General features: G+C 44.0%; 3 protein-coding genes across 5 annotated transcripts; all 3 read left to right on the forward strand.

Moving 5' to 3' along the window:
* The first annotated feature begins 46979 nt into the window (after positions 1-46979).
* LOC136588404 (keratin, type I cytoskeletal 17-like) lies at positions 46980-69461 on the forward strand. Of its 3 annotated transcripts, none has more exons than XM_066587577.1 (8): positions 46980-47381; positions 55886-55968; positions 57839-57995; positions 58220-58381; positions 61415-61540; positions 65238-65458; positions 65684-65718; positions 69349-69461. In XM_066587577.1, exons 1-8 carry the CDS (start codon positions 46980-46982, stop codon positions 69459-69461), a joined length of 1299 nt encoding a protein of 432 aa, XP_066443674.1. The 3 variants fall into 3 exon arrangements, with proteins under 3 accessions (XP_066443674.1, XP_066443673.1, XP_066443675.1); XM_066587576.1 differs by lacking the exon at positions 65684-65718 and adding an exon at positions 68110-68125 and having other exon boundaries at positions 47196-47381; positions 69351-69461; XM_066587578.1 differs by lacking the exon at positions 65684-65718 and adding an exon at positions 68563-68596 and having other exon boundaries at positions 47196-47381; positions 69351-69461.
* Positions 69462-74456: 4995 nt separating this feature from the next.
* On the forward strand, positions 74457-86868 carry LOC136588714 (keratin, type I cytoskeletal 19-like). Its single transcript, XM_066588130.1, has 7 exons — positions 74457-74880; positions 75042-75124; positions 75855-76011; positions 79325-79486; positions 80904-81029; positions 81547-81764; positions 86786-86868. Exons 1-7 carry the CDS (start codon positions 74485-74487, stop codon positions 86799-86801), a joined length of 1158 nt encoding a protein of 385 aa, XP_066444227.1. The 5' UTR covers positions 74457-74484; the 3' UTR covers positions 86802-86868.
* A 12355-nt stretch (positions 86869-99223) lies between these two features.
* Positions 99224-107042, forward strand: LOC136588427 (keratin, type I cytoskeletal 12-like). The gene is made up of 8 exons (XM_066587622.1): positions 99224-99789; positions 102849-102931; positions 103499-103655; positions 103759-103917; positions 104184-104309; positions 104425-104642; positions 104903-104958; positions 106514-107042. Exons 1-8 carry the CDS (start codon positions 99400-99402, stop codon positions 106612-106614), a joined length of 1290 nt encoding a protein of 429 aa, XP_066443719.1. The 5' UTR covers positions 99224-99399; the 3' UTR covers positions 106615-107042.
* The last annotated feature ends 7510 nt before the right edge of the window (positions 107043-114552 follow it).

Consider the following 114552-nt stretch of genomic DNA (forward strand, 5'->3'; position numbering starts at 1 on the left):
GGATTTGCCATGGGAGTGCAGAAGTCAGGTGAAACCCACACATGGTTCATCTTTATAAATGTCAGGTGACCACGTTGTCTGTGGACTTGCGGATGCGTCTGTCAGTTATCACACCCTCAGCTGAGCTGAACACCCTTTCTGATAGCACAATGGCAGCTTAGACAGCGAGACGTCAAAGGGGCCAATGCCATGTCAGAGTACATCCACGAGTGAGCTAACATACTCTTGGACCATCATGGATAACTGCTGCCTGTGACTGTGAGTCCTACCCTGTGTTTTAGCTGCAGGCTGTGACAGGCTAAAAAAATTATGCCACACCTTCAGTGGTGATGCTGCAGTGGCTTCCTGCTCATCTGCCATGAGCCGCAGATTCATTGTGGCTGCATACCCGCAGCCATAGGAAAATGCTCTGCTCAAGCTACCTAACAGTCTGTCCTGATACTGCTGCATTTTGAGGTCCCTCCTCACTGCTGGAATGAGATTCATTTTGGCCTCGTAGCAAGGATCAAGGAGGGTGGCCACCTAGTAATGATCTGTTTTGATGTGGCTATGCGACGGTCCTCCTGCAAGCACTGCAGCATAAAGAGTGGTGGCCCACATTTCTTGGGGTCAGGCGTAAGAATAACTGGGATTAATGATAAATGGAAGAAATGTTGTGTAGTCCCTTCCCCTACCTCTGGACTTACATTGTCCTCCTCTGTACTTCTCCCATGGGTGAAGAAACATGTTGGAGAAGACGCCCCCTTTCTTGCCCAAAGCCACTCTCCCTGCAGTGTTGAGTAATAGCGGACTGGTCAGACAGTTGGGAGATTGGTATTCATTCTTTCTCTTCCTCCTCCTGTGACAACAACATATCATTGTCCCTGTGGCCCTGTAGCATCTGTTCCAGCGGGCAGACAACAGGGATGGTCATACTGATCATTGCATCATCATGACTGACCATTTTGGTCGCTTACTCAAAGCAGACTAAAATAGCACACACATCTTTCATCTGCAGCCAGTTTACAGGTGTCCATTTACCGACCTTCGTATAGCATACACTATCTGGTACTCTGCGATTACTCTCTGTTGCTGGGTTAGCCTCTGCAGCACATGCAACATGGAATTCCAGCATGTAGGCACATTGCAGATGAGACGGTTGGGTGGTAGCCCGAACTGTCGCTGCACCTCCATTAGGCGAGAGACGGCTGGTGTGAATATGCTGACAGTGTGAACAGTGTCCTGGCCTTTTCCAGCACTGGATGTAAACCTGGGTAATTGCTTAGGAAAACCTGCACTACCAGCTTCATCACATGGGTCAGGCAAGGTATGTGTGTGAGATTGCCGAGGCAAAGGGCTGCCAACAGTTTGGCCCCATTGTCACACACGACCCTCCCTGTCATCAGATTGTGTGGGGTCAGCCATGTATTAGCCTGGGCTTGCAGAGCCATCAACAGCGCTTGAGCCGTGTTGCTATGCTCCTCTAGACATACAAGTTTTCGGACAGCATTTTGGCGTGTAACACGTGCACCGCTGTATTGAGGTCGGATTTTGTCACATTTCTGCCAATGTGGAGGGTGTTGAAAGGTGGTATGATGAGGTGGAGGAAGAGAAGAAAGAGGGAACAGACAAGAATGAATGTCCCACAACTCTTGTACCATGAAACGTGAATCACCAGTTTTAACTTCATGCTATACCTGTAGGACACTGATCCAGTTTGCCATGAAGGATATGTAAAGCCTCTGGGCATGTTTGTTCAACCATGGGACTATGGTCAGGTGCACCCTGTCGCTGACACTGTTTTTCAATGCTAGGAACACGTTATCACTCACATGGCGGTGTAGGGCAAGGACGGCTTTTTGGGCAAAGAAATGAAGGCTGGGCATCCAATACTGTGGGTTAGCATGGAGCATCATGTTCTGGAAGGCAATTGTGTCTAGTAGCCTGAAGGGCAGCATTTCCATTGCAAGCAGCTGTGCAAGGCTAGTGCTTGTGGGTGGTATTTTTTTATGCTTCCATAGCTGGGGGATCGAGGGCCAGCTAACCTGGGACACACTAGAATATGGGGTAGATGTTAATGTCGGTGCTGGTGATGGTCTGAGAAAATATATGCAATCCAGGCAGCATGAGATGAAATAAGGCTTATATTCTTTATTCCTCCATAGCAAAAGAAACACCAGCGACGTTTCGACCCGTCAGTGGGTCTTAATCATGCTTGATGATGTCTTGGTCTTGATCCGGACCACATAGCCAGGCTTTGCAGTTTACTCTCCTTGCCTTGGAAGTCAGGCTTGTATAGCACCAGGGGACTCTTGTGGTCTTCAGTTGCTGCTGTTTATATTTACTTTATCTATGTAATGGTGGCGGCTCAACTTCTGCTCTCCATTTCCCACTCCTGGCTCTGAAGCTTGCAGCTCGATTGTCAATAGTGGAGGAGAGGCCTGAAGTGGGTGTGCTACTGCCCTTACACATCTACAGATCTCTCACCTAGTACTGTGATTGTAACAAGGGGGCGCCCTCTACATCTAGAGGAAAGAAGGTTTCTACACCAACATAGAAGGGGGTTCTTTACTGTATAATCACCGAGGTGATCCCTTTAAAATAAAACCTTTATTGTATTAATTAAAATATATAAAGCCCCAAAGACACACACAACGAGAAAAAACAAAACAACATATAAGTCATTAATACTACTAGTCCTATGGACGTAGAATATTGTGCCTATTTACCCCTTACAAGGACTAATGTGAATAAAACTGGGAGGTACGCGAATGGACCAAATTGGTCTACGTTATATACCTATAAATGGCTTTATACATTTTAATTAATTTAATAAAGGTTATATTTTAAAGGGATCACCTCAGTGATTAAATTGCTTTGTTCTGCTGATCCCCCTGCTTCAGTGATTGGTTCTTTACTGTAAGAGCAGTGAGACTGTGGAACTCGCTAAAAGAGTTATATCACTGATTACTTCAGAAGGGTCGGTGATCCGGGGATTATACTGATTGCCAGATTCGAGTCAGGAAGGAATTTTTACCTTTATGAAAATTGGCTTCTGCCTCACATGTTTTTTTTTTTGCCTTCCTCTGGATCAATATTGGGGGAGTAATAGGCTGAACTGGATGGACATAAAATGTTAGGCCAGAAAAAGCTCAGAGGCTACTGCATGAATATGGAGGAAGAAGGAGGAAGAGGCAGCGGAAGAGGGAGCAGGATGATGCTGGCTCTTTGCCGTCTGGCTCAGGCGAGCTCTCCAAGGCAGCGGGTGGTGAGAGTTCGTAGTGGCTGGACTGGCGACCTTGAACAATGTCTGAAGCCGCTGACACATATTGTGTCTATTTGCTGTTTCCTTGTTTGGGTTTATTTTTGTTTTAATTAATTAAGAAAATTAAAATCCCCGCCAAAAGCTGCAATCCTTTGGAGGCACAATATGTGAGGACAGAAGGCCACAGAGTATATCTTTGTGAGTTGTCCCTGTTTGGCCAGTGTAACTGAATTTCCCAAACCCCACTGCTAGCTGCGTAAGGCCTGCAAATAATTCCTAGTGGTCGGACTGGTGACTTTGAATGAAGTCTAATGCCAATGACACGCACTGTGTGAATCAACTGCAAAACAGGCACTGGGCCAATAAAACTGCTGCCCATATGCAAGATGGAGGATGTATTTGGTGACATCAGTAAGGCCCCCTGGCTGCTGATTGGCTGCACGCTGACCTCTGCAACATGCATTACAGTAAAATAGATTTTCCGCAATTTGCAAAAATCGGTTTGGATTTACCAGATCCGATTTTGTTAAAATCACAGCGATTTTATTTTCTGGCCAATCAAGATGGGCAACACTCTACAGCACAATGTAAATGCATAGAATTAAAGATTTATTAGATGTTTAAAACATGGATAGGAATATAATGTGGAAAATCCTCCACATTTCAGATCCTCACAGTCAAATACTCACTCATAGCTTAAGGCCCCCTGTCCACGGGCGTTGCGGTATTTCGCGGCAGATCTCCGCCACGGGAGCCGCCGCCCAGAAGCAGGAGCTGGCAGACGGATCTCCGCTGTCAGCCTATCTGACAATAAGCTGACCGCAGAGAATCACGGTAATTCGCAGAATGCTGCGAATTGCCGGCTGCAGGAGGAAAATCGCAATGATTTTCCACTCGTGGACAGGGGGCCGGTGCTTTCCATGGAAAGCTTCAGACAGCGTGATTCACGGCGATTCTCCGCTGGCCGAATCACGCCTGTGGACAAGGGGCCTTACTTTCTTTCCTGAATTGCCTTTGCCTTTGGCTCCATCTGGTGGTAGTGCTAGGGAAAAGCATCTGCACCTGTAGTATGTGTACAAGATTACGGTGGGTCCACAATTGTGTTATGACTTTCAGCCATAAATCCATCTCTCTCTTCTATTTTTAGAGCAGAAAAATTAAATTAAAGCAAAAATATATGTTTCAGTGTATTTTTCCTATTAATTTTAATGGAGTTTTCAAAATAACAGAAAGCTTTCAGTCTGCCTCTCTTCCATGCAGTTTCTGTTTGAATGAGCGCTGCAGGCGGAGCTATAACGAAATAACGGAAGGGAAGCAAACTGAAAGCTTCCAATATTGAGAAATCCCTTGAACTTAATGGGAACAAAGTAAAACATATATTTCAGTTTTAATTCCATTTCTCCGCTCCAAAAACGGAACATAAGAGATGGATTTAGGACTGAGAGTCATAACGCAGGTGTGAACCCACCCCTATGGCTGCTTTATCGACTATCGTTCAAAATGGACGATAATTGTTCAGTGTAAACACAGCGTACGATGAAAGGGAAGGGGAACCCCTCAATCCCCACTGCGGGGGAATCCCTTCATCTCCCCGACAGGGGAATCACAACATCCCCACTGCTGGGGAATCCTCCTTTGCCATCTGTGTCGCATAGAATTCCATAGGAAACCATTGGTTCTGTTAATTGCGATTTTTTGATTCATGTAACTTAGCTGCAGAAAATCATTTATGTGAATGAAGCCTCAGGGCTTTGATAGATGAGTGTGTTTTGCTATACGCTTGCTACCGCGCAATTGTTTTGTGCATTTTGTGCATGCCTGTGCAAATACTGTGCATATTTGCACAGGTACCGCTTGTTCACAAGTCCTGGGCAATCAACCCCCACAGATTTAAATTGCAAATTAGCCTACTGCGGCGCCAGTGGTAGCTGGTATGCGGAGTGTTTAGCACATACCCACGCGGGCAGATGTACGTGTTTACGCACCTCCCATAGACCTCTACGGGGCTCTTTGGTGCGCACATATGCATAGAATAGAGGAGGTCCTATTATTTTGTGCCAGCAAAAACGGCCAACGCAAAAAGAAGAAGTGAGAACGACCCACTGAAATGAATGGGTCCTACTCTCTGCGTTTTCCCGCACGCAAAAACACGCTTGTCTGTTGAAGCCTTTAGATAGAAAAGTCTGTGGAATCTGTCCATTCTAATCTAATTTAAACTATCTTTTGCCTTTGGCTCCATCTGGTGGTAGTGATAGGTAAACACACTGAAAACTGCCTACAGACCTCTCTACTAATACACCCAGATACTTATTAATAAAAAGTTAAGACCCCCTTTTTATTATTTTTTTGGGGCGCATGAGTTTGAAAAAACCAGCGGACAGATCAGTCCAGCCCTATCTTTCTCGCACGTAGTATTAACGCACGGGAATCACTATTTTGTTTACTCCTGTTATGCAGCCATGATTTTCACGGCCACATAACGGGACCAAATCCCGTCCATCTGTTTAAGCCCTGACTGTCCACATAGATTTCCAGCCCCTTTAGGCTGGGCTCACACGAGCATGTTGTATAGCGCAGCCTCTTACCGCCGTGTGAGCCGGTCTATCTTGGCGTATGGCAGTGATTTTTGCCTGCTCACGACGGCGTACGCTATCATGCGCAGTCTTCTTGGTTTCATTCTTTTTTTAAAATTTCTCGCTCGTTCACTTAGCGACATTGCGTGTAAATGCTGCACGTATGCCATAAAATTGCGTATCTACAGTGTTTATTACACGCACATAGAGGACAATAGGGCTCTATCGCGCGTATTATACGGAGGTGTGAATGGATCAATGAAAAGCAATGTGCTTTCATCGACTCCATTTTCAGCGCCTTAAACGATAAAATTACGCTCATGTTAAGATTTGACCATTTTCCATGCTTTTTCGCACGTGACAAATGCACGTTTTTATACGCTCTGCACTTCCTGGTTCTTCTTATCATGCGGCCCCCGTAGTATGAATACACCCTGAGATAGATGATGGCTGCGCCCCTGCCCATGTACACCAACTACTAGGGCGACATCTCCTTCAGCATGCATTGCCTACAAGCGAGCACTACAGGTAATAAATGGCGCAGCCGGTAAGACGCTTTCTCCTGTTAGGTGGTGCACATGGAGGGTCGCAGCCATCATCTACGTTTAGTTATTCTACGTGATTATGGGTCTATCGGCCATCTTTCCGTACACATATGGTACAAGTCCCTTCTATGCCACTTTGGTGACACATGATGCATCCTTGCAGAATATGCTGGGGCTCTATGGATAATGGGAGATGAATGCATCTATGTAACTGGTATAATGCTGCAGGATGCGTATGTGAAGGGGTACTACTGGGCGGAATTACTCTTCAAATAAAACAAGAGATGTAACACCAGGTGGCGCTGTTGTCTCTTTGATAAAATATGACACTTTGATGATAAGGATTCTCCTGGCAGGGATGCAGATTGTTGGGAGTCAGCAGGGTTCTAAAAGAATATATAAAGTAACATAGAATGTAAGGTTGACTGCCGAATGCCCACGGACGGATTATCGCTGCGGAATTCGCGGCCAGATACCGGTCGTAAATTCCACAGCAGAGTCCATCTATTGACGTGCTATGATAACAGATTCTCCCCTGAGCACGAGCGGAAATGAGCTCCGATTTTATGCTCGCGGGGAAGAATCACAGCATGTTCTAATCTGTGCGGAAAAATCCCACGGACGGCTTCTATTGCAGTCAATGGAAGCTGTTCGTCCCGCGATACTTCCGTCTGAGCACTTAGGAAGTATCACGGGAAATCGAGTCACAACCCAGCGCCGGTGCGTCATGCCCTGCACTGCGTATGCACAGCGGCTCGCCTGCCGAGACACCAACAGCGGATCTGGACAGGTGAGTATAGGGTCTCTGGGGGGCAACGGGTCTGATTTTGCTGCAATATTTCGCAGGAGGAATCGAACCCGGCTGTGGGCATGAGGCCAAAGAAATGTCCATCCAGTTCAGTTTATTACCCCCCAATGTTGCTCCAGAGGAAGGCAAAAAAAAACAACTATGAGGTAGAAGCTAATTTTTCTCATTAAGGGGAAAAAAATTCCTTCCTGACTCCAATCTGGCAATAGGAATAATCCCCGGATCACCGACCCTTCTGAAGTAATCAATGACCATAACATGTAATATTGTATCGCTCAAGAAAGACGTCCAGGCCTCTCTTATACTCTTTTATCGAGTTCGCCATCACCACGTCCTCAGGCAGAGAGTTCCATAGTTTCACTGCTCTTACAGTAAAGAACCCCCTTACATGTTGGTGTAGAAACCTTCTTTCCTCTAGACGTAGAGGGCGGCCCCTTGTTACAGTCACAATCAATAAGGTTAAGAGAATCAAACTTTGCCTTCCTAAAGTTTGGTATTTTCAGAGTTCCCCGGTAAAACTCTCTTTTGAAAGACAAGTTGAAATGTATTATATTATGGTCACTATTTCCCAGCTGCCCTCCAACCTGCACCCCTGTTATTCTGTCAGGTCTGTTGGATAATATTAAGTCCAAGATGGCCGTCCCTCTAGTCCTGTACAAGTTTGGTAAGGTAATTATCTTTAGTTATTGACAGAAACTTGTAACCTTTATGGGATCTGCAGGTTTCAGTTTCCTAGTTTATATCTGGATAGTTAAAGTCCCCCATAATAATTACCTCATTGTGATTTGCTGCTTCATCCTAATGCTTAAATAACAGAAGATCTTGAATTCTGAGTTAATAGAGAGGGGTCCTCTGTTCAGAATTCTCATCTTTTGGTCAGATTGCACAGTGGTTACAAAGAGGGTGTCTCCGTCTGGAGGACCTCTCCCGTGAAATACTGTACTTTTCCTGTGGAGGCACTGCAGGAAAAGTAAACACTTACTGCCAGATTTGTTGTCGCAGCAGGGAAACCCTTCGTGGTCTGCTTATTGTTCATTAACTCTTCCAACAAGTAGGGATTGTCCAACTCATCAAACACTTTAAAGGCTCTTTCACACAAGCATCGTTTTGACGCTAAGTAGGTGCGTCAAAAAACACATCCAAAAGAACCTATGGCTTCCTATGGGTTCTTTCAGATAAACGATTCTTTGACGCGCCGAGAAAAATCGTGCGGCAAAAGATAGGCGCATTTTTTTTGACGCTGAGATTTTTCTCTGTCAAAAGAAAGAACTTGTCCTATCTTTTGACAGCACAGCGCTGGCAGCTCCCATAGACTCCTATGGGAGTCAGCTGTCAAAGGGAGGGGGAGCGGCATACTTGCTAATAACAGCCGCAATGTGATTGTTTCTTTCACCTGATTTAACACTGAAAAAGCCCTTAGTCTGCTTTTCTGCAATACAACTCTTTGACATTAGAGCGTTACCCTAATATCAACCTAGAGCTATCAGTGACCACGGCTCAGCTCCAGCCATCTATCTGCTATACTTGAGACACAAATTCACCACCTGTTTAATCTATGATGATGTCAGTGGTTCCCTCTGACTTTATCTTACTCCATACTTTATACTGCAGTCCTGCCTTCAGTACTGTTGTTCTACGTCTACTTTATAACACTGTACACAAGCCCAGCAAATATGTAGTGCCAGAAGACCCAGTTTCTACTATAGCGAGAATGAAATGACTATAAACTACAAGTAACAGAAGATTATCAGGTAATCAGTTTACATATATGGAGCCCAATAAGCCTAATGTACATAGCCTGTATGGTGGCAAATGGAGTTCCTACAGGTCCGTAGTACCTCATGTGCTGCCATATGGCACCTCTGTACAGCACCGCATTATGGAGGGACTCCATATGAAATTGCAGTTTTTTTTAAAGTTGGAGTCGCTCAGAAGGGGCACATTTTATGTGTGTTGCAGTAGTAAGGGGGATTCTTTACTATGGGAGGTATCACTTGAGGGCACTAAGGAGGCATCTATGTGTGGAGGCAATAAGGAGTTATCATAGGGACACTAAGGGGGAATAGTTTCTTGTGGTTTCTGTTATATTTGGTGGCCTATAGAAAACCCCTATGAGGATTTTATTACTGTTTTTTCCTCCATGTATTTCCACCCATAGAGACTGAACATGTTCATCTCCCTCCCATATATCTTTCCGTAATGTGGGCTTTAAACAAGATTTTACATAGAGGCAAACCCTGCCCCTTCCGTTTTTTACAATCCCTTCTGAATAGACTATAACCCTGTAAGTCGACCGCCTAGTCCCAGCTTTCATCCAACCAGGTCTCCGTTGTTCCCACTATATTGCAGTTTTCCTTAGACATTATTACTTCTAGTTCTTCTACTTTATTAGTCAGACTTGTAACATTAGTCACCATACAGTTTAAAGGTTTTGGTTTTTTTTTTTATATTACGTACTGTTCTGTCAGTTCTAACTGTAATAACCCCTCCCACTGCTCTGCCCCCATTTCCATTACTTACTCCCAGGTCATGTCTACACTGTCTTCCCTTCTATCTCCCCAGTTTAAACACTCCTCCAACCTTCTAGCCATCTTCTCCCCAGTACAGCTCTGCCCTCCCCAATGGGATGCAGCCTTTTCCTACGGTAGAACCTGTTGCCAACAGCAAAGTTGGCCCAGTTCTCCAAGAAGCCAAAACCCTCCTTCATACACCAACTCTGGAGGCACTTGTTTACCTCCCTAATCTCCCGCTGCCTTTCTGGTGTGCCATGTGGTACAGGTGGTATTTCAGAAAATACTACTTTGGAGGTCCTTGCCCTAAGCTACAGCCTAATTCCCTGAAATAATTTTTAAGAATCTTCCATCTACCTCGGATGCGGTCATTGGTGCCAATGTGTATCATGACCTCTTGATCCTCACCAGCCCCTCCCAGTAATCTGTCAACCCGATCCGCGATGTGTCAAACTTAAATGCCAGGAAGACAACACACCATTTAACGATCCCGGTCTTTGTGGCAGATTACCCTTTCTGTCCCCTAATAATTGAGTCCCCCACCACTAGGACCTGTCTAGCCTGCCCTGCACTCCTATCCCCCTTCCTACCGGAGCAGACATTCCCCTGGTGGTCAGAGGACATGTTGTGCTGCAGCAGTGCTAATCCTGTAATAGCATCCCCCTCAACAACCAACTTTGCAAGCTTGTAGAGGTGTGCAAGTTCAGGACTAGCCTTGCTGGATCTCCCCCCTCTACCTCTCCTCCTATCACCCAGCTAGCTGCCTGATCATCCTGCACTCCCATGCTACCATCCACCCTCACATCTACCCCAGCGAGTGCCTGCTGAGTGAGCAGCAAGCTCCTTTCCAGGTTGCTAGTGGATCTTAGTGTTGCAAGCCGCTCATTTAGATCCATGATCTGCGCTTCCAAATCTGCAACAGGCTCACATTTCATACAGCAGTATGCACCCTCGACCAGCTGCATATCCAGTATTCAGCTCTATGACCCCATATACTGACTGATTTCCGGCATGGATTCACCTGCTATTGATATAACAGCCTATTACTAAGTATGGAAGCTCTTTTCTCCTACATGAAGGCTGATAATCAGATGAAACATGCACCCAAATATTGTCATATTTACACCTGTCACCTAGCAACTTCGTAAATGATTTACGCATTTTATAGATAAAGATCAAAACCCCTGATAACCGGTATCATCCTAGAGATAAAGTCACCAGAAGGAATTCATCTAATGAGTCAGCAGTGACAGTTGCAGTGGTCATCTGGAAGAGCCGTTGTAGACCGCCGCGGAATTTCCGCCCGTGTGCATAAGGGGGGCCATAAAGGACTTTATATGTATAAAAGCATAAAGGCCTTCTCCAGGACAATTACTATTAATGACCAATCCTCAGGAATAGTAATCAATAGCTGCTTGGTGATGGTCCGCTGCTCAGGATCCCTGCCGATCAGCTGATCATCAGGCCCGCTTGTCAGTGCAGATAGTGCTGTCAACATTGCAGCGACCCGATTTGGTACTACAGGCATAGCCCCTATTGAATTCAATGGGAGCTGTGCCTGCAATACCAAGCAGTGCCACTATACTACGGACGGCACTATCTGCTTCCAGCACTGTTTGCACAGACAGCAGTGCTGGAAATCAGCTGATCGGCAGGAATACATAGCAGCAGACTGCCACCGATCAACTACTGATGACCTATCCTGAGGATAGATCATCTATAGTTAAAGTCAACCCCTTTAAAGACGTTTTCCCATAGGTGATCAGAAAGTATGGAAGCTGCAAGTGGAAATTTAGTATGTTCGCCCTACAGCAGCCACTGCTGCTGAACCCATAGTATTAAATGATGCCCCTTTTACTGAAAGTTACAGTCTTATGAATTGCTTAAAGGACTTGACCCAAGACAGGTTGGGTCCCAATTACTGGGACTCCCTCCAATTTTGAGAATGGTGGTCCAATAAAGATGAATGAGTGGGAGCGTGCATGCTCAACCACTGCCCCATGCATACAGGGGGAGCTCTCATGATCGGCTGAGGTTCGAGTGGTGATGGTCTATGACGGGTACCGGAATCTCTTGGAAGTCAATGGGGTCCTCCTGTTGCCAATTACCGTTTGCATCACAAATGTAAACTATGGCGCAGATGTGAAGAGTGCCTAAGAGTTGCCTGGGCTTCGGTATTGGCGGATCAACTCCATTGGATAGTGACTGCAGCTTGTTCGCCTCTGGATGACGCTCTATCACTTCTTTGTGCTATAGTTTTCAGATCTACTCGTTCTTATTGGCTGCAAGACATGCGGTTATGTCCGTGCATGGACGGCAAGATACGTTATTAATAGGCTGCAGTGCAAAAGGCAATTTAAGGCCATTTGTACAGTTTGGCATAGTGTAGGTTTGCTCTTGCCAGGTATGGTAGAAATAAGTCCTGTCTACTATCTCCCTTATCTCACATGCGTGCGTTACTTTAGAGTTAGTCACCTGGAATGTGCCGCTCGTAGGAGAGCCAAGGCTCTAAAGAACAGGTACTTGGCAGATAAAGCAGAGCAACGACCAAAGTGTTCAGGGTGTGACTGCAAGTAACACAACTGCGGGCGAGTACTAATCACTCTTACTACACACTTCTAACTTCCTCTTCTGGTCTTGGGTAAGATGTCTTCCAGCATTGTGCTCCATAATCGTACTACACCAAGGTTCCTTAAGTCCACCTGAGAAATCATTAGATCAATAAGATATGAGTTTTTTCTGAATCATCCTATAAGATACAGAGCCAAGTGGTAAGTGATTGCCCCGGGATCAGCCCTAAATGGGGTTGTCTTCTGCTGCCCCTTTAAGGCTCGTTATCATATCCCAGTCTGGAACACCGAAGGATCCTCTGGCACTCCAACAGGCCAGCCTGACCATGGGTTTGTTACTTCATTAGTGTATATACACTGAATGGTCACTCTTAGAGACCCCCATTTAGTAGTGCCTTGGACCTATTTTGGACCTCAGAGCCATAGCAGTTGGTTTCCAATGTATTCAGCCAGATTTATAACCACATAAAATATTGCACTGGGATTAATAGGACAACGGCAACTGAAAACGGTGACCGACTTTATACTCAGCTTGGAAAGATACGTCTTGCTCCAATGGGAGCTGCAAAAAAGGGAGGGGGAGGCAGTTTAGTAGCGTCCAACGCTGGGAAAAGCTTACAGCGCTCCACCCAGCACTCGACAATACAGCGCTCCCCCCTTCACCCCGCCATATAGTGCCCCATTCTGCACCCGCCATACAACGCCCTGACCCCACACCTTGCCGCACAGTTCCTCAACCCTGCAACCAGCCATACAACTTCCATTTCTGCCCCCGCCCTGCACCCCGCATACAGCGCCCCACCCTGCACACCGCCGTACAGACCTCCACCCCGCCACACAATGGCCCCAACCTGCACTCAACCACACAGCCCCCCACCCCCCACCCCCAGTTCTACAGAGAGATGCCGCAATGAAGCAAGCATTATTCTCTATTTGCTGCAACAAAAATTCACAATGAATGAAGGTTGTAATTCTGGAAGTACTGATCATGTGACCATGACCTGACAACCAGGATCGCTCATTCATCCACTGGAGCAGCAAATGATTCTTCCCTCTGCGATAAGGGGGACTCGGTCATACAGTGCAACATACTGCACCCCGCCATATAATTTCTGCACTCACCCTGCGACACAGCGTCCACTAGTGGTACACCAACCCAGCGACTTCATTTGGGACCCACCCAGCGTGCCGTGCCCCCAGCTCTACACGTACAATGCGCACCACCATCACACTATCATCAGCGGCTCTGATCCAGGGTTCTAGGACTGATCGCCTTTTCCTGGGGTCAAGAAGGAATTTTTCCCCTGTGACACAAGTTGGCTAAAAGTGTCGAGGGATTTTTCGCCTTCTTCTGGATCTGCAGCCTTAGGGAAGCCATAACACTAAAATGTTGAAAACCTAAAATAAATAATGTCTTTTATAATTTACAGTTCTCTTGTGTTTTTATTTTAAAGCGTGCAATAATTAATTTTCTGGTGTCTAATTTCTGGTGCTAGGCTGATTTTAGGCAATATTTTCTACATAAACCATGTTCTTAAATTTATGTAATTGAATCCAAATACATATGGGAGAGAAAATGGTTGTTTGCAGCACGGTTGTAGCTAGACGAAGATCAGAGAGGGATGAGAGGGGACATGTGCCCTAGGTGCCAGGGGGGGCCTTGGTGAGGTATGTAAATGAGGGATGAGAGGGGGCATGTGCCCCAGGTGCCAGGAAGGGGGGCCTTGGTGAGGTATGTGAATGAAAGATGAGAGGGGGCATGTGCCCCAGGTGGCAGGGGGGGGGGGCCTTGGTGACATATGGAAATGAGGGATGAGAGGGCGCATGTGCCAAGTGGGGGCCTTGGTGAGGTATGTAAATGCAGGGCAACAAACTGAATATTTGCCACGTGAAGGCACAAAGATATGAATATGAACATGTAAGCCACAAACTGCAGTGCAGCCTGTACAGAAAGCCCCAGGGATGATATCACAGATCCTTGGCGTAACCAGTCAACCAGCCCATCATGTCATCCTTCCTGATGTGAAGAGCTACACTGATTAGCAACTTGCAGGGTGGTGAATCCCAAGTGGTTCCATGTTAGGAAAACAACTGCAACTACATTTAGTGTACACAAAGCAACTTTACTAAACACAACAGTCACTGTTGCCGTGGCTTTCCTGCTGGTATTCACTCAGCGGCGCTGCTAGCAGTGGTGGTGCCGGCGCACACTGTGACGTCTGTGTGCACCCGGGATCCCCCCCCCCCCCCGTGACATCTGGGACACTATTACTACTGGGGCCGCTGTGGGAATCACTATTACTGCTGGGGGTCACTATTGCTACTGTGGAGGTCACTATTACTACTAGAGCTACTGTGGAGGTCACTGTTACTACTGGGACAACTGTAGAGAGTCACTATTACTGCTAAGGCCACTGTGGGGGGTCACTATTACTGCTAAGGCCACTGTGGGGGTTACTATTACTGCTGAGGCTACTGTGGGGGGTCACTATTTCTGCTAAGGCTACTGTGGGGGGTCACTATTTCTGCTGAGGCTACTGTGGGGGGGGGGGTCACTATTTCTGCTGAGGCTACTGTTGGGAGTCATTTTTTCTGCTGAGGCTACTGTGGGGGTTACTATTACTACTGAGGCTACTGTGGAGGTCACTATTACTACTGAGGGGGGTCACTATTACTGCAGAGAACACTGTGGGGGTCACTATTACTAAGGAGACCACAGTGGGGGTCACTATTACTAAGGAGACCACTGTGGGGGTCACGATTACTACGGAGAACACTGTGGGAGTCATTATTACTACTGAGACCACTGTGGGAAACACTATTACTACTGGGGCCACTGTGCGGGTCACTATTACTGCTGAGGCTGCTGTGGGGGTCACTATTACTACTGAGGTCACTTTGAGGGACACTATTACTATTGTAGCCACTGTGGGGGTCACAATTACTGCTGAGGCCACTGTGGGGGTCACTAGTACTATGGAGACCACTGTAGAGGTCACTATTACCACTGAGATGACTGTGGGGAACACTATCACTACTGGAGCTGCTGTGTGGGTCACTATTATTACTCGGGCTACTGTGGGGGGGGGTCACTATTACTGCTGAGCCCACTGTGGGGGTCACTAGTACTATGGAGTCCACTGTAGAGGTCACTATTACCACTGAGATGACTGTGGGGAATACTATCACTACTGGAGCTGCTGTGTGGGTCACTATTACTACTCGGGCTACTGTGAGGGTGTCACTATTACTGCTGAGGCGATTGTGTGGGTCTCTGTAACTACTGGTGTAACTGTGGGGGACACTGCTTTTACTGAAACCACTGTGGGGGTCACTATTACTACTGGGGCATCTGTGGAGGTCACTATAACTGCTGAAGGGGTCACTATTACTACTGAGGCTACTTTGGGGGACACTATTATTACTGAAGCCACTGTGGGGGTCACTATTACTGTTGAGGCCACTGTGGGGTCCCTATTACAACTGGAGTATGTTTACACATGGCGGAAATGCTGCAGAAAGTCCTCAGCGGAAATTTCCGTGGTAAATTCCGCAGCATTTCCGCATCCAAAAAGCAGTCAAAATCTGCACCCTGTCTATTTTGAAACAGCCCTGTCCTTTTTATAATGACAGAGGTAAAATCAGATGTTGTGATAAGCCACGCCCCCTGATGTGTTGGCACTTTGCAATAAATAAGTGGGCTTTGGGTTGCAGTTTGGGCACTCTGTCTCTTAAAGGTTCGCCGTCACTGGCCTAGGGCGTTTGGGACAGCAGGGTCAACTAACTTCAATCTAACGTCAATGAACACTTTAAAGGGGTTGTTATTGTAGCGGTACTACAGGCACCGTCTCCATTGAATTCAATGAGCGCTGGGCTTGAAGTACCTAACCGGGCCACTGCAATACGGACAGTGCTATCTGCTTCCTGCACTGTCTGCCCTGACAGCGGGCCCGGGGATCTTCTGATCAGTGGAGATCCCGAGCGGTAGACCCCCCCCAATTAATTACTGATGACCTATCTTGAGGATAGGTTATCAATAGTCAAAGTCCCGGACCACGCCTTGAAGGCGCAGCTAAATGTCGGTTTGGATGCCTACTGATATGTTGCACCACATCAGGACATCTGATAACACATATACCCTACATCTAACCCTAAACCTTGCTGGACATCTATTAGAACAGGAGGTTCAGGGAGAGAAAATGAGTAGATTTGCTGAGCTGCGGGGTCATTAATACAGGAAATCCGAGGCCATGAGTAGTATGTAAAGACACAAAACTTTGACATACTTGGAAAACGTCTAGTGAAGATGATTGCGGATCCTTTTACCATTTGTCTATCACGACTATTTATACAGAGATGGACCGCGTGATCCAAACAAAAAACAGAAAGTGGGCACAGCCTCAATTAGTCTCAAATGACCGACGGTGCACAAATTTGCATGTGGCCTGCAGAAACTAACATCTAAGGCCGGCTGCACACGACCGGCCCCGAATCTCATAGCGGGATCCGACTCTGTGCGCAGCTGGCATCCGCGCTTACCTGTCAGGTGTCTTCTTTTTTCTGTACTGCAGATGGTCTGGCCGGCGCGCTGGCGCTCATGCACAGTACAGATTTTGCTGCACCGTCACTAGGCAATGATGCGGATTCCACAACCTTTCCGCAATGATGATTGCAGAAAGGCCACGGGTCGGACGGCTTCCATTAACTTTAATGGAAGCTGTCTGCACGGGATCAACCCAAAAATAGAGCATGCTGCGATTTTTACTCCGTAAGCAGAAAACTGCAATTGATTTTTCACTCCTGTGCAGGAAAAAAAATTGCTTTTCCATTGCATGCTATGGGTGGTATTTGTTGCGGAATCCGGAGGCGTATGCCCACTCCGGACTCCGCAATGCAAATTCGCCTGTGTGCAGGCGGCCTAAACACAGCGAGAGCAGAAAGCAAGCAAACACATGCCAGCAGTCAAATAAAGCTAATAATACAACCTTTAATAAACATAATTCATAAACACATCACCACACATTTAAAACCACACATGCGGCCGGGCCCTTGGCACTAGATTGTACTATAGACAGCTAAAGATAATAAATAGAGATGAGCGAGCGTACTCGACCACACCCCTTTTTTGCCCGAGCGCCGCGATTTTCGAGTACTTCCGTACTCGGGTGAAAAGATTCGGGGGGCGCCGTGGGTGAGTGGGGGGTTGCAGCGGGGAGTGGGGGGGGAGGGAGAGAGAGGGCTCCCCCTGTTCCCCGCTGCTACCCTCCGCGCCGCCACGCCTCCCCCGAATCTTTTCACCCGAGTACTGAAGTACTCGGAAATCGCGGTGCTCGATCGAGTAATTACTCGAAACGAGTATACTCGCTCATCTCTAATGATAAACATACAAGTATATTCAATATTGGAAGTGCTGTGTGCATTACAGGCTAAGGATATACATTCGTGTGCCGTGGACATGAGGCCTTATGCTAGTATGAACCTCTACCTTCATCGTGTGGACGCAGCATTTACGGAACAAGCCATGTGGAGGAGATCTCAGAATTCTTTATATGGTGTCGAAATTTTCTGCATTTTGAAAAAATCTGCAAATTCTAAATCCGCAGTTTGCCTATTTCTGCTGCAGATTTCAACCCTTGAAATACGAGGGTTAAAATCCACAGCATTTCCACAATTACAGGCATATTAACTGCGGATTTTCCGTGCGGTAAGTCCACAAAGGATAGGCACTGTGTGAAGGCGACTTTAAGGCCGTTTTCACAAGGGGAGATTTTCTCGTGATGCGACAGTGCTACAAATCACATGTATGTAGAGTCCATGCTTTCTTATGGGTTCTTCCACACGAGCCATGTTTTGCAGCCTGCAGCATTGTGAGACTACAAAATCGGGACATGCTCTGTACAGCCGCGATTTGTGAGTTTTTTTGTAGCCCATGTTTCCCTATGGAGCCTCCTTGTTTATCGCATTGCACAAACTTTATTGCAACCGAACTGCCCCGTGTGAATGGATCTTTACGGCGATATTACATGAGAAGCTGCTAGCGCTCGTGTTTTCCCAACAATTGTCAAAATAGCGCTTATTGCAGGGCTGCCCCTTCGCTTACAAGTTCCACCTGGCAATCTGTGGGAAAACACGAGCGCCAGCTAATTTCGTGTGACTTTTTTTGTTGCGAGACGTACAAAACCCGCATGACTATGAGCTCTATTCTTTTGGAGTCATACACATGAGTCATGCTGCAAGGTAAAGAAAAAATCGCTTCATTTCCAATTTTTTTCGCAGCTCTCGGAACGCATCGCCAATTGTTTTCAATGGGACAGTCTAACACATCGCAAGCCGTGTGATATGCACGCGAGTGTGACGTGTTGTACACTTGCTGGTCCTCCAATACGTCAAACAAGCGCCAGAGGCTCTGAATTTCAGAGAAGTGATGTGAGGCGTTTTTACGTGAAAAAGCCCAGTGGTAAAACGCACGTTTTGCTTGTGTGAATGAATCCATTCAAAAGAATGGGTTTCATATTTGTACGAGGTTTGCATGAATCGCATCGTATATTGAGAATATCGCTCGTGTTAATAAGCCCTTATACAGATATGCGCGGTCTGCAGAGAGGAATCCTTGTGATTAATGTATGAGGAACAAATGCCGATGGCACGGGTGTGTCCTGCCAGCTCAGAGTTAATGATTTACCAGCGACGCCTGCTTTACCCATTATTGTGTACCATCTCATGCGGGTGCTAGTAACTGGGTGTACACAGACCCTCTGACACACTTACCTTGCAGGTGTGTACACACCTGAGTAGCGGACACTCCCCTGGGCTGGACTCTGGACTTCTTCTTCTTCATATTCCACTTCCTTTTTAGTCATCCTGTGTAATAAATGAGACTTTTGTATTAAGAAAGACATATTAACTAACAAACGGGACCATTGTGCACTTGGCGCTTAGCTTTCAACGCATCTTAAGTACATTGTGGTTAATGGACAATCTGAGGTCCATGGTGGCTATCAAAAAAAAGGGCACCACACAGTGAAATCCAATAAACCAGTTGTGTCCATCATGACCAAAGAAAAAGGTACAGTACTAGAAGGTATCACCGGATGATAAATGGCCCTAAGAAACACCAAAATCCAAGTCAATATTGGCATATTTTACATTGGACAACACGTTTCGTGATTGGACAGATCTAAAGGCCCATTTACACGCAACAATTATTGCTCAAAATCTGCTCAAAAGCCATCGTTTGAGCAATAATCATTGTGTGTAAATGCTCCCATCTTTCACTCTTTGGCTGAAGGATGATTTTTAGGTGAGCATAAAATCCATTGTTCAGCCAGAGAAAAGATAACACAGATCACATGCTGTGTTTGTTGTACATGTTGCTGTATTCTCCATGGAAGTGCTGATTACATTGTATTCAGCAGAAAGCCTGTGGTAGAACAAAGGAGCTAAATGCAGAGAACAGACCACCTGCTGTTCTCTGCATACAGGTCATTGAGACTCATTTACATGCAAATGAAGGTGATAAGCTGTTAATGGACTGTTATGCAAAACAACTGCTCAAAACCTTTGAACGATTATCTTTGCGTGTAAATGGGCTCTTAGACCTGATGAAGGAGACTGTACAACCCTGAAATGTATTGTCTAATGTCAAATAATTCTTTATCTACTTAGAATTTTTAAAGTCACCTGGGATCTTCTTTCATCCAGTGCGAGGCAGCGTTTCCTAGTAGTTCTAGTTTCTAGTCATGGTTGACCCAATACAATACGGTGGCTGTCAAACATTGCATCATAATCTGATGTTAATAGGGATAAGCAATTAAAGTTTTTTTCCGGGACTATTGTACATTACTAATAAACTATCTTCAGAACAAATCATCAATAGCTGATTGGAAGGGGTCCGGTCTATTCTCAGGTATGTGACGTCTTGTTCATTAGTCAAATGGTTTGAGGACAGCTGAGGGCCATTCAAGTGAATGGGACTGAGTCGCAATACCAGCACAGCCGCTATACGATGTACAACACTGGGCGAGGTATGGACTGTAGTGCTAGCCGTGCTCACCCAAGTGCTACTGTTATTTCAATCAGTAGAGTGGCAAGGATCCCAAGCAGCGGACCCCCACCAAACAACAACTGATGACCTAACCTGAGGGTAGGTCATCAATAGCGTAGTCTGAAAAAAAACCTTTAACAGTGGTGTCCAACAACCCCTTATATTCCCCTTCTGCTAAAGTTACATTAATTTTTGTCACATGGTGCATACTCAAGGGAAGGTTGGACTCTCAGTTGACACCTAATAACTGTGGTCAACATTATGGGTTTTCCTATCTATATAAATTGCAGACTACCTCTAGGATATGATGTCATCACCTGCTCATCACGGGGGTCTCAAACATCAGACCGCTGAAGTGAAGCAGCTGCAGCACTCTGTGGTTTATTATAGCTCCATCTGAATTTATTGCTACGCAGTGGTACATCCATCCCGACACCGTGCAGAGAAAATACTGAGGTCCCTGCCGTTGGATCCCCACCAATAAGCAACTCATATGTCATTGCTTGCAAAGTTGGGGAAACCCTTTTTATTCTTAAAGCTGGCCAAAGAAAAGCAATAAACATTTATCCACTCGAACTCCACCCTTCAGCTAAACATCCTGATATTTTAATGGGAGCGAAGGGAGAGCCTTTATTGTAACATAGTATGTTAGGCTGGAGGCAGACAATGTCCAACTAGTTCAGCCTGTTTCCATCCCCCCTTGTTGATCCACAGTAGGGCAAAAAAAACAATGAAGCAGAAGTCAATTTAGCCTATTTTGGGGGGGGGAATTCCTTCCCGACACCATAATGGCAGTCAGAATTATCCCTGGATCAAGGTTTAAAAGTTGCTATTTAATGTTTATATCCTGTAATATCGTAGCGCTCTAGAAAGACATCAAGTCCCCTCTTAAACTCCTCTATGGATTTTGCCATCACCACGTCCTCAGGCAGAGAGTTCCACAGTCTCACTGCTCTTACAGTAAAGAATCCCCTTCTATGTTGGTGATGGAACCTTCGTTCCTCTAGACGAAGAGGGAGCCCCCTTGTTACTGTCGCAGTCCTGGGTATAAACAGATCATGGGAGAGATCTCTGTATTGTCCCCACATGTATTTATACAAAGTTATTTGATCGCCCATTGACCGTCTTTTTTCCAGGATGAATAGTCCCAATTTTTATAGCCTCTCTGGGTATTCCAGTCCTCTCATTTTGTTTATTTAGTTGCCTTTCTATGAACCCTCTCAAGCACTATAACATGTTTCCTGAGCACCGGTGTCCAGAACTGTACGCAGTATTCCATGTGAGGCCTGACAAGTGCCTTATATAGCGGGAGGATAATGTTCTCATCCCTCGCCCCTATACCTCTTTTGATACACCCCAAGACTTTATTTGCCTTTGCAGCAGCTGATTGGCATTGGTTACTCCAGTTTAGTCTATAATCCACTAGTACCCCCAGGTCTTTTTCCATATTGCTTTTCCCTAGCAGTACCCCATTTAGTGTATATTGGTGACATCCATTTCTCCTGCCCATGTGCATAACCTTACATTTATCAATATTGAACTTCATTTGCCCTTTTTCTACCCAAGTCTCCAGGTAATCTAAGTCCATATGCAGCCATTTATTGTCCTCCGTTATATTATCTTGCATAATTTTGTATCATCTGCAAATATTGATTTTTTACTGTACAGCCCCTCTGTCAGGTACAGCATGGGGCCTAATACTGAACCCTGTGGTACCCCACTAGTAATGGTGGCCCAATCAGGGTACGAACCATTTATTACCACCCTCTGCTTTCTATCTCCGAGCCAGTTCCTTACCCAGATACACACGTTTTCGCCCAGACTGAGCTGTGTCATTCTCATTTTATATATCAGCCTATTATCCGTCACTTTGTCAAATTCCTTAGAAAAATCTAGATATACGAGAATGTCCCAGGTCCAACTTAGAACTTAATTTGTTGTAGAAGATGATCAAGTTAGTCTGGCATGATCGACCCCTCATGAACCCATGCTGATGAGGAGTTATACCATTGTTTTCCTTGAGGCCTTTCTCAGAATATTTTTCCAATTATTGAAGTGAGACTTACCGGCCTGTAGTTCCCAGATTCTCTTCTTGACCCCTTTCTGAATATTGGAACCACATTGCCAATGCACTAATCCAACCCCCACAACATGCCCCCTGCCCCTCCCTATGGCTCCCCACACATTTCACTTTGCCTATGGTTTACATCTTCTGCCCCTGTACCTCCTTATCACCCCCTATTCTGTTTCCTAATAATTAAATACCATATGTAATTTTCATCCTGTTTTGTGCTCCTCCGTGCGTTCTCTCCTGCCCCTGTACCTCCTGAACCACCCCTACCCCGTTTCTCTCCAAATAAGCGTATACAACTTGTAATTGTCTTGCTTGTGTTCCCCATGCTTTAAAAGTGCTGCAAAATACGTTGGCGCTATACAAATAAAGCTTATTATTATATTATTATTAATCCAGTGGTACAACACCGGTCTTAATAGAGTCCCTAAATATAAGAAATAGCAGTCTGTCTATCACGTCACTTAGTTCCCTTTGAACCCTTGTGTGTATTCCATCTGGGCCCGGCGATTTGTTGATTTCAATGTTTTTCTAACAGACTTTGCACTTCCTCCTGCATTAGGCAGATGATATTTAGTGGGACGTTTCTTTTTCCTTTGTGAATACACTTGAGAAAAAAACAATTTAATAGATTTGCCTTCCCCCAATCATCTTCTATGATTTCTCCTGCATTGTTTGTTAAAGGGCCAGTGCTTTCAGAGCAAATCCTTTTACCATTTATATAATTCAAAAATAGTATAGGGTTATTTTTGCTCTCTTTAGCAATCAGTCTCTCTGCCTCCTCCTTAGCAGTTTTGACCCTTTCCGTGCATAATTAGCTTTTCTCCCTGTATGTTTTTCCCTCTAAGCTTCTATGATGTCTCACATAGACTGCACACATAGAGAAGGGTCAAAACTAGCAGCAGCATGGAGGACATTATGCAGCAGTACTGAGCGGTGTAGTTGTGTATCCAGCAGCACTAGAGTAAGATAAAACATTAAGTAGAAGCAGCAGCATTACTTTGGTTCTCACTGTTCCTTGTCTCACCTATCCATAGACTTCTATGGGCCACAGCTGAAACCTAATCCCTCAAAGAAGCTGATAATCTGTCTTCAAGACGTATTTTAAGAATTGCTTAAGGGTGACTGTATTGTGCAAGAGGTAGAGGGAAGAAGAAGTGCCTAATACGTGGAGAAAGAAACATTTTTCTTTATCATTGTTTGTACTATTCATTTACAGCAAACTATTTGAAGAGGATCTGTTATGTCCGTATATCAGTGGGGTTGGCTGTATAGCTTTGCAGCCAGGGCCCTGTTGACTAAGGCGATAACTAGAAGGATGGGTGGTCTCCACCACTCACTGTCAATCAAGTCTGATGTCACCCATGGACAATAAGAGATGGGGACCACCCACTTGACACATTCACAGCGCTAGGAGCTGAATCTAAGAAGAGCCAATGTTGGGAATCAGTATAAATAAAATAAATACATTGCTGGAGTCAGTAGGGCCACGGCTGCAGAGCTATGCAACCGGCCCCACTGACATGAGGACACAACAGGTTCTCTTTAATTGGTGGACTCCATGCAAACTGTTGTCTACTTCAACTACAAGTAATAAAAACTTTTATAACTACATGAACCTTGCTGGAGGGAATGAGGTTTAGAGGACTCGTTACTGTATCTGCTGTGCCAGGAGGGGCTGTGAAGGATTGCCAGTGACCGCAGGCAGAGATTACACTGTAACAAATCACGTGCTGACAACCGACCCGCTTTTCTTTTGTATGCCTGACATAGTATCGAGTGTTTAAAGAGCGTGTAAAAAAAGATTAAGATGTTATCTGGGGTAAAATCCATTCTGTGCGCTAATCCACCACACAGGGGCCACTTCACGTTTGCTAAAAAGTCTTCAAAACCTCTATTCATCGTGTTTACTTTGTGTCACGCCTGGAGATGGGGACTGCGCTCTTCAAGTGGAAAATCAAAGCCGGTGAACTACTCTGTGATTACTGCACCATTATCAAAAACCTTCATTATACAGGTGATATATCCTTCTATAGTGAGGAGTTAAGTTGTATTCCGGCAAGATGGAGTTTGCTGAAGTTCTACATTATTATTTCTAGCATATTAATATACCTTAGGGCAGTGATGGTGAACCTTTTAGAGACCGAGTGTCCAAACTCCAACCAAAACCCACAGCGGCCCCAGTAGTAAAAGTGACACCCACAGTGGCCCCAGTAATAATAGTGACCAACACAGCATCCCCAGTAGTAATAGTGTCCTCCACAGTGACCCCAGTAGTAATAGTGACCCCCACAGCGGCCCCAGTAGTAATAGTGACACCCAGAGTGAACCCCAGTAGTAATAGTGTCCTCCACAGTGGCTCCAGTAATAATAGTGACCACCCACAGCGGCCCCAGTAATAATAGTGACCAACACAGCGTGCCCAGTAGTAATAGTGTCCTCCACAGCGGCGCCAGTAGTAATAGTGACACCCAGAGTGGCCCCAGCAGTAATAGTGTCCTCCACAGTGGCTCCAGTAATAATAGTGACCCCCCCCACAGCGGCCCCAGTAGTAATAGTGACACCCAGAGTGGCTCCAGTAGTAATAGTGTCCTCCACAGTGGCTCCAGTAATAATAGTGACCCCCCCACAGCGGCCCCAGTAGTAAAAGTTACACCTAGAGTGGCCCCAGTAGTAATAGTTCATGAGACAAATGTAGAAAAAAAAGTGGTTATAGGTGCAATCCTATTTATCTCTATTTTTATTGAAAATTAATCCAGTATATGAACTTGTTTCGGGGCTATTGCGCCCCTTCCTCAGTATTTTAGCTGGGGATACATGGCCAGCAGTGGTGTGTTCTCTTTGCAGAGGAGTGGAGCACTTTCTACAAATACCTCACAGGTTTCGGTGCCGATATTGAAATTGTTTTGTTAATTTTACTCTCCTTTGCAGGGATGTAGAATATGAAAGTATTACAGCAGCAATGGAAAGCTATGATGGAGCAGTGAGTATATTGTGGGGCAAAAAAGGGTCTGAAGGTAGAAGAAAATGTAAATCCTATAGTGTAAGACTGTGATTTCCAACCAGGGTGTGCCATGAGAACCCACCAGGGTGTGCCATGAGAACCCACCAGGGGTGCCATGAAAACCCACCAGGGGTGCCATGAGAACCCACCAGGGGTGCCACGACACTTTCATCTATAGAGTCAAAATTAGCTACTTTAGGGAGTAGCTGCTGGGCATTTGCACTAAGGGAATTGGGAGGAAAAAAAGTGCCTCAGGTAAGCTCTGCCCTCAAAACACAGTCACACTGCCTTGCCGGAGAGGAGGACTCCCACTCAGTACCGGAGCGTTCACACTGCGTTTTTTGTATCCTTTAAGGCTGCCTGTCCAAGGGCTGGAGCCGCCGCAGGGGAGCAGGAACCAGCTGACAGTTCTCCGCACTAAGCCCATCTAACGGCATGCCGCGATTTGCCACCCGCGAGCGGAGAGTCGCTATAATTCTCTGCTCGTGGACAGGGGGGCTGCGCTTTCCATAGCAACGCTATGGAAAGCGTTCACTGCGTTCCCAGCGGCCGGATTATCGCCGCAGGGAATGCAATGAACATTCGTCCGTGGACAGGCAGCCTAAATATACATGTTTCTATGCTGTAAAAAAAAGTATAAAAACGTGTACTTTAACGTATAAATAGAGTTTCACCGTAAAAACATACACAAATGTAGAAAACTTATTGTCTAGCTTTGGCCGAATGCAGATGGCCAGGTTGGATTCTGACTGAGATTCTCGTAGTGGGATACGATCCTGTGCCTCTGCAGTGACCTCCGGCTTTCCTGTCCGGCGTCTTCACTCTGCGCTGTGGATGAGCCGGCTGGCACATGCGCAGTGCAGAGCCGGTGCATCAGCAATGACACGGCTATGCGAGGCTCGTACTGAAATAGGACATGCCGCGATTTCCACCCCACGAACGGAATATCGCAATTGATTTCCGCTCGTGGGCATGGAATGCATTTTTCAATGCATGTCCTATGGGCTGTATTCGCTTCGGGCTTCGGATCCCGCAGTGCAAATATGGCCGTGTGCATTGGGCCTAGTGTATGTTTCACAGGCTTGATTTTCCATAGAGCGAGAGAAGCTGCTAAACTTCCTCCCCCTACCCCTTTGGATGGCTAACATTGACTCTCATTGTAGTCTATGCAGCCGCCTGCGTTGGTCCGTCCAAAGATAGGACATGTTCTATCTTTTAAAGCTGCGCTGAAATAAAGCGCTTATGTCCTTTCTTTTGCGGTCCGATTTTTTTTTACGCTCGCGTCAACCAGCTCTGGAAGACATGGCATAGCATTCGCATGCCGTGCGATGCGCATGTGAGTGTGATGGGATGTTTCCCATTGAAATCATAGCGATCTCCCTCCATACTGCGTGGGTGCCGGCTGTTTCTTACAGCCGACACCAGGCAGCAACTGTTCATCGGAACTGTTTACGCTTTCATTGCTGTCAAACATCGTTTGGGGGACCAATGAGATTGCAGGGTGCCGTACGGGTGTCATGGCAGCCGGGGGCCTTCTGAAAGGTCCCAGGGCTGTCTTGGCAGAATGCCTTTCAAGCCATGCCTGTGGGGTGGCTTGATAGACCGCCTGCTCGATCGCAGTATGATATAATGCTATGGCATCACATCATACCGCAGGAGCGATCAAAGCATCACAGGTTGTTGTCCTCTCTGGGGACTAAAAAAATAGGAAAAATAAGATCAATAAAGTTTTACTATATAAAAAGAAAAAGTTATAAATGTTTAAAGAAAAAAAAGTTTTGCCCTATTTATAATAAAAGAATCCGAATCATAAAACAAAAAAAAAACGTATTTGGTTTCGCTGCGTCTGTAAAAGTCCGATCTATCAAAGTAACGCATTATTTACCACGCATGGAGAACGTCGTCAGAAAAAAAAACCGACCAAATAGTCGTACGAATACCAAGATGGTGCCAACGTAAACTACAGGACGTCCTGCAAAAAATAAGCCCTCGCACAACTATGTCGACGGAAAAATTAAAAAGTTATTGCGTGCAAAAGATGGCGGCAGAAAATACTTGTAAAAAATGTAATATCTTTGAACAAAAAAATAAAAACAGTACAGCAAAAAAAAAAAAACCGCATAAGTTTGGTATCGTAGTAATCGTACCGGCCCGTAGAATAAATTTATCATGTCATTTCTGTTGCAGTTTGTGCGCTGTAAAAACAAGACGCACCGAAAGATGGCGGAATTTCATTTTTTTTCCATTTTTCTCCACTAAGAATTTTTTAAAAGTTTTTCAGTACATTATATGGCACACTAAATAGCACCATTGAAAAAATACAACTCGTCCCACAAAAAACAAGCCCTCATACAGCGACGTTGATGGAAAAATAAGGGAGTTACAATTTTTTAAAAGGGGGGTGGAAAAAACGAAAATGGAAAAACGGAAAAAAGCCTGGTCACTAGAGATGAGCGAACGTACTCGTTTCGAGTAATTACTCGATCGAGCACCGCGATTTTCGAGTACTTCTGTACTCGGGTGAAAAGATTCGGGGGGCGCCAGGGGGCAGGGGGAGGCGTGGCGGAGCGGGGGGTAACAGCGGGGAACAGGGGGGAGCCCTCTCTCTCTCCCTCTCCCCCCCACTCCCCGCTGCAACCCCCCACTCACCCACGGCGCCCCCGAATCTTTTCGCCCGAGTACGGAAGTACTCGAAAATCGCGGCGCTCGGGTGAAAAAGGGGCGTGGCCGAGTAGGTTCGCTCACCTCTATTGGTTAAACCATAAATGCATACCACAATGCATCCGTTTTTTTTGTCCTGTACGTTCCTCACTCACCTGAAGCGTACGTGAAGGTGTATAATCACACATGATGCAGTTTTTGATGAGATGATCTCACCCTTTGAGCTCCTCCTCACGGGCGGATTTGCACAATACAGAGACGGAAACACGTTCATTTCATTCGGTTCATTCACATTTCTCTTATAATCAAAAAAATACAACATGCTTCACTTTCTGCGCCACCAAAGGGTCCCATAGAAGTCTATAGGAGGGTACAAATGCGCAAGCAATATGCAAGGGGATGCGAGAAATACAGCGCAAAACCGCGGGGAAAAGAAAACACCTGGAACTCATTAGGCCATTTAAATCGAACCAAAAAAGCATGCCTTTCGCGTGCAAAACGTACATTAAAATGTGCCGATACGCACACATATCTAGCGTGTTCATAGCGCAGATACGTTGAAGCGCGTAGCACCGCACGTACGCTCGTGTCAAGGAGTGAAATTAGAAATCAGCACTAATGCTGTAGATTCCCATCTGCGCTCCGGTGCTAGGAGTAAGACTGGCCTTGTTGCCCCTAGTAACCAATCAGAGATCAGCTTTCACTTTAGCTCAGCAGCATGAGAAATAGAAGCTATGCTGGGATTGGTTGCTATGGGCAACAAAGAACGTTAGACCCTGAGTACATGCATTACACACATGTCCACCTACCACACACAGACAACATACATGTACAGTGCACGCACATCATATATACACACAATGCACGCTTTATGTACATTCTGGCACTCTTACTGTTCATGCAGGGTAGCTGGGGAAGGGGGGGACAGAAGATGTGTGGAATCCTCAGCTTACCCTGCTGCTGACTGGCACTGTGCAGACATCCCCCCTCCCCCTTGGTCCTTGCTATGCTCAGCATGGGTGTGACAGGGGCAGCTTCAGAGGGTGCAGCAGGGCCCTGTGGTTCTATCTGCCTCCCCTCAGTACTCTCTGCCCTCCCTGGGGTCCTCTTTGGTGGAAAGCGCCTGAGTAGCACCAGTCCTGGTCCTCCTGCTGCTGCTGGAGAAGATATCAGCCCCTTTGTTGTAGCATGCTAAGGGGTTAATGTGGTGCCACTGGGTCTAAAATGGGCCTGGTGACGGCGCTTTCGTTTCAGACAAGTGGCCTTCACACGGGCGTATGCAATTTCGGTCTGTGAAAAGTGCACCGATTTCTTTGCTTCCGTGTTGCGTGCGCTTTTGTATCGCTTGTCCATTTTTGTTTTACATCCATGTGTCACACGTGCCAAAAAAACACGCAAGAAGGCCCGAGGGATGTCGTTCTTCTGGAAACATGCAGTCACATACATGTAAAATCCGTGTCCGCTGTGTTTTTTGTGCTCGCATAAACTCTCATGGGCAGTTCTGGTCCACGAATAGCGACCAAAATAGGCCGCGCCAAATTGGTTGGCATCAGTCCACTTTAAAAAAACGCCTGTTTAAATATCCTAATTTACTTAAATGATGTGTGCTGTCCGTGTTCTGTCAGGTATAAACACAGACAGACTATGGACAGGAAATACGCCGCGAGAATTGCCCGGAGCGAAGTTGCACCTGATCAGGGTCTTTTTCGCCTTGCTGGTCATTCACACTCGGCGCCCTAGCGCAGCACCCCTGCTGTCTCCACCAATGGATTACTATATATATCCGTGGTTTTCGTTTTTTGTAGCTGTTCCCCCCGTTTTGTTGAATATTTTAACGCTATATAAGTAAAGATTCTCATCATGCTTCGTCCACCCGTCGTCATGTGACCTTTTCTGGGTGTTTTCTGTGAAATGTGACATAAAATGCACCTTCTTCCTTTTTTTTTTTTTGAGGGCAACAAAAACGGATGTCACACGAATACAAGTAAAAGCTCCCACGCGCTCGCGTCTTTTTAACGCTGCGTTTTTTTAAATACAACTGTCAATCGGACTTTCTAATGTTAAAAACGCATCGTGATAACGTACATTTATGTTTTCACAGTATTGTACGATTTCAATAAAAAAAGAATTTACACAAAAAAAAAAAACGCATCGCCTAAAAATCGCAGAGCACAAACTTTTGATGCATTTTTAACATTAGAAAGTCCGATTGACAATCGCGTTAAAAAACCGCAAGTGGGCGGGAGCTTTTACTTGTATTCGCGTGGCATCCATTTTTGTTGCACTCAACAAAAAAAGAAGGAGGCGCATTGTCGTTATCGCAGGTCGGTTCCATAACAGCGATGCCAAAAATTATGTATTATCTTTTAGATTTTTCACTTTTTTACAATAAAAACACCTTTATTTGGAGAATAACTTCGTTTTGGCATTACTACATTCAAAGACGTCTACGTTTTTCTATCGACGGAGCTGTGTGAGGACTTGTGGGGAGAGTTGTAGTTTTTATTGGTACCATTTTGGGGGACATCTAGTGAAAAAAGACATCTGCCATTTGTTTTTAGTTTTTCTGTGTTTTTTACACTATTCACCATGCGGTATAAATCACGATAACTTTTTTCTGCAGATCGGCATGATTAAAGCAATACTGCTTTTGGGATAAATTATGCATTCAATATATTGTACAGGTCGCTACGAGAGGCTCTGACCCTTATTTTCGGGGGATGTCTTATTATACTTACCTAGCAGGCACAGTCCATGTCCAGCCCACTGCTTTTCGGAACTCTGACGCACTTCTTGCGGTCCTCGGCCGCTCACAAAAGATCACTTCCTGGTTACGGGATTCATAAATCCCGCCTCCAGGAAGCGATGGCTCTGATTGGTTCTCGAGCACTGCTCAGTCAAGTAATGCAGCGCTCAATGAACCAATGCGATGGCTGTTATTGCTTCATCGAGCACTGTATTGATTGGCTGAGCAGCGGGATTTATGAATTGTCTGAGGCACAGCATTGATTGGCCAATTCATAAATCCTGCCTCCACAACGTGATGGTTGTGATTGGTTCTTCGCCAACTGCTCAGCCAATCAATGCTACATTGCTTGGCGAAGCAGCGCTCAAAAACTAATCAGAGCCATCACTTCCTAGAGGCGGGATTTATGAATCCTGTAACTAGGAAGTGACCTTCTGTGGGCTGCCGAGGACTGCAAGAAGCGCATTGGAGCTCCGGAGAGCAGCAGGAGGGACTGTAATGTATTCCTTTTTTATATAATGCAGCTAGGGCTTATTTTCAGGGTAGATCTTATTTTCGGGGAAACGGTGCATATTTTTTTTTCAAAAATGTAAAAAGTGTTAAGGCATTTTTTTTTATATATATTTTTTGGATCATTTTTATTTTTTGGATCACGGAGGGTTGATGTCTGTTTACCCCTTACATACCGTGGTCAGTATTGAACACAGCATGTTAGGGGTTAACGACCGAGCTCAGAGTAATTTCGGATACCAGCCATTGCAGCGGGACTATGGTGGTCACTTACCGTCAGCTCCCTCTGTGTGCAGCGCAGGCTTCTATATTAATAGATTTTTTTTTAGTCTGTTTAACACTCTTTTAAGTTGTACCTATGTCATTATAGGAGTTATCCTCTATCTACAGGATAGGGAATAACTGGATGATAGGTTTGGGGTCCACCTGTGGGGATCCCCAACCTATTGTCTGAATGGGGGTCCACCCAGTTCAGGTGCGCGGAATCTCCTGCTCTCCCATTGAAATGAATGAATAGTCCTAAATAAGCTAATCACATATTGTTGTATCCAATCAGAAATGAGCAGTAACCCTCAACGCTGCGCTAGAGGCGAAAACTGCATTTTTCGCGATAGATTTACATTTGGACATATGATTGGCCAGGGTGCCTATGGGAAAGTAAGTAACTACATTATATCTACACTCATTGTCAAAAAAACATCACCTAGAAGGAGTCGTCGGAATCGAATGAAACTTTCTCTGTGTGATTGTGATGATGATGTAAGTAAGTGATTACAATATCAGAGCAAAACCATCATTTATTGTGGTAAACTGACCCCTTTAAAGAAGCCTCTAGTACCCTGTTGTACCACCTCTAGCATAGATATACAATGTGATACGGGCAGACATGGAGGCTATAGTACCCTACTGGGCTGCCTCTGGCTTGGAGGTAAGATGTGATACGGGCGGGCATGGAGACTCTAGTACCCTGTTATATCGCCTCTAGCATGGATATACAATGTGATACGGGCAGACATGGATGCTATAGTACCCTACTGGGTTGCCTCTGGCTTGGAGGTAAGATGTGATACGGGCAGGCATGGAGACTCTAGTACCCTGTTGTACCGCCTCTAGCTTGGATACAAGATGTGATACGGGCCGGCCTGTAGGCTCTAGTATCCTGTTGGGCCGCCTCTAGCTTGGAGGTAACATGTGATAAGGGTGGGCAGGAAGGCTGTAGTACCCTGTTGGGCCACCTCCAGCATGGATGCTATATGGGGTGGCATGAAGGCTTGACATCCTGTAGTGGTACCTGTGCTCACAGACCAGAACCGGACAGCTCATTTGGCATTTGCCAGAGGACACCAGAATTGGCAGCTTAGCCCTTGAGTCTCCATTCTCCTCACAGATGAAAGCAGGTTTACACTGCAGTAAGACTATGGAACTCTCTGCCTGAGGACGTGATGATGGCAAATTCGATTAAAGAAAGCAAAAGGGGCCTGAAGGTTTAATGGCCCAAAGTCTATAAATCTGGCCCCTCCATAATTGTCATACATGTCATGTTTTCAGTGTGGATGTACTGTGCAAATTGTCTTGTCATGTGATGTGCTCGTATATATGTAATTGCAAGGAGTGAATCTTGGGCTATCCTTCTTCTGGTCTTCTGGAGAGAGAGTGCCAGCCACATGGGGGTACCTTCAACCCTCATGTGGTGAAGATTGGAAGCTGAGGAGAGGTATCCTGATGTCCATATCCGTGGAACCTTTTTCTAAGAGTGAGTGTGTGGAGAAAGAAGTCCGCTGTGCAGTGATCAAGCTTCTAATTGCAAGTGAGTGTCTGTGGAGTGTTACTTCCCTGTCCTCCTCCAGAGTGTTCCTTTTCCAGGAGTGGAACCTTACAGATAACTAAGACTGTAGGCCCGGTGTCATCCCCTGTTCTCCTCCCTGACCTTACTGAACTGTCATTTCTGCACTGATGTGTAAAGCAACTTTAAGGAAGTAAAGTTCCAGTCACTGCCCGTTCCTAGTGATTGAGGTATTCAACGTTAACCATGTGTGGACTCTATTATTTCTACCACCGGGAATGATCAACGGTGTGAAGGAAGGGTGGCGTCACGAGTGTAAACTTCTGCAGTCCACTACACATCCAAATACAGGTATTCGCTGCCCCATTGTTACCCGGAAGAGGCCTAGCAGTGCCTTGGCTCAGGTTGCGTGTGTCCCTCTGGGGAGGAGTTTGGTAGAGCCACCATGACCCACCATCTCCTCAGCGTTTGCCTCGTGTCTTGGTACCTGTGGGACGTTACAGATTCCTTTCTTGAGCAATATAATATATTACATGTTATATCACTGATTGCTTCAGAAGGGTCGTTGATCCGGGGATTATACCGATTACCAGATTAGAGTCGAGAAGGAATTTTTTTCCCTAAATGGGAAAAATTGGCTTCTACCTCATTACCCCAATGAGGGGTAATATTTACCTTCCTCTGGATCAACATTGGGGGTAATAGGCTGTACTGGATAGACATGTGTCTTTTTTGGCCTTACATACAATGTTGTTATGTTACTGAGCATATACCTTTCGTTTATCAAAAAACGATTTGTGATTGAAGCGTTCCTGTAATTTTTTTGGGCAATGAATGAGATATCTCACTGAACCCATCTCATGTGTCTGTGTGTCGTCTCTTCTGACATCTATCATCTCTCTGTCCTATGCAGGTCTATCTAGTAACCGACAACATCACCAATAAGATGCTAGCCATAAAAATTGTGCACAAAAGACGTTCAGCTAAACTACGAGAACAACTCCAGGTAGAGAAGAAGATCCTAGAACTCACGCCTGGAAGTCCTTTCTTGGTGACCAGCTGCAGGACGTTCCAAACCAAGGTAGAACCATGAATGTTGTCCTTCATGTCTTAAGACACTGATCTGACAAATATGTAGAACGAGTGTTAATATCTCTTCTGCCTCCATCTTCTTGTAGAAGTTCTGGTTATTTGCAATGTATTATGCATCTAGTGGAGACCTGAGCAGCCACCTAAAAACACATGGATGCCTTGTAGAGATGAGCGAACGTACTCGGTAAGGCCGATTTCGCAATCGAGCACCGCGATTTTCGAGTACTTCACTACTCGGATGAAAAGATTCGGGGGTCGCCGGGGGGCGGGGCATGGTGGAGGGGGGGGTAGCAGCGCGGAACAGGTGGGAGCTATCTCTCTATGCAGCCGAGATAACTTCAGGCCTCCAGTTCCTGCACGCGAATGGGTTCATAAATCGGTAAATAGATTTTTTTCACGTTAAACCTTTTTCAATGTTTTCATCCCCGACAAACAAAAGGCTTAAAGGGGTATTCTGGTTATACAAAGTTGCTGTCAAATGAATGGCAATCAAACTTTATTGAAGTTTGCAGTGTGGTTGTGCTTTGGATTTACTAAGACAATCCCCCTTCTCCTGGCACTTTTGAATTGTTTATTCTCAGTTTGTGCTAGATACGACCAGTAGACACTCCAACGCTACGGGTCGGGCATGCTCAGTAGGAACGGCCAGAGACTGCTTTTTTCTGTGCAGCTCTGGGGACTGGATGCTGTCCAATAGCAGGGCAGCGATTAATGGGGACACGTACAGGAAGGAAGTACAGAGCGGGGCATTGTGTGAAATGTAGTTTCAAGCCGCATATCATCAGGAAAACAGCGGCCATCTTGCAAACAAGTGATGAAGTGAAACATCAGAAATGAACAGGATAAGAAGGTAATGGCTCCAGGATTTATACCCTTAACCAGAAGTACAAAAACATTTCATATCTGCAATTTTTGAAAATTCGCTTCATGACCGCTTTAACTTTTTTGTTTTTCCGTCTAGAGAGCCATATGTGGGCATACTTTTTTTAATAACGAGTTTCGTTTTTTTTTTAATGACTCCATATAATGTATAGAAAAACTTTTAACATTTCTTAGTGGAGTGAAAAAACGCAGTGGCACTATTCGTGGGATGATTTTGTTTCTACAGTGTGGAAAAATTAATTATTCACTTTATTCTGTTGTGGTACTTTAAAAAATAAAATATGTCCGTTAGGATTCTTTCACACGAGCGCATATCGGCTGGCCGTTTTCACAGCCTGCCGATATACGCTATGTTGTTAGTGAAAAATCTGGTGAACGGGCACACAAATCAAACGTTTGTGCGCCCGTTCATATAGCCTGGTGAGCTCACCAGGCCATCGCCCATTTCCCCTTCCTCCCCATCGGAGGCTCACCTATCGTTCCTCCCCGCACAATCTGTGCAATGAGAGGGACGGGGGGCGTGATGGAGATGGAGCTAAGCGCCAGTCCTCCCCGCCTTCTCTCATTGATGGCTATGGACAAGAGGCGGGGAGAAGGCGGACGCTTAGCTCCGCCCACGTCCTGCCCTTGTCCATAGCCATCAATGGGAGGAGGCGGGGTGGACCGGTGCTTAGCTCTGCCCCTGTCCCGCCCCCTCCCATTGCCCAGAACAAGCGGGGAGGAACGACAGGTGAGCCTGCACAGAGGGAGGAGAACAGAGGAGGGAGTTTAGTAGACACGCTGCTAAACTCTCTCCCACCTACGGCCGCTGCCATGGGCTCCCATAGGAGCCCCTGCAGTGGCCAACGTATTCTCGGCCCAAAAGATAGTTCCAGGACTATCTTTTGGGCTCGACGTAAAAACGCCCGGCGCTATATTGGCTTGCCCGGGCATTTTTACGTCTCAGAAATACGCCCATGTGATCTGATGCATTGGAATCCAACGCATCAGATCACAGTGCATATCGGCCGGCCATGAAAACGCTCGTGTGAAAGAAGCCTCAAAGGGGTATCATCAATAGATGATCAGTGAGGACCTGCAGCTGGCATCCCTGCTAATCAATTGATTCCCAGGGCCGCTGCCACTGCAGTCACCACATCATGCTGACCATTGCACATTGGCTCGGGTTGGTACTGCAGCAGCAGCTCCCATTGAATACAACCAGTGGGAGAGACTTGGACTGCTAGGTGAGTATAAGACACCCCCTTTTTAAGGGCAAAAATTAATACAAGACAGAATCTTATTTTCGAGGAAACACGGTACATGCATGTGTGACCACCTTTTGTAGCCTGAATAGGATTACTTATTGGTCACCAGAACGGTGGGTGGTGGAAAATTCCAGGACTCCAGAACATGTGCCCTGCTTTAATCAGACCCTGGACTCAAGTAATCTTATGTGCAGCCTCTCATGAAACTCGTTCTGCAAAGTTTGTACCCACATATCTCATATCAAAGACAAATCAAGATATTCAGTCCTTGATCATGATATTAATCATACATGCCTAAGGCATGCGTGCCAGTTTCCCAAATTTTATTGGCAACTAATCAGCTGTTAATAAGTACAGTATAGAACATTTTTCTAGCCCTTTGTACATGAAAATAATGTGTCAATTAATAGTGGGCCAAAAATTCACACAGGAAATTGGTGGATGGCATCTTTCACGTTCGCCAAGTATGCAGGCAGTGGCCCTGCCCAACTCTCCGTATTGCATGCAAAGAATTTTAAGAATTTCTTTAGCTTTTAACTCATGAAAAAACAATTACAGTCTATTGTGTTATCTGCAGCACAGTGAGAAACTTGGCAAAGAAAATAACAAGGGATTTGTTGATTGTGACACTTGGCCTATAATATGTGCTTTTTCTGGAGAGTGCAATCCTTTGAACACTAATTGGATTATAATAAAGTAAGCCCTAATTTCCTAAAGAAAGTGAGAGAGAGACATAGCGATGCACCTTGTCAAAATATTTATAGATGTAAGACTGGTGGTCACTCGCGAACCCCAGTCAAAGACATTAGGCAAAGTTGTGGCTCGGCCTAAAGGCCCTTCTATTCGAGCCAATGATCAAGAGCGAGTATTCACCCAATGATTGTAAACAAGACGGGAATCAGCTAATGAAGAAGAAAGAGCAGTACAAGCAGTATATCTCCCCTATGACTGGGGATGTGCTGTCAACAACAATTAAAGTGAATGGGAAGCTAAAGATTGTATGGATGATTGTTAGTCCTCCAGTAGAGTCTGATCAGCCTGTGTGAAAGTCGAGGCAAGCAAGCACCGATCCCAATGATCAAAACTCGTTGATGCCAAAGCATTGTCTCTGTAAGAGGGCCTTATGTATGTCCACATATGCAAATATCATCAGATTTCATAGTAATGCCATTTAGCTATGTGATAGCATTAGATGACATATCGTTGCATAGGAAGCAAGTGTCAGATATGTAGTGTAGAGGTGCACTACAGAGAATGGCCTGTAGGGGACAACGGGCAGGCATTCTGGTGCCTGAGAAAAGGGAAAACGTCCACAGGTGTGGTCAGGAAGTGGGATATAAGTGTGCATTCCTGCTACAGTCAAGGGGAACATTAGCTGAGAGAGCCAGAGAGACATTGGCTGAGAGAGTCAGCTTAGTGGAACTGGAAGGGCTGCTAGCTCAGGGTCTAGTGCAGTCCAGGAGTTCGACAGGGAAGACAACCCTAAACTCAAAACCCAGGTGGGGTTCTTATATGGACTTTATTATTTGCTAAATGAGGTTATGTGGACTATGTTTACTTTGATGCTGTGAATAAATGCTGGCCGGAGCCAGATTATAAAAGAAAATCCACGTCCCCAGAGAGTGTTTCTACACAGTTTTGTAGGCCTTACATAAGAAAACCCCAAATTATTCAGTAAAGCCCCTACCACAATAGACAAAATTGTCATCATCTGATGTGTCCATGCTGATCATCATGGGTCCAACTCCCAGCACCCTTCTCTGACCAGACATTTTTTTCTCAAGGGAAATGCAGTATTACATGGCGGCCATTCAGATGCATGGCCATTCATGTGATATATGGATGGCTATAGTTCACCAGAGCGGGAGTCACTCTTACAGAGGAGCTCTCCATTATGTTTCAAAGAGGGGGCCCCTGAGTGTGGGTACCCCTCCGTGATGCAAGTTATCCTCATTAGACAACTCATTGAATTTATACCTATAATTCAGTCCTGGTCATGTAACTAATTACTTTGGAGTGAGAACTACAAATTTATATACATAGTCAGTTTACAGGATAGCCTTTAGGGGGCATGAAATCAGGAATTCTGTGTGCTACATTAGCTGGGGCAGCTGTAGGAGTGCGGTTAGAGGAGATAAAACCTCCAGACACACTTCTGCTTAGAGGAGGAGAGTCTGCGGAGGCAGCTACAGGAGCTGCAAGCCTGAGGTCCGGTGCGGACCAGACTGTGTGCATCACTATTCTTCTCCTTTTCTGCATCACTAGTCTGACAGGGTGGGACGCCCAGTAGATCCCTTCGGTTCGGTTCGGTTCGGTTGAGCCACAAGGACACTGTGGGTTGTCAACCCAGAAATTGTGGTATGTTCCAGTGAGTATGCAGTGTATTGATGCTGTAAACCCTTGCTTTGTGCAATAAAGCTGGCAGAAGCCAGAGATCGAAAAGATACAGAGTCTCTCTGAGAGTGGTGCCAACCATCTTAGATGGAGAAGATGGCAATCTCCGTGAGTAACCTCCAAGCTGCCACATATCTGCCATATGATTTAAGAACTTTACTAGGGTCCATAAGCACTTAAACAATTGGCATTGCCTTTAGTGTTATCACTACACTTTTATTATCCATTTACTATACATTCAATGAGCCAGATGTATTCAGATAAGACTCATTCACACATTCAATGTCCATAAATTATGAACTAGAATTTTTGATGTCATAAATATAATTGCCATCATTGAAAGGAAACTACCCTTAAGAGAGTCTATTGTAAATCTGATTAAAGCACAGAAAAAAAAGTTTATTATATTTGTATATCTGGACTTTTCCAAAGTGTTTGATACTGTGCCGCATAAAAGGTTGGTATTAGAGATGAGCGAGTATAGTCGCTAAGGCAAACTACTCGAGCGAGTAGTGCCTTATTCGAGTACCTGCCCGCTCGTTTCTAAACATTCGGGTGTCGGTGGGGGGCAGGGAGCGGCAGGGGAGAGCGGGGAGGAACGGAGGGGAGATCTCTCTCTCACTCTCCCCCCCCCCCCCTGCTCACTCCCGCAACTCACCGCTCTCCCCGCCAGCACCCGAATCTTTAGAGACGAGTGGGCAGGTACTCGCATAAGGCACTACTCACTCGAGTAGTTTGCCTTAGCGAGAATGTGTGTAAGTGGGTAAGTAACTGGTCAGTGATAGAAAGCAGAGGGGGGTTATTAATGGTACATACTCTGATTGGGTCACCGTTACTAGTGGGGTACCACAGGGGGCAGTACTGGGCCTGTAATTTTTAACATATTTATTAATGACCTAGAAGACGGATTGCGCAGTAAAATATCGATATTTGCCGATGATACAAAACTAAAGAAATTAGCACAAGAGAGGACAGTATACGGTTGCAAATGGATCTAGATAGGTTGGGGCTTGGACAGAAAAGGGGCAAATCAGGTTTACCATTGATAAATGTAAAGTTATGCACATGGGCAGGGAAAATACATGTTACCATTACACACTATAATAATCTTTATTTGTATAGCGCCCACTTATTGCGCAGCGCTTTACACTAAATGGGAAACCCCTGGGGATCAGTGACATGGAAATGGACTTGAGGATTTTAGTAAACTGTAAGCTGAACTGGAGCAACCAGTGTCAGGCAGCTGCTGCCAAGGCAAATAGGATAATGGGATGCATCAAAAGAGGCCTAGGGGCGCATGATGACAATATTGTTTTTCCCCTTTACAAGACACTGGTCAGACCACACATGGAATATTGTATACAGTTTTTGGCACTGGCACCCAAGAAGGACATATCAGAGCTTGAGCGGGTACAAAGGCAGGCAGCTAAAGTAATAAACGGAATGGGCGGACTACAATACACAGAGAGGTCATCAAAATTGGGGTTAGTTTAGAAGAAAAGACAACTGAGTTGCGAACTAATAACCATGTATAAATATATCGGGGGACAATACAGAGATCTCTCCCATGATCTATATATATCCAGGACTGTGACAGTAACAAGGGGGCATCCTCTACCTCTAGAGGGAAGAAGGTTTCTATACAACATAGAAGAGGGTTCTTTACTGTAAGAGCAGTGAGACTATGGAACTCTCTGCCTGATTACATGGTGATGGCAAATTCGATAAAAGAGTACAAGAGGGGCCTAGACACCTTTTTTTGAGTGTTATAATATTGCATGTTATGGTCACTAATAACTTCAGAAGGGTCGGTGATCCGGGGATTATTCCAATTGCCAGATTAGAATCGAAAAGGATTTTTTCCCCCTTAAATAGGGAATGGCTTCTACCTCTTTGGGTTTTTTTCTGCCTACCTTTGGATTAACATTGGAGGGTAATAGGCTGAACTGGATGAACATATCTCTTCTTTTGGCCTAACATACTATGTTATTATCTATGTTCCGGTGATGATTGGTGATTTGACCTGTATACCAGCACTGAGGGAAATGAACGGTGCAAAACTCTCTGGTATATCATCCATAGTCCTACAAGATACTTTAAAGAAGTGGACCCAATAGAATAGCATCCTTTGGTTTAGCAACGTTGAGTTGATCATGGTGGGGGTGATGTCTGGCTGCTGAAAACATAAACCCTTAGTGACCACCTATACGTCTGTTCACGTCCTTGGTGACTGGGCTTTATTCTGCGGGGCCATAAAAACATGTTGGCCCTGTAGACTAAAACTCCGGGATCTGTGAATGTGACAGCTCCCTCCTACCGGCTACAAGAGGAAGCCAACAGCCTGGAGCTATCACCAGGGGCTGCGTTGAGTAGTCCCCAGTCATGTGATCACTGTTATCCAAAGAATAACGCAGATCATGTAAAAGTTAAAAAAAAAGGTTAGAAAAGTTAGTTTCATCTCCCCTCATGGATCAGATCCATGAGGGGAGATGAAACCTATTACTTAGGGCCTCTGTGATGTCCCCCAACGAGATCTTCCTGCGCCGAACGTCCCCAGCTCCTGCGCATGTGCCCACTGTCAAAGTGGCGGACACATGCACAGATGTTGGGAAGGACCTAGTGAAATTTCTTCATCTCTTTGCTCCCGGCTAGAGAGCTGAGAGTCTGGAGCAGTCACCAGGGGCAGCGGAAAGTGGTTCCTAGTCACGTGATCACCGTTATCCAATGGGTAACGGAGATAATGTAGAAGTTTTTTAAAAGATTGAAAAGTTAAAGTTTCATCTCCCCTCACCGATTTGAGGCCTCCGGATTTATTCCCAGACACGATCATCCTCGACGGATCTTCCGCAGCTTCTGCACATTCGTCCAACAGCAAAATGGTGGACACATGCGCAAAAGTCAGAGAGGTCCTGGGAAATTTAAAATCTCCTTGCACCTTGCTACCGAAACTAGCCGAGAGCCTGAAGCAGTAACCGGAGGATCCAGTGAGCAGTCCCCAATCACATGATCACTGTTAACCTATGGTATAAAAAAAATAGTGATTTACCTTAATCAGATCACTACCTGTAATGACTACGTAATTTACAAAAAATACCAGGGAACGCTCCCTTTCCTGCAGTTCCAGGAGCAATTGGTTGAGCGACTTCTGTTTGAGACCCCCGCACCTCAGCAAGCTTACAAGTCTGAGGAGGTGCAAAGGCTCACAGAGTGCCATTTTTTACAGCCCACCCCGGCCACTAAGGTCAAGAAATACCTCCCAAAAAAGTGTTGGGTTTGCAGCAAACATGGGAGGAGGGGAGATACCCAGTTTTATTGCTCCATGTACTCACCCCAAATAGGCCTCTGTACTAACATACATAGGCCTCTGTTTTGAAACATACCACACAGTTTACTACTTTTATCTAACATTTAGGGAATGCCAAAAGGGGAGGGGGGATTCTTTTTAGGGAGTCAAATTTATGTATTTTTCTGCACAAGTGTGCAGTGGTGCCTGGAATTTTTTCGGTTGTGCCCTGGAAGCCAGTGGCTGTTCCCTCCATTATAGGCCTAGCCATGTGTCCTGTAAGCAGATTGGGGCTACATTGGGGGCATTGCTGAACACAGAAGAACCAGTGCTATAAAATTTGGGGTGCGTTTCCCCAGTTTTCCCCACTTGAAACAAAGAAAATGTCACGAAAATGACATTTGTAAAAGAAAATGTTTTATTTATTTTTCACCTGCTTTATAATAATTCTTGCTAAAAACTGTGGGGTCAGAATGCTCAGTACACACATAAATAAAGGGCTCTACAAGTGGGCAACGGAGTCCGAAACATATTGTAGCAAAATTTCTGGCACCGGCTGCTCCTTTCGGTTTGGACCCTGTTGTGCATACAGACATAAGATTGGAGGAACAATGGGTATGTTTCTGAACACGGGACAAACAGCGCTATCCATTTAGGGGTTCAAGTCTTCATTCATTTGTATATTGTAAAAAAATAATAAAAATTAAATGACACAATTAGCAAAAAATAAAAAACATAATTTTTTTCTTCTGCTTTGCTTAGATTCATTCCAAAACTCTGTTGTCAAAATACGCAGTACACCCCTAGATAAATTAGTTAATGAGTCTAGTTCTCAAAATTGGGTCATTTGTGGGGTTCTCCATCGTTTTGGCAGCTCAAGGGCTCCATAAGTGTGCTATGGGGCTTAAAACACCTTCAAGCAAAATGTTTGTTCTGAAAGTCACCGGCTGCTCCTTTAGGTTTGGACCCCGTTGTGCATATAGACATACAAATAGGGCCACAATGGGTATGTTTCTGAACACAGGACAAAAAGATGTATCCATTTTGGGGTGCAAATCCTCATTTTCATGTGTACTATAGAAAAAAATCTTGTCTTTAAAATGACATATTTGCAAATTATGAAATTTTATTTTTTTCTCTTCTAAATTGCATTAACTCCTGAAAAAAACCTGTGAGGTCAAAATACTCATGACCCCCTCAGTGAATACATTAAGTACAGAAGAGACAAGGCCCTAGCATCCGGCACGCGGTGCTATGGAGAGCTTTGTGGATGAAGGTAATGAGTTTAAATTGAATTCTGTATTTAACGGGCAGCCAGTGCAGTGACCGGCACAGGGCAGAGGAGTCCGAGTAGCGGCTGGACAGGAAGATGAGCCTGGCTGCCGCATTTAGGATGGATTGGAGAGGGTAGAGTCTGGTGCAGGGGAGGCCAATCAGCAGTGAGTTGCAATAGTTGAGCCGAGAGTGGATGAGGGCAATAGTAAGCGTTTTTAGCGTGTCCACAGTGAGAAAAGAGCGGATTCTTGCGATGTTCTTGAGGTGCAGCTGACATGTTCGGGCCAGAGATTGGATGTAGGGGGTAAATGAGAGATCAGAGTCAAATATGACCCCAAGGCAGCGGGCGTGCTGTCTTGGAGTTATGGTGGCGCCACACACTGAGATGGAGATGTCAGGATGAGGTCAGTTAGTAGAGGACAGAAACACCAGTCGGTCAGTTTTTGAGAGGTCCAGTTTTAGGTACAGAGAGGACATAATGTTAGAGACAGGAATGGTACTGTGATGTCACTGGAAGAGGTATATAACTGGGTGTTGTCAGCATATAAATGGTACTGAAAGCCAAATCTCCTGATGGTCTGTCCAATGGAGGCTGTGTGGATGAAGAAGAGGAGGGGGCCGAGGACCGAGCCCTGGGGGACTCCAACAGCAAGGGGAAAAGGAGGGGAGGTAGAGTCAACAAAGACTATGCTGAATGATAGGTAGGAGGAGGACCAGGAGAGAGCAGTGTCTTGTAGGCCGTAGGAGCGAAGTATACTGAGAAGGAGTTTGTGGTTAACCGTTTCAAATGCTGCAAAGAGGTCAAGTAGGATCAGTAGGAGAAGTCACCCCTCAATTTGGCCGTCAGGAGGTCGTTTGACACTTTTGTAAGGGTGGTTTCTGCCGAGTATAGAAGACGAAGGCGGACTGTAGGGGGTCAAGAAGAGAGTTTTCTGACAGATAGCTTATAAGGCGGGAGTAAACCAGGCATTCTAATAGTTTGGAGATGAAGGAGAGATTTGAGATGGGTCAGTAGTTGGCAGCATCGGTCGAGTCAAGAGTCGGTTTCTTTAGCAGTGGGCATATGATACCATGTTTGAATGAGGAGTGGAAAATTCCAGAGGTCAGAGAGAGGTTGAATATGGTGGTGAGGTGGGAGATGACAATCAGGGAGAGGGTCCGGAGGAGGTGTGAGGGAAAAGATTTGTATGCACTGGTGGTGGGGCAAGCAGAGGAAAGCAATCTGGATACGTCTTCCTCTGTCATTGGTCTGAGTACAGAGAGTAGGCAGGAGCTAGATGCAGTGCTGAAGAGACTACTTTTGCACTTAGCATTGAATAATAATCGAGTTGTGACACCTTTACTTTTCCCATTTAGGACCTAAAGAATGGTGTTGCCAAATTTCATGTTTGTACAACACCGGAAAGTTAGAGAAGTGAGGGCTTTATGTATGTATGTGTGCATTTAAGGAATCATGCTAAAAAGTTTTCACAATCTTGGTGCTGGGAATGTCTTGAAAGCACCTGAGGTAACTGCAAGGTGGAGATTTCTGGGTAGTGGTGTTCCCTGGACAGTTGCCCCTTTTGTCTTTGTTAAAATCCAGTCTTTTAACATATTTTATAGAAATCTAAAAGAATATGGTACTTTCCTGAGTTTCCGTTCAGCATCTTGGCACGTGTTACTACATAATCATCTTTCTTAATGTTTAAGTAGCGTGGGTGTGTGGGAGCAGTTTGTTCACTTTCTCTTGAAGTGATGATTAGTGATGTGTATTGGTATGTGTTAACTTCACACTTGACTTTTGGCAAACAGATTCATTAGATGGCAGAAAGATGTCATGTCTTGGGACTTATTTCTCTCAAAATTCTCAAGAATTAATCTACTATCTCAAGATTGAACATCAAAGCCCATATACACTGACATGCCAAAAGTCATGAGATAACATCATGTAAATTGATTATGAAATGGCTTCACATCAGGGGACGGCTATGAGGTGTTATCTTGTGAGTGAAGTCTGGCCAGCATATCATGCCATTGCAACATAAATTATCAGAGTTTGAATGAGGTATAATAATGGGTGCCAGACGAATGGGACATTCCATTTCTAAAATTGTGCAGGCCTTTAACATTCCTTGATCCACAGTGTCACATGTGTACGTCATAAAAGGCATCACCACCCAGAGTGCACAGGGACTACCTAGTGCTTAATAATCGCCACCGGCGATGTCTGAATAGAATTATCCGTACAAACAGACAAGCGACTCCATCAGAAATCACATCCACATTTAATGCAGAAGGCCCCACACACATATTCCACAGGTCAGTGTAGCGTTCTTTAGCTTCAATGGGAGATGGGAGCAGAAAACCCAGCAAAGTGCCTCTGTTAACACCACGACATCTACATTTGCATAGGCATTATGTGGTGTGGTCAGATGAGTCATGGTATCGAGTGATTCAGGCTGACAGTGGGGTTTGTGTGGTGTGGACCCCACAAATCTATGGATCCCCGTTGTCCACAAGGCACTGTTTAGGATAGTGGTGGTTCCATAATGATTTGAGCTTTGTTTATATTGCATGGGTTGGGTCCATAGGTCTGCCTAAACACATCATTGACCATTGTCCACTATGTCACCCTGATTGGTGACTATTTGCAGCCCTTCATGGACTTCATGTACTACCCCCACAATGATGGGAAATTCCAGCAGGATGATGCACCATGCCATCTGCCACAAGATGTCCAAAAATGGTTCGAAAGAGCACTCTGGAGAGTTCCTACAAATGGTGTGGTCTGCACATTCACCCCACGTGAGCCATTATTTGATGTGGTGGAGAGGCCCACTGACACCCAAGATCCTGCACCTGCAAATACATTGCAGCTGTGGGTGGCTATCCAGATGACATGGCTCAATATCCCTCCAGATGTTCCTCCACTTATGGAATCAATTTCATATTGAGTTGCTGCACTTCACAAGGCTAAAGGGGGTCTTACATGATATTAGTTCCTGAACCATGTCTTTCGGCATTTCAGAGTATATGACTAATCCATCATTATCAGTGGATTATTTGTCTACATATAGTCCAGCACATACAGTATACAGTGAGCTCAGTCATTACACTCTATCTATTGTCCCCTTAATAGCACACTAAGTTGAAGTTTACCTGGAGTCCTATGGAAAACAGTAGAATAGTAATGATTGCTGGGGCCAGTGTTCTGATGTATCCAGTAAGGGTCAGAACATACAGAGCAAACAACCATGCAAGCTATTGAGATAAACCAACTATTTTAATTCTACCAATTCCAAAACCAAACAGTCGCTCTACTGTGGGCTCTAATGGCTTTCATAGTTGTATGGACATACGAGTTTGAAGGTAAGCCAAAACTGTGTTTGCTGTATGATCACTTTCCCTGGAATTTTCATCCTAAACATTGAAGAATGAAGGACAAGGCCAATGCTGGGAAGGCGAGAAGAAGAATTTATGTAACTAGTAATGAAGATTATTTGTAGAAGCTTCTGAAGATCTGCAACTTTTTAAGATCTGCAAATGTAGCTTAAAAGGATTGAGCTTTACAGGATTCAAAGGTTTTATTTGCTTAGCTTTTCATACATCTCTTATCAGTGATAGAGGGATACTGTGCTTTTATGGAGGAGGAGGAGCTGTCGTTCTTGGATATAAGGAGTCCTACACTCGGTAACTCTTTTCCAGGCGTTAGTCATTTCTCGAGCTCATACAAAGTAGCTGGCAAGTCAAACATCGCCATGTCTTACAGTGTAACCACCGTTAGGAGAACAAATTCTTCACAAAGACTCCCATCATGGTCTGATGGAAGCTATGGTACATCCACAAGATATGCTGGAAGCGTTTATGGTGGGGCTGGTGGATATGGAACCAGAATTTCAAGTGCTTCAGGTTTTGGTGGTTCTTTAGGTAGTGGCTTCCAGATTACCACCAACAGTGATGTCCTACTGGCAGGAAATGAGAAGCAGACGATGCAGAACCTGAATGATCGTCTAGCTTCTTACCTGGACAAAGTACGATCCCTGGAGAGTGCCAATGGAAATTTGGAGCTGAGGATCAAGGAGTGGTACGGCAAACGCTCCGGCATTGTAGAGGTTGACTATAAAGATTACTACCAAACAATTGATCAGCTGAAGAAGAAGGTGAGATATTAATATTTCATATTTTTTAAAATGATCATTTTGGCTGCTAAAATACAAACATGTTCCATCCACCTCTCCGTACACAAGCAACAAAAGGTACATTGGGTGGAACAAAGAAAGTCTTTTCATGTCTGTCATGTTGGTTTTGGCATAATGCTGCTAGTAGTTCCTGAATAAACACCATAAATTATTACTTAAGTGAAATGTCACTGAGATAGCAACGGCGATGTCAGCGGTAGAATACTGTAATTAGGAAGGGTATACCCTGGAAAGAAGGGGCAGATGGCCAACTAAAAGCTTTGCCTGGGGTTAGAAAATAGGTTCTGTTATTTTTCCAGAAACAACGTCCCTCTTGTCTATAGGTTGTGTCTAGTAATGCACCTTAGCCCCATTCAAGTGAATGGGATTATGTAGCAATACTAAACAGTCTATGGACAACAGTGACAATGTTTTTGGATAATATGGACCATTTATTCTAATTTTATACAAACTCTTTAAGTATAGGCTGTCATATGGTGGCCCAAGGAATCAAAGGTCTAGCCACGAGCAGACAAATGCTTCCAATATGGGAAGGTTAATGTGCCATACAATAATATATGTAATTCTCAGGGCCCATTCAGATGGGTGTATGCAATTTGAATTCTAGATTCTTGAGTGTAACTTGCATCAGACAGCACATGGACACACGATTGTGTGCTGCCCAATGTGTGGGGATAGTGGACATTGCATGCTCCACTCTTGTCTGTGATATGGACCGGAGTAGGACATTATTTTTGATGGTCTGTGAGAAGTGCTCATGTAAATAGCCTAATTGGCTATAATGGGCCCATGTGCTGTCTGCTAAATACACGGACAGCACACGGACGAGATATAAAACCAACTGAATGGGCCCTAAAGCCCCATTTACATGACGATTAGCGCTCAAATTTCACTCAAACTATGTCTTTTGAGCAATAATCGTTGCGTGTAAATGCTACCATCGTTAGCTTTTCGGCCAAATGATGACTTTATGTTGAGGTGAAAATCCATCATTCGGTGGGGCAGCTGATAGCAGGGACCACAGGCTGTGATTCTCCACAGGAGAACTGATAACATTGTTTTCAGCTGCTGTCCTATGGGAGAACAATGGAGCTGTATGCAGATAACAGACCACCTGCTGTTATCAGCAGAAAGCCAAGGGAGTCTCATTTACATGCAAATGAAGCTAATAAGCTACTAATGGGCATTAGTGCCCATTAGCAGCTTATGCAAAATGATCGCTCAAACTGTCATTCTCCCTATCTTTTGAACAAATTTTGAGCGATCTTTGCATGTAAATGAGGCTTTAGAATGGCTTTCAGACCATTCACTATATGGGAGGATCACAATGGTGAAGTACATGATCTGGTCCTTTCTGGCCATGACTGTTTTAGGTCCAAACTCTTCTCAAAGGTCATTGCAAAGCTGGTTTTTATGCACTTAACATTCTGCTGACTTTGCATGTAGCATTATTGAGGACATATTTACAAAACTCATACGCTATAAATGAGAAATTAGAGTTCTGTTGAGGATAAGTTCAATGTCTTTACAAAAATAGTCCATATATTGATAAAAATGAAGGTATATGCTGTAGTTTGCAATGTTTCGAGATATGATAAGGGCTGAAGATAAAGGATATCGGCCTCCAACTAGATTATTCCAGTCAGTCATCACGTTGTTGAACCAACTGAATGATGTAAGAGAATCCTTATCTTGAGAACATCATGTCATGTTCACGACTAATACTTGTATGCGCTATACATTTCAAGTGGTTTATACTCCATTGACAATGGCATCATGGCCTCCTTTATTACAGGTACTATGTTGGATATGTCAGATTCCATTGCTTTAGGTGTGCAATGGCTCCCCCAAGTTACATACCACATCTAGGGGGCAGATTACACTATATAGGCCAAGAGAACGCAATAGAAAGAATTGACCCTTACAGGTTTATTGCCCAAAGACCAACATATAAACAGATCTGCAAACAGAACCAATATGAAGTGCTATGACTTAATTTTTTAACTCTTTAATCATTTCTCCAGAAAGTTCAGAATCTTCAAGAATTTATAAGATCATATTTAGAGTCTTAAAGTTATTTTTCACATTTACTAAGGTCTATTGGCAAATATCTCATTGGAATCTGTTTACTCCATCTGGACACTGCATATTGCATGACAAGAGATTCAACTTGATGGCCTTGTGTTTTTTTTTCAACTCTACTATGCAATTATTAAAGTGATTATCCCGAATCTTACTATTGATGGCCTATCTTAAGGATAAGTCTTTAATAGAAGATCAGTGGGTCTGCCACATGGAACCCCTAGCAATCAGCTGTTCCCCCTGGACTGGTGACTTATTGTATAGATCTGTCTTGCTGCCAAAAGCAGACAGCTCCATACATCGGGCAGCGGCCCAGCTTGGTATTGCAGGCTGAGTCCCGTTCACCTCAATGGCACTCGTCCTGCAGTACCATTCTGGGCTATGAGAAATGTATGGAGCTGTCTGCTTACTGCATCAAAACAGCTTCCTAAGACAATGGTCTGGAGGCACAACTAATTGCAAGGGATTCCAGGGAGCGAAGCCCCATCGATCTGCTATTGATGATTTATACCCTTTAACAGGGGAATACAAATGCTTTCTTTTACCAGAGGCAATGATTCCGTTTTCTAAGCTAGTTTTGTGCTTGTTGTCACTACCCCATCATGTACTCCAGCCAGCCTTCTAGCTACACCTCTGCTATTAGTGGAGGTTCAGTATTTGCATATGGTAGACATCTGGCATATGGCATCATTTTGGACACAACCCTGGAAAAATCATTTAATGAGCCCATTTACTTGGATAGATAATCTGCTTTTAATGAGAGCAATTCGACAATATAGCATGTTTATTAGCACTTGTTACATTTTTCATTTATATATAACAATCATCCTGAGTATTCCAACTGTATGGGGATGTACAATTGTTAATTAGATTGTTTGTCCTCATACAGTTTGTGTGAAGGTGCATTTACACGGCAAGATGATCGCTCAAATGGCAGTTTGAGTGACAGTTTTGAGCGATAACTTTGCATAAACTCTTAAATAGCTAATTAGCTACTTAAGAGCTTATTAGTGTGTAAATGAAGGCTCCTGCTGTATGCAGAAGACAGCAGGAGCGCTGTCTTCTGCATACAGCAGCTTTGTTCTCGGAGCTCTTAGCTGCTTACACGAGGGCATGTGCTGCCGACATACAATGATGTTTATGCCCATATAAAGGATTCAGTCAAAGACGAATAAGCGTTGTTGGCCGATCACTGGGCATGTTTAAACAAGGCATTGATCGGAACAAACATTTCTACAAACATTATTCAGCTGATGATCGGCCTGTGTAAATAATAGAGTTGAGCGAACATACTCTGCCGAGCTTGATGCTCGTTTGAGTATTAGCGTACTTGATGGTGCTCGTTACTCAAATGACCATCAAGCCGTGTTCAACCCCGCCCCAGTTTTTGGCTCCTCCCCGCTGTGACGTGCCTGTTTTGGCCCCTCCCCACCGCGACGCAGCACGCGTCATTGGCATTTTTTTTGCCTGGCTGTCGAGAGAGAGAGAACAAACCTAGGGGGGGAAAAAAGAAAAGCTCGGCACCCAGCGTCCCACATACAAAAATGCTCGAGTCTCCCATTGTAGTCAATAGGGTTCGTTACTCGAGTAAAGCTCTCGAATTTTACGAAAAGCTCAACTCGAATAACGCGGACTCGAGCATTTGGGTGCTCGCTCATCTCTAGTAAATAAGCATTAAGCCAACCACACTGGGCCATTTCCAAATTTTTACTCACTTGATGTATCTAGTAATGACAAGTAAAAATCAGCTGCTTTACAAATAATGAAAACTGTTCACCACGCAGAGAAGACATCACTTCAAAAGATGTTGAAAGGTCTTGGAGTTTTCTTAACTCCAAGACCCAGTTCATTTTGGCTTATCCCTAGCATATACCCCATGACCTGAACTAATAAAACCCTTAAAGAGACATTTGCCAATTAGAATCAAATGAAACCATTCACTCTCCAACCCAACTCAAAATGCAGAAAACTTGATGATTGCACACTGACTTTTTGGATTCACCTTCTGCGCAGTCTAAATTTTCTCAGTGAGAAACAATTAAAACACTGCTTTTTATACCGTAAAACAGTTGTAATGTGGAGTCTGCTTCATACGGCATCACAGAGAAATAGATTGCTTCAAATATGACCTTTGTCCCTGCACACCCAGGAGTCACACCCTCTTGGTCAATCCTTAGTAACCTTATATAGTTAATAAAGCTGCTGATGAAGCCACCTCACTTCCTGTACACACCCGTAGAAACCTCTGACCCAGAGAACGTAGTGGAGTTTAGTGCACACTATACTTAAAGCAATCTTGATCTTAGCTGGTAACATTTGAAAAATTCAGACTTTGAGGCATTGTTACTTGTCACCTGCTCTATGTTTCAAGTTTCCATAACTTGAATGCTTGAACCAGGGACTAAAATCAATCATTAGAGATGAGCGAGCATACTCGTTTAGGGCGTTTTGGCACTCGAGCACCGCTTTTTCCGAGTAACTGGCTACTCGGACGAAAAGATTCAGGGGGCGCCTGGGGGCGGCGTGGTGGAGCGGGGGGTAGCAGTGGTGAACAGGGGGGAGCTCTCTCTCTCCCCCCCCCCCCCCACTCCCCTCTGCAACCCCCCGCTCACCCCCGGCGCCCCCCGAATCTTTTCGTCCGAGTAGTCAGTTACTCGGAAAAATCGGTGCTCGAGTGCAAAAACGCCCTAAACGAGTACGATCGCTCATCTCTAATCATGATTAAAAACTATGGAGCGGTTTCACTCAAGCTTCATCCATTAAATGTTCTTACATAGTCTTATTCATTGAAAGCTTTTGAAAAGATATTTTATAATTAGTTTTTATATTTAGATTTTTGTAATGTTTTTCTACTTAAAAAAAAGCCTATTAAAATTGCTTTTTATCATCACATTCAGACCCCCCAAACTTTTTTATTTTCCCATTGATGAGGGTGTGTGAGGGCTAATTTTTTGTAAAGCAAGTTTTAGGGTTTTAGGGATTACACAGTTATATATGTGCTGTTATAATGGAAAGGTACAGTTTTCTAGGCAATAGGAAGGGGGCAAAAATGGACTGCAGAAAAAGGTGGACTGCCTATTGGATAGTCTGGGGTTCATTTGCATAAAGCGCGAAACACTATTAAGGAGGGATATTTCAGGAATGGTAGCCCACTAGAAACTGATAAAGGTATCTATGGATTCATCATAACAGCGCGTATGTAACTGCGTAAACTACTCGCATCACTAAAAGTAGATGACAGACTTCCTTTAAAAAAAAACATTTAATATTCTCTTTCTGACAATAAATGTGAAATAATTAATTCCATGATGACTATGCTATTTTCCCAATGACAAGGTATGGAAGCGGTATAGCATGAGTGATACCAGGCCTATGGGGTGGATATGTAGCATTCTGAAATATGATCAAACTCACTTAAATAACAAGGAAGTAGAACTAAAGGAGCGGAGCAATAAAGGGCGGCTTCACATGAGCCTATGCACAAAAATGCTCATCGTAGCGCAACATATGTGCGCATGAAAGAGGTTTAACCCCTTAAGGACACGGCCTATTTTGGGCATAAGGACGCGACGATTTTTGGCGGATTTTAATCTCCATTTTTCAAAAGCCATAACTTTTTTTATTTCTCCGTCAACGCGGCTGTATAAGAGCTTGTTTTTTGCGCGGCGAACTGTAGTTTTTATCAGTGCCATTTTGGGGTACATAAACTATATTGTAATACTTTTTTTTATCCTTTTTTTATTATCGCAGGGAGAGAAAACGCATCAATTCTGCCATATATTTTTAAATTTTTTTTTAAAAAAGCGTTAAAGGATAAAAAGCATGTTCAACTTATTGTACGTGTCGTTATGGACATGACAATACCAAATATGTGGGATTTTTTTATACTAATATGAGATAAGACCCCCAAATTGTTTCTTTTTTACATTTTTATTTTATTTTTTGTACATTATTTTGATCTTTTTTTATACTAGTTATGTCCCTCTGGGGGAGTTACACCATAGCACCTATGATCACTATTGTTAGGCATTGCAGGACTTCTGTCGTGCAATGTCTAATCGCTTATTACAACGATCATAGGTAATGGCCATACAGAACGCCGGTATCTGGTGTCCTGTTGCCACGGCAACCAGCCGGGCTCGCTATGATTATATCGCAAGAGCCCGATAACATCACAGAGGGAGTGTGCTCCCTCTGTAAATCCTTCCCGTCACGCGATCTACATAGATCGCGGCAGGGAAGGGGTTAACAGCAACGCGCCTGTCTACACCTCCTCCGCGGCCCTACCACAAATTGTTGACGGGAAAGTAACAAAGCATGATTGTCAGTAGCCGCATAATTGTCACTTACATGAATGATAAGGGCCGTGTGCGGTAATTCGCTGTCTGCCAGTACTTCGGTACACAAATATAATTAATTTTTGGCATGGCTTGTCTTCGCGTTGTCATGACAACACGCCACGCTTCCCAAATGCACGAGAGTTACTTTCTCAGGTCCGATCACTTAAACTGGTTTCTAATAGTACAAATAGTTCTGTTTACGTCTGAAGTAATGTCTTACCATGGCGGGAATCCTGGAGACAAATAAGTCAACTGTTCTAAGAAGTTGTACGGGAATGTAACTAGTCTGAAGAGCCACAATTATATGTAATGAATACATGGTTGGCTTTGTTTGTATTGCTATTACTTTGTACTAGCTAATGCGGTTGTACAAATTTAGGAAAGTTTTTTTTTTCAGACACAGCATCACTTTTCTACAGAGCCTAGTAGTGGTATTACAGCTCAGCCCCAATCACCAGCCATACCAGGCTGCAATACCAGGCACAGTCCATAGGCAAGAATGGCGCTATTTCTAAAAAAATAAGACATTTTTCTGATATCATTCAACCCTATGTACACTGACTACAAGTATGCATGGACTCTTGGGCGATAATGTCAGAGTAATCCCCTGTTTAGCCCAACTTTAGATTGAGTAGACTGGAGCAGTGTTTTTCGACCTTAAGTAAAATATCCCCTAATCATACAAATAACATCAAGGTAACCCCAAGGCTTGATCATATATTCAGCTGCCCATTGCCGTAATAGCACAACATGAGCACAAAGTGCCAGTACCCCCTAGAGACATGGCATATATCAGATCTCTGTGGCCATGACATCTGCCTAGATGCCAGCCCTAATCTTGATGGTGATATTGACTCTAGCCTTAGGCCTCCTGCCCGCGGATGGAGTGGGATACGGCCGTGGTTTTACACAGCGTTATTCCACTGCGTAAAACCGTGGGGAACGCGGCATAAAGCCATTAGTGCATCAATTTCTAGCACTTTGGAGGGATTTTATTAGCAGATTTACACCAATTTTCTGGTGTGAAAACGTTGCAAATTTGGCACACTCAATATTTGCAACTTTTTGCGGTTTCATGCATTTTGACAGGCCTTAGTGGGAGTGGCCGGGTTTCATACGGACTTCAATGATTACAATAACCTATGCCAGAAATTGATGCAATTTATTGTACGGTGCAAATTTACTGTATTTCTGCTCATAACGCTTAGATATGCTTTTCTGGTGTATAGACATCCAAAAAATACAGCAAATTTATCAAAAAGTGTGCTCCTCCTAATAAGTTTGGCGCATTTTACTCCGGTGTACTGTGGATTAAGACCAACCTTCAAAACACCAGTCTAATTAAATATGCCCTAAAGTGTTTATTACTGAAGTGAACTTGGCAATCAGCTCATCCAGCCTCAAATACACGTGGTTGCCAGGGGTTTCTGCAGTGGTGATATAGTATTACATGGGCACCCATACTATGAATACATGAGATACATGAATAGTCTAAGTCAGTGTTCCCCAACTCCAGTCCTCAGGGACCACAAACAAATCATGTTTTCAGGATTTCCTTAGTGTTGCACAGGTGATGTAAGTATTGTCAGTCCTCAGACATTGCCACAGGTGTGCTTACTATAGGAAATCCTGAAAACATGACCTGTTGGTGGTCCCTGAGGACTGGAGTTGGGGACCCCTGGTCTAAGTCCATAGAGCGAGATTTTTCTCCTCTGGCTCATAGTGTCCCAAGCAGGGGATATCCTTCTCTATGACATCCATAGGTCCCAGTGGAGCATATGATGAGGTGTTGTTAAACCATTTGATAGACATCAAACCAAGGAACCTACATCTACAAATGTAGTCACACTCATTCAGATTGCTTGACTCAACCGAACTCCGTATAGCGTTATGAGACTTCATATGCGCAAAAAATGACTCATCGCTTCTCATTGCATCCTTGAGTTGTAGTCTGTTATCTTTGACCAAACCCAGATGTCTCCAATGAAATAAGAAAAATGTGTTATGGTTACAAGGCAATGAATGTGTATTGTATTCCTGCAGATATACGATGCTACCTTGGACAATACTCGGATTCTGTTGGAGATAGACAATTCTAAGTTGGCATCTGATGATTTCAGAATCAAGTAAGCAATTTTTCTCTATTTCTCATGATATTATATCTATACGTAGCACATACATCACCTTAGATATGTATGGTCTTTCTACATGACCTCCACCTATCAAGAGAATAGGGTCCTCCAACCCACTAGGCATGTCAACCGGCTGCATTCACATCGAGGTGCAGATGACCATACATAGGAGTTACAGAAACAGATGAATAGACTTGCTTGGCTGTTTCTGTATTCCTCATGAACTTGAATAGCCATTTGCACATGCTTTCTGGATCTAGGAATATAAGTGCTATCCATATCCTAACACTGATGGTAATCACACAGAACAAAAAATACTATCAAAATCATCAGCTAAAGATGTCGTAAGTACAAGGAATGGACAAAAATATGGAAACACTGTACGAAGTGCATGCCTTAAAATCGGTCTTTACATGTCTTATCGAAATATAATTTATAACCCCATGCAATTTAGGTGGAGGTAATATGACACAGATGCTGCCGGGCAGAGGCGAACATCTGCCTGAGCAACAAGGTTCCATTGACCCGGGGTTTGAGCCGCTCAGCTGGCTCCCAAAACCACCCAGAGCAGGGCAAGAGGTGAAATAAACACAAATTTGGCAGAAAAGCTCTCAGCCAAGCAGGGGTCAAAAGGGTAGCTCAGTTCTAATCGTTAAGATCCCATGCATTTTGCAGGTGTTTCTATATTTTTTATCTACCCTCTATATATGATAAGCAGCAAATTCTCCAATAAATAGCTGCATAATTATTGCTGACACAGCAAAGTTCAGATGATATTATGGCTGATACATGAAGTTCCAGCTCATGTCACCGGTTAAAGTCCCCATCAAGTCCATGCCACACGAAGCATGCAATCTAATCTTCAAAAGTAAAGAAAAACACCTAGAAAATACTCAAAGCAATCAGCTGAGGGCATGGCTTGTTTGCCTGAAGCTAAATCAGTGGTCACATCCCAAATCTGGCTACTGTACGTACTATCTGTGCATCATGGGGCAAACAAATATGTCTATCAAAAGGTCAACCCAGTTATCTGATATTGGTATGACTTTTCCAACAATCTGACTTTAGCGTCTTTTTTCACCACCCTTTTCAAAGCACGGAGATAAAGAATGGCAAAGACTCTCAAAGTCTAATCATATGTACCTTAAGGGGAAGTTAAACTTTCCAAAAATAAATTCTACAAGGTTGAGCATCTTTACTGCTCAAATTGTGTCATTGGCATAGCGCCCAAGTCCTAAGTAGGTAGCTGTATTTGCATTGATGCAGCTTCCATGATATCCTTCTTATATATTACACATCTGTATTCAGTTATGGGTTTGAAGGTTCTCCGCCATAGCTGAAAGCTGTAGCCATGTTATAATGTATAATATGAGGGTATAGTAAAACGTAGAATGCAGCCCATCCACCATGATCAATAAACAGCAAGTGAGTTCAAGATCTCAAGAATACTACCATTATGGTCTTCACTCTTTTCTTGCAGTCTTTCATCCATCTCTTTGACCTCCCTTTCTCTCTCTCTCTTCAGCATTCAGGCTTCTCAGAATTTCCAGTATCAGTAAAAGTGATCTCAACCTAAGCTCCCAGGTTAATCTGGGTCATTTTGGGTGTTGTTTGGCTTCTTAAGATGCCAGGCTCTGAAGAAGCTGCAAAGTCTGAGGTCTTGGTTATACTTTTGGCTATATACATGGGTTCAATTAATTAATTCCTATGTAATTACCAAATTTAACTTGGATTAGTTTATGGTAGTACGAATTAAACCAAATTCTTCTTGGGCAAACCTTTACTTTTCAAAGTAGGCAAAAAGTGGGACAGTAATGAAGGTTTTGGTGAACCTTTGATTTTCATTAATGTCAATACATTGCAGATTTGAAACGGAGCAGGCTCTGCGATTTGGAGTAGAAAAGGACATCATGGGACTGCGTAAGGTTATTGATGAGCTCAGCTTGACCAGAGGTGACCTAGAGCACCAAATTGAATCCCTGCAAGAAGAGCTGGCCTACCTCAAGAAGAACCATGAAGATGTAAGTTTGTTTTGCATGAACATATATATCATACAACCTATCATGGGCTAAAACAATATACAGAATGTCACCTATTTACTACTCTTACAGTTGCCCAATTTCCCAACAGCTAGGACCCTAATATATCCCATCTTCTAGTCATAACACAATCTGCATTCTTTGGTTGTTTTCCATATTCTGAAGTTAGAAATGTGATGTAAGAAAACTTGTTTCTCTACCTACAGGATATCGGTGTTCTCCGTAAGCAAGCTGGTGGATCAGTCAATGTACAAGTGGATGCAGCTCCTTCTGTGGATCTGGGCAAGATATTGGCTGATATGCGAGTCCAATGTGAAGGCGTGGTGGACAAGATTAGGAAAGATGCCAAGGATTACTATGATACCCAGGTAGATTTGTAGACAACAACTATCCAATCCAAAAAGTCATCGATACCTTAAAAGGACCTAAGAAGTCATATAATATATTCAGGGGAATGACCCCCTTGCTGATCACACTTTGGTGTAGTTGACTTAATGAAGCATAACTATGATGCTTTATATGCCATCTTTCTAGTGTACAAAATTTAGCTGGGCGCACCAGAATGTACACCATTAACTGGCGTAGATAATAACAGAGACATACAGCAGCTTGGAGCTGGCATAGTTTTTTCATTTCATGCACGAGGGTGCCAGCAGATGAGATAAATATATTAAGTGGCTTGTGCCTCTTAATACATTTGTCCCCCTTAAAGGGGTGGTCTCGCGAAACCAAGTGGGGTTATACACTTCCGTATGGCCATATTAATGCACTTTGTAATGTACATTGTGCATTAAATATGAGCCATACAGAAGTTATTCACTTACCTGCTCCGTTGCTAGCGTCCTCGTCTCCATGGTTCCGTCTAAATTCGCTGGCAGCTTGCTTTTTTAGACGCGCTTGCGCAGTCCGGTCTTCTCCATTCAGCACGAGCCGCTTCAGTGTGCTCCCCGCTACAGCTCTTCTGCGCATGCGCAGACGAGCTGTCACTGCTCGGGAGCGCGCTGAAGCGGCCATTCTGTACCTTCCTCTGTTAGAGGAAGGTGCAGAAACTGGAGCTGCCCAGCGGAGAAGCCCAGCCCAGCCCAGCAGCCCCGAGAAGCCTCCCAGGTAAGTGATGGGTCGGGGGGGGGCTGCCGCTGCGCCGGGCTGCGCCGGGGGGGCTGTCGCTGCGCCGGGGGGGGCTGCCGCTGTGATGGGGGAACTAGCGCTAGGCCGGGGGGGCTGTCGCTGCGATGGGGGGGGCTGTCGCTAGGCCGGGGGGGGGCTGCCGCTGCGATGGGGGGGCTGTCGCTAGGCCGGGGGGGGCTGCCGCTGCGATGGGGGGGCTGTCGCTAGGCCGGGGGGGGCTGCCGCCAGGCCGGGGGGGGCTGCCGCTAGGCCGGGGGAACTAGCGCTGGGCTCCGGAACCTAGCGCTGGGCTCCGGGGCCTTCACCTGGGCTGAGGGTCTAGCGCTGGGGAGCCGGGGGCTAGCGCCGGTTACCTGCTGCCTGGCGGTGGGCGTCTGGTCGGCGGCTGCGGGGCGTCTGGTCGGCGGCTGCGGGGCGTCCGGTTGCCATGGAGACACAGCTGGCGGCGTCTCGGGAGCGCGCACGTCGGGCTGCAGCGAGCGACTGGGAAAGAGCCGGCGGCCATCTTGAGGAAACTTTTATAAGTTGCTGAAACGCTGGAACGGTAAGTACGAACCAGCTAGAAATGTCATTTACAGGGGTAATTAGTAATGTATGTTTAATGGGGGGGACTGGGCAAAAAAAAAAATTAACTGCTTCCTCGAGACATCTCCTTTAAGGTACCTTTACATGGAGCAATTATCACCCGAATTATCAATGGAAATAGCAAATTCTGGCTATAGTCGTCTCATGTACAAGTGGCCGCCAACAGATTGCTGAACAATAAATCACTCACTTGTTGGAACCACTAGGATTTTAGCAGAACTAAAAATGAAGCAACTGTTAGCCCATGGGAACAAGAGTCTCTCCATCTTTGATTGGCTGCCTGTTTGCAGTGAATGGGGGTGAACAGACTGGAACGATTTCCAACCCACTTCGCCTCCATTGACAGAATGAGGGGTCAGTCACACGGGCGCATTGGCACCCGTGTTACTGCAGATAGCAGACAGTCGTATCTGAAGACAGACGTCTTTCTGCAGCGTCGGAGGAAAAAACATGTGAACGGCTTCATTGCCGGTCATGTGCTCTTTCATCAACGCTGCAGAGAGACGTCCGTCTTCAGGTACGGCCGTCTTCTAACTGTCAGTCACACGGGCGCATCGGCACCGGTGTACGGGTGCTGATGCGCCCGTGTGACTGAGCCCTGACTATTGCTCCTGTCTGAAGTACAGAATCGATAGTCAGTGGGACAGATGTCAGGCGCTTATGTGCCCGAAAGTCATCCCATGTAAATGTACCTTGAGCCAAGCACGTAGTTTATTTAGACCGGTATATCAGTAAGTAAGCCCTAATGTATTTCCTGGCAGCATCTCCTATACACAATGGTAATGTTTAAACATACTGTAGGCTCCCATTATCCAGCTTACCATAAAACATCATGAAATATTGCTTAGTATCAGCTATTACAAGCAATGGTAGAACAAGTAACTATGGGTCCCTTTAGCAAAGCGTAGCGCATGACCCAGGAAGTTGAGAACATGAAGATGTTATGTTAAAAAGTTTTGGGGGGATTACAGAATTGCTGGCCTATCTTTAGGATAGGCCATCAATGTCAGATGCAAGTGAACGGGACAAAACCACAACACCCAGCACAGTCGCTGCTAAATCTATAGCATACAGGTGTAGGGAGCAATGAAGAGGCCACAGCGCTTGCCCAAGTGCTGCTTCCCTTCCAAGAATTTGTTCGGCAGGGGTGTGGAGAGTTGTACTCCCACTGATTAGACATTGATAGCTTATCCTAAGCATAACAGTGTAGATTTGTATCCTATCAGAATCTAGGGAAAGCTGGCAAAGAACCCTATGGACCACAGTGGTTTCCACTCTTAGAAATTCAGCATTAGCTGCATAGACAAAAACTGACCTAACATCAAGGCTTCTTACAAGGCAAAGACTCGAGGCTAATATTTTCTTGAGATTGTTACTGTTTTATTTGAAGGCTAAATGGATGTTCTCCTGTATTTACGCTCCACATTTATCCCACTAGTCTACACTATGATGAAACTGCTAGTTTATTTCTAGATTGTCTGCTAAACACAATAAACTCATGTGACTAACCAGGTCCTCACGTCCTCCGGGGCTGCAGTTCATCCACAGTGCACTCCGGACATAGAAGGATCAACATCTAAACATTGGAGAACAGATTTATATGTTTCCGATTAACTTCATCCAGGAAGAGTTAGTGAGAAATATTTTTCTTCCTCTCTTATGTGCATTGTTTTTTTGCTGCTTTTTAGGTCGAAAGTGTAAATGTGCAGATGGTAACCAGTACGACTGAGCTAGAGAAGACCAGGACCACAGTTACAGAATTACAACGCACTATACAAGGTCTGGAAATTGAGCTTCAGTCGGAACTGAGTAAGGTAAGGATCATAGCATTATGATGACTTGTATTTCAAGTAGCTGGTATTATGGGCAAATATATGGTTATTTCTAAAAAGCTTTAGACTTTTCTTATGTAATAGTTACCATTTCTATAAACACTCATTGTCAAAAATGATCAAGCACCTAAAAGGAATTGTCAGCATTGAATGAAACTTGCGATGAGTGATTGTAAAGTTGATATAAGTCATTACGATATCAGAGCAAAAGGATTATGTATTGCAGAACACTGACCACTTGAAGGGAGGCTCTAGTACCCTGTTGTACCGCCTCTAGCTTGATGTGATACGGGCAGGTATGGAGCCATACAGGTTCCGTATGGTATCCTGTGGCATATCGGTCTACATTTGCAGTAACTGAGCCTCTACATTGTGCAAACTCATAGGCTGTCAAAGTTGGCATCTCAGATGGTCCCTTACATGTTCTATTGGCGATAAATGTGGTGTCTGGGCAGCCATGGAAGTGTGACAATGTTGTGGAGGCTCCTCTGACACCCTTGTATGTGCGGATGAGCATTATCCTACTGGAAAATGTCTCTTGGAAGCCGAAATGAGAGGAACAAATGTGGCTGCAGGATGTCCTGAACATATTGCTGAGCTGTCGTTGTCCCTCATACCACTACTAGGGTGACTGTTGTATGTAATGGCCCCCAAGACCATCGCAACAGCAGTGGGGGCAGAGTGCCGCTCCACAGCAAAGGCTGGATTGAGGTGCTCACCCGAGGTCTCCAGACACGAACACAACCGTCATCAGTGCCCAAACTAAACCTGGATTCGCTGCTGAAGACAACCCAATTCCACTCCATAGCAATTAGGTTTTATCATTCATGACACCACTGCAAATGGAGGCAACGATGGGTGGTAGGCAATACGCATAATGGGAGGCATGAGACCATATGACCTTCTGCAAGCACCTGGAAATGGTTCAGACAGAGAAAAGGGCCTGTAACGATGGTGCTACCTATCTATGGATGGCGGACAATGAAACTGTTGGAGCTGCTTGTGCTTGTCGGGTGATCAGATAATTCTCTACTGGTGGTCTGTCCAGTACGTCCTGAGTTTGGTCGCCTTTGTGTGTGCCCTCACTCATCCACTGATCCCAACATGTCCTAACAGTCTGGTCAGAATGGCTCAGGTAGAGGACTATTTATCAATAGGACCATCCAGTTTCTTACATCTCTCTCAAACTCTTTTATTGCATCGCAGAGACGTCTAGTTGTCAATAGGCTCTACATAAGTGAAAAAAAGGTCAACTCCATACAAGTAGCCTCTAAAAGCCTTTTTATAGGCCAAGGGGGAACCACTTTTAGGGCCTCAGATGACAAGACCATCCATCTAATCACACCACAACTCTCCATTACCTGATATCTGCCTGAGATGTAACTGTATGCCACGTTTTGCAGCAAAACAACTTCCTCTAGGGTCTTGATTATTTTTTTTTTTACAATGAGTGTAACATCCTACAATATCTCTCAGATCGCTTGCCCTGTCTAGTATATAATTTCATTTTGATATTCAGTACTTCATGGGGTTCGAACCTAAGGAATTCTTGAGTCTCTGTTAGGCTAAAAGATTTTGGCTACATGCAGTTTGGCTTAGGTCACTTGGTTGTAAGATTTCCACAGAATTTAAAGGGGTTGTACCAGAATTATAAGTTATCCCCTATCTACAGTCCTCCTCACTGTGGGCTGACTGCATTCCCTATGGTGAGGAGGCAAATAGAGAATCAGCGGACAAGCATGCCAATCAAATGGATAATGCAGATAATTAATAATAAATATCCAGAAGACAAAGAGGATTTACCTGGTGCGGGCCACTCGACCTATGACAGGCGTCCACACCATCAGTCCAAGGAGGCCTTTAAGAGTATATTTCGAGTGACTGAATCCCTAGTCTCTATGGAGAGTGTTTTGGGGTAAGCCCGCAGGTAAAGGTAATCTTGGTCATAAACACAGTACAGGAAAAGTAAGAGTCCTCTGTGCTACGTTCGCAATTTAGATTGCAAATAGGGTCGAGGAAAGATCTCATTAAGGGTAAAAGAACTTACTTAGTAGAGGAGTCCTATATGGAAATAGGACTCCTCTATATCCAGGTTTGTCCTTAGTTAGTCAAGCCAGGTCCTAGAGAGTTTCAGCAGAGGCTGGTTTATTGGTACAAACATGAGTATAGGCGCAAAACATAGGTAAAAGAGGATGTAACGTACAACGCGTTTCAAGGGTTAAATCCTATTTCTCAATGCTACATCCTCTTTTACCTATGTTTTGTGCCTATATTCGTGTTTGTACAAATAAACCTGCCTCTGCTGAAACTCTCCAGGACCTGGCTTGACTAAGTAAGGACAAACCTGGATTTAGAGGAATCCTATTTCCATATAGGACTCCTCTACTAAACAAGTTCTATTACCCTTAATCGGATCTTTCCTAGGCTCTATTTATAATCCAAATTGCGAAAGTAGCGCGGGTGACTCTTTTACTTTTCCTGTACTGCGCCTACAGTCAGGAGGAGACTGAATAAAGTGCTAGTCATGCAAGTGTGCTGACACTCCATTCACTTTCAATGGGACTGGTATTTTCGTCAGCCCCATTAAGGAAACCCTAACTTTGCATGCTTGGCCAGCGCTCCATTTATTCTGACATCATTGCCGGGTAGAAGCGACTCAACGGACAACAGCGACAGGCAAAGGGAGACACAGGACCCTCGTTCTCAACATTGATGGGGGTCTCAGCAATACGATCTCCACCAATCAGCAAATTATGCTCTATCCTGTGGAGAGGGGATAAATTGTAATTCTGGCACAACCCATTTAATAGAGATTCGCTGCATCCATGTAAAGCTGTCCATACACATATAACAGCTGTTGACTGAATGCTCATTCAGCTAACAGCAAGCTCTCCTAGCCTTCCCGTAAACATACACATTTAGCTCTGCCAAGCATGCATGTGTCTTTAATGTGAAGAGAAGAATAAGCGTCTGCCGGTGCCCTCTAGATAGGGTAGCTAACTCCTATAGGTGGCACTAAAGATACCCTTTTCCTACTTCCTGGTGTAGAGCTAATTTGCATACCTTTTTTCCAGGGAGCACTGGCTGACCTGTAAGACTCTCTACACCAACTTGGTCATCTTCACAAGAAGAAACAGGATCAGGCATGTTAAAATCCAACATGTCCAATCCTTCTTTGCTCCCTCCCATCGGGAGAGGGCTAGGACATGCCAATACAAATTAGTCAGTCAATCCTGCCAAAATTGTCAGGCTTGACCAACTTAAATTGAATGTGTATGGTTACTTTCATTGTATGAATTCCTATGTGTTCTAAAGCACAATCAATTGCAACCTTTGGAGACCACCATGTAATGGACACCTTTGGTCACGCACATTGTCCAACTCAGTCCTAATCCTCCCATATATGTTGCTATTACCAATTCAGGGCATTCTTTGCCTGCTTGGACAAGAGTCCTACCTCTGGAACATGCACCTATGTCAAAAACTGAATTTCCAATCCCGGTCCTGTCTGGTGAGTGGGCGACGGCCACCTCATCAGACAGGACGAGAATTTGAGCCTCAGTTCTTGCCATAAGTGCACATTCCAGAGGGGGAACCCACATCTATCAGACATTTATGGTAATTCCTGAAGATTTTAAAGTCAATGATACTTTTAACATCTGCCATCTTCCTTCCACAGAAAAATGCTCTGAATGCTACCCTTGAAAATATCAACGCCCAGTATGCTGCTAAACTGGCCCAGATTCAGGGACTAATCGGCAGTATGGAAGCTCAGTTGCAACAGATCAGGGTAGACATGGGACGCCAGACTCAAGAGTATGATCTTCTTCTGAACATCAAGGTCCGCCTGGAAATGGAGATAGCCACTTACCGTCGTCTGCTTGAGGGGGAGGATATAAGGTGAGACGTGATTGATAACTTATAGCAGTCAATGTTGTACAAACACATGTAATGTAAGTGTGCTATTTCATGAGTATTACCTTCTGGGGACAACGCTTGTATAAGTTTTATAAGTATGATGAAAGACTGTTATACCAGACCTGATATATTTTGCAAGTTACATAAATACATCTAACAAACGTGAATACTAATAAAATAATTTTCATGTTACTCTTTTAACACCAGCTCCCTGACAGTGGACGAGGAGGAACTACAAAAAGGTAATGTTACATAAATCTGTACTGAGAAGAGACTTGAAGTCTAAAGGACTGCAATGGGATCAACCAACATTTCTCAATAACAAAAAAGGGGGAAGGTGTGGCACATTAAAAGACAATGCAATGCATATCTACACTGCATGAGGACTTTATTCTAGACACCCATCTAGTAGTGTGTGGGGCCTATTTTGGCCTTCGAGAATCACAACTCATTAAGTTGAAATTGTTCTGTGGGAATATTGGCCCATTCAGGCAGGAGAGCCTTTTGTATTTTCTGCAAATTAGATGGAAGTACTTACATGATCCGAACAGCTGACAGGAAGGGTTCATCGGTTCATGCTACTTGTGCCAGATTCTGACCCTCCCATCAGCACCATACAACAGAAAACTAGATTTATCTGACCAGACAATGTTTTCCACTGCTCGTTGATACAATTTTTACACTTTTTTGCCCACTTGAGTCTTGCCCTTCTGTTTCCCTTAGATAGCACAAGTGTCTGAAATAGCTACATACTCCAATTCTTGCATTAATCATTCTGGATGTTCTCTTTAGGGAGAGATGACACCCCTTCTGAACCCATGTCACAGGCCTCTCACTAGCTAAGCCAGAAACCTACTGTACACTGATGAGGGGCAAACACCCCAAAACAGCTGTATGTGTATGGTATGTGTATGGTTTTCTGGCTTATTTTCCTATTCCTAATCATTGTTTTAATGACTTGTTTAAAGAGTCGTACGTTTATTTGAATGAATGCTGCCTTCCAATAGGTGGCGCTGCAGAGGTATTGTTACATCTTCCTTATTTGCATATATTACTCAGAGGAGAAAGGATGGCCTTGTAAGTCTCCTCACCCTTCTCCTAGGTGTCTCCACACCCCTTCTGGGTGCTCTCCTTGGGAAAGACGATGTCCCCCCCCCCCCCGCCCATTCACCTTCTTCCGACACCCCTTCCAACTCATTATAGAATGGGATGGGGCCTGATTGTGATGCTTTTTGGCCAAGACCAGGAGTTTGAAATTCCTCATTCTCTATGGTGGGGTTCTCAGAGGTCAGAACCCAAACTAACCACCAACTGTGATCAAAATCAACAAGGAGGAAGAAGGCTGGGAAAGAGATTCCAAGGGAATCTTCATGTTAGCAGACCCCTTAACCTTACCTGACCTGTTACATTATCAGCCCTACTGTGAGGGGGCACTGGTATCTGGCTTAGGGTTTCCTTTGTGATCTGGGACGATGTTGCTAGAATGGAGGCACTGGGGATAGCTCACATAGGTTCCCAGAGCCAATATGTATGCTTTCAGTAACAAACTTTAATGAAATGTAAAAAGAAACCAGATAAACAGCTTAAGTGCCCTTACATGGTGAGTCATGACCTTGTAGTGGTCGGCTCTTACAGAGGATTCATGTTATCGGTATTGCATTGAAAGTCCAGGATCCGTATTTCAGGTTTATCAAAATCCTTACCTGGTATCCAGTGTTTCAGTCTAAAGGCCCATTTACACTGGATGAATGTCGGGCAAACGATGCCCGACACTCATCCCCGCATATACTCGCTCCCGCACTGTTACACAGGAGCGAGTATCACTTGTTCTCTGACAGAGCAGCCAGCAGGGGTCCAGGCAGCTGGAGTAGATTTCACTCCTCGCTCTCCCCCGCCCCTCTTCATTCACTTTACACAGCGGCCGCTTGGTACAACTGCTGTTTACACTGAATGATCATCGAACAGTACTGAACAGTACTACTAAAGTACTGAATGGCCACTGTGTAAGGTGAATGGAGAGGGGCTGTGGAGAGCGAGGAGTGAAATCTCCTCCAGACACCCCGGCCCCCTGCTGGCCGCTCTGTGAGAGATCCAGCGATACTCGCTCTTGTGCAGCAGCATGGGAGCGAGTATATGCGTGGACTAGTGTCGGGCATCATTTGCTCGACATTCGTTCAGTGTAAATGAGCCTTTAATCCACTTTGCTCCATGTAACGGAGTGACCAGTGATGTAGTCTTTGGCAGCTCTGTATCACATCAAAGTTATCTGGTAGAAGGGAGAAGGGGAGCAAGGAGGCAGAAGTATGTTCTATGCTTGCATTCAGTTCAGCCTTTATCCAAAAGAAACATGTCCCATTGAGGAGCCCACACCTGTAGGGTTAATCCTGCACACTGCAGTTTATTTCACATCAGGGAGTATCCCTTGTTCCTTTCTCCATAGCATGGCTGCACAAACTCAGGGGAGAATCCCAAGATCCTCACATTGTAGCATAGCTGTACAGAATACTTCCTGTTTCATCTTCCTGCTCACTCTGTTCCTTGTTACTTCCCCTCTTTATAATCACAGTAGATTAAAAATCACTAACACAGCAGAACATCAAATAAACAATAGAACAACAAAACATCACTCAAAGCATCTCACACTTTGATGTGAATCTTAAAACCTTTCTTCTGCAGCGCCCAGGGTCAAACCGTTCGGTGAGGTAGACGTGAGGAACAAAATGATGGGTCACAATGGCTCTACTGTCTCCTCTCGTCACATCCCAAAACACGGTCTGTCCCGACAGCATGCGAGGGTAAAAACTAACAGCTACGCCAGCAAAGAAATTATAGCTTAACTGTTCATGTGACTCCAGTGCCCCTTTTTCCAGTAATGCATTAAAGGAACCAAATAAAGAGTCCACAGTCAAAGTGAAGTTTTAAAACCAGAGCCGCACGTTTTTTTACTGGATATTTCCAACTTTGATTTTCCAAGTACATTACTGCAACAGTCTCAAGTACAATATTACTGAGATTTTTTCTTTCACACCTTCTGACACACCTTGCGTTAGACATTCACTCTTTTCCTGAGCTACTGGCATCATCAGTCTCAGTTATCTGATGGAAGGTTCTGAGGAGAGCGTTCCGGACATGGAGAGAACAAACACGAGCAGTCGTTGCTTACTTTTCACACCCTTTCCTCGCTGACCTAGTGGCATTCGTGGGGCAAAACACTCACTCCAGGCTTCTCCTCAGACTTGCAGTAGTGGATTTGGTACTAACCTTCTACTCCATAGTTAAGCAGGGGAGTGTGCAGCATTCTCTGTCAACTCCTACTCCAAGAACTGATGCTCACATCAAGTCCCTGGAGGGAATCCATCACAAAGCTAAATGAGACGAGTCAGGGCCTAACCCAGACAGGAGCATCTGAGCCTCAGCCTTCTGCTCACACGTCCTCCTTCCCGAGCGAAATCTATCCTTCCCCTCTTCTCCTTCTTCTCTACCAACTCTGCCCCCAACCACTCTACCAATCACAACACACAGAGCAGGTTAGGGAAACATTCACACGGACACCATCAGGATTGGTGACACTAATACAAGACATTGACCTCAAAGGTCACCTCGACTGACACAGAAACCAACAGCCACGTGGACATAAACACACACGAATGCACAAGGACAGATTCATATGGGTTGGACAAGCACAGAACTGGAGGGTCCCTAACTCTGGGCCACTACACTTGCAGTCCTAGCCCTACATACAATGTTCTGCTGAGCCTTATATTTTTATAGTTTTTTATATATGATTTATATAGTTACCAAACTAAGGCACAGTTGAGCTTTAAAACATTCATAATTCAAACCGTCACTGTTACCTATTCTTCTCCTTCTAGAGCTTAACAGATGTCGAAAAATAAAGACCATTGTAGAAGAGGTGGTTGACGGAAAGGTTGTGGCCACCCAAGTTAAGGAGGTTGAAGAAAAGTTACCAAGTGTAAGAAAATAAGAAGATGAATCTCACTCCTGATAAACATGTCTTGACTGGATGATGAGTTCCAATAAATAAATAAACACGTTAAGTTGTTTCAAGGATTATTTTCGTCTCTAAGGACTGACCAAAGTGGTTCTGAGAAAAATGCTTATATATATAAAGTGAATCTGTTTGGATTACATTGACTAACAGCATAAAACTAAAGTTCTCATAGGTTTGAGGCAAAAGAATCATGGCCAACATCAAAAACCACCATGGCTCAATATATACTAAGAGCTGAGCCACTAAACCACTGAGCACTTAAAGCCGTAACAGAAACACATTCTTCAGCACTCTTACGCATTTAATATCTGAATAAAATTGTGCAACTGTTGTTTATACTGACCATATACAAATACAAGGTTCTCAGCTCATATTTTGATCAAAACATGTGGACCCATCCACCATTTCTAGGTGAATCTTATTAGATGGGTTCCTAATGCTAAAGAACACCTCTTCTGGGCCAAATACCTCCAAATAGATTCAGGGCAAGTAGGATACCTGGTTATATACTCTAGTTAGAACATCTGGGACACATGGGTGAATAGAGTTCCCGACAAATGCTAAAGGGAAAAATACTGTTGATGACCTATCCTCAGGATAGGTCATCAATTGTTGATTGACAGGGGACCATCGCTCGGGACCCCGATCGATCAGCTGATTGTGCACCTGCTGATAGCGCCGCAATTACACAGAGGTCGGAGTGGAAGCAGCAGAAATCCCTGCTCTCGCCCCTGTGTAGTGGCCGGCGCTTGTAACTGCAGGCATGGCTCTCATTGATTTCAATGAGATTTACATGAATAAATTGCAAGTTATACTGAATCTTTTCCAATAAACTACATTTATAGATCTGAGCTAATACAAGTGGATGAGATGGAGCTGCAGTACCAGACACAGACCCACGGATGACACATTGTAATGTGACCAGCCTTTGTTTGAGCCGTATCACAGGTTGTTGCAGGCAGAAAATAGGAAAGCCATAAAAACAGTTCCCAAACTGCAACTTGGCAAATAGTCTGTTGAACTTTTCGCCTTCAGGCCTAACACAACGGAGGTGATGGTGGTATTTGGCACTGGGCTCACTTAGGCCATACTCAGACCCCTCTCCTTGGTCCCTGCTTCTCACGCTATCTGCTTCTACTTGTCTCCAAGTGGACCCTCTGGCAAGTCACAAGCAGTAACTGCTCCCTGCTTCCTGCACTAGCACTTTTCAGCGGTCAAGCCACAATGCCTCTAGTTTCTGCAGCTCACCAATGTTCTCTAGCTTTGTGTCCACTATACACTCAACTCACTACACAGTAACCGAACTTCTGTATAAATTGTCCCATTGGACGTGTGGGCAGCATAATTTAATTTATTGTGTGCTTCCAAGTTGTCCCTGTCACATTGATGTTCACATATGCCATATTCCACCAGTTTCAGAACGTTGCAAGCCAGTGCAAATATGTACTTTGGCAATGCTGGTTCTACTACTCGTCAGCACTGTCTCAGCTTGTCAGGCTGCACAGAATAAAGTCTCAGTCTCTCTATATATGCACAGTCTCTTTGTTAGGCCTCCTGCACATGATTTCAATTGCAGAATCCATCATCACCACCCGCGTGGACGATCCGCACCCATTAAAAAAATAGAACATTCGCAGATAGCGATTGTGATTTTAAAATCGCAGTATGTTCTATTTTTGTGCGGAATCTGCATGGACAGCTTTGATTGAAGTCAATGGAAGCCGTCCAACCCGCTGCCCATCCCCAATTCACATTGAGGATAGGCCACGGCTACCAGCGTCATTGCCTAGAGATAGTGCAGGGAAAAAAAATTATATTTCTTAAAAATCTGTAGTGCAGATGACCAACGGCGAGCTTTCTCTGTCATCCGCAATACAGAAAGCGAAGATACGTGGGGTCGCCGGCTGGGGTCAGCGCTGGATTCTGCTGCGGGCTCCTGCATGTGGAATCCGGATTGCCCGTGTGCAGGTGGCCTTACTCAGCAGGTTTGGCATAACTTGGCAAATATTCTCAACAGTTCACAATAGGTTGCACTTGCTTTCATTTAATGGCAGATTTCCACTCTCTCAGCAACAGAGCAGGTTCATGACTGATGCTCTCACACAATGGTTCAGACTGACTGGAGTGCTCTTTGTCCTACAATTTGCTATAGTCTGGACTGGCACACAATACACCATCACACCGCACTCAAGCTCCTGCACGTTGCTCACACATCATTAATCATATATCGCTATAAAAGCGTGGAAAATCCCTTTAAAGTGGTTGTCCGGAATTTTGGGGATTTTTTTCTACTGATGAGGGTAGGTCATCAATGGAAAAAAATCCCTGAAGTCTCGGACATCTGTTTTGGTGACTGAGCACCAGGGTCTTGGATACCAAACCACTGAACACACACTAGGGGAACTGTCATACTTCTTGTCAGCTTTACTTTGAGCTCCACTGAAGCTGGTACCACCACTGGAAACAAGAAGTCTCCACCATAGTTAACCAATGATGTTACATCGAGAAACCGAACGATCATCTGTAGTCTTCAAGATAACCATACTGCAAGATACTTAACAGGGAGAAATCTAAAGTCCGACATCCTGGCAAGAAAAATGAAAAAAGTATACTAATAGATCACAGACTGAACATGAGTCAACAGTGTGATGCAGTCTAGATCAGATCACATGAAGTAATTATCCCCCTCTTCTCTTCCTTAGTCAGACCTCATCTGAAATACTGTGTCCAGTTCTGGGCACCCCAATTTACAAAAGATATAGACAAACTGGAGCAAATCCAGGGAAGAGTTACCAAGATGGTGAGCGGTCTGCAAATCATGTCCTATGAGGAATGGTTAAAGGATCTGGAAATGTTTAGCTTGCAAAAAGAAGGCTGAGAGGAGACTTAATAGCTGTCTACAAATATCTGAAGGGCTGTCACAGTGCAGAGGGATCAGCCCTATTCTCATCTGCACAAGGAAAGACGAAGCAATGGGATGAAACTGAAATGGAAGAGACATAGATTAGATATAATAAAAAAACTTTCTGACAGTGAGGGTGATCAATGAGTGGAGCAGGTTACCACAGGAGGTGGGGAGTTCTCCTTCAATGGGAGTCTTCAAACAAAGGCTGGACAGACATCTTTCTGGGATGATTTAGTAAATTCTGCATTGCACAGGGGGTTGGATCCGATGACGCTGGAGGCCTCTTCCAGGAGAAGTGAAGCATTACACACTCCTCGTTAAAAAAAATAGGCTGTCCAAATAATATAGGTCCTTAAGAGTTAGAGCTGCTCTATGTAGCTGGTCCCTGCTCTGGATAATAAATGAGACTCTTAGGCACCATGTCCACTGCTAAAATAAAATTAAGAATCTGCAGCGTTTTTGCCGAAGTGTGATACGCGCCACATAGGGATGCATTGGACACCTGCAGGTAGTTAAATACCTGCGGATGTCATTTTCCCCTGAGGCGCGGATTGCGTGTGCGGGAAAACACCCGCGGCATGCTCCATTTTTAGTGCGGGACTCCCGCAGGCTTCTATTGACGCCTAGGGAAGCTGTCCGGATACGCGGCACACCCGCATCTGAATTTCTGCTCTCTGGCGTGGGAGCGCGGGAGAGCAGGAGTTCGAAAAAAAAAAATGGAGTGCCCGGCACATGCGCGCGGCACGCTGCCGGCATGCCGAGCACATCCGCCGGGCCGAAGAAAGAGGATCCGGCCGCGACGGAGGGAAGATCCGCAGTGTCCGGACAGGTAAGTTTAGTCTTCTTTTTAGCCTCATGTCCGTGGGAAAGGAGGGACCCACTGCGGGATTCTGCATGAAGAATCCGCGGCGGGCCTGATTTTCCCCGTGGACATGAGGCCTTAAACATGGGTCACCCCTCTACTGATGGGCATATACAGTATATCCTAGAGCCTGGCCATAGAGCTGCTATGGGGGGCTTAAATAAATGGGGCTCATACTGTAACTTGTTTGGCCCCATGCCCTTTACTACAGTGTGAGAGTGGTCACTACCTCTGCAAGACTCACCTCCCTAGTGATACGACATTGTTAATAAACACGGTTGGTGAGGTTTATGCCAAGGAGCGTGAAGAAGGAAAGAAAACTTGTATGGTAAACCCCAGCACCATAATTGAGGCCCATTTTGATCTTTGGTATGTGTCCCTTTTCTTCAATGTATGCCATTGCTTTTATAAACACAGAATCTGCTAACAGGGTATTTGAATATTAGCTTTGTAACCCAGACATCCCCTTTTATTTCTAATTCCAGTCATTAATTAATTCATTCAAAAAACAGCTATGCTTTCATTGTTAAAATGAGCCTGAAATGTTTTTTTATTCTTCTTGTCAGAGGGGTTTCTTGACAATAAGATGATCATAACGCATCCTCCTGCTGGAATCCTCACTGATCATCTGTAATCTCTGTCAATAGGTGTTGAATTTCCCTGCAGCGCCACCACAGGGGAAATAAACCATTACACAGTGTCCACTCAAATCAGTGGGTTGTATGTGTAATGCGGGAGAGGACAGGTCCTTCAGAGCTAGAGGCACTCTTTTTAACTGTTCTCCACTCAATACATAAGGATCCTTATTAGAAGAACCCCATCTAGTCATTGAGAGTTTTGTAACAGGGCGTATGGAAATTAGTTTGGCAAACAAAACACCCCTTCAAGAATTTCTGTGAAATGTTCAGGTCATTGAAATTGGTTAATATGTTAGCAATTGCAATGGGACATTGTGCATTGTGTGGGTAAAGATTATTCAAGTTGTCAGTGAGATATGGAGACCTTTCGAATGTCACTGTTATACCAAAAATGGTTTTAAGGATGAGTCAATTTGTCAAACCAGAGCAATGACCTCCAGGGAATGACGTTCAGGGGGCAGTGGTGCCGGCTTACTTATCATTAAATAAACATAAAAGTGGACTTTTATCACTGCATACGGGAAACAGAAAGTCATTTCACTTTTGGTATATCAAAGAGAGGAGTTGAGGGTCTTTCTTAACGTTTCCACAATGTACAACCAAGTGTCTCTCAAGAAGAGAACTTCAGTCCAAGCTGGTACTGTAAAGTCTACCAGTATTAGGAGTGGAGTTTACCGTAAGGACTTTGCCTCCAGTGTCTACGTCGGGGCAGGAGGTCTGGCCACAAACATTTCATCAACTTCACATAACATCATGGTCACAGGTGGATATGGACAATATGGAGGTATTCGAAGCATGAAGAATGAGAAGGAGACCATGCAAATTCTGAATGAACGTTTGGCCAGCTATATGGACCAAGTGCGCTCCTTGGAGAATGCTAATGCCAAGTTGGAAGGGCAAATTAGGGAGTGGTACAGCAAGAACAGCAGACGCTCGGAAAGAAATGACAAGCATTACTTCCAAACTATTGAGGAGCTAAGAAAACAGGTAACAGGGTGTTCATATCTGACCTTTTTATAAAATTTTGCAGATGGATGGATAAGGATATACTGGAGTTAATACTGGAGGCTGCAGGTTTCCAGTGCAGTCAGGTGGATGAGTGTTATGAGATATATTTATCCTATATTATACCTTTTGTGTTTTTGTAGATCCTAGACGCAACTGTACAAAATGCCAGTATTTTCCTTAAAATTGATAATGCAAGGTTGGCAGCAGATGACTTCAAAACAAAGTAAGAAATGATTCTGTGAATCTCATATCTCATATCATATCTATCTCATATCTATATATCTACCTATCTATCTATCTATCTATCTATCTATCTATCTATCTATCTATCTATCTATCTATCTCATATCTATCTATCTATCTATCTATCTATCTATCTATCTATCTATCTATCTATCTATCTATCTATCTATCTATCTATCTCATATCTATCTATGTATGTATCTATATCATATCTATCTATCTATCTATCTATCTATCTATCTATCTATCTATCTATGTATCTATATCATATCTATCTATCTATCTCATATCTATCTATCTATCTATCTATCTATCTATCTATCTATCTCATATTTATCTATCTATGTACAGTATGTATATCATATCTATCTATGTATGTATCTATATCATATCTATCTATCTATGTATCTATCTCATATCTATCTATCTATCTATCTATCTATCTATCTATCTATCTATCCTTTGACACTGAGCAATATAGCAAGAATGAGCTACTGTAGTTGAGTTAGTGAGTAATTGTGGCTACTGTTGCTATTATGGGGGAACTGGGGCGTATCCAAGAGGGATATATAGTATATGCCTTTTTTCCTGGTTCCTTGGTAGATCACATAATTCAGGAACCACAAAGATAGGTGCCATACGGAACAGCTTTGACCACTCCTTGGTTTGTGGAAACTTACCTGTAACATCCCTTCTATTATGCATTCTAGGTTGGAAAATGAGCATGTGGTCCGGCTGACAGTAGAAAGAGACACTCATGAATTGTGCACGATGATTGACCAGTTTACTGTTACCAAGGCTAAGCTAGAAGAACAAATCGAGGGTCTGAATGACCAAATGATCTACGTTAAGAAGAACCACCTAGAGGTCAGTGGTCATGTTTTAATAATAAAGTACTATACTTATAAGGGCAATGTTTAGCAGCTGACGGCCTCAGGCAAAGATATGAACCAACCACTGGAGCTCCAGTCTGGGAAATAGACATACAGCATACACTCATTGTCAAAAAATCAAGCACCGAGAAGGAGTTGTTGGAATCAAATCAAACTTTCTCTGTGTGATTGTAACATTGATATAAGTAGGTGGTTACAATATCAGAGCAAAAGGGGCATTTATTGCAGAAAACTAAACAGTTGAAGGGAGGCTCTAGTACCCTGTTGTACCACCTCTAGCTTGGATACAAGATGTGATACAGGCGGCCATGGAGGCTCTAGTACCCTGTTGTACCACTTGTAGCTTGGATACAAGATGTGATTAGAGCGGGCATGGAGGCTCTAGTACCCTGTTGTACTGCCTCTAGTTTGGATACAAGATGTGATACGAGCGGGCATGGAGGCTGTAGTACCCTGTTGTACCCCCTGTAGCTTGGATACAAGATGTCATATGGGTGGAGATGGAGGCTCTAGTACACTGTTGTACCACCTGTAGCTTGGATACAAGATGTGATACGGGCAGGCATGGAGGCTCTAGTACCCTATTGTACCGCCTCTAGCTTGGGTACCAGATGTGATACTGGCAGGCATGGAGGCTCTAGTACCCTGTTGTATCACCTCTAGCTTGGATACAAGATGTGATACGGGCCGGCATGGAGGCTCTAGTACCCTGTTGTATCACCTCTAGCTTAGATACAAGTTGTGATAGAGGTGGGGAATGGAGGCTCTAGTACCCTGTTCTACTGCCTCTAGCTTAGATACAAGATGTGATAGAGGCGGGCATGGAGGCTCTAGTACCCTGTTGCACCACCTCTAGCTTGGATACAAGATGTGAAACAGGCAGGCATAGAGGCTGTAGTATCCTGTTGTAGCGCCTCTAGCTTGGATACAAGATGTGATACAGGGGGCATGGAGGCTCTAATACCCTGTTGTACCGCCTCTAGCTTCGATACAAGATGTGATACAGGTGGGCATGGAGACATACTGGTTCTGTATATATCCAGCATATCGGTCCACATTTCCTGTAACTAAGCCTTCAGATTATGCAAACATGTAAGCTGTTGCAGTTGCCCCCAGACCATCACACCAGCTGGGGACAGTGTGCTGCTTCAAAGCATAGGCAGGATTGAGGCGCTGACCCCTAGGTCTCCAGACACAAACACGACCGTCATCAGTGCCCAAACTAAACCTGAATTTCTCGCTGAAGATAACTCGCTTCCACTCTGCAGCAGTGCAGTTTCATCGCTGGAAACAGAGACGAAGGTGGGTGGATGTGAAGAGCAGTACATGTAACGGGTGCTGCGAGACCAAATGTCCTTCAGCCAAGAACCTGGAAATAGTTCCAACAGACACAGGGACCTGTAATGATGGTGTCACCTGTCTCTGGATGGCAGACAATGAAAAAGTTGTCAGATGATTAGGCGATCCTCTCTACTGGTGGTCTGTTGAGGGCATCTTGAGGGCATCTTGATCTTGTGTGCATGCCCTTGCAAATCCACTGGTTCCAACACCCCTAACATTGTGGTCAGAATGGCCCAGGTAGCAGGCAATTTGTCGATATGACATATTTTTACAGTAAACTAAAGTAGATATTTACATCTGTGCCTGCACCCTCTTAGGGCAACCCTTTTTCCTAAAGCATCTTCCATTACATGGGTGTGTTGAGTTTTCAAGAATAAGAAACATTGTTTGCAGTGGCTCCAGACTCTGGACAATAGAGAAGAGTTGCAACAACAGGACTTCTAATAGATGATTCCCACTCGCCCTGGAGTAGGAGTATAAATGCCAGTTCTAAAAACATGGATTCTCTTCATCCAATGGCATACATTTAAGACAGTGGACCTGCATGTTTGTGTCTGTGCATGGTCAGATTATAGGGAATGTCTTATTCACCTTATGGACCTTGGTGTTCTCCACCCTCTTCCTGCTATTGCATACCCTGGTCACCTCTGGGACCCCTTCCACTCTGGAAAATGGTGATCCCCTGTCATTTGGCAATCCTCTATGAAGAGGTGCTCGATTTTTTCATTAATCTCTAGACTTCAATGGTGTAAATCATGTTCATACACTGCCACCTCTTTTGTATGTGCAGGCTATATGGAATCAGGTGAGGCCCGAATTTCAGATTTTGGATGGAGCTCCCACCAACTTTAATGCGGTGTGGCAAGGGGGTTTACTCGCTTGCGGATTACCAACCTCAAAGTCAGGAAATGGGCACCACATGTGTAGAAGCAACTCCAGAAACTTGCGTTTCTTTAAATCTGGCACCTGCTAGTTTAGTGCACACAGCAACAAAACTTGTACAGCATGCAAATAAACGTTCAGGGTTTACAACCCACAGGATCACTGTCACCAACCTCACCCGGGGTGTTTGGAGGGCGTCCTCCTCCATCCGACATGTGATGGTCCTAGAACTGATCCACACAGGATCTTGGGTTAGCAGCCCCTTTAGCTCCACTGAGTGATCATTTCTCCCCTGAGTCTGTCAGGAACTGGATCTCTTGTATCCCCTCCTGCCACACCCAGGGTGTTAATGCTTTCTTTCTTTATCGGTATCAGAATGCCTGTTTAGTACCCTTTGCAGGGCATTCTGATACTGCACTCCTACAGCAGTTATTCCACAAAATAAATTTATTCACAGGATAGGGAATAACTATCTGATCGGTGGTGGTCCAACTGTTGGTACTGACACCAATCTCAAAAATAAGGGTCTTCAAAGTGCCTGCAGTGTTCAAGCATGTGCGCTATGGCTTCATTGATTTCAACAGAACTGCTGGAGATAACTAAGCACTTAACATTGGCTATCTATGGCAGTCCAATTGACATGAATACACCAACAGTGCACATGCTCGATCGCCGCTCAATTAAGCAAGGACCTTTGTAATGCCCATTCTCAGGATTAGTGGGGTTTTCAGTGGTTGGACCACCACAATCAGATAGTTATGACTTTATTTGGTGAGGCACTCCCTTTAATTCAACCCTGTGTCTGTGGTATTTGAACAAAATCAGATCAGCATACAATTGTGTCTCAGAACAATCCATCTGCTAAATAGGTAATGAAGCTACTGTGTCTACCTGGAGCAGTGGGGTGCCCTCCAGTTCATGGTCCAGCTTCCAAAATATATACGGTTGTGGCATCACTATGTTTTGTGCAAAAATGGTGTGACTGAGGTATGAGTTGAGATGAGATGCCATACAGAAGGTTATGCTGTATGCATGAATATGATATATTTATGTATCTTCTTTAGGAAATGGATGATCTTCGTAAACAAGCCACAGGTTCCATTAACGTGGAGGTAGATGTAGCACCACCGGTGGATCTTGGTAAAATTATGGAAGAGATGAGGGCACAATATGAGCAGTTGGTTGAAAATCAGAGATTGGAGGCTAAAAATGTGTATGAGAGAAAGGTAAGTCAACTTAACCGAGCCAAGGAATCAACAAGGATGTGGAGTAAATGCAGCAGTGACAAGAGTTTGGAAACTCAGAAAAGTTCTTAAATTGGAGGTATAAAATATAGAACATGCTTCAGGAAGTGAATTAGAGGGGTGGATGACCTATCCTCAGGGTGGACTGATTGTGATATAATGACAACGAGATACTAAACATTTACCCTGGAATTCCTTTTTATGTACATTATACAGGTAGCATTTTATATGGTCGGAACAGCAAAAAACTGAGATAAAGATTTACACAGCAACCATCTGCACTATACACAACGCAAAGGTCAACTCAGCACAGAGTTTTTGCATGGGTGGAAACAAACATGCAAATGATAAATCAAGTCAAAGATGTAATATCCAAGCGGAGGAATGTATTTGTATAATGTTTGTGTGTCATGCATGTAAATCATCTCTTGCGTTAGATGAAAGATTTAGAGGGGGCTGGATGACTACTATGTTGGCATTGGTATGTAGAAATATGTAGAAAGCAGAAATGTGCGTGTGTAAAATACATTACAATTGTCCTCTTATCATTATGTTGATGGAGGTCTGCATGTACTGCTCGGTTATCATGTTGTCATGGTCAGTACAGGCTTCACTAGAGGGCAGTAAGTATAACAATCTCTGAAATAGCGTCATTCAGGTATGTAAAACCTTGGTAGAATGGTAGAGTTGGAAGGGACCTCCGGGGTCATCTGGTCCAACACCCTGCTCAATGCAAAATCACCAAACCAGCCCAGACAGATATCTATTCAGTCTCTGTTTGAACACTTCCATTTGAGGAGAACTCATCACCTCCTGCAGCAACCTGTTCCACTCATTGTTCACCCTTAGGGCGTAAGTTTGCTACTACAGAGCGCCTTTATGCATGAAACAGTGAAACGTTCTTTTCTTTTTAACTGAGTGGTAGTCAAGCACGCATGCTGCTGCTCCATTCATTGTCAGTCACACAGGGTAACACATGGGACCCCAATTCTGGTGATCATCGGTGAGTCTCAGTGGTCGGACCTCCACCAATAAAGTAGTTATTCCCAATTTTATGCATAGGGCGATAACTTGATATTACTGTAGTAACCCAATGGACCAAATGGAGACCATTGTTCTTCTGTAGCCTGTACCCACCATAAAGGGTCTTGAGTCAGCCTATGATTGAAGACTTTGCAAAGGTTTTCCATGAATGTGAGTAGAGTGCTTTATGTTAACCTGTTACCACAGCTAAGACCTGTCCTCCTCGGAAAGCCTGACAAATAGTCTACTGGTGGCTTCAGTCTCGGCATCCATGATGGCATGACAAGAGAAGAAATTCTGTAAGGGGAAGTAGACTGTGCAACAGGGGTATCAGCAAAAGAAAACCCCATTTACCAAGTGTCTACTTTTATTACAGGTGGAAGAATGGAACATAGAGGTACAAACGAACACAACTGAGTTAGAGAAGTACAATAAAGAAATTAAGGAGTACAGACACAAGGTTCAAGCATTGGAGATAGAATCTGAAGCTGAGCTCAGTAAGGTCAGTAATGGAATTATAGCTGCTGCATATTTTCTGGGGTTCTAAAAATATATATTTTTCCAAAAAGAGCTCCATTTTTGTCTATCAACTGTGTCCAGCATTGTAGCCAAGCCTCATCTATGTAAGTGGGACTACATTGTAATACCAGACTCAGTCCATGGACAGGAGTGGCACTGTTTTTGGAGAAAGGTAGACACTTTTTTCCAATCTTGGACAATCACTTTAAAGCTATTAAAAAAACATGGCTGTTTTCTTCTAAAAACAACACCAGTCTTGTCTACAGGCTGTGTGGGGCATTGCAGCTTAGTCCTATTCAGTTCCATGGAGCTCAATTGCAATATCAGACAGAACCCATGGACAAGTGTGGTGCTACCTCAGGGAGAAAGCAGCCATGTTTTTCTAGTCCTGTTCAACCCCTTTAAGATAATTTCCTCTTTATAGAGGATTTCAGGTCACAGTCATTGCTTTGAGAACTGGATATACGTATATAACTCTACATCTATTATTTTATTGACAGAAAAATGTATCACTTGCCATGTTGGAGAACATTGAAGCCCAATATGCCGTCCAGATGGCAGAAGTGCAAGAAAATATTAATAACATAGAGACACTATTTCAGAAAACACGCCGAGATGTTGGCCAACAGGTCTCTGAATTCAAATTCCTTTTTAGCTTAAAGAGCAGACTCGAGGCTGAGATTGCAACCTATCGTAGACTCCTGGATGGAGAAGCAAGGTGAACAATGGACATTTTATATTTTCAGATATTAGAGAGATACTACGAACGTATTGTATAGATGTAAGCTATGCCCTTACTCTCCAACTCCAGGGTCTTCCTCTATAATACACACTGTTGATCCTTGTATAAACGTAGTGGAGACTATGACCTTCTTGAAGCACCGTGTTGCTCTTAATGTGGTGGTTGTACACAGACATGCCAAAAGTCATGGGATTGCAGTATGTAAATAGATTATGAAGTTGTGTGTAAATTGTGAAGTGTTATCTTGTGAGTGAGATTGAACTCATGGTTAGGCAACGTGAATTATTGGAGTTCGAAAAAGGCATGATAGTGGGTGCCAGTCAAATGGGACATTCCATTTCCAAAGTTGTGTGGGCATTTAACAATCCCCAGGTACTTAATGATCGAGACTGGCGGTGTCCAGCTAGATTTGTCCATGCGAACAGATATACAACGTCATCAGAAATCACATCCACATTCAATGTAGGAGGCCCCACATACAGATCCTGCAGGTCAGTGCAGTTCTTTTTAGCTTCCATGGGATATAGGAGCAGAAGACCAATCAGAGGGCCTTTGTGAACTCCATTTCAGCAGACACAATGCCTCACCTGGGCCTTGTGGACTGGCAATGTGGTCTGATGAGTTACAGTACCAATTATTTTGAGCTGATGGTTGGGTTTGTGTGTGGATCAGACCCCAGCTGTAAACAAGGCACTATTCAGGCTAGCGGTGGTTCATACTGGTGCGGTGTGTGTTCTCATGGCATGGGTTGGGTCCAGTGGTCTACCTAAACAAGTCATAGACCAGTGTCTGCTACATTTCACTGCTTGATGACCCTTTGTAGCCCTTCATGGACTGCATCTACCTCCACAATGATGGGAAGCTCCAGGAGGATAATGCACTGTGCTATCAGGGCCACGCTATCCAGAAATGATTCAAGGAGCATTCTGGAGATTTCCTACGAATGGTGTGGCCTGCACATGGTAGATGTGGTGGAGATGTCCATTTACACCCAAAATCCTACACCTTCAAACACCACAGAGTTCTGGATTGTTATCCAAACGGCATGGTACAACATTCTTACATGTCTTTCATCCAGTTTTGGAATTTATGCCACATCGAGTTGGTGCACTTCCCCAGGCTAGAGGGGGTCCTACATGATATTAGTTATTGTCCCATGACTTGTGGCATGTAAGAATATAGTATCTACAATTGCCCAGTCTTCCCCTAACTTACATCCCTTCATTTCTTTAGAGCTTTCCACAAAATTAGGTACTGTATGATATTGGGGAGGGGGGTCTTAACATATAGGAAGAGAGTACAGCTCCCAACATCAATAAAAAAAAAAATCATCCCCCTATTGTTTGGGTATAAAGAGCTATGTTAATAGTTCTCTTGGCTCACAATTACTGATGAAGTGCAATACTGTATGCCAGAGAAGCTGGCACAACCGTGGAAGATTTACTATAAAGTAATGGCAGAATTACTCTATAATGGCCACCTCGCTCTTGACAAATTAGTGGATGGACAGCAAGACAACCGCAAACTTGTCTGTGCAGAATGGCTGCCATCTCCGTGGTAGTACATTATAGGAAAGTACTATGAAAAGGAGAATTATAGTATTGCTTATATCGTTGCCAGCTACCCAAAGTAAAACCAAACCCTGGGATGGGAAAGTCAACTTTCATCAACTTGAATGCTTATTCGACATAGTCAAGTAGATGATAGCAGAATGTTCCTTCAGTATTACTGGAGTTGTCATAGTGCATTTGGGGTTATAAAACAGTTAATCCCTATAGAATGTAAGTCGGATTAAAAACATTATTAGGATTAAAGTTGTAGCCATAAAAACCGAGGACCGTCACGTGATGATGGAGTGACTGAACTTGTCTGGTGGAATGTACAATGTCTACAGAATCTGCTCAGAAGTGACTTTGGTGATAGCTTGAATCTTCTGTAGGTTTGGGCTATAGAGAATTATAGCGTCTCAGCAAAGGGAACTGTATAATACAGATCAACTGTCATACAGCGATGTAATATTCCTCCACATTCAGTTGTGCCCTCTACCACTTGACAAGGGCCCAATGACCCACTGCCAGAAATAGATCATTGCCACTCTTCTTATCCACCCCGATCATTGGATTAATTGTCTGAGGAGTTGAGGCTATTATTTTCAGAGATGTTTACCCAGGATTGGTCAGGTGAGGCCACACTGTAGGAGTGTAGCTAGGGGAAGCCAGTTGGGCATGTGCCCTTAATGCTAGGTACCATGGTGGTGGTGGTGGTGGTGGGGGGGGGGGGGCAGCAACAATTCCTGGTCACGATTTTTAGATACAGAACTGAGGTAGCAAATTGAATCTTTGCCCTGGGTAAAGGAAAACTTCATTAAGACTTTCAAACTTTTCACAACACATTATTGTGTAGCCAAGAACTGAGGGGCCAAATGTCCTCTTCTGCTCCATAAAAATATTGGATCCGAGCAATAGGCACCTACCTGTTCTTGCAGTTGAGTACAGTACCCTCTGCTCCATGATATTTTATGCCGATCAACCAGTCAAGCAACCAAGGATTGGACAGGGATGTTCATGGTTGAGTCATTTCCTGTTAGTTTTTGTTGTTTTTGATGGCCAGTCAAAATAAAAATGGAATCTTAATGGACCCCTAAGGCTGAATTCCCACTGGGTGTAAGTGCCGTGGAATTTCCGTGTAGACTTTCCGCCCGCGATTTTTTATCCCGGGATAAAGCAGCAAAGTGGATGAGATTTGCAAAAATCCCGTCCACATGCTGTGGCTGATCTGTTTCGGCCAAGCTGCGCTGAGATTGACATGCCGCGCGAAATCCAAAGCCGCAGCATGTCAATTCTTTCCCCGTGTCCACGGTGGCCACTCTCCTCTCTATGGGGAGAGATGGCCGCAGCGGAATGCAGGCAGCGAAGCCGCTTCAAAATCCACGGCGAAAGATTGCGGGATTTGAAGCTACATTATTGCCGCAGTATTCCTCTGTGGTGATTACCCGAGATTTCCACGGGATTTTGGTCCCGTCTGACCCCAGCCTAATAAGTAAATGAGACCTGTCAGACTCTAAAGGGGTTGTCTCTTTTAAAATATATATTTTTAAAGGGGCATTCCAATATCACACCACTAGTACCCACACTTATCTTGAAGTTCCAAGCAACTATGAATTCTGCAGCGAGGGAGTGGTTGGGAGGACGGATATTGCCAAGTGCCATGCGCTATACTGTTTCCAAAAGTTCTATAAAAGTCAATTGTATGTACGCAAACAGCGTAGTACAGCGGGATATTGTATTTGTATAACTCGGGAGTTGCAGTAATAGCATATCTCGCGGTGCTATATCATTTGTATGACTCCCATTGACTTCTGTGGGAGTTACTGAAACAACCTAGCTCAGATGAGTTTGTCTCTTTCTCCTATTCCAGCCACTTCATAATCAACAGTGTTTCCATCTCAACCATGTTTGGTCAAGATGGGAACACCCCTTTAAGTACCCTATTAGGATACTTAGTTAGTAGTGTACTTTATTAAACTGACCCTCTGGTAACAAACCAACCAAGATGAACGCTCCGCTTCTCTGATTACCTGATGCATGCTGTGCACCAGTAGTCTAAGATGCTCATCACTGCTCTGATTGGCCAGTGCTGCTGATGCACAATGTGAATTAGGTACTCAGAAGCAGGTGGGCTCCCATTCAGGACCCTCATCTATTAGCTGAAGAGGAGAGCAGCTACAAAGGGCACCTCTTGCTCTGGAGGACCCAGCGAGTGTGTATATTACATGGCCAGCCCAGTGATTTGAATGGGCATTGCGCAATGCTTAGTTTTCCCTGTGGTGGCGCTGCAGGAGAATTGAGTGGTTGCTCCTTTGTTCCTTATAGATTACAGCTGATCACTGGGAAGTCTCAGCCGGTGATGGGACCCAAATAACAAAATGGGATTGTTCATGGGAAGACAACAGCTCCATCACTCCACGATGCCAATGTGAACAGAGCCTGGCATTCCCAGCCTGGCATTCCAAATTAGATGATCAAGTTCCGGCTAAGTCAGCTCCACCCTTCATGTCCCAAACCCCATGTTAAGGCTGGATTGCTATGAGCGTATTTGCATGTGCAAAGTTTGAGCGTGCAACACGCAGAAAAAATAACCCATTTATTTCAATGGAGGTCACTCACATGCGTGTATTTTGGGTGCGCATTTCGGTGGCGCAAAAAAATACGCATCATGTCCTACTTTCCTGTGCATTGCTGCAGGGAAAGAGAATATTTCGAAGTCAATAAACTAATTGGCTATTTCAATGGCTCATTGCGTATTTCTTTGTGAGCACAAAAACGTGCAGTGAGAAATGCAGTTGCGCTGAAAATATGCAACGCCCCTTCTGCAAATATGCAGCACAACTGCGCATACACTCATGTGAATCCAGCCTAAAGGCCATTACATTAGTCTTGTGAGGACATGGGGATTAATGCACCATAGCGTGCGTCACACCTGATGTCATGTCGACCGTAATGGTGGATTCAGACGAACGTATATCGGCTCGGTTTTCACGCCGAGCCGATATACGTCATCCTCATCTGCAGGGGGGGAGGATGGAAGAGCCAGGAGCAGAAATTGAGCTCCCGCCCCCTCTCTGCCTCCTCTCCACCCCTTCTCCACCCCTCTGCACTATTTGCAATTAAAGGAGGCGGGACGGAGGCGGGGCAAAGTTGGGTTGTTTTTTTTTTAGAATTAGCCCCACCCCTGTCCCGCCTCTTCTCATTGCAAATAGTGCAAAGGGGCGGAGAGGCGGCAGAGAGGGGTTGGGAGCTCAGAGCACTGCTCCTGGCTCTTCCAGCCTCCCCCCCTGCAGAGAGAGACGACGTATATCGGCTGGGCGTGAAAACCCAGCCGATATACGTCCGTCTGAATCCAGCCTGAGGCAGAGATTGGCGCAGGTGTAAATCTCGCTGTTCTGACTGCTCCTATGTCTCCATTTAATGTAAACATCAACTTCTTTTGTTTTCCAGCTCCATACCCAAATGAAGATGCCTGAAAGGTTAATGGAAGGAACACAAAACCTGCGGGCCGTGTGTCAATAAAGCTATACAGCAGATCCCGGCTCTTGTCATCCGTGGTTTACAATCGCTTTATGAAACTGCATAAACACTGTAACACCAAACAAAACCCACTTGGCACGGAGCGCCTGTTCCTACGTGCAGCTAAACCCCGATCGGTGCCAGCGACAGATGCAGCAGTGGCAGTTGGCACAATACAAGGCGCTCTTTGCTTTTCTCTAGGCTGAGGGCACTTATAGATTTATTAATCCGGATGTTATAGTGGTGGATTTAAAGGAACAGTCCTGCAAAACCGCTACCAAATGCAGGGACACGGAGACTCAGGGGACCTTACTAAGACTGGCATCTCTTAATTTGGCGCAAGACGAGCTAAGTTTATTAAGGATGCCTTTACACGGGCCAAATCCGCACCTAGTGATGTAGATTTGGCCATGGATTTACATGCGGGCAATACTGCAGATTTGTAACTTTTTATTTCAAGGGTTAAATCCTGCATCATAAGGCCGAACAAGCGTATGTGTATTTGCGTGCGCATGAGCGCAGTATTTTTGAGGAATGGACTATTCTTTTCTGTATGCGCATTGCCGTAGTCTGCCGTACTTTTTCCGCTCACAAGGCATGCTCATTTGTGCGCGGCAAAGCAATACTCACATAATGTAACGGCTAATTAGTCTAATGAGTTCCAGATGTGTTCTTTTTCCTGTGCAATTATGCAGGGTTTCACTCATTTCCTACATATTGCACACACATTTGCGCATCCGCATTGACTTCTACGGGGAGTTTTGATGCGGGATCAAAATGTGCAAGAGAAATACCCGCATGTGAATGAACCTATTGGAATCAGTGCGGCCTATTCTCTGTGTATTGTGTGCGCAAATACGCTCGTGTAAATCCGCTCTAAGGCCATATCCACACAAACGAGTTTTCTTTTTTTTTTTTTTTAAACTCAAAGTTTTTTATTGAATTTTTTCCGGATAGCATATGCAATAACCATAAAACTCGTGAATTACAGATACAGAAAAAATTATTGGTACCGCATATGTACCACAAATATTTTTTTTTTTGTTAGGTGATAAGTCTCCCTCCCTAGACCACCCCTAACATTGGGTTCGGATCCAGGGGAGGGAGTCGATAGAAGATACAGTGAAATATCTCATTACATAAGTAGGAAACATGGGGTAATAGTCCCAGGATGAGATATGTAGCATATAGCTATAGAAGCCAATAGAGGCCAGTAAAGAGGGGCAGGTAATGGTAAGGTGTAGGGAGGGGGAGAGAGTGGGACGGTTGGGTGAGAAAAAAGGGGGAGGGGGAATTAAGGGAAGGGATATGGATTCCTGATTATGAAGCGGTGGTGGAGTCTCATGCCATCTCTCTCCGGGGTCTTCCCCCTCTTACCTTCCACCTGTCGAAGCCACATGCTCCGAATCCTGAGTGCGCCATCGTTCAACGCCCAAGGTCCGCCCCGATGCTCTGAGAACGCGTGTTATCACCTGAGTCTTCCACATCCGGCGGGTGCCGGCGCAGGCATGCCGTAACACCCGCTCCGTCCAGATCCGAGGCCCGATGTTGATTCTCGGAAGCTTTCCTTCTCAGGTCTCTCCAGGGGTGCCATGTAATGATAAAGTCTTCCTGGTTTCCCTTTGACCAGCTCGTGATTTCCTCAAGGTTGCATAATAAGTCTGCTTTTTCCCTCCATTGGTTTACTGGGGGCGGAGTTTGCTGGAGCCAGTACAGTGGAATTAATGCTTTGGCCGCATCGATCAGATGTGCTATTAGTTTGTTTTTGCGTGGGTGAAAATGGGCCGATGGCCTCCACAGGAAAACCATGTCAGGTGTTAGGATGAGATTAGGGGACAACGCTCTCAGGTCTCTCTCTATTTCTGACCAGTATCCCAAGATGCCTGTGCATTCCCACCATATGTGAAGGAAAGAGCCTACTTCCCCTCCACACCTCCAGCATTTATTGTGTGGGGCTAGTTTGTAACTGAAGAGCCATTGGGGAGTTTTATACCACCTGACTAATAATTTATAATGGCATTCCTGCATAAGTACGCAGGGGGATAAGCCGTAGGCCAAGCTCAAGATTAGTTTGGTGTCAGCAATGAAGAGTGAGATCCCTAGTTCTTTTTCCCAAGTAATTAAGAAGGTAGGTTTCGCATGCAAGGGGGGCGCTATGAAGCTCTTTCTTATGATGGAGATTTTATTTGAGCCCGGTGTATTTGTTTTTAGAGCATTTTCGAATTGCGTCTTAGGTCTGGTTGATATGAACCTAGTCTGGTAGTCGCCAAGTACTTTTTTGACATGTGCTATTTGCAAAAAAGAGAGGGAGTTATTAGGAGCTAGAGTAGATATGATCTCCTCTGGTGACTTATGTGCTAGGTTCTGGATGTCTTCCAGCTTGCTATTTTCAAATTGTTTCCAAATACTCCTGGAGCCCGGGTCTTGATGGATCCCCACTAGTCTACCTATCCCTCTAATGGGTGTCAAAGGGGAGGGGTCTGGCGCAAGCGAATGTTTAAGTTTATCCCATGTTTCACATGGGCCTCTAAGTAAGGGGTTAAACCCTTTTGCTCTAAATTGACGTTTTATTGGGAACCACAGGTCTTCCAATAGTGTGTCGCTCTGGGAGGCCTTCGCCAGATTTTGGAGTATTGGGTCTCTCGACGGGTGTGTCAGGTCTACCCAATAGCTAAGTTGAGAAGCCTGATAGTAGTCCTGGATGTTTGGCAGATCCATCCCCCCCTCTGTTCTCCGTCTTGTCAATAAGCTGAACGCTAATCTGGGTCTTTTACCTCTCCAGATAAAGTTTGTGAAAAGCGATTTCAGCGATTTAAAGAAAGATAGGGGAAGATGAATCGGGATCATGCGTAGTTTGTAGATAATTATAGGTAGCACGTAAGACTTTAAGATATTTTTCCTCCCGAACCACGATAAAAGCGGAAGGTCATAAAGCCTCAGGAGGGATTTTATATGGGGAATTAGCGGTTGGAAGTTATGTATGTATAGATCTTCTATCTTTTTGGGGAGCTTCACATATTGGACAAAAACAAACATATCATTTTAAAGGGTTTTATTCTCCTGTGATTTTTTTTAATCGGACAAACAGTTCAAGCAAAAAAGACATTGCAGCTCGTCCGAGCCTGCTGCAGTTTTCAGATAAAAATCGCCCACTGCAGTCTATGGGTGCAACTAAAAAAAACAGATCGCACTCGTTTGAAGCGATTAGGATTTATTTTTATCACATGTAACCATAAAAAAAGTGTGCAGAAGCTTCAATGACATCATTTGGCCCATAATGCTTTTTTTTAATGAGAGTAAGGCTGGATTCAGACGAACGTATATCGGCTGGGTTTTCACGCTGAGCCAATATCTGCATCTGCAGGGAGGGGGGGGGGGGAGGCTGGAAGAGCCAGGAGCAGGAACTGAGCTCCCGCCCCCTCTCTGCCTCCTCTCCGCCCCTCTGCACTATTTGCAATGAGGAGAGGCGGGATGGGGGTGGGGCTAATTCTCAGAATGTAGCCCGCCCCCTCCCACCTCCTTTCATTGCAAATAGTGCAGAGGGGCGGAGAGGAGGCAGAAACGGGGCGGGAGCTCAGTTCCTGCTCTTGGCTCTGCAGATGAGGACACCGTATATCAGCTCAGTGTGAAAACTGAGCCGATATATGGTCGTCTGAATCCAGCCTCAAAGTTGGATGAAAAACAGATGAAAATCATGTTGAAAAAAATCGCAGAAGCATAAAAATTGCATGAAAAATAACTCAGATTTTTCAAAACTGAAAAATAAAATGCCTTTTTCAATATACACCTTAAGGGCCTATGTACACGGCTGTAGGCGTTTTACGTGCGCCTGCCGGCGCAATAAAAACACCTTAACGGCAAAAGGCCCGATGCATATACGTCGAGCCACAATGCTGTGGGGCCTGGGGGGACATTCCCCCTTACCTCCCTCTCACCAGCTCACCTACTCTCTCCTCCTTTCCGGCCATTTGCAATGTGTAATTGTTCTTAGCAAGAGAAACCACGTAATCTTGTATATATGATACCTTTTACTGGCTAACAAAAATACATGATGCTAGTGCGAGCTTCCGAACCAACGCAGGGTTCTTCTTCAGGCTTACATGAAATAGATCTGAAGAGGCATGCATATATGTGTTATAAATATGCATGCCTCTTTGTATCTAATTCATTTAAGCCTGAAGAAGAACCCTTAGAGGTCCGAAAGCTCGCTGTAACATCATGTATTTTTGCTAGCCATTAAAAGGTATCATATCTACAAGATTATTTGGTTTCTCTTGCTGGGAACAATCACATATTGCTCTACTGGCTAACACGGTACTAAACCTTTTTTTCATTATAGTCCTTGTCACACAGTCATCAGTAAATACATAGTATTGCATCTTTTCTCTTTGTGATATTGTTGCCTGGATGTATACAATACACATAGATCAACGGAAAAATACTAAATTCTATATGCCCCTGTGTGTGTCGGATTATTAGAACACAGCTAATATCCAACCGTTTCAGGCTTTGTTCGTACCATCATGATTACATCTTTCAACACCCAGACTCAAGTGCTCTTGACTCGAGACTGGAGAAACATCCTGTAACTTATGTATAATCAGAGCAAATCACATCAAGTTATAGGGACGCACCCGATACTTTCAGGATGAGTGCCAAGATAAATCTACAGCTACACAACTACAAGCTGTACCTGTCCATTCTCATTATGAATGTTAGTATGAACATTTGATTTTACTCTTATTACTTTACTAAGTTAACCCTTTGCGCTGAAGCTTTGATTCTTGCACAGCAGTCAATTAAACAGTATGTCCTACTTTTCTCTATGTACCATGGTAGTTGCAGAGGTGTTGCTAGAGGAGGCTGGTGGGACATTTGCCCCGGGTGCAAAAGATCTATGACGTTTCTAGAGTTTTCTATAGATGTCTTGTCTGTTCATCAATACCATATATGACCAGTTGGGTAAACCAAGTTGAGCTGCAGTACCTGATAAAAGGCAACTTATGGATGTTGTTGTCTGTGGCTGGATAAGCAATGAAGGGGCCGCATACAACCACAGACATAAATTAAAGGAGTGTTCTAAGGAGATGTAATCAATAGAAAATTTGTGAAAACTACTTTAACCCTTTCCAATCCACTGTCTGACCTCTGAAGACATTATGATTTAAGGCTGTATAGCTCCAATGTTGGAAGACATCCGTCGGGGTTCTCTTACTGTATATTGCCAGCTTCTCTGCTGTCGGAGCCTATCCAATGTGTCACTTCATGCAGTACTGGCTTTAGCCAGCATATAGTGCTGTTGTATAATGGCAAAAAAGAGTAAGCCCCCTAGGAAAACCAAGATACAAATTGGATTTGAAAGGGTTAAAGTGACCCTCCAAATTTGGAACAAAATTCTGTCCTGGAACAGGAGAGGAAGGAGGTACATTACCTGCAGTTGTTCTTCTCGGCTGCTCCAACCGGGATCTGAGCCTTGCTTTCGGCTGTCCAACATGGCTTCCACAATTTTCTAACTACTTGATGCACACTGTGCACTGCTCTCTGATTGGCCATTGTTGATCATATGAGCAGCTCTGGCCAATCAGAGAGCAGGTAGAGTGCATTTGTGGACCAACACTACCAGTGCGTGCTGTGAAGATTGCATTGGCCATCTTAAACAGCCAAAAACAGGGCACAAAAGTGGCATATCAGAGGGACGGCAGAGAACAACTATTAGTAATATATCCTCCTCCCACTCAGGTTCCGGGACAGAATTTTGTCCTGAAACTGGAGGGATGCTTTAATTGCAACAGTTGAAAATGGTCAATTTCCCTTTCTCCCACGGAAAATGTGATATTAAAAGAAATTCTATTCAGTGGAAGCTCAGTTAAGTGAATATTCATGAAGCTAGAAGGATGTGAGGCTTATTATTGCCATCATTTTTACAAGACTTAACTTTGGAGGACCCAATCCAGTGGTTTCAATAAGAGCAGTGTAATGCCTCACTTCTCCTGCAGAGGTGCTGCAGGAAAAATGAACTATTTGCTGCAAGATTTCTACATAGATTATAACTGATCACTGAGGGTCTCAGCAGTAAGGGCAACCAGTGATCAACTTATTGTGGTAGGAATCTTCTAACAAAAAGGAATTTTCCAGAGCAGAGAACCCCTTTAGTGAGTTAATAGTAATTATGTAGATTTTAAGTTAGGCGTCTGCCACACTAGCTTATTTGGGGTTGTGTTCTGCCATAATAATTCATGGGCCCCATTATAGACTATGGGGAAATGTAGATTAACATTTTTTTCATGTAAACCGATGGACCGCATTCAAAGGCTCACCTGTCCTAATCCTGTCCGTATCATGTACAGGAAATATGACTTGCTATTGCATGTCTAAGAGCTGTATCCATTTAAATCAGACAGCACACTGACGGGTGTCTGTGTGCTGTCTGATGCAAGCTGTGTCCGAGCCTCTTGGGTGCAACTAGCACACACTTTCTTCCCTTTGCCATAAAGGTGCCTTCACACTGGCGATGAAATCGCACACTTTCCCAGCACTGTGAGGCTGTGAGAAATCGCTAAATTATTAAGCCAATGGCTTCTAATGGCTCCATTTACATGTGCGATGTTTTAATGCTTGTGATGCAGCGTGAAAACAAAATCGCAGCATGTCCTATCTTTTTGCAATCTCGCCCTTTGTTTCCAATTCAATGAATGCTTTAGTGCTGCCTCCAATTGGTCACAGCGCTCAGCCAATCAGAGGCAGCGCTTTCAGGAGGCGGGGATTTTTCAATCCTCGGCCAGAAGAGAAGCTGAAGAAGAGAGCCCGGGACCTGCTAGAAGACGCGCCGAGGGTGACAGCACTTCTAATGTGATGTATTATTATTTTTTATTTATTTTTTCTACAGTTAGAGATTATTTTCGGAGTAGGGCTTATATTTCAAGCCCCCACCCCTGAAAATCCTCGCCCCAGGGAGTCCCCTGCAGCGATCATCTCCCATTGATTTCAATGTGACAGCCACAGCAAGAGATTCCATCAGCCCTGTTGGGATGGGAGGCTGTTTCCCTGCAAAAACCCCTTGCATCCACGGCTTCAGAAGGATTACAAGAGCAATATCAGGGCGTCAATCACATTCCGATATCGCTCTCACCAATTTGTAGAAACCCTAAGGAGAGAATCCCACATTACATACTTCTGCTGCGTATTTGGCTGCAGTGAATCCACCGCACAATCTGCATGTGTTGCATGCCCTGTGCAAGAAGGCATGCAACTCTGCAGCAAATCCGCATCCAATTCGACATGTAACACATGCAGATTTTGTGTCAGATTCACTGCGGCCAAATCCACGACGGAAAAAAATACTACGTGTGTCTCTCCCCTAAAGGAGATGATCCTAGACTGCCAAGGACAATGTACTAATGCCTGAAGCTCCTGCACAAGAGTGCACCAGACAGTTCATTTATTGAGTACACACCATTATTGTGTCTACGCTGTCATGGGCGTCTGACTCTGAATAAGGAGATCATGTCGTCAATTGTGAAAATAGTTTTCTTGCAATGAGATAGATGAAGCTGCAATAACATTGAGCCTCACCCCGAGCAGTGATAAATCATCACTCCCAAGATATATCAGGGGTTGACATGCCACGAGAAAAAGGTGTTTAGTAATTCACCCCCACCCAAGTGCATAATCATTATCTCTGTTCACCTGCGTGGAAACGACATTTCTCAATTCCAACTCATAGGAGGGAACGAAAGAGCGAAGTGATGAAGCATAAAAGGAATGGAAGTTGTACATTGTTACTGCCGCACCCTGACTGCACTGATTAGGATTAATGTCATATCCCTGAGATCATATCCTGAGATTATACGGAAAAGTCTTTGGGGTATATTTACTTAGACTAGCATTTCATGCGCCCTTATAGGTAAAGTTAGCGCTGGCACAAGTGTGACAAGTGTATTACCTTTAGCGCATCTAAGCGGCGGTGTGCGACAAGTCTTGCCGACATAAGTTTTAGCTATAATTTCTGCCAGGAACAGAGATTCCTAATTTGAAGAATTGAACTCCGCACTGAAAATCGGCTGCTGTAATTGACAAGATGCGGATCCAAAATCGGCTCCGCCAGTCCATTTTTGCAGTGGATTTTCTACAGCAAGTGGACAAGATATTGAAAATGATGTCCACTTTGTTGCTACTTTAGGGTTGATTCAGACGACCGTATATCGGCTGGGTTTTCACGCCCAGCCGATATACGGCGTCTCTCTCTGCAAGGGGAGGAGGCTGGAAGAGCCGGGAGCAGTGCTCTGAGCTCCCGCCCCCTCTCCACCCCTCTGCACTATTTTCAATGAGGAGAGGCGGGACGGGGATGGAGCTAATTCCCGCAGCTTAGCCCTGCCCCCGTTCCGCCTCTTCTCATTGCAAATAGTGCAGAGGGGAGGAGAGGAGGCAGAGAGGGGGCGGGAGTTCATAGCACTGCTCCCGGCTCTTCCAGCCTCCTCCCCCTGCAGAGAGAGAGACGCCATATATCGTCTGGGCATGAAAACCCAGCCGATATACGGTCGTCTGAATCCACCCTTAACTCCAGAATCACACGACTGTATTTGCGCAGTGAATAGAACTTATTGATTTCAATTGGGTTCATTCACAAGCGCGTATTTTGCGCGCACAATTCTGTTAAGAAAAATAATACGCAGCTTGTTCTATTTCTTTTCCTGCACATTTGCATGGGGAAATAGAATATATGGAACTCATTACACTAATTGGCCATCTCAAGTGCATCTCAAATGGCACAAAAATTACAGTAAAAACTGGAAGAATGCAACACCTGATGTGCAAATATGCATCACAAGTGTTAATCCGGCCTAAATGCCATAGATTTTCCATGTGGAGGGTCCACAATGAAAATGTGTGGCAAATCTGCCCCGTGTGGATATACCATAAATATGGCCATCAACAGGGCGATGAGCAATAAGTTACCCAGCTTTCTAGAAAATAGTTGCTGGTTGATCGAAAGTCATTTGGTATAAAGTCACAGTCGTTCGTTTTGGAGTGACTTGCGAACTAATTTGCATGGAAATCCCTTCTATGAACGATATCTCGACAAAGAACTAAAAAGCAATCATTGCTCTTGTCTAAAAACTAACAAACAGCGGTCGTTCCTACGTGTCAACCACTTTTCCAAGCGACTATCTGAAGAATATTGGTCCGTGTAAAGGTACCCATAACAAGTGTTGGTGGCAGAGCTTTCATGCAGATATATCTGTACACAGAGGGGTAACTTGAAGCTCCCGGGCACCGATGCAAAACTTGTAACAGGGCCCCCAACTATAATGCTTTATTCATAGTACTGGGTTCCCTATATGGAGAAGGGAGGCCTTATGGGCCCCCTAAGGCTCCTGGGCCCGGGTGCAACTACATCCCCTGCATCCTCTATAGTTACGCCCCTGTCTGTACAATCATACTCTTTACGTTCAATATCTGGGTCATTTACTGCCATGATAGGCATATGCAATGGGCGGACCAGTAGATGGATCTGCAGTATATTAATTCTATATGTTTGTTGGGATGGCTTGCAAATAATTGGCAGGAGTTTAACAGCCAACACTTATCTATTAACCAGTGCACCTGCGAAGAACATGTCTTGCTTTGGTGGACTCATTGTGTCCTGTGTTACAGCTATATCCCATTTATTTCAATAGGAGCTATGTAATGCTTCATTTTCCCTGTGGAGGTGCTGCAGGGAAATCAAACCCTAAATAGGAGTAGAATCTTGCTTCTAATATTGGTGGCGACTTTTTCACAGTTTTAAAGGAACCTTGAAGGTTGATCAGAAAAAAAGCAGAAACACATATTTTTCCTTGTAGACACAACCTTTCATTGATGCAAAATGATTACAGAAGAAAGCCAGCATGAAAATCAGATGTAAATTATTATTGTATCTTCCTGTGAAATGGAGCCAGGCTGACTGGATGTCGTTATACTTAGCAATGTAGTAACTGGATGAGACAGGAGAACATTGTACTCAATGCAGCTCAGTTTCTGCAAATGTGATGTGTTATATTACATCATTATTAGTACTCATTTAGGCAATGCCAACCTTTACACTGCTGGAATAGATGCCAATTAGCTGATACCCAAGAAATGTTCAATGTGTAATTATTTCATTATACTAGTCATGAAAATGTTAAACTTTGGGTGTCAATTAAACATATTCCCCCAAATGATTCATACCCTTCAACATTTGAAAATGGTCAAAGAGACAGAACCACAAGTTACTGCCAAGATGCCCCTCCAGATTCCTCGCATCAGAAGCGTACATTGCCTCAGTCCAGAACCCGCATCAATGGGTAGCAAATTGGGCAAGTAATTAAGGTCCCTAAAGACTGGACCTCCAGAGTGTCAGGGATAAAAGCATACAGTGCCTCAATCCATGTCCGGTTTCAAAGAGTAGAAAACAAAAATTGGACATCTGCTTAAGGCCTTTAAAGACTGGATTTCCAGAGAGCTAGAGAAACATATGATACTTCAATCCAGGAGAAGATTCAAGGGGAAGCAAACTGGGCAATTGCCCATAACTCTTAGAGACTCTGCCTCCTGAGTGCTAGGAATAAAAGCATATAGTTCTTTAATCCAGGGTCAGTTTCAACAGGTAAAAACTGGGCAATTGCCTAAGGCCCTTACAGACTTGACCTCCTGGAGCAACTTGAGAGTGGCATGCAGAGGCGTAACTTGAAGCTCCTGAGCCCCAATGCAAAATCTGTAACAGGGCCACCAACTATAATTCTTTATTCATAGTACTGGGCTTCCCATATGGAGAAGAGAGGCCTTATGGGCCCCCTAAGGCTCCTGGGCCTGGGTGCAACCGCATCCCCTGCATCCCCTATAGTTACGCCAGTTGTGGCATGTATACTTTAGTACCTATACATTACCCTAACTACTCTGAACTACCAGGAACTCTAACATGAACCCCTTCACTGCCCCTGACCATCAAAATCTTTATCATTTACCTCTTGCTTATCTTAGTCTTGCCTTAGACTACCCTGCTTTCTCCTCAGATGCCCCTGAGAGTTCCCACCACAAATGATCCCATCTCAGCCTCAGGTGTCCACACAGTCAGCCTTTTATAGATTCACTTGGGCTGGACTTCCTTTTTTCATCTATCTGACCAGGTTTCCCATTTGCCCCATGTTTAAAGTGGCCCTGAATATACACATTAAAAAATGTTTTGAAAAATAAACATAAAACCCAATAATTTCGTGTAAGGGACTTTCTAAACCTAGGGGCCCAGTGTCTTCTAGACCAAGGGGCCAGTGCCTTGGATTAAATACTACTACCTCTTCTCCTTAGATGGAGTTACATTTTGCAGAATGCTAATACATTTTTTCAGTATGATAATACTATAAAAATGCAGATAACAAGTTCAACATGAATTGTGTCCACCTCGGCTATGCTATGTGTACAAATAATAAAAACATACAAGTGCCAAGCAGATAGATCCAAGTCACTGACTGGTACCTGACACCTCATTGCCCTTTTATCTGCCGCCTGCCTTTGATCTGCATCATCAAAAGAACCTCAGATGGTCCTTACCATGCCTAGATGAAAACCTTTAGTTGATGGTGTCATTCAGGAACATCACAATAGGCACATCTTTGTATTCATCTTATATGGCAGTGGTCTCTAACTTTTGTTACGAAATTACAACACCCAGCAATGCTGACAACATGCCACTGATAGTGGTATGGTTACTGCTATATGGAGACTTCAGGTCCAAACTAATTTTGGGTGGTAGCCAAAAAGTTGCGTACAACTACAGTAAATCTTGTGTGTAGCCCCAAGGCATTGGTCTCCGACCTGTTAAAAAAAAACATATTACTGTAAACAACGTCTGTCAGGGTTTGCTGAGTGAATTCAAAGAACAGTCATCCAGTCTAAACTTGGCCACCAACGGAGTGGCGAGTGGTAAGTCACTATTCATTTTGTTTCAGCTTATTGAAAAAATAGTCACAGTCAGTCGCATTTGAATGACTTGGGAACGAATTTGCACGGAGATCCCCTCTATGAATGATATCTTGGAAAACAACTTGGTAATAATCATTGCTTTGCATGTACGACTGTCGTTCGTACACTTTATCGACTTTTCTAAGGACAATAATACCTTAAGACATAGTCGTAAAGTAGTGACAAACACACAAGGATATTAGTAAGATAAGCATAACCCGAAAACTATTCTTGTAAAAGTTATATCTTGCCCAACCTTGTTCTATTGTAATAGACTAGAAATGCTCCAGGCGTGTTTCAGAGAGGGATGATAGTCACATCTGTTGTTTTTCAACAGGTGGGCAAAACATACTCCGTAGATAGACCGTAAAACAAATGCTTAGATGAGAAAAGAGGAAGGTGCACAATGAACACCCTGAGACCCACCCACTCTCCTCCTATAAAGGTGACACAGGAGAGTAGAGAACTCAGCCTCTTGCATCCTCCCTACATCAAGGTGATACTATTGTGGTACTGAGTACTCCAGTCTCTGTATCAACATCATTGCTGTTCATCATCGGTGGAAAATGTCTTACTCCAGCGGTTATCAGTTTAAAACATCCAGCCAACTAATGCCAGGCAGTACCCGAGGCACCAGCTATGGAGGATTCAGCAGTGCCTCCTTGTCCGGAGCTGGTTTTGGTGGAGGACTGTCATCTCAAAGTGCCAGGATGAGCTACTCCAGCTCTTCCTTAGGTGGCGGTGATGGTCTTCTGCTGGGTGGGGAGAAGCAGACCATGCAAAACCTGAATGATCGTCTGGCTTCCTATCTGGATAAAGTGAGAGCTTTGGAGTTGGCTAATTCGGAGCTGGAGAAGAAAATTAGGGAATGGTATGAGCAGCATCATGCCGCCAACAACACGCAAACCCGAGACTACTCCAAATACTTCCAGATCATCGAAGATCTCAAGAACAAGGCAAGTTACTATCATGTATTACAGTGCTTAAATGTGACCCATAAGGGTTAGAGATACTAAATGTAGATGCATGTTAGTGCATTGTGATAAATCTCACCTAGAAGGTCTACTGGCAACCTGATGTAAATCCACAGATAGTAACAATGCAAAACATCCGTGATATCAGAGAGCAGTGACAAACTTACCTCTACTACATCTGTAATATGATATACTCTGTACAGAACATGACATGTCTTTCAATGTGTTAGTCATATCAAAAGGTCAAATTTAGAAGAGTCTCCATAACTTGGACAATCATCAATGTCCTGGGCATACATAGAGATTCCAATCCTCAGGGTTGAAAGGGAGACTAGAATGAAATCCATAATTGTTCTCTCCCTGTATTTGGACCTGCTCCTTTAGAATATCAGTGGTGGTCCCAGGTCATGGACACCTCAACTTTTTTGACCTTGTAACCCATTTGATTAACATTTTTGACTATGGACACAAAGGATAAAACAATGTTGTAACAATAGGGATGCATATATATAGTATTACTGTTCCGAATTCAACGCAATGCCTTTCAAGATGGATATGGTATATTACCAGTGTTTACACAGAGCTGGCGCCCCGGGGCTCTCTGTGAATGAGATACTTTCTCTTCATGGATATTTTTCCATCATGTTCAGCTTACAATGAAGAATAATAAAAAAGCTACATCCCATAAAAAGCAAACAATACGAATGTTTGTGCAACAGAGTCAAAGAGATCAGAGGTTAGGAGAAGACAATAGTAAAGACAGAGAACTACTGCAAAACACAGACAAAGACGAGATAGTACTAATGCGTCCTTATACCCTGGTTGTGTCTTTACATAGCTTGTATAATGCATATGTATCATATTTGTAGATCTAACATGCAACTTAGTCAGAAGAAAAGTGGTGAGGACAATTATGAAAATCTTAGGAAAAGTTGATAACCCCCATAACAACCATCTGAATTCTTCTTGATTTTTCACATCTGGGACAACACCATTATCTACAAGGGTGAATCAAAAAGTAATGCCTCCAAGTCTATAACTTTTTATCTATTTGAGTCACTGTGAAGGACTGTGGACCTCATATAGGTGTCTTTACTCTACTAATGTATGTTTGTCTTTTTCAGACTCACTGATTATTAACACGGATTTAAGGCTAAAACAAAGAACTGTCATTGAATTTCTGGTGAAAGAGGGGTGTGCACCTAAGGAAATCCATAATAGACTGAAATATATGTATAGGGATGCTATAATAGACATTAGCGATGTGCAACGTTGGATGAAGAAGTTTCAAGCAGGATAAACCAAAATTGCAGATAAGCCAAGTGGCCGTCCATCAACATCAGTCCCTGATGAGAACCAACAATGTGCCGATGAGTTGATTCAAGGTGACAGACGCAGCACAGTTCAGGATTAGAGTTGAGCGAACGTACTCTGCCGAGCTTGATGCTAGTTCGAGTATTAGCGTCTTCGATGGTGCACATTACTCGAAAGAGCATCAAGCCGTGTTCGACCCCGCACCAGTTTTTGGCTCCTCCCCGCTGTGACATGCCTGTTTTGGCCCCTCCCCGCCACAACGCAGCGTGCGTTAATGGCAAATTTTTTTGTCTGGCAGGCAGGGGAGAGAGAGAGAGAGAGAGAGAGAGGAACCTAGAAAGAAAAAAAAAAAAGCTCGGGACCCGGCATCCCACATACAAAAATGCTCGAGTCTCCCATTGTAGTCAATGGGGTTCGTTACTCGAGTAGAGCTCTCGAATTTTACAAAAAGCTCGATTCGAATAACGCGGACTCGAGCATTTGGGCGCTCGCTCATCTCTAATTAGGATGTTTCTGATACATTGCATGCATCTCCATAAGCATTCTGCAGCCGATTATGGATTTCCTTAGGTGCACACCCCTCTTTTGTCAGGAATTCAATGGCAGCTCTTTCTTTTTGCCTCAGATCCATGGTACTAGTCACTCAGACTGAAAAAGAAAAGCATACATTAGTAGAGTAAGGACACGTATATAACCTCGTTCATAGCCATTCACCATCACTCAAATAGATAAAAAGTTACAGACACGGAGACAATACTTTTTTATTCATGCTCATACATTTCCATACATTATCCCATGGCCTTTTTATAAATGTATGTATAAATCATAGAATGGTGTATAGTCTTTCTGTTTTTGGAACTTCTTCTCAATCCCTGAGAACTTCCCCACTACCGGTGCAAATAATTCCTTTGGGAGTTCCAGACATGGTGGAGATGTGCTACTACTTGACACACTTGGCTTGTTAGACACATGACAAGTAAGCGACCCTACTTGTATGGCAAAGAACAGCTCTTCACTGCATCCGAGACGCATGGCAATGTCTTCTCATGGGTATTGGAAACATTTTTTTTTGTGATGACAATTGACACCATATATCAAGCCCTAAATAGCCATAAAAAAGATTGATTAGTATTCCTTGGATAACCTTTATCATACTCATGGTCGTAAAATGTAAAAGGCCCCAACATTTCTAAATATAATTAAGACTAGACAGTGGTGTGGAGCCCCGATGGCTCAATGGTTGGCACTTGAACCTTGTAGAATTTATCTTGGGTTCTAATGATAGACAACATCAGCATGGAGTTTGTGTGGGTTGATTGGACACATTGGTTTTCCCAACATACACCAAAAACATACTGATTGGTCAATTGTCTTCTTGTGAAATTGAGCCTCACATCATTTGAAATAGTACATTCTGTATATTACCTTTAATTCAAACCCAGGTATAGCCAGAGTCTTCCGAATCTCTTTTGTAGGTCTTTATATGCTGGTGTTAGAAATTTGGATCTGAATAGCTTATAATTAACTTATCCCACTTATACGAGGTAATAAAATTAGACATGACAACCCACAAACCTATAAAAAGGTTAAAGATGCCTCATCTGGCAGTATATTGCTTGTGTGTGATTACTATTAATATCAAGAAGACTGAACAAAATCATTTTGCTACTTAATGCTTATATAGACACATAAAGTTAACCACATGACAAATCCTTTTTGCCTAACAGATTGTCATCGGGAATACAGACAATGCCCGGATTGTTCTCCAGATTGACAATGCCAGGCTGGCAGCCGATGACTTCAGAATGAAGTGAGTGTGAAAGTTTTGAAAATATATGATCATTTTTCGTAATTTTACAGGTGTTGGTATTCACTAACATGAGCTTAATATTCATATGAAATATATGCATCTTTCTACACTGATATCCACAGAGGTATTTTCAGCACAACATACAATAGGTCTCATACATTAGTACTGCACAGGCTTTGGAAGAAAACTGCTTGGCCCATCCAGCTTCTTCTCTAGTGCGCTCCCAGGCATTACAGATAGGAAACATATAAAATACACAAAGTATTGTTTAAATAAGAGAAAAGACATCAGGGGGACCCAGAGGAGACATGAGGGGCACCTGCCCTAGAGCCTCCACCAACTACCTTCCTTCCTTTCTCCCAGTAACTACGAATATGGGTCCTATATACACTGCTAACCTCCAGATTCCAGAGATGGAATAGGGCCTACTCTATATGTGAACAATATTGCAGGTGATCCCTTTGCTACCATGGTCACTACAGGTCACCATACAGTCAACTATCTTAAAAGATTATGATTTTAATGAATAATGACATGTATTCATAACAAAAGTATGATTATCATCAGGTATGAGAATGAGCTGGCTCTACATCATAGTGTGGAGATTGATATCAATGGTCTTCGACGTGTTTTGGATGAACTGACCCTCTCAAGATCTGACCTTGAACTGCAGCTTGAATCCTTGACTGAAGAACTTGCATTCCTCAAGAAGAACCACCAAGAGGTAAGAAATATGCTTATATAGTATCTCTAATGGATATTTTATCCCTGCAACATACCTGTATAACTACAGGAATGAGTAATGTATTTGTGTTCCATCTGCATAGGAGATGAATGCCCTTAAGGGTACCACTGGTCAAGTGAATGTTGAGATGGATGCTGTTCCAGGTGTGGATCTCAACAAAATTCTGAATGACATGAGAGCAGAGTATGAAACTCTAGCTGAGAAGAATCGCAAGGAAGCTGAGGAGTGGTTCCTCAAGAAGGTAGAGCTCTTTTTGCAGAAGACTGATGGCAGGAAAAAACCACCTGGTCCATCTAGTCTGCACTTATATTATTCTTACCTTAGGAGAGATATATGGATTTCTCAGGCATGCTTAAATATACTTACTGTTGATTTTCCAACCACATCTCCTGGAAGTTTGTTCCAAGCATCTACTACTCTTATAGTAAAATAATATTTTCCAACAATGCAATTCATGCATCTATATTGGATTTGTTTACAAAATTCTCTGACCATGTTATATTACAGAGCAGTGAACTGAAAAAGGAAATCACCATTGGAGCACAGGAGGTCCAGACAAGCCGGACAGAGATCTCAGACCTTAAGCGAACACTACAAAGTCTTGAAATTGAACTTCAGGCTCAGATCTCAATGGTAAGTTAGTACGAACCAAGCCATAACTATTGCAGTTGTTATTTATTACAACATCCAGAAGCAACCTATAGAAATATCTTTAATGATTTCCATTCTACTATCTCGTCTCTTGAAGAGAAACTCTCTTGAAGGAACATTAGCAGAAACAGAAAATCGCTACTGCATTCAACTTAACCAACTCCAAGTCCAGATCGGCAACTGTGAGGAACAGTTGCAACAACTCAGATCTGATGTGGAAAGACAGAGAGCAGATTATCTAAGGCTTCTGGACATCAAGACTAGGCTAGAGATGGAGATTGAGACCTACAGACGCCTACTGGACGGAGAAGCAGGGTGAGTAGGATGTGCGTGGATGAGACTTTAGTATGATTGGTAAACCTGTCTGAGATGTCCACCCAAACATGGAGCCAAAAATGGTCTTCTAGAAGTGGGGGTCCTGTGAAAGGTTAACTTGAATATAAGGGAAACTAAAATCTATCATAGAAGAATCTGGTACAAATAAAGGGTGGTCTGCCCAATGAAGTGTTTTTTGGAGAGGTTTCACTGTACAAGATGACAGTGGTATAACAAATATGCAATTTTTATATTCACAGGTCCATCCCTGTACAGCCTGCCAAGTCGCAAGCATCATCTGTTGACTCCAAAAAAGGTTAGTGTCATGTCCACCATAAAATCTGGTGTTAAGGAGCATACATACATTAGAAGGTGTCTTCTATGGGGCCCTTGGAGAGAGAAAACTGGTTGTCCTGTGCCTTTCACTATTGGGTTGGGGAGAACCAGTGAAGGACTACCCTTCCTAAAGGAAATTGGTTCAAGTGTCATGGAAAGTATATGAAAGGTAAACCCCATACCTTGTTACCTATACTAATCAATCAGAGATCAGTTTTCATTTCTTAGTCTGTTCTTTAAATAAAACAGCCTTATAAGAAATGTGTTTTTATCTAGACATTGAATGCCCAAGAACTTTACCCATGATATCAAGAAACTTTCCCAAAGTTATGGTGATATTGTCATAAAGGGAGCTTTGAAAGTTCCCACACTAAGACTTCTTTCGTGCCCATAGCAACCAATCACAGTGCAGCTTTCATTTCTTATACTGCTGAGGTAAAGTGAAAGCTGTGTTGTGATTGGTTGCTGTGGGCTATGGCTAGCTAGTCTGAAATAAAAAGTTCAACTGAATCAGCCAATTTTTTCAGGGGAGTTCTTTATCTTGCACAGACTATAGACATGTAAAACTTTCTTCTCCTCCTTATGCCACTTTATGGTTGGTACTATACTTCTAAGCCAATATTTTGCATCAAAACCAAGGTGCGCATGTTTAACAAAAATGGCATAGTTTTCAAATACTCTTTGTCACATTCTTAAAATCGTTGACTAAAGAGTTGAATTTGGCACCGCCATGTTTTTTTTGGCAGCCATGCTGGACAGATTTTCTTTTAGACATTGTGGAGCCAGGCTACTACTCTGTATATTTGACATTCGTTCAATGAACCTTTTTGTATTTTTTGCTCTTACATCAATGTACCATGTACAATGATGAACAAACTAATGTTAATGACAAACACTAACTCGCATCATCGTTCAGTACTATATTTCGTTGCGGATGCATATTTTTTCTCGATAGCTATATATTGATTTAACAATTCATCCTGCACACGGTATAGTGAGTTGCAAAAAATATCTGATATTTCATAAGTTGAGCACAATTTGCACTATTTTTTCCAACTATTGTTCTACCCCAATATATCAATTTTGATAATAAACTCTAAATATTGGCCTATAGTGAATTCAAAGGGCAAAAGTTCTGAGTGGCTATTGGATTTACACTGTCCATGGACATGAGATAGCTGGCAGCTTGCTTGGCTGACAATCACCTCTACCAACTCAGTTCGACAGCACGTAGGCTTATTTTGGTAGAAAGAGGGGAATAAGCTGTTGACAGACACCTCTGTAAAAACAGGGTCAACCATGTTGAAATCCAATGTGTTCTATCTTTCTTTCCTCCATCATCTGCCTTTGGGGGAGAATCAGGCTAACCCCATGCATATCAGGCTAGTACTGCTTAGGGTAGGAGTGTTTCCAAAACTTACAAAAAAATATTGATCAATATAAAGATTTCCATTTGTCTATATTGTATTTTTTTCCCAATTCTGATGAAATCTCATGTACCGTAGACTAATAAATGCTCCTCTCAACTATTTCAGATCCAACCAAAACGAGGAAGGTAAAAACAATAGTTGAAGAGGTCGTTGATGGGAAGGTGGTTTCCACCCAAGTCAAGGAAATTGAAGAGCACATACAATAATGGAACAGTTGGGCGATGACACGGACAAAACCTTCTAACAGCTACAAAAAAATCTGATCATTTCAGTTTAATTACAGTTATATTGATTGCAACTTTCAAGTACTATTACATGAGTAATTGCCAGCCAAAGGAACCTGTACCATGACCCATCAATCACCATCTATAGTACTGGTGTCCTCTCATGTGGTAGATGCAACCTCTGCACCTTCGTTAGTTAGTCTGAGGTCCTAGCGCTGTAATTTACTTGCATAGTAGTTGGAAAGTGTCACAGTAATAACCCAGATGTAATGTATTTTAGTGACGCCATTTTCCATGCTCGTCTTATGACCTTACACAGTATAAGCTTGTAAACTGTAACGAAAAACTGGAATATTTGGAAGAAGATGTTGTGCCTGTGATCATTTGACTTAATAAAGCATTACAATAAAGTATGTGTGAATCATCTTGTAGCATCACAACAGGGAAAATAAAGCTTTACAAAGCACCTATTGATTTTACTGAATGCTAGGGGTCCTACAGAGCAGAGAGACACACTTGATGCATCTCACACTTCTATCTACCTAAGGTGAGATCCCAATTCCAACAGTCCTTGTGTCACGATTACTACTTTTAGTAGTACACCCTTGTGCATGTGATCTTCTAACATATGGTTATCTGGTCCCTTTGCCAGAATGTACTCTTAAGGCCCATTTGCATGGGACAAATGTTGGGCAAATTATGCCCAACACTAGTCCCTGCACATACTCGCTCTCGTGCTGCTGCACAGGAGAGAGTATTGTTGGCTCGCTGCAGGGTGGCATAAACAATGGATGATGAGCTGAACGATGATCATTCAGTGTAAATAGCAGCCGTTCAGTATTGAATGGCTGCTATGTGAAGTGAATGGAGAGGTACAGGGGAGAGAAAGGAGAGTAATCTCCTGCAGCCTCCCCGCTCCCTACTGGCTGCTCTGGTAGAGAGCTAGCTATACTCATTTCTGTGCAGCCGCATGGGAGCGGGTATGTGCAGGGACTAATGTCAGGTATTGTTTGCCCGACATTCGGCCCATGTAAATGGGCCTATAGGTTATGTTCACATGTAGCGGAATTGGTGCAAATTTTCTACAGTGGAGAATCCTCACCAAAATCCATGTCAAATTCTGCAAAAACACATCAAGATCTGCAGCATTGGTGGGGATTTTGACGTGGACCGTCACTGGGTTTTACAACTCCAATTGAAAGCGCGAAATCTGTTGCAGATCCAAGTCAGAAACCGCGTCAACTTCCGCATACAATTACGCTGCAAGTTTTGGAGTGGATCCGCACCCAAATTCTTTAAATTTCAACATACCCTTATAATACTTGTCAATGGGTGATGTCAGATTTGGTTGACAGTGAGTGGTGAGGATCAGCATCAAGAGCTGAATCTAGGAAGAGCCGGAATGAGAGAAGGGGGGCAAGATCTAAACTATAGAATGACATAGTCTAGTTGGACATAGTCTAGTGGGGCTGCAGCTGCAAAACTATGTAGCTAGCCCCACAGACATGAGGACATGACAGCTCCTCTTTCTGAGAAGATTGCTAAGAATGGATGGGACTTGTTTAGTCATCACTTAGAGACTATAATATGTGTTTATTTTCTAACCAATTAACTAGCAACCATTAATGAAAATTAGCTTTTTACAACTGTGGCTGAGTGGTTAGCACTATTGACTTGCAGTGCTTGGGTCCTGGGCTCAAATCTTACCAAAGGCAACATCTGCATGGAGTTTGTATGTTTCCTCCATGCTTGCTTGGGTTTCTGCTATGTCTGGTCTTCACTTATTATTTGCGTCCTAAAAGGACAAATATATATTCAAACACACTATATAAATGTGGATAACACAAGCATGTAAAAAGGAAACCCAAACCAAGGAAGATGGGGAATCTAACTCTCACCTTTCTGATATGAGAAGACCCTACCTACTAGCGGACCACTTGCCCCGATGAGGGCAACCCCATGTTAGGAACCTAAGGTGACCCTGACTTTCAAACACCCTAGATAAATAAATAAATCACTAACTGACCTATCCTTACCTGGGCTGCAGGAATAAAAACCACCTTCAGAAAAAGAGTATAACCGGTGCCCTATGTTTGGAGGAGCTTGAATAAATATACACAAAGTAAGGCTGATTGGCTAGCTGGGATTCCCATCTCCTTGCCAACCAATCTGTCCATAAACCAGCAGAGAAGTGTCCCCAGCGGTGTCAAGCGCCAAAATGCCAGTGACCATGCACTGGAGTGAGAATCACATGAGCCGATGCTGACACTGTGATGTCACCCCGGTCTCGATTCTCATTCTCAGCCGGTGAGCTGTGACAGGACAGGGACTGATGTAAGTGATGACAAGCTCTCTGTAAAGCTGCAAAATATGGTAGGTATGTAAAAGAAAGTATTTGTGTATTATCTCATATCTATCTGCTAATGGTTCCAGAGGTTACATTTACCGGCTGGTAATAGTTAATGTGAATTCCAATTTTACTATTATTTGCATTGCGAAAAACTGAAACCATTGTCATATTTCAAGTGCTTCTGATGATGAAGTACATGTTCTTGAGAAACACTTGCACAGACAGGTCTGAATAGGGAAACTGTATATCAATGGATTAATGTATGAGCTCACTGTAAATGCAGAAGAAGGGAGAATAGCTTTGTAGGGTCTTAAACCATGATGCATCCATATCTCTTCTATGGTGTTGGAATGGTGTTAGTCATGTTTGCTGTGGTTTAAATTTAGAAGCTAGAGGTCTTCAGACTTGATTCAGGTCTTTCTTAAAGTGGTTGTCCAGTTGTAAACTATTGCTAGATTATCCACAGGATAGGTCATTGATATATTAGATTGGCAGGTTCTGTCAGGAGGAACCCCTGCTGGTCAGCTGTTTTCCAGGCTGGAGCACTTTTGTACTAAGCTTGTTTTTGCAGGAAGCACCCCCCACACTACACCGGCATGGTGAACAACTGATTGGTAGGGGTCCTGGGTGACAGACCCCCTACAATCTGATACTGATGACCTATCATAAGGATAGTCCATCAGTAGTTTACAACTGGACAACCCCTTTCATTTGATGTAAGAAAATTGGACTGTATGAGATATATGGGGATTTGGATTGACCGTCTAAGTATCAAAGGATCCCTTGGTGGGTGCAATTTTTGACATAGGAATGGATTCCCAATACTACGTTTCTCCTGCAGTTGCCCACTGCAGGAGAAATGCCTGAATGTCCATGACTTTTCCCAGCAAAATCTACAGTAGCTAATTGCCGCATTCTGAATTGGATTGTATTGGAAAATTTCCTTAGATATAGGCTCACAGAATTCCAAGTAGCAAAAACCACCAAGTACAGACAAAGAGACTTGGTTGATCCATAGAAATCACTAGACTCTATCAGTATGGTCTTCTGACATGTATCTCTGACATACTATATGATTATTGGATGGATTTCCATTTTAAGCATCATTCGGGAGATGAAAGAGGAGTTTTTCGGCCTTAATCACAATTTTATTTTTCTTTTGTTCAATATAGAACCTAACTTCCTTGCATTCACAGGACAAGCAATTTATTAAGCCTATGAGGTGGGGCCAAAGAGCAGTGGTTGCTGCAAGAGCTCTTGTCCAATTTCTATCTGCTACAGTTTCTGAGACCCATGATAGTGGAACCCGAGGATATCGCACCATGCTCCCTCAACTAAGGTGGGTGCTACATCCAAGTATTTTTTAAATAGATGTCAGCTAAACCTTGGGGACCCTGTTGTATTAGCAATATGTTAAGAGTCAAAGCCCAGGCCCAACAGAGGACGCTATAGTGGGCCAGTCTGACGCTCGTTATGTAACATCTCTAAAGTACCACATACAGTAGGTTCTTCTCATTTTCTTGTCCTTAACTCTCTCATATTAGCTTATGCAGACCTTTTTTTCCACTTACAATATCAGAAGAGTGACCCAGAGTGACCCACATTTTTTGGGCTGAGGTGCAGATAATCTGTCTTTCCATTGAAATTAATGATCTGTATGTTGCTATGGTTAATGATATGAAACTACGGTTGGGTAATTAATTGAATTAATTTGAATACCCTGACACTTTAATGTTGCACAATTCAGAGTTTCCTCTAATTGTGAAATTGATATTAGCTCTGCCCCTGTAGACGGGACTAGTATCGGGCCGAGAACACATAGTGGGGGATGCAGGATAAGAAGTAGTGGAGGAACTGGGCAGCATTGCGTTGCGTCTACATTGAAATTGCTCCTGGCAGATCCTCCCTGTAGCAACTCTACTCTAGAAACTTTGATTGAGCTGAGTAGAATGGAGTTGCTGGTGGTAGAATCTACCAGGAGTAACTCCATTCTAGTCAGTTCAGTAGTAAACTATCTAGAGTGGATTTGCAAAAGGGAGGATATGCCAGGAGCAGCTCCATTCTAGACATGATTTTAATGAAGTAGTGTAGGAAAGCCCACAGCATTGGGGAAATTGAAAACAAATTGCCTGGAGGGGTTTAGCCACTTTCAGAAAAAGAAGAAAGAAAATTGCTGCAGCATGCTTACAAGCCACTGATTAGTAGGTGTGCAGGAGCGCTTCCACAGCAATTACTTATCTTCTTTTACTTAAACTGGCTTAAACACTACTGGATTCAGTCAGTATGCAGGCTGTGTGATGTACCGACAGGAGGGAGGTGATGTACGGTAGCGCGGCGCCATAGAGAGCTTTGTGGGTGAGGAGTTTAAATTTAGTTCTGCAGTGGATGGGCAGTCAATGCAGCGACTGGCATAGTGCAGAGGCGCCTAAAAAAATGGCTTGATGGAAAGATAAGCCTAGGTGCTTAAGAATAGATGCAAGGTGCATGAAAGATGAATAGATTTCTGATATAGAACATAGAAACTGGACAGCACACACTTGGAGGAATATGCAAAAGTTTTAATGATTTATTGAAAAACTCTAGACGAGTTTAAGTAGGTAACGTTTCAGGCTTGGGGCCCATGGACACGTGAATCTGTTTTTAGAAGAAAGCAGCCATTCTTTTCTGACTCGGTACAACCCTTTTAAACTTTTTGCAATCAGATCAAAGAAAATTCAAGTATTTTCTTTCAGTTCCCTATTCTGTCTAGAAGTCAATAAAGCATGATGAATGTTGGTGGCCTCGCCCAATCCCATTATTATCACGTAGTACAAGAGCATATGTGTCCAAGCCTGGACAAAGTCTCCTTCACACATCTGAACATTTACATTGTACTGCCCCCTACTGCTTTAACATGCTCCAGTAAAACATGGACAGTAGAACGCAGATGCACCTGTCAGGGATGTCACTTATTTCAGATGGCTTTAATGTAAGAGGGAAGTATTGTTAAAAGTCCACCCTTACCCCGGGGAGCATATAATGCATGCAAACATTTTAGCAGCTCAGATAACGCACGTCCATGTAACACCCCATAATTACATACAAAGAGGACTCATAAAACTTACTATTAGTTTATTCAGCCAGTGTAAGGTACATAAGCATATTATTTTATGCGGCATGGGATAGCTTCTGCTTCAAGGTTTTGTCCAGGTGTGATAATACTTTTAAGAAATGGATCCAAATCTATTAAAAGAATGATCCAGCGCTGCAGCCCCTGTGGTCCTCCTGGTCTTTGTATAGCAATGACTACCACTGCGGCCTATACTGTATGTAAAACTGGACAACCCCTTTAACCTGTAATGGGGTCCCCGACCTACCAATCAGTCATTTATAATATTGATGTCTTCTTACTTGACAGAAGGGCCTTTGCATCATCTCGGGTACAAGGGCCCTGGTGCAACTGCTATAGCTATGCCCTTGGATATAACTTTGTGTCTTCTGTGGTTTTCAGTGATAGTGTTGCTGAAAACCCTTCTACACAGTTAGACCCTGCAGGCCTTAACTACAATAGATTGTAATGCTAACAACATCTTGTAAGTTGTGTATTGCCTCCAGCATACACCCACAGGCAGTTCATCTAGTTCTCTTCCAAACACACCTATGGGTAAGACCTGGAAGCAATACATCATTGTTTTTTGCACCTCCAAGGAACGCCTGAGTCTTGGTTGACCGTAGTTGTGAATTTCAATATTTTGAAACCCCATTCTACAAGTAATATAGTAGTGATGGTCGTAATAATAATAGTAGTAGTAATAGTGTCAGGATCAGCAGGCGTAGATCCACTATGTCGCAGACTGGTTTGACTTTGGGCCAAATTCTGAAGTGACACCTGAGGTACCCGGTCTTCACTCTTTAGCAGCATCATTTGCAGCGTCCCCAAGTCACTACACAGACAGTGGTCCCAATAGTGGTACCTGTTGATGTGAATAAGAGTGCAGTATAGTGGCATACTTCAGCACAAAGATCAAGCCAGACAGTAGGTCATGGAAAGCAGTAGTGTACATACTGGACGATACATGGCAGGTGAGGGGCAATGTTATAGAAGGTGTGTCTTTTAGGGTTCATTATTTGTTGTATGATCCTAGCATTTAGCATACATTCCTACCTCATAGAAAAGTAGATAGTCCTCCACGACATCTGGTGGAACGGACAAGTCTCACACATAACCAAGTCTCTGTCCAGGAGTTCAGTCATAGACCTCTTCTGTTGACCAAGTGATCATAGAAACATAGCAAATTGATGACAGAAAAAGACCACACGGTCTATCTAGTCTGCCCTTGTTTATCTCTTAAGATAGATCCATGCTGATCCAAGACAGCTTCACTTCATTTATTATTGATTTTGTTTTAACCAAATCTGCTGGAGGTTTGTTCCAAGCACCTACTACACTTTCAGAAAAATAATATTTCCTGATGTTGCTTCCTATTTTTTCTTCCAACTAATCTCAGCTTGTGCCCCTTTGTTGTAGTGTTCAGTTTCCTAATTAAAACACCTTTCCAAAAGGCTGTGTCCATTCTCCCATAAAGAACAATGACAAAGGCGCATGCACATAGCTGTAGTGGCCCAGAGTTAACGGGGCCCCTCCATAAGTATGAATGAGTTTGTCTTGCACATTTATATTGTTAGTGTCTTTTTATGTGTATGCATTTGTGATGTGTATTGCACCTTTGCAGAACTAAGTGGGTTAATATCTGGGTTATGTCTGGGAAATGTATCTTGTTGTATGTCATGTGATTATGTTGTATATATGCGTTTGCAAGGATGCTGTGCAAGGGAGTCCAGGAGTCCAGTGGTTTAGTCTAGTCAGAGAGTCTGAGTTGGTTCTGCAAGTCCACCTGAGCTTAAGTCTGAGCCTGTCTGGAGAAGAACTTTTATTGAGTAGGAGAAAGTGTGCCTCGTCCTACGAGGATCCCAAAGATGGAAGAGGCTGAGTGATGGCCTGATGTCTGCCCTGGACCTAATTCATCCAGGAACTGCCGGGCAGTACAGAGTGCAATAACCGTGAGTGCGCACTGTAGAGAGCAAGAGAGAGAGAGTGCGAAGGAGAAGTGAGTTGCCGGGATCAGAACCCTACAGATAACTGGAACTGTAGATTCTTTTGACCTCTTGAGTATCCTCCCTGTCACACTTTATCATTTGTTGCACCTGTATCAGCCTGCTGTTATGAAGTTTGGGACTGTATGCAAATTTATTCATGTAATCGAGCACTACCGATCGTTCCCGGTTTTGCTTAGAAAAGTTATCCCTGTGTGTGTGGACTCATTTATTCTAACTTCTAGATTCACCACAGAGTATGGAACAGTGGCGTCACGAGTGACAAAAAGGACTTTTTATGGGCTTCAAAGGTGCTGACAGGTTCCCTTTAATGTCATAAGTAACTCTCCATACATGCTGGCAACAGCTCAATGTAATGGGGGCACTGTGGCTGTCATAAAAGGAAAGTGGAGGGGGTTCATCAAGTTTTTTTATGGCGGGGCTTATATGATGAACAATAGCAAGTTAAAAAAAAAACAGTATTTAGCCATTAGTTA

The sequence above is a fragment of the Eleutherodactylus coqui genome, chromosome 13, assembly GCF_035609145.1.
Source record: "Eleutherodactylus coqui strain aEleCoq1 chromosome 13, aEleCoq1.hap1, whole genome shotgun sequence".
In the NCBI taxonomy this organism is placed as follows: domain Eukaryota; kingdom Metazoa; phylum Chordata; class Amphibia; order Anura; family Eleutherodactylidae; genus Eleutherodactylus; species Eleutherodactylus coqui.

What these genes read in the sequence shown, in the direction of transcription:
- LOC136588427 (XM_066587622.1), top strand. Translation starts at nt 99,400, where the DNA reads ATGTCTTACTCCAGCGGTTATCAGTTTAAAACATCCAGCCAACTAATG. An exon ending in GCCGATGACTTCAGAATGAA is followed by an intron (nt 102,932 to 103,498) that starts GTGAGTGTGAAA and finishes GATTATCATCAG; the next exon opens with GTATGAGAATGAGCTGGCTC. An exon ending in TTCAGGCTCAGATCTCAATG is followed by an intron (nt 104,310 to 104,424) that starts GTAAGTTAGTAC and finishes CGTCTCTTGAAG; the next exon opens with AGAAACTCTCTTGAAGGAAC.
- LOC136588404 (XM_066587577.1), top strand. Translation starts at nt 46,980, where the DNA reads ATGTCTTACAGTGTAACCACCGTTAGGAGAACAAATTCTTCACAAAGA. An exon ending in TTGATCAGCTGAAGAAGAAG is followed by an intron (nt 47,382 to 55,885) that starts GTGAGATATTAA and finishes GTATTCCTGCAG; the next exon opens with ATATACGATGCTACCTTGGA. An exon ending in CTTGAGGGGGAGGATATAAG is followed by an intron (nt 65,459 to 65,683) that starts GTGAGACGTGAT and finishes TTTTAACACCAG; the next exon opens with CTCCCTGACAGTGGACGAGG.
- LOC136588714 (XM_066588130.1), top strand. Translation starts at nt 74,485, where the DNA reads ATGTACAACCAAGTGTCTCTCAAGAAGAGAACTTCAGTCCAAGCTGGT. An exon ending in TTGAGGAGCTAAGAAAACAG is followed by an intron (nt 74,881 to 75,041) that starts GTAACAGGGTGT and finishes GTGTTTTTGTAG; the next exon opens with ATCCTAGACGCAACTGTACA. An exon ending in AAAATGTGTATGAGAGAAAG is followed by an intron (nt 79,487 to 80,903) that starts GTAAGTCAACTT and finishes CTTTTATTACAG; the next exon opens with GTGGAAGAATGGAACATAGA.